General features: G+C 42.4%; 9 protein-coding genes and 3 long non-coding RNA genes across 19 annotated transcripts; 11 read left to right on the top strand and 1 right to left on the bottom strand.

Annotated features, from left to right (window-relative positions):
- Positions 1-20,822: 20,822 nt before the first annotated feature.
- ctsl.1 (cathepsin L.1) lies at positions 20,823-26,126 on the top strand. The gene is made up of 8 exons (XM_042108493.1): positions 20,823-20,975; positions 21,124-21,224; positions 21,936-22,078; positions 23,298-23,492; positions 24,164-24,355; positions 24,738-24,903; positions 25,167-25,272; positions 25,546-26,126. The coding sequence occupies exons 2-8, from the start codon at positions 21,125-21,127 to the stop codon at positions 25,643-25,645; spliced, it is 1,002 nt and encodes a 333-aa protein (XP_041964427.1). The 5' UTR covers positions 20,823-20,975; position 21,124; the 3' UTR covers positions 25,646-26,126.
- Positions 26,127-28,801: 2,675 nt separating this feature from the next.
- Positions 28,802-34,691, top strand: LOC121721493 (procathepsin L-like). Its single transcript, XM_042108466.1, has 9 exons — positions 28,802-28,910; positions 29,013-29,113; positions 29,295-29,437; positions 29,559-29,765; positions 29,919-30,110; positions 31,500-31,662; positions 31,879-31,984; positions 33,976-34,077; positions 34,355-34,691. Exons 2-8 carry the CDS (start codon positions 29,014-29,016, stop codon positions 34,073-34,075), a joined length of 1,011 nt encoding a protein of 336 aa, XP_041964400.1. The 5' UTR covers positions 28,802-28,910; position 29,013; the 3' UTR covers positions 34,076-34,077; positions 34,355-34,691.
- Positions 34,692-48,324: 13,633 nt separating this feature from the next.
- On the top strand, positions 48,325-49,113 carry LOC121719692. Its single transcript, XM_042105489.1, has one exon. The coding sequence runs from the start codon at positions 48,325-48,327 to the stop codon at positions 49,111-49,113; it is 789 nt and encodes a 262-aa protein (XP_041961423.1).
- Positions 49,114-51,584: 2,471 nt separating this feature from the next.
- LOC121721502 (procathepsin L-like) lies at positions 51,585-56,252 on the top strand. The gene is made up of 9 exons (XM_042108479.1): positions 51,585-51,672; positions 51,789-51,889; positions 52,031-52,173; positions 52,762-52,968; positions 53,129-53,320; positions 53,823-53,982; positions 54,460-54,565; positions 55,451-55,552; positions 56,029-56,252. Coding segments are annotated over exons 2-9 (1,011 nt in total). The 5' UTR covers positions 51,585-51,672; position 51,789; the 3' UTR covers positions 56,030-56,252.
- A 1,968-nt stretch (positions 56,253-58,220) lies between these two features.
- On the top strand, positions 58,221-65,829 carry LOC121721476 (procathepsin L-like). 2 transcript variants are annotated; one of them, XM_042108458.1, is made up of 8 exons: positions 58,221-58,323; positions 58,420-58,524; positions 61,148-61,290; positions 61,416-61,622; positions 63,177-63,368; positions 63,781-63,946; positions 64,831-64,936; positions 65,177-65,829. In XM_042108458.1, exons 2-8 carry the CDS (start codon positions 58,425-58,427, stop codon positions 65,274-65,276), a joined length of 1,014 nt encoding a protein of 337 aa, XP_041964392.1. In that variant the 5' UTR covers positions 58,221-58,323; positions 58,420-58,424; the 3' UTR covers positions 65,277-65,829. The 2 variants fall into 2 exon arrangements, with proteins under 2 accessions (XP_041964392.1, XP_041964397.1); XM_042108463.1 differs by having other exon boundaries at positions 58,224-58,323; positions 58,424-58,524.
- Positions 65,830-74,728: 8,899 nt separating this feature from the next.
- On the top strand, positions 74,729-76,484 carry LOC121721510 (digestive cysteine proteinase 2-like). The gene is made up of 4 exons (XM_042108505.1): positions 74,729-75,016; positions 75,254-75,356; positions 75,846-75,947; positions 76,278-76,484. Coding segments are annotated over exons 1-4 (462 nt in total). The 5' UTR covers positions 74,729-74,760; the 3' UTR covers positions 76,279-76,484.
- A 3,945-nt stretch (positions 76,485-80,429) lies between these two features.
- Positions 80,430-94,486, top strand: LOC121721464 (procathepsin L-like). Of its 3 annotated transcripts, none has more exons than XM_042108436.1 (9): positions 80,430-80,583; positions 80,796-80,911; positions 81,457-81,599; positions 83,166-83,369; positions 83,530-83,721; positions 85,015-85,177; positions 85,801-85,906; positions 86,444-86,545; positions 94,371-94,486. In XM_042108436.1, exons 2-8 carry the CDS (start codon positions 80,803-80,805, stop codon positions 86,541-86,543), a joined length of 1,017 nt encoding a protein of 338 aa, XP_041964370.1. In that variant the 5' UTR covers positions 80,430-80,583; positions 80,796-80,802; the 3' UTR covers positions 86,544-86,545; positions 94,371-94,486. The 3 variants fall into 3 exon arrangements, with proteins under 3 accessions (XP_041964370.1, XP_041964360.1, XP_041964380.1); XM_042108426.1 differs by lacking the exon at positions 94,371-94,486 and adding an exon at positions 87,459-87,759 and having other exon boundaries at positions 80,431-80,583; XM_042108446.1 differs by lacking the exon at positions 94,371-94,486 and adding an exon at positions 87,459-87,759 and having other exon boundaries at positions 80,434-80,583; positions 80,811-80,911.
- Positions 94,487-102,440: 7,954 nt separating this feature from the next.
- LOC121721516 (protein CTLA-2-beta-like) lies at positions 102,441-103,850 on the top strand. Its single transcript, XM_042108520.1, has 4 exons — positions 102,441-102,598; positions 102,708-102,814; positions 103,402-103,544; positions 103,684-103,850. The coding sequence occupies exons 1-4, from the start codon at positions 102,456-102,458 to the stop codon at positions 103,744-103,746; spliced, it is 456 nt and encodes a 151-aa protein (XP_041964454.1). The 5' UTR covers positions 102,441-102,455; the 3' UTR covers positions 103,747-103,850.
- A 2,683-nt stretch (positions 103,851-106,533) lies between these two features.
- Positions 106,534-107,666, top strand: LOC121721575. 2 transcript variants are annotated; one of them, XR_006034878.1, is made up of 4 exons: positions 106,534-106,719; positions 106,826-106,927; positions 107,013-107,075; positions 107,165-107,666. It is a non-coding gene; the product is annotated as an uncharacterized LOC121721575 (long non-coding RNA). The 2 variants fall into 2 exon arrangements; XR_006034877.1 differs by lacking the exon at positions 107,165-107,666 and having other exon boundaries at positions 106,537-106,719; positions 107,013-107,139.
- A 7,843-nt stretch (positions 107,667-115,509) lies between these two features.
- Positions 115,510-117,420, top strand: LOC121721564. The gene is made up of 4 exons (XR_006034876.1): positions 115,510-115,765; positions 115,847-116,161; positions 116,994-117,089; positions 117,347-117,420. It is a non-coding gene; the product is annotated as an uncharacterized LOC121721564 (long non-coding RNA).
- On the bottom strand, positions 117,076-117,989 carry LOC121721553. Its single transcript, XR_006034875.1, has 2 exons — positions 117,854-117,989; positions 117,076-117,630 (listed from the first exon to the last, which is right to left on the bottom strand). It is a non-coding gene; the product is annotated as an uncharacterized LOC121721553 (long non-coding RNA).
- Positions 117,990-125,638: 7,649 nt separating this feature from the next.
- On the top strand, positions 125,639-131,870 carry LOC121721523 (protein CTLA-2-alpha-like). 4 transcript variants are annotated; one of them, XM_042108542.1, is made up of 6 exons: positions 125,639-125,760; positions 125,846-125,918; positions 127,085-127,176; positions 127,471-127,613; positions 128,068-128,143; positions 131,657-131,870. In XM_042108542.1, the coding sequence occupies exons 1-6, from the start codon at positions 125,745-125,747 to the stop codon at positions 131,665-131,667; spliced, it is 411 nt and encodes a 136-aa protein (XP_041964476.1). In that variant the 5' UTR covers positions 125,639-125,744; the 3' UTR covers positions 131,668-131,870. The 4 variants fall into 4 exon arrangements, with proteins under 4 accessions (XP_041964476.1, XP_041964483.1, XP_041964466.1 ...); XM_042108549.1 differs by having other exon boundaries at positions 125,639-125,756; XM_042108532.1 differs by having other exon boundaries at positions 125,660-125,918.
- Positions 131,871-143,393: the final 11,523 nt, after the last annotated feature.

A 143,393-nucleotide genomic window follows, 5' to 3' on the forward strand; every position in this document is an offset into this window, starting at 1 on the left:
TACAGCACACAGCAATATTTCTAATAATTTCATAATTGTTCTGAATGGCTCTGACACAATACATTTAGCTTGGGAATTCCCTAACAAACTTTTGGCAAATTTGGGATTTGCTGGACATGGACGTGTCTTTCTTTTGAGTTGAGTAAACAACTGCATTTAAAACCTTCCTTTACAACGATTTGGTAAGAGTTTAATGTACCAATTTAAGTTTAATTTCAATGCTACAATAAAATGCCATGACTTTGCCCCAAGAATGATCAAATGCCCTGACTTTCCATGTCTGGAATAGACTTTCTGAATAAACCTGTTATTATATTCAACTCATTTATAGAGGAGTAAAGTAGCCTATATACGCAAGACTGAAGCATTGAGAGTGCAATATTACATTTACATTTATTTATTTGTCAGACACATTTATCCAAAGCGACTTAGAGTAATGGATTAACATTTAAGATACAGTGCAGAGGTGACTAGCTAGGAATTAGCACTGCATTCGTCAATACTACTAGGATGGGAGTGCATACATGTAGTACTAGTGCAAGACTGGTGGGAGAAGTGGTAGAAGAGGAGGTAGAGAGGGAGGAGGAGGGAGGTAGAGGAGAGAGGGATGAGGAGGAGGAGAGGGAAGAGGAGGGAGGTTGAGGAGAGAGGGATGAGGAGAAGAGGGAGGTACAGGAGAGAGGGATGAGGAGAGGAGGGAGGTAGAGGAGAGAGGGATCAGGAGAAGAGGGAGAGGAGAGGGAAGAGGAGAGAGGTAGAGGAGAGGGAAGAGGAGGGAGGTAGAGGAGAGAGGGATGAGGAGAGGAGGGAGGTAGAGGAGAGAGGGATGAGGAGAGGAGGGAGGTAGCGGAGGGAAGAGTGTGGTAAGTGTGTATCAGGTGTGTGAGGTTGTCAGAAGTGCTTGGAGAGTCTTCTATTCTTGGAAGAGTAGGCTATCATGCTAATTTTGCCAACAATGACACAGAACCATGGATTTGTTTAGTTTATAACATGTTTAGTTAATACCATGATTTGTTTATAGCTTTGACCTCATTATCAAGTGTTCTCTGGGGGCCCCGTGTCAGGGCTTTAGAATCGTCCTGACCCCATAGGTACCCCTGGTAACAGGCACTGAACATACGTAGGCTTTTAGGACAGATTATGATTGAATGTTAAAACGGTCATGTTCTTTATGGTGTGCCTCGTTTCCCCCACCCAGCAGGCGATACAGGCTACGTTCTCTGGTCCAATTTCACACGCTGCCCATCTCCAAAATATTTCCTCCTGCCCTCACCTCTCCAAGAGCGCAGTGGCCATGCCAGTCCTTCACCTGTTTTAATACTCGACACTCATAGCAGACTCCCCCGCCGTTTAACGGCTCCTCGGATGGGAAACCATGTGTGAGGCCATCAAGTCAGGAATGAGGCTCCCGGGATCCGATTCCTCAAAGCTGCTCCCATGTCTGTCTAATAAATCCGACAGTACAGAAATACACATTCTGTTGACAAGAGACAATTTTATATTGCATGTGTGTAACCAAAATAGGAAGACTATTTTCCCCTGTGCATGTTATGGCATAGCTTCCTTTTATTGCCGAAATGAAGCTAAAGCAAACACCAATGGAGCGGTTCATATGACAGTCGAGTTCTTTTTAAAACGAAGTGCAGAGTGAAACTGCACCAAACACTCACGGTACGTCACGGTAGACTGACCAACGCCAGGCCGCCTGTCCTCTCCGCTGGGATTGATCAGAGGACGCTTTGGTCACTTCCAATCTCCGATTTCCATTGGGTGTAACCAGCAGTAAAAATTAAACGTGATAAATTATGCTCTTGCAAAGTGTTTAGATAGTGTTTGCCTGTTGTTAATCCTTCACCTCCACAACAAAAGCATTTTCATTGTGTACAGGGGGGATAAGTCGTGATTTACAATGGCAGAGTAAAATTTATATAGTGATGCTAGGTGGAGCTCTACAGTCGCCAAAAATACCTGAACCTGTGTAGTGTACCTTTAGCACTGATGCCATTAGGGCAGCCATTGGTAGTGTTCAACAGCACCGCTAACCTCTTCTGTTGTTCATTATGTAATGTCCGCCCCATGTCAGATTCCTGGGTCTTTGGTGATTTAGAAATGGGCTTGAATGAGCCGATAGGCCGATGGCTGCTCACATATTTGTCTGGGTTCACCAGGCTACAATCATGGGCTATGATGAGACAGAACTGCAGAACTGAATGCACACTTTCAGCTTCATGTGTGGTTGGCCTATTGCAGTGCTGCCCTCACCTGGTCCGTGTGTGTATAGCATCTCATGACCAAAAGCACTTGGCCTGTGCTGAATAGCTGTGGGCTGGCCAATATTAAACATACCCTGGGCATTATATACCCATATATATATACAGGGCCTAAAAAGTCTTCAGCCACATGCTTAATACATTATTCATTCACAAAGAAAATTGGTGTCCTTAAAGGTTGGATTTTTTGTTTTTTAATTAAGGCATTAAGATCCATTTCCAAAAGATGCTTTTGGAAAAAAAGTCAAATGTAAAATTCCATGACTTTTCGCTGACAAAAAAACTGAATTTCCATGACTGACTATATAATGAATAGTACAACCGACCAATAATTTCAGAGCACCTGTGTAGCGTTCAAGAATCTTTTACTTTTTTAGAGCGGGAGATGAATAAACAGACATTGAATAAACACAGTTGGGCTACTCAAGCAAGCAGTAAAGCTAATAACCAGATATACACACATTCTGCTTGGAAATATATTTGTATTAATGTATTTTGGCAAGTACATTTTAAAGTACAAAATTCCCTGATATTCCATGACTATGGCCTAAAAATTAGATAGATAGATAGATACTTTATTGATCCTCAAGGGGAAATTCAAGATTAAATTAATCTTGATAATTATTCAATTAAAAAAATTCCCTCCATTTCTGGAATAGACTTTCTAAAATTCCATGATATTCCAGAAATTCCATGACCCGTGGGAACCCTGATAGATAGTTTAGTTTATTTATTTAGCACACATTTACATCAATGGTGCAAGGAGGGAACGAAGCCCAAAGGGCTTGTACAAGAGGTCCACCCCTTAACTGTAGCGTGTTTGAGTTAACGCTATGGTTGGCATGGTATTGTGTATAATTGTGTTATTGATGGGCTGGCTATCCTGGGCCAATGTTGGGGTGACACGCCGCGTGTTCCCTGCCTGTGGGGGTGTTCGGAGGAAGTTAAGGAAGAGGTTGTGTGGCGTGGTTGTGGCCGACAACAAACGTAATAAAAGATAACGTTGATTGCATTAAATATTCCGTGTCCATATTTGAATAGCAGTGAACGCTATGATACTTTATTCATCCCAAGGGAAATTGTAGGCATCCAGTAACTGATACAACCACAACACAACAAACACTCAGCACACACATATATCTCACATAAACACCACTCACAGAAATGTAAAAACATTTAAAGAGCTTGTGAAGTGACAAGGGTCTGGTGTGGACTGGACCATCTGCATTGACCATTCACTGCATTAATAAGGTGCTATGGTAGAGTGTGTGCAATGTACTAGTGTACTAGTTATTGCACTGTATTGAACAGTGCAATAACTTTGCTTATTATCAAATATTGACTATGACTATGAAAAGACAAGAATTCTTTGTAAAATTGCTTAACAAACAAGAAAAAGAATATACTTTAAGAACAATATATGACAGGGAAAAAGTTACAAGATAGATGTTATGACCACAGTCCAGATTGTGTAAGGGAGCTAATATAGCCTGTCAATCAGCCAAAGCGGACACATGTAACTCCTCTCCTAGTTACTCTCCATTGGCTCCCTATAGTAGTCAGAATAAAATTTAAATCTCTCTTTTTGGCCTATAGGACACTGACTGGATCTGGTCCCTGTTATTTTAATTCAATGATCAAGATATACATCCCCAACCGCCCACTGTGGTCTTCTGATGAGCGTCGGCCCATCATAAACGCTAGGTCATAAACGCTAGGTCATAAACGCTAGGTCAAATTCAAGACTCTTTTCCTCAATGGTTCCATATGATAGTTTTGGGTCTTTCAAGAGGGGTCTAAAGGCATATCTGTTCAACATGCACTTAGTTCATTAAGCACTTATGCGTTATGGTTTGCATAGTATTGTTTATTTTTATCAGGCTGTTGATTAATTGTTGTTTTTATTGATATTTTCCTTAATGTAGTCTTACTATGCTATTGTTATTATATTATTGATTGAATTGATATTGTTGTTTATTATTGCTATTATCCTTAATTTACTGTAGTCTGAACAACATTTTAAATTGTTCCCTGTTAAATTTAAGTATTATATTGTTTTGTATTTGTGTGTCGCTTTGGACAAAGGCGTCTGCCAAATGCCCAAATCCCATAACCATAACCGTAAAACAGTCAGGTTTTTGGACAGCAGGTAAAATGATATGATGGTAGAGGCTGAGAGAGACCGCAGGCTCATGCTGGAAAGTCCATTTCTCCTTTTCTGTGGCATTGAAAAGTTGGATGGAATGGACAGAAGGACCTCCTCAAGCTGTCTGTTGAGCATGGACAGAAGGACCTCCTCAAGCTGTCTGTTGAGCATGACAGTGACAGAAGTCACTTTGGATAAAAAGTGTCGGCTAAATATAGTCATTTGACCTTATTGTTTATTATTGATATTCTCCTTAATAAAGTCTTACCATGTCATTGTTTTTTTATATTGTTGGTTGAATGGACATTATTGTTTATTATTGCTTTTTCCCCTCATTTTCATTGCTTATTTAGGCTATTGATTGAATTGACATTGTTGTTTATTATTGCTATTCTCCTTATTATAGTTTGACCAACATTCTAATCTGTTCCCTGTTATATTTTAAATATTATGTTGTTTTGTATTTGTGTGTCACTTTGGACAAAGGCGTCTGAAAAATCCCATAACCATAACCATAACCATAAATGAATAAATGTACCGAAAACAGCCCAAGACACAGTCTTGGCTAACATGTTTTTCTATAGCTGTTAAAAACCACTTCTGCTCCATCTGTCTGTGGGTAACCACATATGACTTTAGGATAATGACTTGCTGATGACAATCTCTACTACTGGTTATATCTCATAGTCATTACTGATAGCATCTTGCATATTCCTACTCGTGGTAAACTACTCACTGCTCAGTCAAAGTGCATCTACAGTCACTGATTGAGTGAAGTCACGCTGACCTCATAAACCACACAGCTGTATTGCGCATGTGTCTCAGCATACAGTGTCCCAGCACTTTGCTTTCATGTGTTTCCAAGGCCAGTCTGAACCCCTCACATGTCCATTCCTCACTTGGATTTCTTCTGTTCCAGTAACCAATCACCAGCAATCAATCAATCAATCAATCAATCAACTAAACAATCAACTGATTATAGATTATAGCCTACAGTTAAGTCCAGTCGAGCTATTCATTACTTTTTGATTGGACGAGAGGCAATTCTATGAGTCACAATGCATGGCGATGTCCCAGAACATTGCCACTCAAGACTTTTTACTGCTATTTACTCCGCAAATGATACATTGTATCCAACACCAATATTCCATTCATTCATAAAATGGGTCAGCAAGAGAAATGAACAAACTAGCGAATTAAAGGTGCGGTTTGTAGGATTGTTACCGTTCTGTAGGCCAAAATCAAAACACTGGTAAACGTTCTCAAGACTACCAGACGCGAGCCTCTTCTGGGTTGCCAGATGTAATGAAGACTTAGCTAACGTTAGTTGACCTGCAGCTGCTTTAACGTTTCTCCAACCATGACCCAGCTACACATTACGGAAACAGTGAAAACAAAAAATACCTCTCTAACCAACGTAACATATTTAGCTGAAGTTAGCGATGCAGATGAAGTTTAGCATAGGCTAGCCTACCTGTTGTGGAGAAATATGGCCAGCTCGGCGTCAGACTTGATATGAAGACGTCACCATCTCAGGATGGAAGCTCCTCCGATGTCCACTTCATTTGTTTCTTGTTTTAATTTTGGAAATTTGCCTGCCTCTCGTAGGCGTTCATGACTACAACTGACAGCTGTTGACAGTTGGCCTTTGCTAATTTGGCAACCCAAATAGGAGGACGCGCTAGTCCATTATTAATACGCTATTCTAGAATTAATCGTTCAAAACATAAACGAAGATTCCGCCCCATGACTCATTTTTTTCATTGGTTTTACAGGTTAGAGTAATGTTGTCAAGCCATTAGGCCTACTTCAATTTATCGTGTTTCTGACAACATATGGTGATCATTTTTGGAATGGTTACAGTTTATTTTCCATTATTTCCTACATACTGGTCCTTTAAGAAATATGGCAGACAGCGACATTTTTAACATAACATTTTATTTGATTTATGAGTCCGATGATGAGGGAAGGGAAAAGGTGAAGAGGCAGGAGGCTCCATCTAGACCTCCGTAGACCTCCTAATCCCTCCTGCTCCATCTAGACCTCCTAATCCCTCCTGATGCAAAGGCCCTCTATCTCCAACCGAAGCGACTTGTCTCGCCAAGCGAAACAATCTGCTTCAACAATCTCCCTCTCGGTGTAAACCAACTTGGGCAAATGCTGTCAAAAATGTGCCCAGAGGGGGACAAGGTGAGATACACGATCCACAGCGAGAGCGACGGTGTTGCAGAAGCTATCAGATGCTGGACTCTCTGCCAGGGAAATAATGACAGTGTGGGCACAGGTATTTTGCACACATAATGTTATTTGCAATGTTCTTGTGTCAGCTAGGCAATTAGCGTAACTCTTTATATTTTAAAAACTTTTCTAGATCAAGAGCTCTCTTGCAAGCTATTGGCGATCCTCTCTGGACAGCAGAAAGCGGTGGAGTCACATTTTAGGGGACCACGGCCATCAGACTGCCAAAACACCCAGAACAACTTAACAACAATTCAGATATTCTAGATATTTAAGCAATAAGACACTCGTGGGCAGAGATGGGCACAAATACATCAAAATGTATTTCCAAATAAAATACCAAATACCCACCTTAAAAATGTATCAAAATAAGCTACAAAATACAGCAGCCAAAAAATGTATCAAAATAAAATACTGTATTTTTGTATTTTCAAAATACTACAAAATACTTCTTTCTAAAAACCTTTTTAGTCTATCCCTTCATTTGTACACTACCTGGAAAAACATCTGAAAGCAAGAGACTCCTTCAGTAGATATGCTGACCCCTCATGTTAGTTTATTAGCTGTTATTCTTTTTCACATTTTCCATACAGCTTTTCATCCTGCATGGTCACAGGCACAGAAAGGCACATACATGAACACAGACATAGGAATGACATACAGACATACACCTTACATACATCACAGGCAATTGACACTGACTTTTACATAAATTACTGGGGGTTTCATGGGAACAGTGGCGGTTCTAGGATTTTTCTGAGACAGGGGCCATAAAGGGGCCAAATCATACACTGAGGGGCCAAGAACTGGTCAACATCCATACACAGAAAATCCCTTGTTCAGTAAGGCAGAGGCACGTTGTCTACGTGATATGCAGGACTATACGCAGTATACCCAAAGTCCTTTTAGGCAAGTCCCTCCACTCGACGGCCATATTGCAACGCTTTTTGGGCACTCATCGGGCATCCTATTCGCCAGAAATGTGCGTGCTCAAGGCTTCACGACACCAATCTTGCTCCAGCGGCGAGTTCACAACACATGATTGGCATGATGTCTTCACAACACACCATATGATTGGCTCAATGTATTCACATCACACCACATGATTGGCTCAATGTATTCACATGTTGACGTTTTGCCGAGGAAGGGGTGGGATATGTGTAGACAACGGCCATATTGGCGTTACAAACTAGCCCCATGCATTTCTATGGAGGATTTTTTGAGTGCTGTGTCTCCTCATTAGAAAGTCTCTGGTATACCCACTTAAAAAGCATCACCATCTCAGTATACCGACTTAAAACAGACAAGGATAGGTATTAATATTTGGGGTTGATCACAGTATACCCACTACAGCTAACTAGACTACCCCACAGCAGTAAGGTGCATACCCTTCACCAGTCTTACCTTGTTCAAATACTTGAATGCTAAATGCTAAAAAACAAAAAAGCCAATACAATTCTTAACAATTTTCCCATTTATTTATAATGTGCATTGAAAACACAATATAAAACTAAAATATAATAGACACTTCAGTGGAAATACATTGATATTTTAAACAGAAATCATACATCATCATACACACATTTTTCGTTCAATAAAACTGTTTCCCCTTTTGTTGATAAGAGAAACCACTTTCACTGCCAGTTTGCGCACATTAAAACAAACACACACACACACACACACACACAGCATGTGAGCAACAACTACATCATATTTACACAATTTTTTCAACAACTTATTTGGAATGGTCTTTGAAGCCACCGTCTTGCTTCCAGTTAGAAAAGCCTGATTCTGATTTGAAGACTGACGATGGGTCATTTGAAAGCGAAAATTACGGAAGGGGTAGCAAAACACTAAAGATGGAATATTCCTACCATTTGAAGTCTTTGTATCAGAAGTCATTGAGTGGCCTCTTCCTATTTCCGTGTTGCATCTTGCGGAATACCAGTTTAGGAGAGGTTGCACAGAATCATCTGCTCTAGAATGGGAAATGTCTGTAGAGAAGAAAATGAAACAAGTTTGAGTAACTTAATTGTTATTAACTTTCATAACCCACTGTCAACCTGGCGTTTCTAAAATGAATGACAAAATATGCTCACTGTAGTGGCAATAGGAAATAGCATCATACCATTAGGAGCAGCTATGCTTGGTGACTGGTGGTTCTGAAGACTGTGGGTTGAAGTCAGCTCCTGCGCCATCCCAGTCTGTAGGTGTAGGTTTCACAAAATCCATGCTTGTATTGTCGTCTGGCAACTGTAAAACCAGGTATTATTTTTTAAAATCATATAAAGCTTGAGTGAATAGAGTAGAAAATTTAACCAATTTATCTCAATGAAACTCTCCTTGTCCTAACACTTTGAGACAGAATTCATGCGAAGCCCATGAATCAAATAAACTCAGAATAGTGGTTAATAACTTTGCAATGATAGCTCACATTAACTAAAAAAACGTAGCGTTAGCTATTAGGCATGTATTCTCATGTTCATGTTAGCAGCTGCCAAACGTTTTCCTCAAGCAAAAAAAAAATCGAACGTTACTTACATTTGGTAAGGCGCACGCACTAGCACATGTAATATTATTAATTTCGGTCCCCAAACAAACAGGATGTCCATTTCTCTGCATTTCATATACATGTAACACCATTTCAAACACTTCATACATTACCTTTCCATACATAAAATCTATCAGCATGCTAACAAACAATCAAACCTCAACTCAAGTAACCTAACGTTAAGATAATGTTAACAGTTCACTGACTAAGTCAGTTAACAGTTCACTGCAAGCTTGCTGCTGCTTCGTAATTTAACAAACTTAACATATTGTGACAGCAACAAATAAATGTCCCTTTCACATAATGATGATAATGACTGTGCCCAAGGCTACTCAAGGCCTGTGCTGCTGAACTGGGGGAACCACTGAAGCACATCTTCAATTTGAGCCTACGCCTTGGACAAGTTCCAACACTGTGGAAGACATCATGTCTCACCCCTGTCCCTAAGAAGCCACACCCTAGTGAGCTTAATGACTACAGACCTGTCGCTCTTACATCACATGTGATGAAGACAATGGAGCGATTGGTCTTAGGCATGCTCAGACCCCAGGTACGCCATGCACTAGACCCGTTACAGTTTGCTTACCAGGAGAAAGTGGGCGTGGACGATGCCATCACTTATCTTCTACACAGGACACATTCCCACCTGGACAAGGGGAAAAGTGCTGTGAGAATCATGTTCTTTGATTTCTCAAGTGCTTTTAACACCATCCAGCCCCTTAGATTGGGAGACAAGCTCTTGCAGATGGGTGTGGACGCTCACCTGGTAGCCTGGATTACAGATTACCTGACCGAGCGACCACAGTTCGTCAGACTGAAGAACTGTCTCTCTGACACTGTGATCTGCAGCACCGGAGTGCCACAGGGAACTGTGCTCTCTCCAGTCCTGTTCACCCTGTACACATCTGACTTCTGCTACAACACCGAGTCATGCCACATGCAGAAGTTTTCTGATGATACTGCAATTGTGGGGTGTATCAGGAACGGGCAGGAGGAGTACAGGAGCCTGGTGGAGGACTTTGTGCAATGGTGCAAACTCAATCATCTTCAACTTAACACTTCAAAGACCAAGGAGATGGTGGTGGATTTCCGCAGGTCTAAGCCCACTCTGCTACCAGTTCACATTGATGGGGTCAATGTGGAGGTGGTTAGCACCTACAAGTATCTGGGTCTCCACCTGGACAATAAACTGGACTGGTCAGCCAACACTGATGCACTCTACAAGAAAGGGCAGAGCAGGCTGTACTTCCTGAGGAGGCTGCGGTCCTTCAATGTGTGCAGTAAGCTCCTCAGGATGTTCTACCAGTCTGTTGTTGCCAGCGTCCTCTTCTATGCAGTAGTATGCTGGGGAGGAAGCACAAGGAAGAAGGATGTGGGGCGAATTGACAGGCTGGTAAGGAAAGCTGGCTCTGTAGTGGGAGCTGAACTGGAGTGTATCACTTCACTATCTGACAAAAGGACCCTGAACAAACTGATCAACATCTTGGACAATGAGTGTCACCCACTCCACAGCACTATTGTTAAACAGAAGAGCCTGATCAGCTGGAGACTTCGCTCACTGCCTTGCACAACTGACAGACTGAGAAAGTCATTTGTCCCCAGGGCCATTGAACTGTTCAATGCCTCACTTAAGGGAAGAGGAGAGATAGACTTCTCTGCATAGTCTGTCTGCCTCTTCATCCCCTCCATGTTTGGTACTGTCTGTCCACTAGCCACTTGTACCACTGTCTTTATGCCTCACTGTTTGCGTGCTATATTAGCACATTAGCACATATGCATAACCCCCCCCCTCCATGCCACAGCTGAACTGTGGCCACACTTATACATTTCTTAAATAGTTAAATATATAGATATATAGACTTTCCTTTACTTTATTTCTGCATTGTTGCACTGTTGACTTACTCATTTGCACTATCACCATGACCACTATCACCATTGCACTACCACCATGACACTCATTCACACAGAGCACCTTAGAGCACCTTACCATACCTTACTATGCACAGAGAATCACAGGCTCAGTCCCTGCCTCAGTCATTGCAAGCGCCTCTGATTTATTAATCACCACTATGTGGATACTGTTTTTAGAATTGATTTAGATTAAGTGTTAGTATAATTTGTAATTTTGTTATTTGTATTTTAGTATATTTTTATATATTGTATTAAGTGTTAGTATAATTTGTATTTTAGTATATTTAGCATATTCTTTATCTTCTACTGTCCTTACTGCTTAGTTGTGTTTTTATATTATATACTTTAATTACTCTTCTGCTGTTAAAGAATGTTTTTGTCTTGTATGTATGCTGCCGAGACCTTGAATTTCCCCTGGGGATCAATAAAGTATCTATCTATCTATCTATGATAACCAACATAGAGATTTGTGACTCACCAAGAAACTTCTGTGGAGGATTAAACGCTGCCATCGGTTCTTCACGTTAGAATTCTAGCTGATACTTTCGTTAGCCAAATGTATCGGTTCTTCGCGTTAGCTGATACTTCCGTGAGCCAAATGTATCGTTTCTTCACATTAGCAGAGACATTTCTGGTTAGCCAGTTTTACAGTTCACTGTGTGCTTTAGCTTTCAAGCTTCATAGGTGCATTACTGCCACCAGTTGTTTGGGAATGGAATTGCATCTCTGATCGTCGTTCTCAACAAGTTTGACACTTAGGCTATTGATGATTGACGGTACAGGCCCCTGTGGCCCCGCCCCTAGAACCGCCCCTGCATGGGAAAAACATTATAAACATACGTTATTGCACTGCATATATTTATCTGTGGGGCTTCGTGTTGTTGAGTGTTTGGATTCCTAAGGGGATTAGGCTTCAGCTGAAGCGGGCTTTATTGCACCTTATGCTAAACCTCCTGCCAGAGGGTAGGGGTGAGAAGTAGCGAGTGAGTGGTTGGGTACTGTCCAGGGATATTGAATGAGCAATACGTGCGATGGCCTTAGTGTTTAGTTCTTGTAGGTTTGGGGTATGCAGACCTATTATTTTGGTGGCAGTATTGGTTAGTTGGGTGAGTTTGTTACGTTTTTTTACAGTAAGGATGTTGAAGAAGCAGGTGGAACATTATAAAAGGATGGGTTGGACAATGCTGGTATACAGTAGTAGGAGTAGATGAGGGGCAACATGAAGTCCTTTTAGTTTGCGCACTGCCGACAGTCTTTGGTTTCCTTTTTTCTGTATGTCTGTTGTGTGATGTTCAAAGGTGAGGTTATTGTCAATTGTGAGCCCAAGGTATTTGAAATGGTCTACTGTCTCCACTGTTTCATTGGAAATGATGGTGGGGTGGTGGGTTTGTGTGGATCCAAAAGCCATTTCTTTTGTTTTGCTGATGTTGAGTTTGAGATAGTTATTTCCACACCACTGAGTGAAGTAGGAGACTGTGTTGAGATATTCTTGGGTTCAATGGCGTACTTGAGGAATATGGTGTTGGATGAGGGGCTGGTACAGTCGTTTGTGTAGAGGGTGTATAGGAAGGGGCTTAGAACACAACCCTGCGGGGGTCCTGTGTTGGAGGTCAGAGCAGGTGTGGTTGTTGTGCTTACCCGGACGGACTGTTGTCTGTTGGTGAGGAAGTTGTGGAGGAGATGGATCAGGCCGGAGGGGACGTTGAGGTGGGGCAGTTTCTGGATCAGTAGGTGTCTTTGAATGGTGTTGAATGCAGAGCTGAAATCTGCAAACAGGATCCTGGCAGTTGTGCCTGGGGAATCCAGGTGTTGTAGGAGGAGGTGCAGCAGGCATGCCACAGCATCCTCAGTGCCTCTCTTGGTCCTGTAGGCGAATTGAAAAGGATCCAGATGTGGGCGGACGTGTGGCAGGATGTTTTGTAGCAGCAGGTAGTCCAGGCACTTCATCAGGATGGGTGTGAGGGCGATGGGGCGGAAGTCATTGAGGTCTTTGGGACGTGGTGTTTTGGGTACTGGGATTATTGTAGCGGTTTTCCAGAGGGTGGGGATTCTGCATTGATGGTAGACTTCACAGAAGAGTGGGTGGATTATTGCAGAGGGTTCAGTGGCACAGGTCTTAATCACCCTTGCTGGGATCCCATCGGGCCCTGGGGCCTTGCCGGGCTTGCATCTCCTCAGTTGCCGCCTGACATCCTCCTCTGAGAAGGGGGTTGGGTCGTTTGGGTCCAGCAGAGGGAGTGCATCCAGCTGACTGCAGCACTCCTCAGAGTAGTCGACTGAGTCGAACCGGTTAAAAAACATGTTTAATTGATGTCCTTTCTCTGATGAGATTGGTGTGCTGGGTCTGGGTCCATTTCCTGTCAATGTTTTGGCCATCTGAAAGGCTTGTCTGGTGTTCATGGAGCTGAATTTTTGTTCCAGTTTATTTTTGTATTGTAATTTGGCTTTGAAAACTTCATTTTTTACTGCCCTATTTGCTGTTTTGATTTCTGTCCAGTCCTTGAGCTTGAAGGCTCTGTGTTTTTCCTTCAGGCTTTTTCTTAGCTGAGGCAGGGTTGCCAACTCTCACGCATCTGGCGTGACACTCACGCTTTCAGCACCAATCTCACGCTCTCACGCACACGCAAGAAATGTCACGCCAAATCCATTCTTTTTTTTTTGCAATCCGTTCATTTTTTGTTGATGACTACACTAGACCACAGCATTGTTTTTAAATGACAGGATACGAGTTTAAGGCATACATATGTCTAGACCAACAGCAGGTAAACAGCGCAGTTTTCTTTGATTGTTGATTTGCTGAATAGGCTATTTTAATCTGGTCTGGGACACCTTCACGGAACACGCTGCTATTTAGACATGAGGCAGACCGACATAAAGTGTGGCCGCCCATTCTCCAGGAACTACTCGCGAAGTAGCCTCACAGACATCACATGAAATAACTTTTTCTCATCTTTTATAAGGTGCTATAGCCGCTGTTTGCTGCGAGAAAATTAACTTTCAAGAAATAATCATATTAGGCTACTAGGCCTATAGCTCTGCGCTCATTTCAATTCATATAGGTGGAATATCTCACAAATTTTTCGTTCCACACATGACAAACCGTAAACCAGAATAAACAGCAGACCTTACCGAACACAAAGGTGTAATGCAATCCCCTGTACAATAAGCCGCTCCAGAGTAATCCGGTTTTGAAATGGTAGCATTTCTATATGGTCTCCAATTTTGGGCTTTAAGTGTCTTAAAACTGAGCTGTGCTTAAATACATACATACTGTATGTGTAAATAATAAAATCAGAGGATATACAGCTCATGGCTAAGAGTTTGTCGATGTAGCCATAATGATTTGTTTTCACAAAATGCTAAGCATGCATGTATTTAAGTGTCTTAAAAAAGTGTGCTTATATTGGTCAATGCATAATTTCATAACAGGCCAAATAGAAAATAAATGTTAAATGTTAAATATAGCCTAGACATAATATTAAAATCAGATGATGTAGGATAGTATAGAGTTAGATAAAGTTGGATGGCTCCAGAACTCACACCAGTGGATTGGGTCTTAAAGGAGCCACACCACTTTTATGACAATATAGCTGTTCTGTTGACCTTTAGATTTGTTGCTACTGGGCATGAAGGGCAGGCCAATTATGAGTTCTGTCCAACATTGATGGTAGGTTTAGAAAAAAAGTCAGCACATTTTAATCATATTGCAATAATACCAATAACCGTGATCATTTTGGTCATGATTTTTCATCAAATGTTCATACTGTATCTCTAGTGGCTGGTAGACTTTGGAATCCACCAGCCACAATGGTAGGTGGAAAAAAATATTTTAGGCTATTTCCATCCCTGATATGTACACTCATACACACATTTATAAGTCTCAATCTGTCCATTTCTTTCCACATAACTCGCCAGAAGTCATCATTTCAGGGGTTATTTTTAATTTTTTTCTACTGAGCTACTACCTTTTTCAGGTGGGCAAGGGGGCCCTTTTCATGTCTGTGCCCAGGGGCCCAGTGGCTCATATTCCTTCCATGCCACGGGGTTAAAAAACTGGTCTTGTTTTAAAGTGCAATCAATAATTTAATTGTACATTTTGAAGAAACTTTTCCATTCTATTAGGTTTTTTTAAGAAACATAAATCAGGGATTATACTGTACATAGCAAAAAAGTCAGGGGACAGACATTTTTAAAATTAGGTTTAGGGAAAAATTTAACACATACGCACTATGACTTCACAAAATCTCACTCCAGCCAAACACCCAAAGTTGGCAACCCTGGCTGAGGTGTGATCCATGGTTTAGAATTGGGGTATTTTTTTTTTTTCTTAACTGGAATGGTGTTCTGAATGCAGAATTTTATGTAATCTGAGATGATGGAGACCCTGTCGTCTAATTCCCCATCAAAAATGTCCCAGTCGGTGCATGCCAGGGAGCCTTGGAGTTGCGCGATGGTGTCCTCCGTCCATTGAGGGGTGCTGTAGGTCTCTGGCTTGAGTCTTTTGAGTTCCTGTTTGTATGCAGTAAGCATGTTGTTAGACATCCCAATATAAACCTCTGCCCTGAGAAATGTTCGGTAACTCAAGGAACCCTTCCTTAAATATACTTATTTACTCTATTGGTGTAATAGGTTGCCCACTATGGATCAATGTAAATAACTCAAAGACAAACAATCCAAATGGATGATTTATTTAGAAATTTAAACTAGGTAGCATTTTAACCTTTTAAGTTATTTAACACCATCACTACCACACAATGTAGCCTAGAAATCTAGACGGACCCTAGCGGCAGCAAATTAATTTGCTCAGCCTGTACGTCTATTATCAAACCATAGGGATTTCTATTGGCTGACGCCGTGGACGTCATCCAATCACAGCGCTCTATTTTGTTAGAGAGTCTTAAGGCCTGATAACGACAGTCCTGCGACGGTGAACAAGGAAGGTGGCTATGGCGAATGAAGAGCGGTTGTTTGAATCGGCGTTGCCGTCTTTGGAGGAGTTGGACTTGTGCTTTTCTTTGAAAGTTGAGCAACACAATGCACTTAAGTCATTCCTTTCGAAGAAGGATGTAGCCTATTTGCCGTTTTGCCGACCGGATACGGATATGGTCGTAGCGCTGGCCTATTGCATGACTAGGCAGTTTGAAAGACAATTCTCTGCCCGTCCCTTGGATTAAGCGAGGTGAATGGTTCGATTCCAGACTATACATTTCAATGATATAGGATGGCCCGCCAGGCTAACACTTATGGTGAGTTTCATCACAGTTGAATAATTTTGTATACATCTGAAACTGGTGTGTGCACAACCTTTATCAATGTAAATAAAAAAAAAAAGTAAAAATAAAAAATCAGGTTGTCACATTAATACCACCCAATCAGTTAAGCCAATTAGAAGCCAATCATCAATAATTTCTTATTTAAAATGTGCGAGAGGTTGGAAATGTCCTGGCTTGAGGTAAAATATTATCTTGTCAAGTCACCATAGCACTGAAATATTTCACAGGTCAGAGAACATAGACAAATTTAACGTCTAGAAAAAAACTGTAAAACAGAAAAAAAGAAAGGAAAATAGCAAACTCAAGTGATCTAAGCTTGTGAACTCAAGTCCTTGTGCTGTCCTTGTGTGAGCAAAGGAGTGTGTGTAACCTTAGCTAGTGGTGTCACCTCAGTTGATGCCTTTAAGCACAACTAACTTCTCAAACAGTGTTGCATTCAGACAACGCCTATGGGGCCTGTTAATCAGTCCAGCAAAGGAAAATAAACGCTCTACTGGAGCAGAAGACGGAATGATGGTATTGAACCTTAACCTTACAAAAAGGGTTTTGATGAGGGGATACTGGTCCAACGATGGCAAGTCCTTCCTTTGGTCCTCTAAAAAATGAAGTGACTTTTGAAAATGATCCCCGGTCGTGGGGATGTGCAAGGATATCGCCACTGCAGTAATTGCCTTTGGTACTCGGTCTTCGGCAACGATATCCTTCCACATCCCCACTCCCACTCGTGTCATATTGCCTCAATATCTAGAATATCTCAATACAGTATCTAGAATATTGAATGAGATACAGTTTGATTAAAAACAAAATAGAAAATGTGTTAATCTCAATAGAAGTATTTCTTCTTAGTTATTAAGCGTTTCCTATGCATTATGGTTTATATTATAGCATTTGTTTATTTTCATTAGACTATCGATTGAATTGACATTGTTGTTTATTATTGCTGTTCTCCTTAATGTAGTCTAACCAACTTTTTAAATTGTTTACTGTTAAATTTCACTATTGTATTGGTGTTATTTGTATGTCCCTTTGGACAAAAGCGTCTGCCAAATCCCATAACCATAAAAAACAAGTATTGGCACACCAGCACATGCCAACATAAGAAAAGGCAGACAAAAGCAGAGTTGCAGAGTCAGTGTAAAGGTGAAGTGCAGTATGCGGCTTCAGGTTACGACCTCTAAGCTGAGTCACCTGACCACTGGTGTTAACTATGAACTTACATACCCTCCCACACGCACACTCACACACACACAAACACTCTCTCACACACGCACACACACACACATGCACGTCTGGTGTGGTGGACATGTCAGCTGACAGTGTTTGTGTTGTGTCAGTGGTTTTCCTGCACTGTAAGTTCAAACTACCATTGTCACCATTTTAGGAGGTTTATTTATTATAACTGGGTTTATTGTTAACAGTGACTTTGGAAGAGATCATTGTCACCTGCATTGAAAAGCAGGTTTCACCTGTAGAGATCAATAACAATTCATAGTCATTTATGATCGACCATCTTCAGGCTTGAGGGATTAAGAAGATTGTGCTCTCATCTGCCTGAAACATCCACAACATATTTATGGTTATGGTTATGGGATTTGGCAGACACTTTTGTCCAAAGCAACATACAAATACAAAACAATATAATATTTAAATTTAACAGGGAACAGATTAAAATGTGGGTCAGACAATAATAAGGAGAATAGCAATAATAAACAACAATGTCAATTCAATCAATAGCCTAATGAAATAAACAATGAAAATGAGGTAAAAAAGCAATAATAAACTATAATGTTCATTTAATCAATAATATAAACAATAGCATGGTAAGACTACATTAAGGAGAATATCAATAATAAACAATAATGCCAAATTAATCAACAGCCTAATGGAAATAAAACAATATTATACAAACCATAAAGAATTAAGTGCATGTTGAACAGATATGCCTTTAGAATGTACAATATACAGTATATCCAGAACATGAACACCATCATGAGGGCCACTTTATTGCTCATGCTCTTGTGTCTTTGTGGTGACACTGCAGAATTTTTCTTTTTCTTTGGTATCTGACACCTACACAGTTTATGGTAACATCACAAGGCAGCTTTACCTTAGATAAGAGGAGAGGAAAGTGTAGGCAAACAAGCATAAAACTCAGCTCATCATAAAGTAATCCTTCGTGCTTTTACAAGAAATAAGATGAGAGATGAAGTGCAGAGTGTCCCAGACAGAAAGACAGAGAGTATTTTCCAGCCTCACATGGGACGTAAACAAGAAGTGTGGGCAGAGGTGCAATATATAACGTTACTTTATTTCCATCCAGCAACTGAGAGAACATCTCGAGCAAACCACTTTCATTCCTACCCACAACAATACCTCTCTCAAGCAGAATTACATTTGCTTGAAATAATTCTGGAAATACTTGCAAGGCACTTGCATTGGTCTGAAAGAGACACAATATGCTTTGATATTATGAACTTTAGCTTCCATGAATAAAACACCAATTCAAAGAGATTTAATTTAGTAAACGTCTGATAATAATGCAATATTTGGTGTGCTGTTGGGTTGAAGACAGAAACATGACAGGGAAATCCCTTTTATATTTCTATTAAATACTCTACTTGTTCCGACATGTATTTGAAGGCGTCTTTTGTTTCTGACAGATGGAAATGAGCACTATAATTTCCGGCTGTCTTTATAGAACTGTTTATGTGCATTACATGGTGTGACACAAACACGGATCTGTGTACGAGCACATGTACTGTAAATAAAGAAAGCAAAAGATGACATCATATACTGTAACTACAAGTTAATGCATAATGACTAAGATAATAAATTAATCTATCTATTTGGTCTATTTAGTCATCTGAAAAGTGGTCATCAAAACAGAGCAAAAATCTGTAGGGCCAAGAACAGATTTGAATACAATCTTGGCAGCGTGTGGGGCTGTGTGGATCAGTTAACCTAGTCAGAGTGGAGCCCCTGATTCTAATCTGTGTGGATCAGTTAACCTGGTCAGAGTCGGGCCGCTGATTCTAATATGTGTGGATCAGTTAACCTGGTCAGAGTGGAGCCCCTGATTCTAATCTGTGTGGATCAGTTAACCTGGTCAGAGTCGGGCCCCTGATTCTAATCTGTGCGGATCAGTTAACCTGGTCAGAGTCGGGCCCCTGATTCTAATCTGTGAGCTGGGCAGGCTCCTGCGTGAAAATGTCCACCAGTGTGACACAGAGAGTGTGAGGTGTGGAGGGGTCAGGGGTCTGTGACCTCATCTCCCCACTGAAAGCCTGTGGGTACACCTCTGACTGAGCGCAGTACTCAAGCAATCAGTAAAAGCAATCGTGCAGTCACAAGGGAACCAGAGCCACAGAGCTGGGTGGAACAGACAGGGACAGCGAGTCCATTTAGCCTCTGTGTTCATCAGGGAGGACAGTTATCTAAATGACAAAATACATACATTTGACCAAGGACTTTATTTGAACACTGAGTATTAGAGGTGTGTCATATTTATAACATTAACTATCTGGTGATATTGATATTGTTTGTGTCTCACTCTTCCTTGCTATATCACCAAGACAACCATCAAGCCACCGGGGGATGTCCCAATGTTCCCAATGTGCAGTCCACCACTGAGGGAGCGTTTCGCCCACACCACCACCATTCAAACCGGAACCACTACTGAGTACAGTTCTTCCCTGTGTTGTTTCAAGCATACAAACATTTTCTTTACAACAATTGTGACAAAGGTTTCCTATAGCCTAGCCTGTTTACTATAGCCTGTTTACTATAGTCTGTTTCCTATAGCCTGTGTACTAATAGCCTGTTTACTATAGCCTGTGTACTATAGCCTGTTTGTTTACTATAGCATGTTTCCTATAGCCTGTTTACTATAGCCTCGGAAAAGACCTTCCCTTGCCTTGCCTGGTGAACAGCAGTGATTGACAGGCTTCAGTGGCCTATTCAAATATGGAATGTAACCAGCTTTTCTGTTTGTGTTTGGTATCTGTGGTTAAACTGAAATTTCTCTAATATAACTGACCAGAAGATCCTAACGGGACATGACCCAGACTCCCTGCCAGTAAGGAGTCCCAAAAACACCAGAACAGTGGAAGCCCAAGAGACAGAAAAAGAAACCAAAACACAAAGCAAAAAAATAGTGGAACCACAGACATCAATATGACTCACACATTTGCGGGAAGTTAAACAATCTTATTTACAGTTCACACTAGTTCATTGACATTGTTCATTCGATCAGTCTCAGAGAAATACTTAAACTGGACAACCCATCTGTTTTGAATGGAATGCCCATGCAACAGCTGTGTAATGATGTCACAACGGTGCTTACTGCACGATTCCGAAAAAATTGAGTCATTGAAATCAAATTATTAATGCTGCTGTAGTTCCCCTGATGCATACGGTAATGCTTCCTTTTTTGAACTGGTAAGCACTATATTTCACTCGTGTTTATGGCTACAGTGTGAGAGTCATCTGACTGTAGGAAGCTGAAGGTGTTCTATATAAGCCAAAGGAAAGCATGACACCCAGCCATCTCCCACTGAAGGTTTCAAGACGTCAAGACACACAAACAGGTGAGGGGAACCCCCACAGACACACACACACACACACACACACACACACACACACACACACACACACATCCTGGACTATTGTGCACTACTTCACAAGAGTATAAGACAGTGATTCTCAAAACCTGTGTTGTTCTTGTGTATGCTGCAGTATGAAGCTGTTGATCATCGCAGCTGCCTCTCTGGCAGTGGTGAGCTGTGCCAGCCTCTCTCTGGAGGACCTGGAGTTCCACGCATGGAAACTCAAGTTTGGTGAGACAGTAGTCTATAATTTGTTCTGTTTTACCTTAGCTATGCTGAAGAAAACCTGTTGGTTACAGAAAAACAGAATTATGTTTTTAGCCTGAAAGGGAAAAAGTGAAATCTTGGCATTACAGAGTACCAACAGATGCTTATCAAAGTGGTTCTGTCCTTTGAGATTGAAAAGTCGTAGTATAAAAACATGCATTAGGATCATGAGCTACCGCCTCAGAGCATTATAGGCACTTCACAAGAAATCGCCAACGATAGTGTACTGTGATGATGAATGCGTTTTGTTTTCTGGGAGGAGTTCATGCGTGTTTCCTTCCTGAAGATGAGCACATGCTCTATAAGTCCATGATAACTTACAAGAAATGACTTTAGAACATTCTGATTCAACACTCTCTGACTATGCAGTTCATAACTGATGATTCTGTGCAATTCTAGATCTGCAAGGTATCATTCTAGAATGTCTTGCAATGAACAAAAGCTCATTTCTGAAGAGCGCTAAGGACTGCCTCTCTACCCGTCTCTCTCTCTCTCTCTCTCTCTCTCTCTAACCGTCTCTCTCTCTGCCCGTCTCTCTCTCTCTCGAACCCTCTCTCTCTTTCTCTCTAACCGTCTCTCTCTCTCTCTACCCGTCTCTCTCTCTCTCTCTCTAACCGTCTCTCTCTCTCTCTCTCTAACCGTCTCTCTCTCTCTCTCTCTCTCTCTCTGATGCAGGCCGCTCCTATGGCTCACCTGCTGAGGAAGCCCAGCGCAGATCCACCTGGATGGAGAACCGTAAACTGGTGCTGGTCCACAATATCCTGGCTGACCAGGGCATCAAGAGCTACCGCATGGGCATGAACCACTTCGCTGACATGGTAGGATTTCAGCACTATCATATGAAACAGTGAAAGGCCATGCACATCCCCAAGGCCATTTGGATGGGTGTAGGTCCTGTAGGATTTAAAGCATATTAACAATTACATACAAGAGATTAGAGGTGATCTCCACACCAGGGGGCTCCCGTTTAAGTTTCTGGTTTTTTTTTTTTTAATTATGCAGTGATGTTTCGAGCCTCATGACTCTTCTTCAGACTTTTTCATAGCATACCACCCAGTATGAAATATTGCATCACACAGCCGACATTTTGCAATAAAATCTCAATGCAATTAAGCAAATTCAAAATAAATCAAGGACATTTCCCTGATTTTTACTGGTTAACTTTGTATGATAAAATCATGTGTAATATAGTTGCCTTAGTTATTTTGAGCAGTTATTCATGTTTCAAGTTTCTTACCATCATTTTTAAAGGATGTAGTATGTGGTGTATGCACAATCAGTATTTCAATTAACAGCATTTATTCAGTGTAAATTAAACCTGATGATTAGAAAAAATAACAATAGTTTGGCCATTTAAAAAGCGTTTAAAAATATTCCAGATGACTGACAGAGTTATAACACAAACATATCATCTTCATCAACATCTCATCTTTTTCTCATCAATACTCAAACTCTCCACTGGCCGCTCAGTCAAACTGAGTAAGCTGGGACGAAGGGGCCTTGGTCAGACAGGTAACCAAGGACCCAATGGTGACTATGAATGAGATCCAGAGTTCCTTGAGAAGATGAGAGAAGTGTAAAGAAAGACACATGTCAGTTCAATATTGTTTTTACACAACAATTCTACTACGAAATAACTGGATTCAAAGACATCACTTTATGTTTTTCTTGTCACGCTGCAGGGAAGTTGTGTGAGAGGCTATATGTGCACAATAATGTATATACTTTGTTTATATGTGCACAATAATGTATATACATTGTTTATATGTGCACAATAATGTATATACTTTGTTTTTTCACATTACATGTTCATTTGATTAATCACCCTATTACATGTACTATTTTTTTCTCACTCAAACAGTCAATTGTGATGTTATGAAACACTGTTCTCTCGCTTTGAATGAATAAAAGACATTGGATCAATGTATAAATGCCACTACCACTGAACAGTCTGAGTAGCCTAACTTGCTGTGATTTTGGTGCTGTTACTATTACTGAGTACATTTGACCGACACAAACCCTGACTAACCTCCACAGAGCAACCAGGAGTACCGAGACCTTGTGATCGGCAAGTGCCTGAAGCGCACCAACAGCACCAAGTCCGGCAGCACCTTCCTGGGTCTCAGCCTGAGAGAAAGAGACATGCCCAAGGAGGTGGACTGGAGGGACAAGGGCTTTGTGACCGATGTCAAGGACCAGAAGGATTGTGGCTCATGCTGGGCCTTCAGCGCGGTCAGTGTGCTTGTGTGTGTGTGTGTGTGTGTACAGTATGTATATGTCTGAAGCTGTGTGGTCATAGGCTTAGAACCTACCGTACAGGGAGGTTTGCTCATAATGACGACATGGTTTTTCAGCGTCTGACGGCTATAGGTCTATCTGACACTGTTTGATTACACACATTATGAGTTTCTAAATTAAATGAATAACTGATAGCTATCATACTACCATACTAACACCCTGATAGCTATCATACTACCATACTAACACCCTGATAGCTATCATACTACCATGCTAACACCCTGATAGCTATCAAACTACCATGCTAACACCCTGATAGCTATCAAACTACCATGCTAACACCCTGATAGCTATCATACTACCATGCTAACACCCTGATAGCTATCATACTACCATGCTAACACCCTGATAGCTATCATACTACCATGCTAATACCCTGGTAGCTATCATACTACCATGCTAACACCCTGATAGCTATCATACTACCATACTATTACCCTGATAGTTATCAGACTACCAACTACCATACTAACACCCTGATAGCTATCATACTGCCATGCTAATACCCTGATAGCTATCATACTGCCATGCTAATAGCTGATAGCTGATAGCTATCTACCATACTAATACCATACTAATGCCCTGTTTTCTCTTGCCCATGGCAGACTGGCTCTCTGGAGGGCCAGACTTTTAAGAAGACAGGAAAGCTGGTGTCTTTGAGCGAGCAGCAGCTGGTCGACTGCTCCGGGGACTATGGCAACATGGGCTGTGGCGGCGGTCTCATGGACCAGGCCTTCCAGTACATCCAAGCCAATGGTGGCATCGACACCGAGGACTCCTACCCCTATGAGGCTGAGGTAAGCACACATCAATACCACCAGCACAGATATGATAGAGGGATACAACAACACTGACACCTAGTGGACAAGTAATGTTTGTAAATGTCATGTTAGTGGAAAAAAGTTATTGTTTGAAATATACTATTACAAACAAATAACAAACATATTAGAATAATGAATACAATACAACAATATTAATATTACAACAAATAACAACATATTAGAATAATGAATAAAAATATATTTAAAAATGTGATAAACACATTAAATAAGAGACGCTAAATAAGTATGTACTGCACTCAAAATGTAAATCCATAACCACAAAGCCAGTGGACTTATTACATGTCTAACACCAAATCACCTGACACTGGGCACTCTGGACCTGCTCACATGACCACAGGATGGGAAGTGCCGCTTCAAGCCAGACAGCGTGGGCGCCACATGTTCGGGCTACGTGGACATCACCAGTGGTGACGAGAACGCTCTGCAGGAGGCCGTGGCAACCATGGGTCCCGTGTCAGTGGCCATTGATGCCGGACATTCCTCCTTCCAGATGTATGAGTCAGGTTAGCGCATGGCATGCATGGCCCTCTCAACTCACCTTTAAGGCACAAATGAAACGATAACAGTGGGTCTGTTTGTCACTTAAAGAGGGAAAGAGAGAAAGAAAGAAAGACAGACAGACAGTAGGCCTACATATTTGTTTTAATTACTTTTTTTAATTAATCTTTGTGACAGAGGAAGAGCTGTCTTTACGTAAGAGCTGATTAGTGCTGTGTGTGTGGTCTTAACCTCCGTAATCAGCTGATGTATTGCTTGATGGCTGTAGGAGTCTATGACGAGGCCGAGTGCAGCAGTGAGGATCTGGACCATGGAGTGCTGGCTGTAGGCTACGGATCGGAGAATGGGAAGGACTACTGGATCGTCAAGAACAGGTAGAGCAAATCACTAACAACTGTGTGTGTGTATGTGTCTGTAAATCTCTCTCTCTCTGTCCCTCTCTCTCTCTGTGTTTGTGCATGTGTGTCCTCTGGTCCTATGCATGATGGGTAATATTTGTATTTTGGGTTCAGAAGACTTCAAAAGAGACCCATAATACATGCACAGGATGTGCTTCTTACAGAGTACAAGTCATCCTATGTATATGTGTAACTTTGTAAATATTGTTTACCTATTTATTTGTTTGTTTGCCTGTTTGTCTTGTCCAGCTGGGGTCTGTCCTGGGGTGATAAGGGCTACATCAAGATGACCAGGAACAAGCACAACCAGTGCGGCATCGCCACCGCCTCCAGCTACCCCCTGGTTTGAGGCTGGGGGTCAGAGGTCAGGCCCTGCGGACGCCTGGACCTGCAGAGCTCCGGGGTCCAATCGTTACACTGGCCTCTTCATCACACTCCAGAGACACAGGAGCACAGAGCAGAACTAAGCCGTTTTAACAAATTAATTCATGTACGCACCATGTAGCCTAGAGCCCAGACATCCCTAATACATTCATTCATGTACGCACCATGTAGCCTAGAGCCCAGACATCCCTTGTTTCCGTAATTTATTCTTAATGGGTGAAAATATGCATTGCATAGTAATAGAAGAGAAGTCTGATAATGACACTTTATTAATGATGACATAACACATTAACAAACAAAAAATGTCTTTACCTTAGGATTTTGTGATCTTGTTAGAAGATTATGAGACTGTATAGCGACTGTTTTTCTGTTTTGTGGCTGTGTGGATGAGAGAAAACGTAACCAACTGTAAAAATACATACAAAATAAAATGAACCTAAACACTATATTTTGATTTGTTTGTGCTTCTTGCCCACAAAATGCTGCATCTGCATCCACATTACGCATAGTGTCCTTCTGAAACAGACAAAGAAGCAAACGACAAAATAAATGAACACCCTGTTTGACTTTTTATCCATTTCAGTGCTTATGCTAAATAAGAACATTCAGTGTATGTGCTTCAGATAAGGATGTCTTTGTTCAGGCTGTAAAACTGTAAGTCATTTCTGGGGCTGAAAATAATATGAAGATATAGGATTTGAACAGATATATTTTACAGGCCTTGATTTTGGAACCCATTCTTGATATAGACAAGGACTGAACAAAATCTGGGATGGTGCTGCAACAACCTTATCTGATTTGACATGGAATGACCAATGACTAATATGACTGATGTGGTCATATAGTTGCTACAAGATAATAAATATGTTATTGGGAAATGAAATGCTCCACTGATGAAGCACAACCGTTTATATGACCTATGACCTTTTATGCCATTCTATGATACTTTGTCCGGACAACAGAATAATCCAGATTTACAGTGCAGTGAGAATATGATGAGCTGTAGACATTGTCCTTATTCAGCCTTATTGATCACTCTTTCTATAATAGTCTGGATGCTAATACCCAGAGGAGGGAATATGAACTTAGAGCCTAAGATTGTACATTAGAGGTTTTTTGTAAAAGTTAATAAAAATACGTACTGGCTCACCTGGCTCATTCTCACATGACGTTACGTAATCATATGACTCATCCCCCAACTCACACGCACATGCAGCTGTGACACCACAAATTTTCAACAAAATGTTCTACCACGCGTTTCGTCATCCTGTAGTCATCTATACTCTCTACCAGACTCTCATTTAGGCTTGTATTATTTGTACTAACATCCCAGTAAAACTTTAATATGTTACCTAAATAAAGGTGTCATACTTACAACCTGTTATACCATGATAGTTTTTGTAAATGTCCACTGTATCCACATCTTTGTAATTTTGTTCTGAGGGTTATATGGCTATAAGAATTATATGGGTACGGGACATGGCCATGAAGACTAGGAAAGAAGGAGTGAGTTCTGTAGCTCGGCATATTCAGCCAAGTCTAGTTGTCTGTATGCTGATGATTGCATGTTAACTCTATTTGTTTATATGCTGATGATTGCACATTAACTCTATTTGTTCATATGCTGATGATTGCATGTTAACTCTAGTTGTTCTCATGCTGATGATTGCATGTTAACTCAAACTCTTCTCATGCTGATGATTGCATGTTAACTCTATTTGTTCATATGCTGATGATTGCATGTTAACTCTAGTTGTTCTTATGCTGATGATTACATGTTAACTCTAGTTGTCTCTATGCTGATGATTGCATGTTAACTCTATTTGTTTATATGCTGATGATTGCACGTTAACTCTATTTGTTCATATGCTGATGATTGCATGTTAACTCTAGTTGTTCTCATGCTGATGATTGCATGTTAACTCAAACTCTTCTCATGCTGATGATTGCATGTTAACTCTAGTTGATCATATGCTGATGATTGCATGTTAACTCTAGTTGTTGTTATGCTGATGATTGCATGTTAACTCTAGCTGTTCTTATGCTGATGATTACATGTTAACTCTAGTTGTTCTCATGCTGATGATTGCATGTTAACTCAAACTCTTCTCATGCTGATGATTGCATGTTAACTCTAGTTGATCATATGCTGATGATTGCATGTTAACTCTAGTTGTTGTTATGCTGATGATTGCATGTTAACTCTAGCTGTTCTTATGCTGATGATTACATGTTAACTCTAGTTGTTCTCATGCTGATGATTGCATGTTAACTCAAACTCTTCTCATGCTGATGATTGCATGTTAACTCTAGTTGTTCATATGCTGATTGCATGTTAACTCTAGTTGTTCTTATGCTGATGATTACATGTTAACTCAAACTCTTCTTATGCTAATGATTGCATGCTAACTCTAACTCTTCTTATGCTGATGATTGCATGCTAACTTTAGCTTTTTTCACCCTGATAATTGCATGTTGCCATGTAACCACAAAGCACATGCCTCACCGACGCCCACGGAGCTCACATGTGTATGAACCAATGTCCTCTTCCTTACTACTCACCCTGGCCACGTGCCAGGACTAATCTCACTGAGAAGAATCTATCAAAGTTATGCACCCCTCATCTATCCAGGGGCATGTAAATCCATGATACTCTATGAGAAGATAATCTTTGCTCTTAATCTCATTATCCAAAGCTACTTACATCATAATAACAACAAACAATAACAGTAAACAGTACATTAACATTGTAAGAACATCAGTTATAGTAAAACAATCAATTCAAAATAAGGAAATGTACATGTTGTGAGAGATACCGATACACTTTGCCGTACTAGTTAATTAAGCATTAAGTCCATAGTATGTGAAGGACATAAACTAAGGCTGAATATTCTTTGATATCTATGAAATTAATACATTAATATTAACGAATATGTCATTGTGATATTTATAGAAATATGTTTTCATAGAATACTACAGAACATTAATGTATATATTTATAGAAGTACTTCCTCTGACAAAACTCCGGCCATCTGATCCTGAACAGGAACTAATTGAGCGGCAGAAGAGGAACCCGAGGTCACGTGCGCCAGGCTGGTTTGGGTGGGCAGAGAGGTATAAAGGGCATCAGCATCCTTCACCTCAGGCCAGAGGAGTCAGACCTTAAACGCTTATCTGTCAAACCGCTCCACATCATTCAGAATAGAAGTTTACAAGGAACTCTTGACCAGGTAAAATATCCACTCTCTCATTGTCTCCCTCTCATTTCTTACTCCCGAGAATACAAACTGTCTGTAATCCAGAGTTTTTTTTTTTGTTCTTTTATCTTCCAGTATGAAGCTGTTGATCATCGCAGCTGCCTCTCTGGCAGTGGTGAGCTGTGCCAGCCTCTCTCTGGAGGACCTGGAGTTCCACGCATGGAAACTCAAGTTTGGTGAGGAGGGTCACAAAAATATCAATATACTCTTCTAATCAGTACTTATTAAAGTCTTCATAATACATTTCACATGCTTCATTTCGTTACACGCTTTCACAGTATGTAAAGTAGTTCACCAAGTTTAGGTGAAGCTTGACAAAAACAATGATGTTTTTTGTTCGTCCTATATGCCCAACAGATAAATCATATAGCTCACCTCAGGAGGAGACCCATCGTAAAAATATCTGGCTCTCCAAGCGACGTTTGGTCCTGACCCACAACATCCTGGCTGATCAGGGCACCAAGAACTACCGCATGGGCATGAATCAGTTCTCTGACATGGTATCCTGGTCTAGTTGTTTCCAAATAACTCATTAGACAATCAACAGTATTATGGTCTCATTCATTATTCAAAGATTTGCATGTTTAGGCTTCAGAAATGAAATATACTTTATTTTTACAGGACAGTGAGGAATTCCATCAGAATGTCCTCCTCAGAAACATGATCCCCTCCAATGAGACCAGAACCCTGCCCCACAGAGGCACATTCACCTCCACACCTAAAGGGGGCGCTGTTAAGCTGGCTGCCTCTGTGAACTGGAAGGATAAAGGCTGTGTGACTCCTGTCAAAAACCAGGGGCAGTGTGGATCCTGCTGGGCCTTCAGCACGGTTAGTGTTTTCTCTTGTCGCTTGTTGTCTCTTTGTGTGTCTGTGTGTGTGTGTGTGTACTGTATGTGTGCGTGTGTCTGTGTGTCTGTGTGTGTGTGTGTGCGTGTGCGTGTGTGTCCATAATCTAACTCGTCATGTTGTCATGCAATTCAGACAGGTGCGCTGGAGTCCCACTACTGCATTAAATATGGCTACCTGCCCTCTCTGAGTGAGCAGCAGCTGGTGGACTGCACTGGGTCCTATGGAGACCAGGGCTGCAGTGGAGGCTGGATGAACCCAGCATTTCAATACATCAGCAATAATGGAGGCCTCGACACAGAGGACTATTACCCCTACGAGGCAAAGGTACTGTAAAGTCTTACCTTTCAAATCCACATCCTCAGAAGACATCATGTGGTCAATGTTAGGGGAGACATTCTAGGAGAGGAGACACTGTGAGAAAAATAGCTTGAGTAGAGATTCGGATTAGTACATTATGGTCTTTTTAGGCCTGAGCGACGATTCGTTAGGGAGTTACAGATCTGTCCATTTTGTCAGGATGGAGTGAGATCTTGTCGGCCAAAACTTGCTGCCTTTGAGATGTCCACCAACAGTGACTAACACAGTAGGGACATGTGGTTTTATTTTGGCCTGATCAGAATCAGAATTAGAATCAGCTCTTATTCGCCAACAAGGAATTTGTCACTCTAGTCTCTGACATATAGTAAGCAGACAGTGACGATATGTATGCAATACACACACATACACATATACATATTACAGATATACACATATACAGTTAACAGAATACAATAAACAAGCAATATAGTCGTTTTTCAAAGCTATGACCATCATTAGACCATAGAGGGCGTCCTGCTACAAGTGATTTGTTTGTCATAGTGTTAACTCAGCGGTCACATCTTGCTGATGTGCTCAGTGTGAGGGCTACACCGCCATATAAATGTACTGTGTTGTTGTTGTTGTAGCAATGTAATATAAACATATAAATGTACTGTGTTGTTGTTGTTGTTGTTGTAGCAATGTAATATAAACATATAAATGTACGATGTTGTTGTTGTAGCAATGTATCAGAAAGTTAAATATTACCATCTCATGACAATATATCAATCAATCAATCAAACATAATGAGATTTTATGGACTATACCACAAGTATTGATTGTCATTGCAAAACAATGCTTGTGGGACATGCACAGCCAACCAGTTACATGGAATTATCCAAAGTACAGAAACGAAGTAGAGTAGGAATCAAAAATAGAAATAAAATAAAATCATACGGTTAGTTAGATTTGTAGAGGAAGGAGCTCATCACATTAAGTTTTTGGTTTGAATTCCATGAAGCATATGGATGAATGCTATCACAACAATGCACTTTCATATGTAGGTGATCATAACGGCAAACTTAAAACAGAAGCACATTCTGTTTTACACCAGGGCAGCCGTGGCCTACTGGTTAGCGCTTCGGACTTGTAACCGGAGGGTTGCCGGTTCGAACCCCGACCAGTAGGCACGGCTGAAGTTCACTTGAGCAAGGCACCTAACCCCTCACTGCTCCCCGAGCGCCGCTGTTGTTGCAGGCAGCTCACTGCGCCGGGATTAGTGCTTCACTTCACTGTGTGCTGAGATTAGTTTCACTAATTCATGGATTGGGATAAATGCAGAGACCAAAAAGATCAAAAGAGTATATATACTTATACTATATACATTCTAATATCCCCCATTTCAATGTCCATCAGAATGGCTTCTGCCGCTTCAATCCCTCTGGCAGCATACCCACCTGCAGTGGGTATGCTGACGTAATGCCCAAAGGTGATGAATCTGCACTAGAGTGGCATGTGGCCAACGTGGGACCTGTGTCCGTGGCTGTGGACGCAGAACACTTCCAGAACTACGGATCTGGTAGGTTGTCTGTAAGCATGTACTGTTCACTGCACAACACAGATCTCTCTACACAGATGTTGTTTGATTGATTGATTAATTCATTAATTAATTGATAACATATAAGGAGCCACAGAATATAATGGTTATCTGTGGAGTTGGATGGGTAGATGGACAAAATTATTCAGTTTTATTTTATTATTAAATAATTATTTGGTTATTAATTGTTTTGCACAGGTGTCTTCTACGACTCCTACTGCAGCAGCAGTAATGTGAACCATGCTGTGCTGGTGGTGGGTTATGGAACTGAGGGAGGTCAAGACTACTGGCTGGTTAAGAACAGGTAGGCTGAAATTACATCACATTGTAACTCAAAGGCCCCTATTTTGCACCCTGGCGCATGACATAAAACTCGTTTTCCACCTGGCGCAAAGTTTATTTTCTTATTTTGCACGTCTATTTTTTAAACAATGCGCCCAGGGATGTGGTAATTAACAACTTAGGGAGTGGCCTAGCGCATTGTCTAAAAATCGCTATTGTACACCACCTAAAACGCACTACGCCACTGACCAAGAGACACCTGGTCAGAAGTCTATGGCGAGTTGTTTATATGTTATTTTAAGAGTGCATCGTCAACAGTCATATTGGTGGATGCACAATGCACCATCCTTCAATCCTCCATGAAAGCACACCAGCGCACATCCATGCAAAATTACACGATTAGGCTACAATGGGAAACATAATTAGAATAAAGATATTACGAAATACATCTCACAATGCATTTGCAAATTGGTAATGATGGTTAAAAGTGATTAGGCGAGAGCACAGCTGAAGACGCACTATCATGGCTTATTCTACTGCTTGATTCAGTTTCCCATTGTGAAGGTTCTTTAGAACGTGCAATTAAAAATCAGTTATGTGCACGGCTATGAAGTAGTTCCATTTTTTTGACCTTCTAGGGCCTACATATTTTGTATCAATTCGCCCGAGTTCGTTCAGTGAAAATTACCGTTAGAAAAGGAAAGGAAAAACAGCAAAGAAACACCGCTGCGCTGATTATGTCTGATTACGGCCTACCAGAAATTACTTTCAATGAACACCTGCTGCCACGCATCAGCTGTAGGACTTGAGAAACGCTTCACCAACTCGCTTCTTTGCGCGCTACCGCCGTTCAGCTGCTGTCCGAGGCTGAACTGGAGAGCCGGGAGATCAAACTTTACCATCAATGGGAAGTTCAATTTACAAAAATAAAAATGCCTTATTTTGATCCCATCAATGTTTTGACTGTTTTATATGTATCCTAGGTGGTAGACCCGCTGGTTAGTGTTCCAGCGTAGCAACCATTCATGCGGGACTATAGTAACAATTTGAAATAAATACTTATTTAACAGCTTTAACTATCCAAATGAGATAACAAAAAAATGTAAAATTAACTTAATATTTAACATGTTGTTAACAGTAGAATAAGCGGGATAATGGCCGAGGTTCATTCCGGTGCCCGTTGTGGCCGCATTACAACCTTGAACGTGCGCTTATTTTCGGATAATGTAATGGAGTGTCGTCCATTATCCCTTACATATAAGCAACTCCTCTGCAGAATAAACGTTGTTTTATTCAGTCATTCGAAAAATATTAGGGTAATTGTTGCTTTTTCCAGCCTATGTTTTCGATGGTAACCCATTGTCAGTCAATAGTGAAAGTAATTTACTGCGTATAACTGCCTTGCCGTTGACTGACACCATGGTGAAGTTAGTTTCACTTTGCCAATGAGTTCAAATAATAGATGAGTGCAAATGCGTAAAGGCTATGCTAGGTTTTAGTAAAGCATGGTTTAGTGGAATGACTGTTCCATACGGTCTCGCAAGCAGACTCTTTCAAATGCTCCTTCCGTTGACTGTCAAAATACGGATGCATTCTTTGACGTCGCGCTTTGCGCCGTTAAAGGGAATGACAGATGTCATTCTCATTGGTTTAAATGATTTTACGCCCCAAACACACCCATGACTGATTAGGAAACCTAGGTATACCTTGTTGCACCATGTGCTCGACGTTTGATAACGAAAAAACTCCCAATGTGGACTGGACATCCTACTAAATTTTAATAAGCTTTTGACTATTGACGATGCATTTTAGACGGTCATAATAGGGCCCAAATAATCCAGTAGAATGCTTAGTAGCACTGTTTTAAATCACTATAATATCCCTACTGAGATCAATAAATGACTCTCTCTCTCTCTTCCTTCATGTTTAAATCTCTATTTATCTATATCTATCTTATAGTATATGAAATAATCTTCAGTAGTCATGACAACTATCATTGATGTTTTTGTGTAGCTGGGGAACGTATTGGGGAGAGCAAGGCTACATCAAGATGTCCAGGAATCGGGGCAACCAGTGTGGCATCGCGTCTTACGCCTCTTACCCCACAGTGTGACGGTGAGTAGGGGACAGTTATGACAGTAATGCCTCTGATACATACGTTTTCCAGGGTATTTCTGGAGGTTATTAGTCTCCTCTCAATATACAGTTCATTGTTCATGATAGGAATCACACCGTAATGCTATATGAGATGTAACATTTCTCATAACTAGTCTTAGCTTACTCCATGTTGGGGAAACCAAAAACCAGCCGATAGTGGAATTTGGGGTTGACATTCACTTATAATGAGAGTCCTCTGTGACAAACCTAATATTTAATTTCCTTTTTTTCCAAGAGTTCAAGATGGTCTCAATAAGATGACACCTCAATGATGACTACAGTTTTTTTTCTACCATGCTTCAAATTTAACATATTTTGCCTCAACAACACGTGATTCAGCCTTGGACAAGAGAAATCTAAACAGAGTGTGGTCACTACAACAACCATATTTATCTCATTCCTTTAATAATGTTTTCTGAAAAAGATGTCTTCAGGGAAATGTGTGAGGTTTTCTCATGAATTAATTCTCATGCCATTTGAACATTATTGGAGTTGAATATGTGATCTGTAAACTATTTGCAGTCTAATTTCAATAGCTGACATTTTTGTAAATTAAAGCTGATTATATTTCACTTCTGTGATCTGATGTTGAGTACGTGCTAAATGTGAAACTAGATAAGATCTGCTGCAGCACAGACGTGCTGAAGACCATGACATCCAAGCACAGTTCATTTTAGGGCCTCCTTACATCAAACAACTTTGACAAGATTTGGGAAATATTCTTGAAAGATTGGAGTCTTGAACTAATGCCTCCCATTCAATCTTTACTCAAAAGACAACCCCTGCTTGTAAAACCTTCTTACTGTAAGCCTCCTTTGTCAATACAACAGCTTGTAATATTCTCCTATGACACCCCATGAAGTTGGAGAATACAAAGCAAGACCAATCGTCTTTACAAAAATTGCTAGGTCCACACTAATGCATTCTCCTCCTTGACTCACCCCACTAACATTAGCACGAATTACCTTGGCAACAAGATTCCTAAATGTGCTTCAAAGCTATTTCAACTATTGGGTCCCTTCTTGGTAATAGGCTTTTGTTTGTTGTACATTTTCCTGGAGTGACATGTTCACATCACATGTTGGTCTAGGGTCTAGTTTCCCGATAACGACGGAGACACGCTCTTAACCCTCTAGGCGCCACTGTCGAGTTTACTCGACAAGATGCGGTACTGAATAAAACGGCCGATTTAGTCAAATAGGGTGTCATATTTCGTTCGACATCCACTCCACTAGGTGGCAAACATGTCATACGTCATCCCCGAGTCCGAAAAAGGTCATGGTTTAAACAAAACTTTTGAGCTACAGCGCACTGAATCAGTGTGTGCAATACCGGAGCTAGTGTGCGTGTGAGCCACTTAGTCAGAGCGATATTGTCAACGTTAGCGAGTATTTGCATTAGATTATCGTCTAATGGCATCAAAAAAGTTTACCTGAAATGAAGTGTTGGGTCTTCTATTCGCGGACCCTGATTCTGAAGGGGAATATCTGCCTTCAGGAAATGACGGTGATTCGTTTAGTGAGGCTTCAGATGCGTCCCTGCCTTCAATGATGCAGCTGGACAAAGTGAGAGTTTACTCCATAGTTTAGCTTACACCAAGCACAAACGTTGAATCGTTTGCCCAATGTCACTGGTGGGAATAATGTTTCACGGGTTCGGAGCGTTCATCAGGAAGTTAGCAGGGTGTTAGTGGTGTGGCGAACAAGGCTGGAGGTAGCCTAATAGCGCTAGCTTCTGTCTTTTGCCTCTCCACAATCGCGACGACAGTAACGTGGTGGAGCCTTTGTCTAATGCGACTGGGTATGTTAGACGAGGTCGAAGTGCTCATAGGAGAGTTAGGGGGGAACGTAGTGGCAGTGTGGGGAGTCGCAATGAGAATGACAGTAGGCCTAGTCCGAGCTGCGCAAATTCTCTCCACTCGGCGCGCGCGAGGCAGATCTGGCCATGCTGCTCGCATGGTGGAGGTGGTGACACGCTCTCTCCCTCTCCCTCTCCCCCACACACACACACACACATTAGGTCATGCATAGTCTATCACAAGATGATGGGAATGCCGGCCCTGTATGGATAGGGAGTCATTATCTCTACAGCAAAAGGCCTGCTACATAAAAAAAAAAATGTCAGCCATTTATTAGTAATGATTTACACTGTTGATTTGCTATCTATTTACCTGATCATTTAGGACATACACTATGTGTTCCTTTTTGTGTGTTCATGTCCTTGTGATGTGTGTGTCTTTGTCAGCTAAGAAAAAAAACAACAAAAAGAAAAAAAATACTAACATCGTCTCTTGTCTTGTCTCGTCATCTCAGTCCTGATCTGTGCCTTGCCGTGGCAAATGAGCTTTTGAACTAAACAGGTCTTGTCTACTTGTGTTTGTGTGTCATCTGAATAATCTATATGTGCCCCATACATGGAATCAGAGTGCCTACTGTATGTAGTAAATGGAAAATCTCTACAGCAAAAGGCCAGTCTACCGCTACATGCATTTGGTTTGTTTCGGCCATTTATTAGTAATGATTTACACAGTTTGTTCACTACTTACTATTTACCTGAGCATTCAGTATTGTGCAATATAGCATACAGAAGGTGAGGGACATTTTGGGGGGAAAGAAGTGGTGCATTTTATCATTCAAACATGCGACTTTTCATGAAAATTCTATAATCCAAGATGGCCGCCACCATATGACGTCATAATATGCAAATTAGATATAAACATTTAATCTCTACATAAACTTTGGGTCATCCTTAATATTTCTCTAATTTACAGAAAGTCTCTATCTCTTATCACTTTTAAGATATAGCCTTTTGAAATGAAGATGTCAAAATTGATTGTTTCGGAAAAAAACCTCTGGTGCCTAAAGGGTTAAGAGGGTTTTCTACGATTCATCTTACGATCGTTCGTTTGTTTTTTCGACTGTTTCCCGAACATGCTCGTAGCGTGAACGCGCGTGCACTGCTCTTAAGATGCTCTTAAGGGGAGCTGTCCACGTTAATAGTTCTGAAATATCCTCTGATTTGATGGTGATGTCAGGTGACTGCACGTCACAGCTATAGGCCTACCGTTTAAACTTCGGATCTACACATTAATTCACATCAATACGAAAATAGAAACACTTTGACATCTGCATGTAAGCATCCCAAGTAGGTTATATACCACACACAGACATAAATAATTGTAATTATTTAAGATTAGATTGTTGCACCATGCAATACTTTTTCGCTGTGTCACTTAAGAACACGTTTGAAGATAAGAAAGAAGTCGAGTAAGAAAGTAAGGAAATGTGTAGGCTTAGATTTGATGCAGTAGGCCTACAGACTAAACCTTGTTCCTTTTTCTGCTTGTACCCTTATAGGCCTAATAAAATATAGCCCTCACTTAGCAAAGATAATGGCAAACTATTCTGGCAACGTCTCGTTTCATAACTTGATTGCATTTTTGTCCGCTTTTCATCACATTATTATGACCATTAAATTTAGGCTATGCTATTTTGCACGCTAAAATAGAATTCATCACAGGTAAACACAATAAAGAATGGTAACGTAAATTGGATTATGTATTCTAAATTGTAATTCCTCTGTATGTCCTGTTGGTGACCTCAGTGAGAAGTACTGTTAAGACGCTTTTAGCCGGTAACGAGAACTCTGGAGCACTCGTAGATCTATGAGTGTTTTCACGACACTCTTAAGCTACGATGGTTTGGAACAGCATTCTAATGGCGGTCCTGGACCTACATGGCAAGTCCCTCCAGGACCATGTACAAACAAAAGTGACTGGTTTAGCCTATTACTGTACCAAGCTACATTAGTTGTCCAAAAGTGTGCTCCTTAGCCAGTGAACTAACATTACACCGGCTTGGCACTTCACGTAGTTGCATGCTGCGCCTACCTATTAGCAAGCTAATTTGGTAACATAAATGTATGTTCCCTAGCCTAGCCTCTAAAATTTGCAAGAATAACAGTGGCACCAAGATTGCTAAATGAGCTTCAAAGCTACTTCAACTACTGTATCCCTTCGAAATAAGTTATTTATAAGATGCATAGCCACTGAATTACCTATTAGGAAGCTAATGTATTACAGTAAATGTATGGTCCCTAGCCTGGCAACATTAGACAAACATAGAACCAAGTCAGCTAAAATGAAAATAAAGAAAAATCTAAGGAGCATATGTTCAGATTCCACTCAGAATTATTTTATTTTACAACTATTTTATGATTTCGTTACCCTTCATATTCATTAAAATAAAGACTGTGTTACACTCATTGGATTCTGTTTATAATTCTGTGCTACGTTTTATAGCTAAGTCTGGGTACTCTCCTCTCCACTGCAATCTATACAATCAATCTGGTTGGCTTTCATTGTCAATACGTACAGTAAACAGCTTCATTGGTACATTTTCATTTATAAAGCAGTTACTGGTTACCATTTAGCAATTTTCTCACAAGCGACTAACAATAGATATAACCTCAGGTCTAATAATGTCATTCTTTTCAATATACTATTGAGTTCATTGACTATTCAACTGTTAAGTCTGAATTTGGTAAGACAGCACTTCAAAAATAGTAGAAACTTAACAAATTCATTCCACTCTCTGATTTTAAATTCTGTATTGAAAAGGTTGTAAATCATAGGTTCTCAAAGTGCGGCCCGGGGGCCAATGGCGGCCCGCGGAAACATTTCTGGCGGCCCGCGATAAGTAAGGGATAATGTATAGAACGCCGGTCATTACTGGGAAAATAAGTCCCGACAGGGCGAACCGGACCCCGACGCGCAGCCGCTTATTATACGGCTACTTGCCAAAACGAAATAATAAACTCCCCACGATATGACTTTAGCCTACATAACCTAGCCTATTTGTTACCGTTCATCATGGCATTTGCTGAGAAACTAATAGTTCGCAACAACACACGCTGCTGAACTTGAATCAAACATTCTTTAGAACACAGCTGATCAACCGTCTGCTTTCACGTTTGAATGAAGTTCCAGTCCTTGCGTAGTGATATGAAAGACGTATCAGAAGCACAAAACCCGTTGCCATTGACAGCGGTAATTATATATTTGCAGCGGTAATTACCTGTCTATGGTAATTACATTAATTTATTTACCGCTAGAACTTTGGGAAATCCCATTCAAGTCAATGGAGCGTTCTACTAGCATTGTGAAGAGCCGTATAGTAACATCTGATAACATCTGTAAAACTGTTAAAACTGTACAACTGTACTGTGTGCTTTGAAAAGAATGCATCTCCGTTTAGTGGTGTTTCGTGGCCGTCAGGTTTTCCAGTGGTGCTTTGGTAGCTGGAATTGGCCCAGAATAAGGCCTATACTGATAAGAAGCAAGGCACACTGAGACTGTTCTAAATAAGTTTGTACTTGAAATGGACTGCAACCAGAACTGTTATATCCCAAATTTGTCTGTTGAGGGTAGAGAACCCCAGGGATTGCGTGTACATCGTTTTGCCAGGTTTAGCCTCAGTTATGAATGAAAATGTGTTTTATGCAATAAATATAAACTGTAGAGATGCAACCTGGTCTTTAAAATAAATTTATTTCCAGTTTTTTTTTCTCCCCCCACCCCTTTGGCGGCCCTCAGTTCAATGTTGGGTTCCTGAATTGGCCCTCACCAATCAAAACTTTGAGAACCCCTGTTGTAAATGATCACGGTGAATGCTGTGTAACATCTTATCTGTGCTGTGTATTTGTATTGTGCTTTATGTTGTATGCCCCCCCCCCCCCCACACACACTGTGCTGTCTTTCTTAGCCAGGGCTCACTGGTTAATCAAGAAAGAAAAATAAATAGAAAGAAAACACCCTCAAATGAGCAGTCAAGAGCAGAGTAGTCACGTTACTTCAGATCTTTGCTCCCATCTCGCAATGTTAATGAAAGTGAAAACAAATTTCATCCGTCATGCAGTCAAAAGGAAGAGATGTCCACGTCTGTGTGCCATACCATATTTGGATTATTTTGTTTGCTTTTCTTTACTTTTCTTTTTCTCTATTTTCTCTATACAATTTGTTATGTCATTCTATCTTCTGAGCGACTTGAGATCCGTCATGTTCTTTTATTTTTCTGAGTGACCTGCAATCTGTCATGTCATTCTGTTTCCTGAGTGACCTGTGATCTGTCATGTCATTCTATGCTATAGACCTCTGAAGTTCTCCTACAAAAAAGAACCAAAACGGCCATCTTTGCCCATATAAGGAGATCCGGTTGTTAATTGAAGCTAACTACCTATGGCAAGTTGCATTGCAAGTTAGCTCTGGGGTAGCAAAAATCTAAGTGTGCCGCCTTTACGTACCGGAGATCACAGTATCCACTCGAAGGCAGAGGACAAAAGTGTGTTCAGGAAAACATCTGCATTTCAGACTTTTTCATCCCCGCGAGAGTTTAACAGGTGCAATAATTCAAAATCCCCATGTTATTTTCCCATATAATAGGAAAAATCGCTAGATACAGAATGTCAAAGATGGCAGCTTTTTTGTAGGCGAACTTCAGAGGTCTATGGCATGCTTGTCCTATAGTCTCCAGAACACTGGGAGAGTTACGGTCTGTGTATACCAAATTTTGTGTGTGTTTTTTTTTAAATCTGTCAAATACAAAACACTATGAAACCTCATTAATGGTCACAGTAGCCTATAACAAATTAAACCTGTTCCAAAGACGGACAGGAAGTTTCTTTGGCGTGCATGAGATGGTATTCATTTTTAAACGTGACACAATTTAGATCGAAGGTCTTTATACTTGAGTGATGAGATAATGGAAATGCTCTCACTCCAAACCAGTAGGAGTGGACCCATCCTGTCCTTATGCCTGTCCATATTCACTAAAACCCATCCTGTCCTTATGCCTGTCCATATTCACTAAAACCCATCCTGTCCTTATGCCTGTCCATATTCACTAAAACCCATCCTGTCCTTATGCCTGTCCATATTCACTAAAACCCATCCTGTCCTTGTGCCTGTCCATATTCACTAAAACCCATCCTGTCCTTATGCCTGTCCATATTCACTAAAACCCATCCTGTCCTTATGCCTGTCCATATTCACTAAAACCCATCCTGTCCTTATGCCTGTCCATATTCACTAAAACCCATCCTGTCCTTATGCCTGTTTCTGTGGCTGTCCATATTCACTAAAACCCATCCTGTCCTTGTTATGCCTGTTTCTGTGGCTGTCCATATTCACTAAAACCCATCCTGTCCTTATGCCTGTTTCTGTGGCTGTCCATATTCACTAAAACCCATCCTGTCCTTGTGCCTGTCCATATTCACTAAAACCCATCCTGTCCTTATGCCTGTCCATATTCACTAAAACCCATCCTGTCCTTATGCCTGTCCATATTCACTAAAACCCATCCTGTCCTTATGCCTGTCCATATTCACTAAAACCCATCCTGTCCTTATGCCTGTTTCTGTGGCTGTCCATATTCACTAAAACCCATCCTGTCCTTATGCCTGTCCATATTCACTAAAACCCATCCTGTCCTTATGCCTGTCCATATTCACTAAAACCCATCCTGTCCTTGTGCCTGTCCATATTCACTAAAACCCATCCTGTCCTTGTGCCTGTCCATATTCACTAAAACCCATCCTGTCCTTGTGCCTGTCCATATTCACTAAAACCCATCCTGTCCTTATGCCTGTCCATATTCACTAAAACCCATCCTGTCCTTATTATGCCTGTCCATATTCACTAAAACCCATCCTGTCCTTATGCCTGTCCATATTCACTAAAACCCATCCTGTCCTTATTATGCCTGTCCATATTCACTAAAACCCATCCTGTCCTTATGCCTGTCCATATTCACTAAAACCCATCCTGTCCTTATGCCTGTCCATATTCACTAAAACCCATCCTGTCCTTATGCCTGTCCATATTCACTAAAACCCATCCTGTCCTTATTATGCCTGTCCATATTCACTAAAACCCATCCTGTCCTTATGCCTGTCCATATTCACTAAAACCCATCCTGTCCTTGTGCCTGTCCATATTCACTAAAACCCATCCTGTCCTTATGCCTGTCCATATTCACTAAAACCCATCCTGTCCTTATGCCTGTCCATATTCACTAAAACCCATCCTGTCCTTGTTATGCCTGTTTCTGTGGCTGTCCATATTCACTAAAACCCATCCTGTCCTTGTTATGCCTGTTTCTGTGGCTGTCCATATTCACTAAAACCCATCCTGTCCTTGTTATGCCTGTTTCTGTGGCTGTCCATATTCACTAAAACCCATCCTGTCCTTATGCCTGTCCATATTCACTAAAACCCATCCTGTCCTTGTGCCTGTCCATATTCACTAAAACCCATCCTGTCCTTATGCCTGTCCATATTCACTAAAACCCATCCTGTCCTTGTTATGCCTGTTTCTGTGGCTGTCCATATTCACTAAAACCCATCCTGTCCTTATTATGCCTGTCCATATTCACTAAAACCCATCCTGTCCTTATGCCTGTCCATATTCACTAAAACCCATCCTGTCCTTGTGCCTGTCCATATTCACTAAAACCCATCCTGTCCTTATGCCTGTCCATATTCACTAAAACCCATCCTGTCCTTGTGCCTGTCCATATTCACTAAAACCCATCCTGTCCTTGTGCCTGTCCATATTCACTAAAACCCATCCTGTCCTTGTGCCTGTCCATATTCACTAAAACCCATCCTGTCCTTATGCCTGTCCATATTCACTAAAACCCATCCTGTCCTTGTGCCTGTCCATATTCACTAAAACCCATCCTGTCCTTATGCCTGTCCATATTCACTAAAACCCATCCTGTCCTTGTTATGCCTGTTTCTGTGGCTGTCCATATTCACTAAAACCCATCCTGTCCTTGTTATGCCTGTTTCTGTGGCTGTCCATATTCACTAAAACCCATCCTGTCCTTGTTATGCCTGTTTCTGTGGCTGTCCATATTCACTAAAACCCATCCTGTCCTTATGCCTGTCCATATTCACTAAAACCCATCCTGTCCTTGTGCCTGTCCATATTCACTAAAACCCATCCTGTCCTTATGCCTGTCCATATTCACTAAAACCCATCCTGTCCTTGTTATGCCTGTTTCTGTGGCTGTCCATATTCACTAAAACCCATCCTGTCCTTATTATGCCTGTCCATATTCACTAAAACCCATCCTGTCCTTATGCCTGTCCATATTCACTAAAACCCATCCTGTCCTTGTTATGCCTGTTTCTGTGGCTGTCCATATTCACTAAAACCCATCCTGTCCTTGTTATGCCTGTTTCTGTGGCTGTCCATATTCACTAAAACCCATCCTGTCCTTGTTATGCCTGTCCATATTCACTAAAACCCATCCTGTCCTTATGCCTGTCCATATTCACTAAAACCCATCCTGTCCTTGTTATGCCTGTTTCTGTGGCTGTCCATATTCACTAAAACCCATCCTGTCCTTATTATGCCTGTCCATATTCACTAAAACCCATCCTGTCCTTATGCCTGTCCATATTCACTAAAACCCATCCTGTCCTTGTTATGCCTGTTTCTGTGGCTGTCCATATTCACTAAAACCCATCCTGTCCTTGTTATGCCTGTTTCTGTGGCTGTCCATATTCACTAAAACCCATCCTGTCCTTGTGCCTGTTTCTGTGGCTGTCCATATTCACTAAAACCCATCCTGTCCTTGTTATGCCTGTTTCTGTGGCTGTCCATATTCACTAAAACCCATCCTGTCCTTGTTATGCCTGTTTCTGTGGCTGTCCATATTCACTAAAACCCATCCTGTCCTTGTTATGCCTGTTTCTGTGGCTGTCCATATTCACTAAAACCCATCCTGTCCTTATGCCTGTTTCTGTGACTGTCCATATTCACTAAAACCCATCCTGTCCTTGTTATGCCTGTTTCTGTGGCTGTCCATATTCACTAAAACCCATCCTGTCCTTATGCCTGTTTCTGTGGCTGTCCATATTCACTAAAACCCATCCTGTCCTTATGCCTGTTTCTGTGGCTGTCCATATTCACTAAAACCCATCCTGTCCTTGTTATGCCTGTTTCTGTGGCTGTCCATATTCACTAAAACCCATCCTGTCCTTGTTATGCCTGTTTCTGTGGCTGTCCATATTCACTAAAACCCATCCTGTCCTTGTGCCTGTTTCTGTGGCTGTCCATATTCACTAAAACCCATCCTGTCCTTGTTATGCCTGTTTCTGTGGCTGTCCATATTCACTAAAACCCATCCTGTCCTTGTTATGCCTGTTTCTGTGGCTGTCCATATTCACTAAAACCCATCCTGTCCTTGTTATGCCTGTTTCTGTGGCTGTCCATATTCACTAAAACCCATCCTGTCCTTATGCCTGTTTCTGTGACTGTCCATATTCACTAAAACCCATCCTGTCCTTGTTATGCCTGTTTCTGTGGCTGTCCATATTCACTAAAACCCATCCTGTCCTTATGCCTGTTTCTGTGGCTGTCCATATTCACTAAAACCCATCCTGTCCTTGTTATGCCTGTTTCTGTGGCTGTCCATATTCACTAAAACCCATCCTGTCCTTATGCCTGTTTCTGTGGCTGTCCATATTCACTAAAACCCATCCTGTCCTTGTTATGCCTGTTTCTGTGGCTGTCCATATTCACTAAAACCCATCCTGTCCTTGTTATGCCTGTTTCTGTGGCTGTCCATATTCACTAAAACCCATCCTGTCCTTGTTATGCCTGTTTCTGTGGCTGTCCATATTCACTAAAACCCATCCTGTCCTTATGCCTGTTTCTGTGGCTGTCCATATTCACTAAAACCCATCCTGTCCTTGTTATGCCTGTTTCTGTGGCTGTCCATATTCACTAAAACCCATCCTGTCCTTGTTATGCCTGTTTCTGTGACCATGTGTCCATATTCACTAAAACCACTTTTTCTGTAATAATCTGGATGTTAACAGCCAGAGGAACGAACATGAACACTTTTTGTCACTGACACTTAGACTCTATGGGTTCCCTATCGCAGGAACTGCGACCTATTACTCATGGGACTTGATCGATCGCCAGATGATCCAATCGAAGCTCAGTACTACAATCACGCCGAATGGCAGATGGGAGCGTCAGTCTAGAGCCCGCCCTCTGGCGCTACTATAATACTACTGACGCCCCACCCCTCTGTCTTTTTAATCGCTTCGCATTGAATGGCCAACAGCTCGTACTTGCAGTACTTAGCATTTCAAAGTTCAGAAGTTAGCTTCTACCGTGTGGCTTCTAACTCGCGACAAGCCGGTGTGAGTTCACTAGCTTTGAGTGCCAACGGTTTCGTTTCGACTTCAACATGTCTCGACTCTACCAATGCGGTCATCCCAGGGCGAAGGGGGACAACCAGCACCGCCGCTGCCTTGACTGCTTGGGTAGAGCTCACGCTGAGGCGGCAATCAAGGACGAGGAAGACCCCTGTCGGGCCTGCGCCTCCTTGCCCCTAGCGAGAATCAAGAAACGTCTTGATCACTGGACTCGTTTAACCGTGGATGACGCGGAACCGAACCGGGCATCCACGAAGGCAACAGAGGGAGAGGACGAGGAAGAATCTATGGAGCTGCTAACTCAGCTAGCCCCCGAGGATACCTCCTCCCCAGAGCACATGGCACCCAGAGCCGGCTTCATGCCCCCCCTGGTCCTACCCCGAGACTTCCCTCCGGAGTCTGAAAACTATTTCGTGTTCGGTACGGAGTCCGACGAAGATTTTGATGATTTGAATGCGCCAACGGAAGCATCCAGCGAGGATCCACCTTTGACGCAGGAGAACGTGGCTAGCAGGCCGCTAGCCTCAGAGCTACGCGAGCTAGCCCAACGTGCTGCGGCTAAGCTAGGCATACCGGCGGCCGAGCCGCCTGTGCGGGTGGCTTCTCTATTGGATGGTGAGTTTTTCGGTGCGCCGCCTGTTTCAGGACCCGCCCCGACTCCGCTCTTCCCAGATGTTCACAGGGAACGGACGAAATTCTGGGATAACCCTTATTCGGCCCGCTCCCCGGTCCGTGGCTTCGATGCCTTTCTGGATGTGGACAAGGCTAACGAGCAAGGCTACCTCAGTTTCCCGCCAGTCGAGGATGCAGTAGCTAGCTACCTAAGCCCCGCGGCTCCAACTATGAGGATAGGAAAGAAGCCTGTGCTGCCCTCCCGTGCGGGTAAGCAGCAAACTGTGATCACCGAGAAGGCCTATCTAGCGGCTGGTCAAGCGGCTTGCGCTATCAACACCCAGGCCTTACTCCAGCGATACCAGTCCAAACTCCTCACGGAGTTGGCCGAGTCGCGTGGGGATCCGGAGGTGGTGACTGAGCTGAGGAAAGCTGCGGACCTTTCTCTCCGGCTTACAAGGTGTGCTGCACAGGCAATAGGACGTAACATGGGTGCTCTGATTGTGTCACAACGGTACCTGTGGCTTTCTCTTTCACGCCTCTCCGACGCGGAAAAGAGCCCCTTGCTCGATGCACCCGTCAACGCACGTGGGATTTTCGGTGAAGCGGTCACGCTGATGATTGCAAAGTTTGAAGCGGACATGAAGAACCAAGAGGCTCCTCAAAAGCCTGTATGCCACGATCAACAGGGCCACCCCCCGCTCGGCGTTCGGCTACCCGGAGGGTCCCAGGCCACCACCAAAGAGGGAAGCTGGGAAGGCATCGCTGGCACCGCCACCGAAGTCCCAGTACCTCAGGGGCTGGAACCGGCAGCCGTTCCGCACGCCCCAGGCTCCGCCACCCCAGCAGCAGAACCTGCAGAGGAGGCGAGACAACCGCCAACAACCGTGCTCCAGGCAGAGCTCCACGGAGCGTCCAACACAGCCCTAGGACGCGAGTGAAGAGGAGGGGGACGTGGGAGTGCAGCCATCCGCTCCCACCAAAGAGACCTTTTCTTTCCCTGGACACAGCCAAAGAAAAGTGCACAAAAACACATCTAGTTTGCCCACACATGTGCCCAAACTTAAGTACACAAGCACATTCAGTTCGCCCATCTATATGCCCGAATATGTACCCACATACACTTTTGACCTGCCCAATCTCATGCCCAGTCAAATAAAGCTTGGCCCCCCCTCCCCTCCACAGACAAGAATAGTAGCCCCCCCTTGCACCGCCGCTCTCACGAGCCCCCTGCACAGGGAAACCAAAATTCTGACCCTCCCTCATTCGGCAATAAAGGGAGCGGACATGAAACTAATTTTCCCGCTTTGGCACAGAACGCAGAGGCTTGGCGTGCGTGCGCTGTAAGCCCCTGGGTCCTGAGAACGGTAACGAAGGGGTACGTGCTGAATTTTGCACGCCCTCCCCCGCATTTCAGGAGCGTGTTAGAGTCATCTGTCCCAGTCACTCAAGCGCACGTCCTACAGGACGAGATAACCTCACTTCTCCAAAGCGGAGCTATACAAAGTGTTCCAAAACACGAGATGGCAAAAGGGTTTTACAGCAAATATTTTTTGGTCCCCAAAAAAGACAAAAGCTGGCGCCCAATACTAGACCTAAGGTCACTGAACAAATGTTTAATGACGCGGAAATTTCGAATGCTCACTCCACATCGTTTAGTCGGGTGCATTCGCAAGAACGATTGGTTTGTAATCCTAGATCTGAAGTCTGCCTACTTTCACGTCAGACACAGGAAATTTCTACGCTTTGCGTTCAAAGGCCAAGCTTACGAGTACAGGGTCCTGCCCTTCGGGTTAGCCCTCTCCCCCTATGTGTTCACACGATGCCTCGAAGCCGCGCTAGCGCCGTTACGCCACCAGGGGGTGCGAATTTACCAGTATCTCGACGACGGGTTACTGTGTGCCAGCTCAGAAGCAGAAGCCTCTCTTCATGTTGCCATGACTGTGGCCCATTTGGAGGGGCTGGGTTTTATTGTGAATCACGCAAAGAGTGTACTCACACCAGCCCAGTCTGCTGTATTTCTAGGGATGGAACTGAATTCCAGGGAAATGCGCATTCGCTTGTCCCAGGAACGGATGGGGAATTTGCAGACAGCAGTCAAGATGTTCACACGGGGCAAACATGTGACATCTCTACAGTGCCAAATTGATGGCTGTGGCAGTGGTAGCACTGCCCATGGGCCTGCTCCGCATGAGACATTTCCAAATGTGGTACGGTTCCTAAAAACTACACCCATGCAGGGACAGACACCGCCGGGTGTTAGTCACCCCACGGTGCATGACAGCTCTGTCAATATGGAGAAAGAAAGAATTTCTCTTAAGGGGCGCCCCACTGGGCACGGTGGCACTCCGCAAGATAGTGATGACGGACGCATCCACCTCAGGTTGGGGGGCGATATGCGAGGGTGTGGCAGTGAACGGGCTCTGGCCTCTGACCCAGTCCAGGCAGCACATAAACGTTTTGGAGCTCCTCACAGTGTGGTTGGCCCTCCAACGGTTTCTGCCGATGTTGAGGGGCCAGCACGTGCTTATCAGGACAGACAACACGTCTGCCCTCGCTTACATCAACCGACAGGGAGGGATACGGTCCCGCCCTCTATTTCAGGTGGTGACCCGTCTTCTTTTATGGACGGAGAGGAATGGTATCCTCTCCCTCAGAGCAGTACATATTCCGGGGCGCATCAATGTGGGTGCAGATCTTCTGTCCAGGGGCAGTCCACGTGCAGTGGACTGGCGACTACACCCTCAGGTAGTGGAGGAGATTTGGACGTGTTTTGGCAAGGCCGATGTCGACCTGTTCGCGTCACGACAGAACACACAATGTCCCCTATGGTTTTCTCTGGGAGGGGACAGCCCCCCATTGGGGGTGGATGCACTTGCACACCCCTGGCCCGTCGGCCGGCTGTATGCCTTCCCACCAGTGGCCCTCCTTCCACATGTCCTGGCCAGAGTGAGAGAGGAACACCAGTCACTCACGCTAGTCGCCCCGAGGTGGCCCAAACAACCTTGGTTTGCAGACCTTTGCAGGCTGACGGTGGGCACACCATGGGAGATTCCACTGCGTCGGGATCTCCTGACACAGGGCCACGGCACGATTTGGCACCCGCGGCCGGCGCTATGGAAACTAGCAGCCTGGCAGCTGAAAGGGTAAAACTGGCCGAGACAGGCCTGTCTGGTGCAGTGGTAAAAACTATTCAAAGTGCTAGAGCGTTTTCCACACGCACACTTTACACTTTAAAGTGGCGTATTTTTGACCAGTGGTGCTCTGCCAGGGGTCATGACCCCTTCCAGTGCTCGGTCATAGTGATCCTGAATTTACTCCAGGAATTATTGGACCAAGGTAAAGCCGCCTCTACTATAAAGGTGTATGTGGCGGCTATTTCTGCGTGTCACTTTGGCATTGGAGGTGCCAGCCCTGGCACCCACCCCTTGGTGCCATGCACTTGGTGCCATGCACATGCACTTTCGGTGCATCCATCTTGCTTACGCTTCTCAGGAGGGGGTGAAAAGGTGGTGCTGTGCCCTAACCCATCTTTTATCCCCAAGGTGATTACAGCTCCTCTCCAGAGTCAGATGATTGAGCTGGAGAGTTTTTCTCCACCGCCCTTCGCTTGGGAGGAAGAAGAGGCATAAACTACTGCGCCTCTACATGGATAGAGCTAAAGAGTTCAGGTGCTGGGACCAACTGTTTGTGTGTCATGGGTCATGGGTCATGGGTCATGGGTCATGGGTCAGCCTCACGGGGCAAGGCCCTCTCCAAGAGCAGACTGGCACACTGGATAGTGGAGGCCATTGAAATGGCCTACAGGAGCCTTAAACTGGAACCACCCGTGGGGTTACGTGCTCACTCCACACGGGGGGTGTCATCTTCATGGGCTCTCTACAAAGGCGTGTCGGTGAACGATATCTGCAGGGCAGCATGGTGGACTTCCATCCACACATTTGCCCGGTTTTACATGCTGGATGTAACCAAATCGTCTGTTTCACGGGCCGTACTCGGTGCCAGCTTCACCGGTACTTGAAATGTATGCACAAGCACTTGTTCTCTTCCCCTTTATGGCCATACACTGTATCTCCATACTCTGGATGTCCTAGCCCATTATTGGCCCAGCACTCGTATATGACCGCAGGTGCCCTCATATACTGTGATGTCACACGTACGAATGGTACCTCCTGCCTCGACACAGATGGTGCGTGATTGGACACGGTCCCATGAGTAATAGGTCGCAGTTCCTGCGATAGGGAACGTCTGGGTTACAGCTGTAACCTCGGTTCCCTGAGTAGGGACCAGACCTATTACTGGTCTGCACTCTGTGTCTCTGCTGAAGGGCTCAGCGATAAGAAGACAGAGGGGTGGGGCGTCAGTAGTATTATAGTAGCGCCAGAGGGCGGGCTCTAGACTGACGCTTCCATCTGCCATTCGGCGTGATTGTAGTACTGAGCTTCGATTGGATCATCTGGCGATCGATCAAGTCCCATGAGTAATAGGTCTGGTCCCTACTCAGGGAACAGAGGTTACAGCTGTAACCCAGACGTTTTGTGAAACATGCTAATGGCATGTCAGCTTATGCAATCTAAGTGATTTCTTACCCAACTCACATGCTTAGCCACCACAAATGTAAGTTTCGTATTGTTGTCATCATCTATACCCTTGACCAGAATCTACGTATAGCCTTGTGCTGTAACAACCCATTTAAACGGCAATATGTTATGTAAATAAAGGTATATACAAAGAAATACTGTATCAAGGCATTAAAGGTTGTAATTACAACCTTTAATGCCTTGATACAGTATTTCTGACAGACATCTACAATGTATTTCTGTGTTTGTTAAGAAAGCCGGTTATAATATTGCAATCATATATGAACAGGAATATGACACTTTCAGAATGTGTGAATTTGAGTTGAAGGTTAAAGAACAAACCACTAATAAAAACATTTAAGACTTGTGACCTGAAACTTCAGAGAACAAGGCTCTAATCAGTATAACTGAAAATGTAATAATTCAAGGAATTCAAGATACAAATACAGATTTGACACATTGTGTGATTTGTGCACATATACTTAACCCTGGTGATTTCTTGTAAACCATGTGATTCCTGACACAAATCACATGCATCACCGACTGCTGCTGAACTTATGTGTACCTTTGACAGATGTCCTCTTCCTTATCTATCCTGACCTCTTATTATGAGCACAGTCAGCACAACACGAATGTGTAACAGTCCATTAACACGGTTGATAACAACCAAATCCCAATAACCTACTGGGTTGTTCTGTCACTGCTAAACTCACGCACCGCATCTGCAAGCTCATCATTGTTAGAGGGCAGGTAGAGATTTGATTTTGCGTAGACAGAGCATTCACTTTCCGAGCAACATTATGGAAACATGTTGAATTGTAAGTCTACTTCTAGGTCTAGTGAATATCCCAGTTTTTATTTAAACATTTTTCTTTTAGAAGTTATTCTTATATTCAGACAAATCATTTCGCGACCCCTTCCATATTCTTGGCAACCATCCATTTCTCAGCATAATTAAGAACCAGAGAAGGAAGTTGAGGTCACATGGATACTGCTGATTTAGGAGTGCAGTGAGGTTAAAAGAGCCCCTGCATCCTCTACATAAAAGTAGAAAAGTCCGTCTTTGGACACTTGCTAATCAACCTGCCTGTTGTCACCATCGAAAGATTAGGAATTCTTGGATAAACGGGTAATAACATTCAAGCTCTCTCTTTCTGCCTCTGTCTCTAATGCACACACATACAGTATGTTCAAGATTTGAACTGTTCTGTAATTTGTCATGTGTTGTTCTTGTGTGTGCTGCAGCATGAAGCTGTTGATCATCACAGCTGCCTCTCTGGCAGTGGTGAGCTGTGCCAGCCTCTCTCTGGAGGACCTGGAGTTCCACGCATGGAAACTCAAGTTTGGTGAGGGGGCAAAGATAGATTTTCTTTTATGTTTTTGTAATCAATATTTCAACACATGCAATTGACAAAAAATAACTGCTATAAAGAAGCATCTTTTATGTAAAAAATCCCTCTCTCTCTCCTGTTCTGTTTGGTCCACAGGTAAATCCTACAGGACCCCTGAGGAGGAGACCCGGCGCAAAGACATCTGGCTCTCCACCCGCCGCAGGGTTCTGACTCACAACATCCTGGCTGACCAGGGCATCAAGACCTACCGCATGGGCATGAACCACTTCTCCGACATGGTAGGATATGGTCTAGTTCTCACAGAATAACTCAAGACAAAATTCACTACACTCTTAAAACGAATGTGTTGAAAACAACACAACTTGCGTTGTTTTTAACACATCTCTGTGTCCAGATAGGGACAACACAGTTTGTATGGTTTCCTTTTTTATTTGTTATGGTATGGATGGTTATGGTATTAGCAGCCACTTTTGTCCAAAGTGACATACACATAAAAACAAAGTTAAATTTAACAGTAAAAAAGTTGGTAAAACTACATTAAGGAGAATAGCAATAATAAACAACAGCATCAATTCAATTAATAGCCTAATGAAATTAAATAACTACTTATTCTACATAGGTAGAAGAGGAGCCCAGAATTATAATAGGATAACAGAAATTGCTTTTTTAAAAGAATAAAAATAAACTAAATATTTGTTACACAATATGTTGAAAATAACACAACTTGCGTTGTTTTTTCACACATTGCTGTGTCCAGATAGGGACAAAACATTCGTTTTAAGAGTGTATGGTTGTCTCAATCATTGCGATTGATTTCAAGACTTTACTGGTTTAGTTTTCAAGAGAGAATTCCTCTTATTTTACAGGACAGTGAGGAATTCAAGGAGAATGTCCTCCTCAGGAACATGATCCCTTCCAATAAGACCAGAACCCTGCCCCACCGAGCCGCAAAGCCTTCAACACCTAAAGGGGGCGCTGTTAAGCTGTCTGCCTCTATGGACTGGAGGGACAGTGGATGTGTCACGTATGTCAAAGACCAGGGGCAGTGTGGATCCTGTTGGGCCTTCAGCGCGGTTAGTGTGAATGTGTGTGTATGTGTGTGTGTGTGTCTGTGTTTGTGTGTGTGTGTGTGTGTGTGTATGTATGTGTGTCTTTGTTTGTGTGTGTGTATGTGTGTGTTTGCATGCATTTGTAAGGATATAATCTAACTTGTCATGTTATCATGCAATCCAGACAGGTGCGCTGGAGTCCCACTACTGCATAAACTATGGAGACCTGTACGATCTGAGTGAGCAGCAGCTGGTGGATTGCTCCTGGTCCTATGGGAACAAGGGCTGCAATGGAGGCTGGATGGACTCCGCATTTCAATATGTCACTGATACCGGAGGGGTCGACACCGAGGGCTATTACCCGTACGAGGGAGAGGTACGATATTCACATCAACTTCTTCCCTAGACTCCAGGTGGAATGAGATATACACTGATTCAAAGGTCCAAACTGAACAGACTCTGGGAGGGAAACAAATGTAAATACATTTTCTTGTTTTTTTCAAAGAAGCGTTTTGCTATCCAGTAATTACCAGCACAACGCTTGTTTAGCATATATACAGAGCTATAGGTCTATGTGTAAAACCTCCAGAACAAGGCATCAGAGTATTGTTCTATATCTCATGCTGTGATGAGTATTGCAATGCCTTTATAGCTTCATATAAGACAGATATGAACACTGTACAAATCTGAAATTACAATTAGGACTAATTCCTTTAGTTCAAGTTGTAGAGGAAGCTGTTGATAACATCACAGTTATTTACAATCATGTAAATAAACTCAAGAAATGCAGTGTTATTCTAATGTAGACAATCTTGATGTTGGGCAAATGTAAGACGGAGGTATGTTCTAGCACGTTTCCTTATTTCATTATCTATCAGGACGGAAACTGCCGCTTTGATCCAGCTGGTGTTGCTGTGACCTGCAGGGGGTATACTGATGTAACACCCCAGGGTGATGAATCTGCACTACAGAGCTATGTGGCCCAGGGACCTGTGTCTGTGGCCGTGGATGCCTCAGACTTCCAGTACTATGACTCCGGTGGGTTGCCTCATAAACCTACTGTTTACTGCTAGAACTATGACTCCGGTGGGTTGCCTCATATACCTACTGTTTACTGCTAGAACTATGACTCCGGTGGGTTGTCTTATATACCTGTTGTTCACTGCTAGAACTATGACTCCGATGGGTTGCCTCATATACCTACTGTTTCTGCTGGTTAGCAGTATCTATCTATCTATCTATCTATCTATCTATCTATCTATCTATCTATCTATACATACCACCATGAGGCTCAGTGTAGAACGGTGGGTTTTGGAGTTGGATGAATAGAGAGACATAATGATTTTGTTAATTTAGTGATTAATTGTTTTGATTGATTAATTAATTAATTAATTGATAAGATGTAAGGAGCCACAGAATATAATGGTGATCTGTGGAGTTGGATGGGTAGATGGACAAAGTTTCAGTTTTATTTTATTATTAAATAATTATTTGGTTATTAATTGTTTTGCACAGGTGTCTTCTACGACTCCTACTGCAGCAGCAGTAATGTGAACCACGCTGTGCTGGTGGTGGGTTATGGAACTGAGGGAGGTCAAGACTACTGGCTGGTGAAGAACAGGTAGGCTGAAACCACTCATCATTGGAACTCAAATAAAATCAGGGTCACACTTTACTTGGATGGTCCTGCCACAGATTATGTATCTACACCTGGTAATACTCTGATAACTACAATTTATGATTAAGGTTAAGGTTGGGATTTGGATTTGGTCAAGTTGCTGTTCAGTAATTGTTCAACAACAATTTTACATACTGATGGCAAATCAGGAAACAGGCTTTATTCTATCAGGGAAACATATCAAGGGAGAGACACACGTTGCACCCAAAGGATTCACCTGTATCTCTAACTAGAGAAAGAGGTATCCTAGCTTTAGTGTGTTACAAACAAAGGGGGTTTGGGGGGGGGGGGGGGATCTTTAGCCCTGTATGAATTATGGAACTGAACAGGAGTGGCCTCAGGGGCAGGTATTCCTAGAGGGTCGTTAATTAGATGTACCTGGCCAAATGTTACGCTAATAAAGTAGTGTCTGAGTACTTGGAGCAGTTACTACACTACTCAAGGACAATGGTACGGTGTGAAAGCCACAGATTCCTACACACCCAGTATAGATAAAGAGGCACTCGGAACCAGCAGAAGAGTTTAGGAAGTCAGGCTAAATCTAAATCTACAGAATGCATATACCAGAGATACAAATGGGTATAAAATCATAAATGAACATAAGAAAAACACACAGTATGTACATTTACAGGAAGGATTCTGATTCACAACTCTTTCAATCAATACTGAACTTGAATTTTTAACAGATGGTCTGCTAAGCACCTGTGGACGGACTATTCAAGTAAAGTGTTACAAAAATCAGTGCTATCTTATAGTGTTGAATTGCACAAACTACTGGACACAGAAGTGGTTGCAACCACAGTCACCATCTCTCATATGTGTCTCTAGCTGGGGCACGTCCTGGGGAGAGCAAGGCTACATCAAGATGTCCAGGAATCAGGGCAACCAGTGTGGCATTGCGTCTTACGCTTCGTTTCCTGTAATCGGATGGTGAGTCTTGGCATTGTGTCTTACGCCTCTTTTATAACTGGTTAGTGAGTTGGTGCAATAATGACTTACATGACGCAGGTTAGTGAGTTGGTGCAATAATGACTTACATGATGCAGGTTAGTGAGTTGGTGCAATATTGACTTACATGACGCAGGATTTCAGACACTGCAGGTTATCTCAGGCATTTTTCAGTCTCCTCTCAAATTGCAGTACATTCATCTGTTTATGACAGATGCCCCGGCGCCTTTTAAAATGTGGAATAATGAAAACATTAGACACAGTAATGAGAGATCAGATTGGTCTCCTTAGTCCTTCCTTTTTAACGACAGTAATCACAGTAGTCCGCACTATTTAGGTGAGATTTGATGAGGCTGAAACACACCTTACCTCTAGAGAGAATCGTTTGTGAAAAAGTTAATATTTCACTAAGAGCTAATATTTCACTATTTTCATTATTTTTCTGTTTTGTCCCACAGAGGCCACTCGGGACATCTGAAGATAGCTTTAAGTTCGCAGCATGCACCGTTTCATCATGCACAATTTATTTTGAACAGGATATTAGATTATTAAAGTGTATTAAAGTGTATCAGTGTCATTAATGCTCAGTGCATTAGATTATTAAAGTGTATCAGTGTCATTAGTGGTTAATGCAAAAGGACACGTTGAAGTGCATTAACTGAATAAAAACACTAGCATAGACCAACAGTGTTTGATTCTTTCTCTGCACTGTAATACACAAACTGACAACAAAAACAATAACAATAGCTCAATATTTCTGTATTGCAGTTATTTAGGGTCAAACACTAGTCTACCTATATTTCAATTGAAAACAAAATTCCAGCATTCAAAATTCAAGGCAAAAATATATATTTTTTCTAAATGGCTGTTCCATGTATATATTTGTTTGCCAAGTAATATTCAGCCCAATAATTTTCAGTGTCACAAATTCAGCCTGCCAAAATTCAAGTCTTGACATTGATGTCATCACCACTTGGCTCGTAGTGAGCACAACATGAAGGGGAGACCACACCAAAGCATATTTTAACCAAAAGTATATTTATTAACTGAGATATTTATAAAGTCAGTACGTGTAAGGAAAAGCAAACTGTCGTGTAGGTCAGCATGCGGATCTGTAGTGCAAAAGGTAAAGGAGCAGTGCTGCACCCAGCCCTGCCGAGAGTGTGCTCACGAGTGCCCTGCCGAGAGTGTGCTCACGAGTGCAGTGCCGAGAGTGTGCTCACGAGTGCCCTGCCGAGAGTGTGCTCACGAGTGCCCTGCCGAGAGTGTGCTCACGAGTGCAGTGCCAGAGAGAGTGTGCTCACGAGTGCAGTGCTGAGAGTGTGCTCACGAGTGCAGTGCCAGAGAGAGTTAGCCAGCTGGAGAACACTGATTTTATCCACCATCCAATTAGGCCATCAATTAGCCACTTCAGTAGACCCTCCAGAGCTCCTCCTGCAGGCCAAGAGAGGGACAGACAAGAACGAGCCACAAACAATTTCATGACCAGCAAGGGAGGAAGAGGCAGACCCAGCACGGTAGAGCTGAGGCGTCACATTGACCACCAGGAACCCAGAAACAAGATAGTGCAGTCAGAATGGTCAGTTGAGTGTAGAATACTGGACACTGTGTGCCCTGTCGTCTTGTCTATGCCGTCGTCTTGTCTATGAAGTGGAAATGACTTGCTCATCTCACTGTTTTTCGATGGCGATCAGATGATGCTGTGTTGTTGCACTGTAGTTGACTAACCTGGCTAGGAACACACGCCTACATGCCGTTAGTCACGGGCTGTGGAATAATTCAGTCACTAACCAATTTGTCTGCTGCAGCTCAACCTTGTTGCTGGAAGTTAGCCTACAGGGACTATTTTCAGGTGCTGCGTGATATCATTGTGCTGCTGCGCCCATGGTGTTCCTTGATTATTACGCTGGAATGAGAGAAGGCCTACAGTTCCATGTCAAATCAGCCTAGAAAATGGCCACGTTTCATTTTCCATTGGTCTTATTACACTTTCTAACTTGAGAGGAGAGAAGTTTTAAATAGGAAAATTACCAGAAATCTTAGTCACTTTTAAACGTGATGCTAGCAGGCGAGAAGCTAATGGTCTAATCAGATACAATGATCTATGCTAGGCTGGAGTTATGGTATCGCCAGACTCAGAGAACGGCTGGATGAACTGGAGAAATGTAAAAATCAATTGTTTAACTCAAGGGGAGGTGGAAAATGAGTGTAATTCCCCAAATGGTGGAGTATCCCTTTAACTAATATATGCCTTAGCCACATCAGGCGGTGTGATTTGCACATGTTCCCCACCACATGAATGCCCAAAACTGCAACCACAATACGTCATGTGTTTGTAACATTGTCCTTGTTTCCTCTTCCTGATGTGATAGATACAGTTTACCACAATCCATAACAATGGCTTATTACGATGTACTTCAACACAATACACATTCATGTTTTGAACATAACAATTAATGATTCATAATGATGATATCTCCAACCCCTAAACCTTCTCCCAAAACACAACATGTCTGCGCATGTACACCGAACCACAAGAGGGGATAAAAGTTATCACAGCCCTTACAGGTACAGTCGGATCTTCCAAACAGAAGTGAAAGCTGTGGTCATGTGGACACGGCTCTTTTAATGCTAAAGAGAAGTTTAAAGATCCTCTTTGAGCTCTTGGTCTCCAGTCAGAGGATGAAGTGAGTTGTCTCTTTGATCAATTCATCTGTCTCATCATCGTTTACCGAAGACTTCATTCTTCAGAGGTAAAAGGCTTCAAATTTCACACACACACACACACACACACACACACACACACACAAACGCATATATGAGAATTAACCAGTGATTCTTTTCTGTGGGCAGCATGAAGCTGTTACTAATAGCAGCTGCCTCTCTGGCAGTAGTGAGCTGTGCCAGCCTCTCTCTGGAGGACCTGGAGTTCCACGCATGGAAACTCAAGTTTGGTGAGGGGACTCAAATGAATCAGTTTTCTATTTTTTATATCATGACATCAGTGGAGGTGACAAATTACTTAAGTGTAATCAGTTTAATCACCTCATTAGGTAATAACTACTGCTTGCTATTACCCAGATAGCAAGAGGCTGGCGGACCACTGTCGGTCTACTGGGGGCATAGCTGGCGGTCCGCTGGAATTTTGCTCATTGGTTCTCTGGTGGTCCGCTGGTGGGTTGCAGACAAATGGCCCAATATATTGCCACTATTGGTCTAAAATCTTTTTCATTTGTTCAGTTATACTCCATACATCATTTTAATAAACATTTAATATAGGCCTATTTTCTTAATATTCATGACAAGTTAAAATTAAAGAGATAGTGGTCCACAAGTGGCACGCCACCGGCAGCATACCACCAGCGGTCCGCTGTCTGCCAATCTGATTTTACTATTTGGGTACTGATGGGCAAAATGTAGTGCGCTAAGCTACAAGCTAAATTTGTGCAAGACGTCCAGTCCCCTTAGGTTAAAGTAGGTTCTGGACTCAAAAAGACTTACAAGATGAACATGCACATGCATATATACCCGTTAGAGGGAGTACCTGTTACATGATGCAGGTGATTAGCTAAAGCGCAAAGTGTCTCCACCAAAGTGCAAAAGTACTTATGAAAATTAGAAGTCCGTAAAAGCAAATGGATGCAGCCGGTTAGCGCTTTGGATTTGTAGCCGGAGGGTTGCCAGTTCGAACCCCGACCATTAGGAACGGCTGAAGTCCCCTTAAGCAAGTCACCTAACCCCTCACTGCTCCCCAAGCGCCGCTGTAGCAGGCAGCTCACTGCGTCGGGATTAGTGTGTGCTTCACCTCACTGTGCGTTCACTGTGTGCTGAGTGTGTTTCACTAAATCACGGATTGGGATACATGCAGAGACCAAATTTCCCTCACGGGATCAAAAGATTATATATACTTATACTTTAAAGGAGAATTCCGGTGTGATATTGACCTAAAGTGTATCGAAACATGATACCGAGTGTGAACGTATGTCTCATAGCCCATCTCGGCTTGTCCCCTGCACTCCAAAATCTGGCGCTAGTTAGCCGATGCTACCAACATCTTTTTCAATAGTGGTGCTTCGGCATCGGGCTAGCCATGCAAATAAATCACTGTTTTACACCCATTTACGAGGCTCAATGTATCTCCACACTTCATTGGTAGACTTCCGAGGGCCCTGACATTTAAAACGAGACATTGAGAACTTTGAAAAAGCACTGGTAGTTTACTTACAAGACGATTTATACAGACAGTATCTTCACGAAGTTTAGCGTTTGCAGCCATCTTGAATTTAGTCACGATAAGTCGAGCAAGGAGTAAGAATGAACAGCTATGATAAGGGATCAGATTCCAAAAATAATTCAGTGGAAATGCATGGATTCCAGTTGCTGCTACTGGAAGAAACTGGAATCCATGCATTTCCACTGAATTATTTTTGGCTAGCCCGATGCCGAAGCACCACTACTGAAAAAGTTGTTGGTAGCATCGGCTAACTAGCGCCAGATTTTGGAGTGCAGGGGACAAGTCGAGATGGGCTATGAGACATACGTTCACACTCGGTATCATGTTTCAATACACTTTAGGTCAATATCACACCGGAATTCTCCTTTAAGCTTCATTTAGCTTAGCTCACTACATTTTCTAAGTAGCTTGTCCATCACCTACCCCTAACCCAAATGACGTCAGTGTAATCAGTTGAGTCACCTCATTGGTTGATAACCGTCATTGCTTGCAGCCCACTGCCTGCTCACTGCAATAACTTTATACAGAGAATACCGGTAATCTTCTATTAGTCTGAATCTTCTAAAATCTTCTAATAGTTTGATTGACACTCTACTGTATATACCACACATTTTATGGTAGTTTGCACAACTAGAGATATATTTTTAAAAAATCCATTTTATGTTTATAGCATTTCATTTGACATGTTTAGTAATTTGAATGTTTAGATGTCTTTTTACACCAGTGGTCTCAAAAGTCCCGGCCTGCAAGACCCCTTGGTTGATTTCTATTGTAATGAGCCTGCATATCAACTTTGCGTTTTGTTAGCTGTGTTTGGCAGCCAACTAAACCATCAAAAGAGTTTATCACAAGTGAATCAACAGAGCTGTTCCTCACAACTACATGTTAGCCAATCTTTCTTCCTGAAGAAAAAGGAAAATGTTGACCAGAAGCAATGGCAGTTTCAAGAAAAGTGGACAATGTGACGCATCATTCAATGATGAGGCAACAACCTTTCTGTTTTGTACAGAGCCTGAGGGGTGTCATTGCAAGATTATTTTGTATATCGAGAGAATGTGCACACATTTTACTAAATTGTGGGCTAAATTGTTTAATATATAATCTCATTTTACTAGATTGTGTGCACAATTAAGTAAAATTGTGCACTCGTTTTACTAAATAGTGTGCTCATATTACATAAATAACAATGAGAACACAATTTAGTAAAATGAGCACACGTTCTCTGAATATAAAGTACACAAAACATATCCTGCATTGACCTCTCTAATTGTCTATCTGTCAATCAATCTCCACACAGACTACAGAGAATAAAGCATGTTTCACTCTTCGTGTTTACCTGATAGGTAAGGTGTACAGGACCCCTGAGGAGGAGGCCCGGCGCAAAGACATCTGGCTCTCCACCCGCCGCAGGGTTCTGACCCACAACATCCTGGCTGACCAGGGCATCAAGACCTACCGCATGGGCATGAACCACTTCTCCGACATGGTAGGATTCGCTTATCAATTGTAGAATAAGTTAAATGCTAATCATGTCTACTATGGAGCTTTCCAATACACCTGGTCTTGGTCAGTCCACGCTTCGTCACTGTATACTGTCCTCTTCTTTAACAGGACAACGATGAATACCATAACACTCTCCTCCTCAGAAGCACACTCCTTTCCAATGCGACCAAAACCATGGCTCAGCTTGGTAGAACACCCTCCAAACAGAAAGGGGGCGCTATGCTTCCTAAGTCTGTAGACTGGAGGACAAAGAGTTGTGTGACTCCTGTCAAAGACCAGACTCAGCAGTGTGGATCCTGTTGGGCCTTCAGTACCGTAAGTTACTGGACATACAAACAGTAGTCAAGTCAAGTCAAGTCAAGTTTATTTATATAGACCCTTTCAACAATAAAAACAAAAACAATGCTTGAAAGTTCTTTTGGTTCCCAATCTTCCTCTACATTAAAGGTGCGATTTGTAGGATTGTTACCGAACATTCTGCAGGCCAAAATCAAAACATTCTCAAGACTACCAGGCGCGAGCCTCTTCTGGGTTGCCAGATGTAATGAAGACTTAGCTAACGTTAGTTGACCTACAGCTGCTTTAACGTTTCTCCAACCATGACCCAGCTACACATTACGGAAACAGTGAAAACAAAAAATACCTCTCTAACCAACGTAACATATTTAGCTGAAGTTAGCGATGCAGATGAAGTTTAGCCTAGGCTACCTGTTGTGGAGAAATATGGCCAGCTCTGCGTCAGACTTGATATTCTTCGTTTGACAAAGACGTCACCATCTCAGGAAGCTCCTCCTCCTCCACTTAATTTGTTTCTTGTTTTAATTTTTGGAAATTTGCCTGCCTCTCGTAAGCGTTCATGACTACAACTGACAGCTGTTGACAGTTGGCCTTTGCTAATTTGGCAACCCAAATAGGAGGACGCGCTAGCCCATTATTATTACGCTATTCTAGAATTAATCGTTCAAAACATAAACGAAAATTCCAAGAGATTCCGCCCCGTACAGTAACTCATTTTTTTTCATGGGTTTTACGGGGTTTTACGGGTTAGAGTAATGTTGTCAAATAAGACATTACTTCAATTCATCGTGTTTCCTTACTCTCTGACAAAATATGGTGATCATTTTTGGAATGGTTACAGTTTATTTTCCATTAATAATAGACAAGGTAGAATAATAGCAGGTGATTTTTATCCAAAGTGCTTTACAGTACAGGTTTACTTTTCCATCAGAATATGTAACTGTATCCACCTTACAAAAATGGGAGGCATTAATTTGCAGGGTCAAAGATATCATACCTCTTGTGTGATGAGTTGCGTCATTGTATAAAATACATGTTGCTGTTGAGTGCTCTTTCTTTTCTCTTTCTCTGTAAATATCTATTTTTGTCATTTTGCATTTTTAATCTCTTCTTTTTAACACAATGTATGCCTTTATATGTCATGTATCATTTTATTATTTCATGTAACCGTATTGCCCCCCCCCCCCCCCCCCCCCCCCGTCCCCATTTATATAACTCAATAAACAGTTGATCACAAAAAAAAAGAATATGTAACTGTAAGTTGCCGTGGTGGAACAACAGTGACGTCGTCGTCACCTGACATTCAATACCACGACCCGGGTCCGTCCTGGTTTTGAACCCACTTCTGAGAGTCTGTGTTATTTTGGATAAAAGTGCTAAATTCTGCTAAATTACCAGATGCTTTGCATGACTTTAAATATGTTTTCCTGGGTATCTACCCCATGGTGATGGTGTTGCTAGCATATGGCTGTTTCACATGAGCCACTGAACAGAGTTTGAGGAAATGCGCTTGAGGTATGTGAAGAATGGAGTGGTTTTGCAGCGATGTGTCTTTTGTTTGTTCTTATCCAGACAGGTGCGCTGGAGTCCCACACCTGCATATATAAGGGACGCCTCCCCTCTCTTAGCGAGCAGCAGCTAGTGGACTGCTCTAGGTCCTATGGGAACGAAGGCTGCAATGGAGGCTACATAGACAGGGCCTATGAGTACGTCATCAAGACTGGAGGAGTGGACACTGAGGACTCGTATCCTTACGAGGCAGAGGTACTATAACAGATAATGCACTCTTCATTTGGATGTTCAGTATCATTTATGGTTGTGATATTTTGGCCAGCTGCAGATCTAACTCTTAAATCCAACCCTAAAGTAAGGTAAAGTAAAGCACAAAATAGTGCATTCTCACAGACCTCTCAACCTGTTCACTTCCCCAAAACAGCTCATTTACTGTATTTCACATGAAGTACACTTTGTCTGTAGGAGTAGGCCTAGGGGAACAACATATTTTTACTGGGTATACAGAAATATAATGTGTATTATTATTATTATTATTATTTCTATATTACAAAAGAATGCAATAAAGTATTATGAAGCAATGCTACATGTATTTTGTCACAGCTAGTTTTAGACTGTGTAGACTGGGCCATCTGCTAACAAGGCAAATATGAATGCCTCTCAGGATGACACCTGTCGCTTTAAGCGCTCGGCTATCAGTGTGTCCTGTAAAGGCTACACTGAGGTGAAACCTCCAGGAGAGGAGTCCGCTCTGCAGGAAGCTGTGGCCAACGAGGGACCCGTGTCTGTGGCCATTGATGCTGAGAACGACTTCCGAAACTACCAGTCTGGTGGGTCCTGTTGTATATTTACATTGTAGACTTAAAGGTACAGTTTATATATTTACATCATAGACTTAAAGGTACGGTTTGTATGTTTACAATGTTTGTATGGGTGGCAGGTCCTTCAGTGCCTTGGCCCCCAAACTCTGGAACTCCCTCCCCCAACCCCTTCGTGCCGTTCCTTCTCTTCCTTTCTTCAAAGCACATCTCAAGACCTTTCTGTTTAATGATCACTTCTCCTCCACACCCAACACATAGTTCCATACAGATAACTTGTCTTTGTTGTATTGTTTTGTTTGTTTGTTATTGTGTTTCCCTGCCTTTGTCTGTTGTATTGTTTGTTTGTTTGTTATTGTGTTTCCCTACCTTCCTACTATGTAAAGCGACCTTGGGTTTGAGAAAGGCGCTATATAAAATAAACGTATTATTATTATTTACATCGTAGCCTTAAAGGTAAAGTTTGTATATTTACATTGTAGACTTAAAGGTACAGTTTGTATATTTACACCGTAGACTTATAGGTACAGTTTGTATATTTACATTGTAGACTTAAAGGCACAGTTTGCAATTCTACTGTGAGGTTGTTGATGCTTGAGCACATTAGCCAAATTCAATTCAAATCAAATCAAATCACACTCCTGTCCTAGCCTGACGAGCCAGACCCAGATCAAGATGTAGGGTCTGGGAACTCACCATTGGCAGCGCTCAATCCGAGGGGCGGAATAAACGGTTGTCTTTCAAATTCCCTCTGCACGCAATAGGATAGCGCTAAAACTCATGAGTCCCATGCGTTTTCACACCAGCGGAGCTAGTTGGCTAGTTCAAACTTTTGCCAACCGAGTGGGAGGACTTGCCTAAAAGGACTGCCTTGCCTAATGAGCTGATTTGCACAGGTGTCTATGATGAGCCTTCCTGCAGCAGAACTAGGCTGAACCATGCCATGCTGGTGGTTGGCTACGGAACTGAAGATGGCCAAGACTACTGGCTGGTGAAGAACAGGTAGGCTGCAACCACACTGATCAACACAACCCAGTCCCACAGAACTGTGTAGAGACGTCTTGGACCCTAATCTGACCGATGTGCAAAGCCATTAGTGTGCCGTGCATATATATTTTATTTAGTTATATACATAAAAATGGAAGCATGATGGACAATAGACTTAAATCAATTCAAATTAGGCCATCTAATCACTGTTTTATATTAATAACCTTGTTGACATATTCAATTGTGTTTGTTTAGCTGGAGCACTTCCTGGGGAGAAGATGGCTACATCAAGATGTCTAGAAATCTGGACAACCAATGTGGCATTGCCTCTTATTGTTTCTTCCCTCAAGTCTGATGATGAGTTGGTTTATAACATTGAGGACATTTCTGGAATTTATTAACTTGTTCATTAATCACAAGACCAGACATCTGATTAACAGGAGATGCCTCTACCTCCACCACATATACTCTAAGGCTATTTTTTCAAGCGTATCTTTGGATAGATCTGAGAATGTATAGGGCATGCAGGAAGTTGAGGTCATGTTCAAAGAAGTTCATCACCTCATGTGACAAACTCAGGGTTTCAGTTGCACTTACAGTTTTCCTACAGAGAAATATGAAGACACTATAGCTCACAACGCCTAGTCCACTGGTCATGTAATACTAATACAGAAAAACAAAACAATTATTGCTGCAATTGTTTGTGCTTTTATCTATCAAATTTGATTTAGCTTCAAGCAAACATGAAAAGAGGAGTTTCAAAATATTCTGCATATGGGGAACTGGCTTGATTATTTGAAGATTTATTTTTCCTGTGTGTGTGTGTGGGGGGTACTGTGGGTGTCCACATTAATCAATAATTGTTGTAGATTTGACACTGTTACTGAAATAAAATGTCCACAAATACACACTTTTTGAAGTCATAAATAAAATATGCAATATACACAAATGTGATCATTGGTAGCCTAGAGAACACACTCAATAATCCAATGAGGTGTATATGTCAGCTTTTGCTTTGCATCATACACATTTATCCTCCTCCAAATTTCCTGCTTTGATGAGGCAGCCCTTGTGTGACAGCCTATGTCTACGTTTGTCTAGACTGTTTTTAAAAAGGCTACGATAGAGCAATGAGTGAGTGAGATGTGAAATGAATGAATGAGTTAAAATGGGTATCTGAAGAAAGTCTTCATCTGAAGAGCTGCCCATTACTTTTGTTCATTTCGTCATGAATGGACATATACGTATGAATCCCATACGGCTTCTGAAAACCTCACATGACACGCCAACACCACAAACTCAACTGTCATGTGCTTATTCTTTGTGTGGCTTCCTCTTTCGCCAAAAAGCATTATTTCAACAGAATCCTCATGTCACGCCATGTTTACGTTACATACTGCTTGTGTGTTATATTAACAGACTTTATCTTGGTTACCAGCAAAAGAGTTACAGTATATTAACAGACCTTATCTCGGTTACCAGCAAAAGAGTTATATTAACAGACCATATCTCGGCTCCTCATACAATCACACGTTTGCGTGAGAAACCGGGAGAAGGTGTACACATGGAACAGTATCATGGTTTCTTTCAGGGCACTTCACCTAGCATAACCAGGTTACTCAAAACTGGGGTATAGGGAGTATTTATGAAGTGCAAACAAACAACGTGCCCTCATCAGAATCAAACCTAGAGCACTGGGGGTTGAGCAGTGATAGAGCACTGGGGTAGAACACTGGGGTAGAACTCTGGGGTAGATCACTGGGGTAGATCACTGGGACAGAACACTGGGGTAGAACACTGGGGTAGAGCACTGGGGTAGATCACTGGGACAGAACACTGGGGTAGAACACTGGGGTAGATCACTGGGACAGAACACTGGGGTAGAGCACTGGGGCAGAACACTGGGTTAGAGCACTAGGGTAGAACACTGGGGTAGAGCACTGGGGCAGAACACTGGGTTAGAGCACTAGGGTAGAACACTGGGGTAGAACACTGGGGCAGAACACTGGGGCAGAACACTGGGTTAGAGCACTGGGACAGAACACTGGGGTAGAACACTGGGGTAGGGCACTGGGGTGGAGTACAAGTGCTACTCTTTTCATTGCAGTGTTGGGGGTATTCAGCATGGACTGGGCACAGGGTTGGGGGTATTCAGCATGGACTGGGCAGTGGGCACAGGGTTGGGGGTATTCAGCATGGACTGGGCACAGTGTTGGATATTCAGCATGGACTGGGCACAGGGTTAGGGGTATTCAACATGGAGTAGACTGGGTACAGTGTTAGGGGGATCCAGGATGGAGTAGACCAGGTACAGTGTCAGGTTCAGGGGAAGTAGGAGAGGCAGAGGCTGGCCTGGTCTGGGGAGACGGCAGGATGGCAGATGCCCTTATTGGGTGAGACACGGGGGTCTGAAGCTACCTGATCTCAGTCAACCTTGATGTGAGTTGTGAACATTATAACAGCCCCTTTAAGGGAATACTTACAGTATTGACATGAGGGCTAAAGTCAAACATTGCTTTTAGAAGGCAAACAATGCAGAACTAGCAGTTCCTGCACAGGATGCGAGTCAGCAAATCATCACTTGCATAAGCTAGGTTACACAATCGAAAGTAAGACTTCATTTTTTTAAGGATTCATTTCTTCATCAGCTTGAAAGACAGGAGCCCAAGTGGAAGTGGTGGAGCAGACGTGGCTTGGGTGGCACATGAAGGGTTAACAGGCCTCGGAGACATGTGCTTATGTGTTTACAAACAACATGAAATATACAGTAGGACCTCTAGGGGGCGCTGGAGCGCCACTAATGGGTTCCAGCGTGGCTAACCTCAGGGCCATTTGGCGTATAGGCAGGCGTATTTGTTTCGCAATGTGCGTGTAAAATCATTGCGAGGTATGTACAAACAGGATGCAATGATGTAAAAGCGCAAACTGCCTGCCGCGGGAGCTGAAAGTGGCAGATTGCGATTGTCATGTCATGCATATGCATTCATGGGAGGATCCAGGGGAGAGTGGGAGTTTAGCGTAAAAAGATGGGAGGGGAAGAGTAAAGAGCGCCTAATTATGTATTCCGCGGTATGTACAAAGACTGCTCCTGAAAGTGCACGTCTATTCTGCGCCTAAATACTTCCGCCTTGTAAAAGCAGGTGTTAATCCAAATTGTAGTTCAATGAGTCAATAAGAGAACCTTTCAAAGACAACAGAATCGCTATTTAGAACACCAGTTTTTGTGGTGAAAGTATTTGTACTACCAAAAGCAACCTCAACTTTCCCGTCATTCACTTAAAACGTTCCTACTTGCTAGATTTGACCAATCTTCCATAGCCTACGTGCACAAGTTTGAGTAGAACTACTGATCTTCATTATCTCCCTGCTTGTTTAGGCTACATCTTATCATGTATAGTATTATTTCATGATCGCTAAACGTTTGATTCTTTTTAATGTTGTCATCAGTTAACTTCATTCAACTGCGCTTGTATGTAGGCGCTGCCATTCAGTTGTGGATGTTGTGTTTATTGGTCGGAGAAAGGCAGAGAAAGGGGCAGTGTACACTAAGGATTGAACGATTGATAAATACGACAGAAACTTGGGTCTGACAGCGTTCGCAATCTGCGGTGTGTCCATGCCGCTGATAACGCTACGTTCGCAAATGTACGTACATCTGGCCCTCAGTCTTTTCCCTGACACATACAAGAACTGCTTTCTCATTTGTGTGTCTAAGATCCCAATCACATCGTTAGATAACTCCTTGCAGCAACCTTGTAGTTTGTGAAAGAGTGAAAATAATCCTTACTTCAGTGACCTATCATTACTTTGGCAGATGGGCAAGACAAGCACTTATGCCTAGCCCAGTCCTACGGTTGCTGAGTGACATTCGAATGAGTTGACGGTCATATTTACGGAGCCCCTAAGGGGTCATGAGTAAAAAAAATCTAAAGTTTAGTTTCATGTGCTCACGTGAAACTTTCATGTGCTCACCTGAAACTTTCATGTGCTCACGTAAAAATTTCATGTGCGCACATGAAAGTTTCACATGAGTATATGAAGGTTTTGTGTGCGCACGCAAAACCTTTTCACATGAAAGTTTCAGGTGAGCACATAAAAAATTTCATGTGAGCACATGAAACTAAACTTTAGATTTTTTTTTGCTCATGTCCCCTTAGGGGCTCCGTACATATTCAAATTTGCAGTGGTCTCTTATGAATATGACCATCAACTCATTCGAATGTCTGCTGCTGGGGCCATGTAATCACAGTCTTAATACACACTACAGTATTCTTAATGTAATCACAGTCTATGAAGTGCGATCTGTGTGATAGAGTAGAGTAGAACAGAATGGAAATGGACTGTATATTCCAGGCTTTCTCTGAAATATTTGGGATCACTTGATTGGTATGAAATATTCAGTTGCTCTACACATAGCAACACAGGGCCACTAACCATAAACAGACATTCCAGGAGCACTAGATCCTCTCGTACAGACTCCAAACCATGTGAGTCAAAATATCAAACGGTCACCAGTTCTACTACTATTACTGCCTCCTCCACCACCACTAATACGTCTCAGAGGCAAGTAGTTCATTAAAAAAGGGAAAAGAGTCTGGTAAAAAAAGGGCCTGACCACCACAGACCACTAAAATAGTAGGCTAGTCGAACAATTTTGCAAATGAGAGGACTTTCGGTTTAGTTAAGGTAAAAGTAGATTTGTGTGAACTGACTGAGCTATTTCTCAGCTGATTTCTGTTGACTCCACTTCTTCTAAAATGCAGATGAGTTTGTGTTTCCCACCACATAATTGCATGCATCAGTTAACAATGGCCTCAGAGATCACATGTGTTTCCTCTTCCTGACCGCCTCTTCCTATACTAAATCATTAAATCAAATAATCAGAATCAGCTTTATTGGCCATGTTTGCGTAAACAAACAAGGAATTTGACTCCGGTTAATCTTTGCACTCAAAGTACAACACACACTTAACATATAAGAATACAAATAAAAACCATAAAAAGAGTAAAAGAATAAAAACAGAACAGTAAGAATAAAAACAGAACAGTAAGAATAGAAACAGAACTAGAAACAGAACAGTAAGAATAAAAAAAGAACAGTAAGAATAGGAGGACAGTAGAATGAAGGACAGTAGAATATGACTATGTAGAAGAATAAATACAGTATGTACATTTGCAAATAAAAGAATAAAACAGAACAGTAAGAATTAGGGCTGTCAATCGATTTCAGGCCACAGATATAACCTAGGGGACACAATGAAAATAAATTAACACTCCCCTCAATGGCAACAATTATTTCTTTGCATTGATGTGCGACTATAGAGTTGATGAACTCCGGTGATATGCAAATTCCTTGCTGCAGACATTGCAGAGGACTTTATTTTCAACACTTTATTTTTATCAACACCATCAGGCCGTTTTTTAAAAGTAAATGTTCCAATCAATGATCTAGGCAGCACATTTTCTTCTCTCTCCTTCATTTTACAGTCGAATGGTTACAGACTAGAACGGCTCGGGGGTCAAAGGTCATATGGAATCGATTAATCTGCACTCATTTTCTTAATCAGTTATTTTTTCTCAAATTAATTAATCGAAATGAATCAGTTATTTTGACAGCCCTAGTAAGAATAGAATGACAGTAGAATAAAGGGCAGTAGAATATGTCTATGTATAAGAATAAATACAGTATGTACATTTGCTAATGAATAAATAGACACTATGGGTGGTATAGGGTAATGCATTGTCACTGTCAAGGTTGCCAAGTCGTGGACACCTCAACAGACACAGGCAAGATGCAATATACAGTTGAAAGGAGGGTGGGAATATTGCAATATCAGTATAGACTGAGGTTTAAGATTAAATATAAATATAGTGCAAGGCTGTTCAGTGCAATGGTTATATATTAATAACAATACAGTAACTGTAAGGTTGAAGTACACATGAGGTAGATGAGCAGAACAGTGTTGATTGACTTTGTTCAGTGTAAGGGTGGGGGCTGTTTCTGAGTGTTCAACAGAGTGACTGCATGGGGGGAGAAGCTGTCTTTGTGTCGGCTGGTTTTGGCAATCAGTGCCCTGTATCGTCTTCCAGAGGGAAGGAGTTTGTGACTAGGATGTGAGGGATCTGTAGAGATTTTAGCTGCCCTTTTCCTGACCCTGGACCGGTACAGGTCCTGGATGGAGGGAAGGTCAGCTCCAATGATCCTCTCTGCAGCCCTAATTTTCCGTTGCAGTCTGGCCCTGTCCTATTTGGTGGCAGACCCAAACCAGACAGTGATGGAGGTGCGGATGATAGCTGAATGATGGCTGAGTAGAAAGTGGTCAGCAGCTCCTTAGGCAGATTAAACTTTCTTAGCTGTCTCAGGAAGTATAACCTCTGCTGGGCCTTTTTTCTGGATAGTGTCAATGTGGAGTGACCATTGCAGGTCCTGTGAAATGGTTGATCCCAGGAACCTAAAGGAATCCACCTTAGACCCTGTGTCGTTCTGAATGGCGAGGGGGGTGGGGGGCAATCTTCTTGGGGTTAAGCTCTAGGTGGTTCTGACTGCACCACTGGACCACCAAAACATGTTTGAATCCAACCCACTGTAATGTCCTGCCACAACCCCCCCCCCCCCAACCCCTTCTCTCCTCTCACTTACTGCCTCTTGTCACTGTCCTATCTGAATGCAAAATACCCTCCCCCCCCCACCATCATTAAGATGTTATATTTAATATGTTACATCAATTTGTGTAGATGAGCAATATCCAGCTTCAGGTTCATATGTCCCTTGAATCTTGTATTCAAGATGCAAGATTCGCTTTATTTATCACATGAGTAAAATCCCCGGCCCAGTACCTGCAGTACAGGCCGAGGGGCAATAAATTATATCCACGTGTTTTTGTAAACGCAAATGAAGAAAACATATTTACATCCATTTTAAAACACTTACAAATGCAACAGTAAAAAAGCTGCATGAAACCTTACGGAGGTGATCCAAGTCTCCAGGTTTACTGTAACACAATAATGTGTAGTGGAGGGCGCTCTGGTGCACTGCACCGGCAGCATCGTCGGTAGTTACGCAACTGCCTATGGGGGCCCCCTGTCTGTGCTGGGCCCTTAGAATAGTCCTAACCTTGTGTTGTTTTGATTGAGTAAAGATTAATCAAATAACAATGACCTGTGTATCACCTTTTCACCAAAAACCCTTTTGTAACCAAACTCTTCATATTAAAAGTTTAGAGGGAATATGAACGGAGGCTGAATTCTTTCACACAAAAACATCTATTTAATGAAAGAGATGCGGACCCTTATCTCTGAGGTGAGGTCATCTGAACGGAATTGAGAAACATTGCAGGAACTTGTGGTCAATTGGAGGAGGCTGATTCAGGACAACGTAGAGGTTAAAATAGTGTGTGAGAGAGTACATCATTCAGCTCAGGGTAGAGGAGTGTGAGAGAGTATATTCAGCTCAGGGTAGAGGGGTGTGTGAGAGTACATCATTCAGCTCAGGGTAGAGGAGTGTGTGCTTTAAGTCATCGGTCAAACTGCCTCTCATCGCAATCCATAGCAGGTTCCAAGGCACTTAGGTGAGTGTTTCGATAGATAGTCAGAGATAGATAGATACTCAAGGTCTCAGCAGCATACATACAACACAAACACATTTTTATACTAACACTTAATCTACTAACACTTAATCTAAATCAATTCTAAAAACAGTATCCACATAGTGGTGATTAATAAGTCAGTGGCGCTTGCAATGACTGAGGCAGAGACTGAGCCTGTGATTCTCTGTGCATAGTAAGGCATGGTAAGGTGCTCTAAGGTGCTCTGTGTGAATGAGTGTCATGGTGGTAGTGCAATGGTGATAGTGGTCATGGTGATCAATGGCCCTGGGGACAAATGACTTTCTCAGTCTGTCAGTTGTGCAAGGCAGTGAAGGCAGTGAGGTTGTGCAAGGCAGTGAGGTTGTGCAAGGCAGTGAGGCAGTGAGGTTGTGCAAGGCAGTGAGGCAGTGAGGTTGTGCAAGGCAGTGAGGTTGTGCAAGGCAGTGAGGTTGTGCAAGGCAGTGAGGTTGTGCAAGGCTGTTTCAGGTGCTCTATGTCTCTCTCTTTCTGTGTCTCTTTCTCTTGCTCACACATTCATATATACACTCTGCCTGAGAATGTAAACTGTGCTATTGTTGTTATATGTTGCAGCATGAAGCTGTTGCTAATAGCAGCTGCCTCTCTGGCAGTGGTGAGCTGTGCCAGCCTCTCTCTGGAGGACCTGGAGTTCCACGCCTGGAAACTCAAGTTTGGTGAGGAAGTGAAGAGGTTATCGTCTATTGTGTTAGATAATATTTGCATTTATACAATGCATATTAATACACATACAATACCACAATACAAGCATTATTATTAGATAGCATGCATTAATGTATAAATGTATATTTGTTTAGTTTAGAACTGCCCAGAACAATTTAACTAATAACAAATGCAGAGTTGCCATCTTTCTGGCTGTTTGGTCCACAGGTAAATCCTACAGGACCCCTGAGGAGGAGGCCCGGCGCAAAGACATCTGGCTCTCCACCCGCCGCAGGGTTCTGACCCACAACATCCTGGCTGACCAGGGCATCAAGACCTACCGCATGAGCATGAACCACTTCTCCGACATGGTAGGGCAGATGATCTACTGTACTGTATGTCTAAAAAGATTGACTTATTGAAAGGATCGCTTCCAAGCTTCTTATGCAAGCTCATATTCTATATCACTGTTGTCTATCTGCATAAACAGCCACTGGTGCAACTACGGAAAGTGCTTCCTTGTAAATCGCAATACCAAACTATCTCAGGTTTTTATCACAACAGCAACTTGTTTAGCGTAGAGAACCCTATACAGGTGACAGAGTACTGAAACGATGCATGATTTCTTCTGGCTCTTGGACAGGATAATGCAGAGTACCGTCAGAAAGCCCTAATGAACCTGGCTCGCTCCAACACGACCAAAACGGCCCACTCTGCACAGAGGCCTGGTACTGTGCCATTTGGACTTAAGAAAGGCCCCAAGTGGTCAACGTCAGTGGACTGGAGGGAGGAGGGATGTGTGACTCCAGTGAAAGACCAGCAAAGTTGTGCATCCAGCTGGGCCTTCAGTGCGGTAGGTTAACAGGAGAGAATAATTGTGTGTGTGTGTGTGTGTGTGTGTGTGTGTGTGTGTGTTTAAATGTTGAGTTTGGTGACATCTAGCTAGGATGCAATTCATGAAAATTGGGCACTTCTGGATAAGTTTTTGATTTTTGGCAGAGTGTTAGGTATAGGCCTAAGGTTTTCAAAAATCCATGGATACAAGTTGGGTTGGCCCCCCTAGTGGCAGTTATCCATAAAATCCAAAATGGCCCCACTAGGGGGGCCACCCCAACTTGTATCCATGGATTTTTGAAAACCTTAGGCCCATACCTAACACCTTGCCAAAAATCAAAAACTTATCCAGAAGTGCCCAATCTTCATGATTGTTCACATATTCCTTCCCAGCAAATCTATCAGAACGATAACAAATGATAAATTCAAGCAATGTTTTGTCTATCCTTATTTAGACTGGTGCTCTGGAATCCCAAGTCTGCATTGCTCACGGAAAGCTTGTGTCTTTGAGTGAACAGCAACTGATCGACTGTGGCATTTCTGATGATTGTTCAGGCGGTACAGTCAAGGGGGCATATGACTCCTTGACCTTGTTGGATGACGGACAACTAGACACAGAGGACTCTTATCCCTATGAGGCAAAGGTACTATGAACTGTCCTTGATGTTTCTTGAATACTGGAGCATAAAACCCTGCAGTACCTTCAGCCACAATCACTACGTCTAGACATCTAAACTCAAACATGCTTATTATGTCACTCACAGCCAGGAGGTGGAATCTGTGGGTCCAAATGAAAGATGCATTAATGAATCGTCTTTTAAACGTCCCTCAGGGATCGACCTGCCGTTTCGATGAATCTGACGTCGGTGCCGTCTGTACGGGATATGACACGGGAGACCCTGGAGATGAAGAAGGGCTCGAGGTAGCGGTGGCACTGTTAGGACCCATCTCTGTGACGGTCGATGCCGGACATGACTCCTTCCAGTCCTATCAGTCTGGTGGGTTTGCATAACCAAGACAGTGACACAAGAGGTCACAGGACAGTGACTTACATACTTTATACTCACTGCATCCTTTTCAAAATAGGTGTTGCGTTGTGTGCTGAAATACTGGAGTAAACATTAGAACAACTGACTAATTGACTGACACATAGATTGATGGCTACCTAGATAGTTAGCTAGCTAAATTGATTGATTGATTGATTGATTTATTGATTGATCGGTTGATTGATCCAGGTGTCTACGATGAGCCCTCCTGCCAGAGCACTGGAAGTCATGCCATGCTGGTGGTGGGTTATGGAACTGAAGATGGCCAAGACTACTGGCTGGTGAAGAACAGGTATGTTCAACTCATCAAGTATTATTTTCAATTTCAAAAGGAAAAGTTTAATCTAACTCTCAAGGTCTGTCATTCTTAAAGAGACACAGAGTACATAGTTTTTCTGTCTAAAACTAAGAAGCTACCTAGATAGCAACCACAAATAGACTACATAGCAACCAACAACAGGCGTCCTCTTAACAAAAACAGCAAATATGGTAAACTAATATATTTTGCCAAAATATATTTGACTGGAATAAGGTGTAAAAACAAATGGGCTAAGCTGCGCAAATGTGTTTAACTCAACTACACTACAAATGGGCTAAACTACAAATGTGTTTAACTCAATTTTGCATGGCTGTGTCTCACTTGACGTAACTCAATATTAATGTGGGGATGTTTTAGCACAGTAGAGTACCAAATCAATAATAATAAATGATATTTTCAATGAAACCTTGGCTAGATACCTCCTATTTGGAGGTACTTTACTGTGTTGTATTTCTTTGGTAGCTGGGGTGTGAACTGGGGAGATGAAGGCTACATCAAGATGTCCAGGAACAAGAACAACCAGTGTGGCATTGCATCTGCCAGTATTTTACCAAACGTGAAATGGTGAGTAGGTGTGAGTAACACATCACATCACATTTGCATTCATCCATTTACCTGATGCTTTAATTAAAAGTGGGGCAGCCATGGCCTACTGGTTAGCGCATCGTGTACACGCAAGGCGTAACCAATAACAAAACCTCACCGGTTTCACAAAAACCGGCATCGTGTAGACGGCCCCTTGTACTTAAAGAGATTTACAAGTGAAGAATAATATTCAAACTACAGAGCAATGGGAGACCTGAGAATAAACTATAACATTTGTCCAAAGTGAGTGTGAAATCACACACAGTGCTGGGATAACAACCTTCATTTGCTCTTCTGTCTTTCTCCCAGATACCGTCAAGATCGGACAGGAATCCAGACGGAGTTATAAAGAATGAATATACTTTATTGAGCAATCATTACCGTGCCACATGGACCATGCAATTCTGGTACAATTATGTACCAGACATCTAATTTGAACATTCTCATAAATATGCCTTTGAATTATTTGAATTTGAATTCTTGCTGAAGACATTAAAGAGGTGTTTGTAAAAGCAATGCAAAATGGTGAAATATTATTCTTGCAGTGTAACCAGGTATAAAGAGCTGTAGCATGGTGAAGTGTCTATGTTATTATGGGCTCCTCATAGCCTACTGCAGGAACTTCTATTGGATTGACTGGGCCACCCCAAAGTCAGAGGCCCAATATTTCTGAATAATCACCGATGCAAAAAATGACAACACATTTTTACCGGTTTTATGCCTCTAACACACATCTCATCATACCATTCTGCTCGGGGAGCAGTGAGGGGTTAGGTGCCTTGCTCAAGGGCACTTCAGCTGTGGATGTGGGCATGAGAGAGCAATGCTCTTCCCCGCCAACATTTTTCTTACTGGTCGGGGCTTGAACTGGTAATCCTTCGGTTCCCAAGCCCGAAGCCCTAACCAGTAGGCCACGGCTGCCCCACAATATTCTATAAAACCAATGAGACTGTGGGACAAACTTTTAATGATTGAATCGTCAGTTTGATCAGGCTAGGAATAATACTTTTTAAGATATGAATGTCCTAACATGGCCTCCAAGATAAGGCCTTTTAGAGAGTGTAAACAATCAAGGGCAAAAAGACTATGAAAACAATAGAATTGAACAAAAATATTTTACAGGTTTTAGATATGGAACCTAAAAATTGTGTAGACAAACTTTGAGGAAAATCAGAGTCGGTGCTGCAACCATTTTCCTGGATTTTGTCTGATTTGACACAGAACGGCCCAATTAATGTACTACCGGTATTTGTTCTGTTCGGTATTTGTTCTGTCGGTACGATACTGACCAGGCTGACACACCATTCCTCACTAATAGAACAGAGGAGCTCAGCAGGGAATGGAATAGAACTCTATGTTCTAGTCTAAGGGTGACATTTTTGGGATCCCTACTCTGGAATTGGTACACAATGGAGATCTGCACACACAGCAACATCATGACACTTTGATTCATGACAAGGTCTCATGACATAACTAACAAACAAACATCACAGGAAAGATCGTCTCTGTAACATCCGTACTAACCCCAACCCAGAGGGGCGAGAAAAACAACACTGGATTGCTTTTGTATTTACAAATGTACATACTGTAATTACACTTATATATAGCCTTATTCTACTGCTCTTCATACTATCCATCCTGCACATACACTTATTCTTAATACTCTTAGTATTCTTAATACTCAAAGTGTTTTTAGTTGGCGGTTTCGCCAACTCAGTTGCAGTAAGGACAGATATAAGAAAATGTTCTTACCCACAGCAATAGCACTGTACAACAACTCTCCTTTGAGTAGAGAGAGACGACTTATCTTTTAATCTTTTATATCTAACATGGAGGCAATTGTCTTGATTATGTCTTACTAGGCAGTTACACTTTGGTACTTGGATGTGTATGGTACCTTGACAGCTATGAAAGTAATTTTTTGTTTATGTATGTGGACTATGTGTGCTTGCTGTATGTTCTTAAGGCTGCTGAAACAACTGAATTTCCCTTTGGTAGGAATTTCACAGCGGCCACGACGGCCATGGCCGTCGTAGCCCCTTGCATTGGCCGTGAGGCCCCTTTGAAAATCAGAGGTTTACAGGCCACGGTGGCCTTGGTGCCCCCTTCTTTCAATATTCTGCTTTGCGTCCTACTAATAGCGATTTTTATTTAGCCTGTGGCCTGTCAAAATAATCTTAGCATTCACAGCGCAAATTAATTTAGTCTTTTACGCAGTGGAGAAAGTGACAGCGCAAGAAAGAAAGTGCGTCCAAATTCACCCTTTTTCAGTTGAACTACTCGCGAAGTAGCCTATTCATCACACAGACATCACAAGTATCACATGAAAGAGCTTTTTCTCACCTTTTAAACGATGTTAGCCGATAATTGCTGTGTTGAACGGTTCGCGAGAAAAGTAAATAATATAATTCAATTTAATCATACATTCTACTGAAGGTTTTGCGTCCCATGATCTCCCTACCCATTCATCTCGGTGGAATACTTTACGAACCCTTCTTTTAACACATGACAAACCATATATCAGAATAAACAGGAGACCTTACCGAACATAAAGGTGTAAAGCAGTCCCCTGTACAGAGTAATCCAGTTTTGAATTTGCAGTAAAGTTCGACATACATGGATGTCTCCAAATTTTGGCTTTTACACTGTTCCACATGATTTCATAACGGGCCAAATACAAAATAAATGTTACAAATATCGCCTAGATATTGGTAAATCAGAGGACAGCTGACTAAGAGTTTGTGAAAGTAGCCTTAATGATCACAAAATGCTAAGCATGCATCTAGGCTATTTGAGTTTCTTAAAGCTGAGCTGTGCTTAAATTGTTCAATACATGATTTCATAACAGGCCAAATATAAAATAAATGTTATATATAGCCTATATATCTGTAAATATTAGATGATCAGATGATTTACAGTTCTATGTAATATGTCATGTTTCATGTTTTTGTAATGTTTCATACAGTGATGCAGGTCTACTGCAGCGAATAGGCTAAATACAACTTTGATCATTTTTATAGCCTACTACTGTAAAGTTAACTTTGGCCTTGGGGCCCTGACATGTGGCCTTTGTGCCCCCCACCAAATATGCCCAACTGAAGGCCAAGTGGCCTTGCCCCCAGAATGGTGAAATTCCAAGCCTGCTTTGGGATAATTAAAGTATATCTATCTATCTATTATAATGTTATTGTTTCTACACTACAATGGTACTGTTACCACACTGCACACACTGTAGCTGTACCTGTACATACTGTACATATCTGTCTATATGGTTCATACTGAATGTCCATATTTATTCTGTTTTCTTCATAATATATTCTGTTACAGTAATACACTGCATATATCTATATTATTCTTACTACTATTATATTGTTACTGCTACTACATTGCACATATCTGTATGTTGTTCATACATTGTTCATATCACATAGCCATATTTATTTTGCTTTTATGTAACTGCTAATACACTGCACATAGTTACAGTATATCTAATTTATATTACTCTAAACCTTCTTCTGTAAACCTACTGCATACTACTGTCTACACTGCACTATATTTCTTGTCCTGACTATGCATCACCTGTCTAAACGTTATATCACATTGCACTTTTCTGCTTTTTTGCACTTCTGGTTAGACACAAACTGCATTCCGTTGGCTTTGTACTTATACTCTGCACAATGACAATAAAGTTGAATCTAATCTAATATAAATGTTTATACTGGAGCAACTTGTAATATCAAGTATTAATGTTTACATTGCTTCATCTGACATTCATTCAGAAGACAACCTCCGAGGAAATGGACATAATGTGATCCTATAGAAATTTAGCTTCAAATTAGATATGTCTATCATATTGTTATGGACTAGCTGTGGACTAAAAGTTCAAATCTGAATCATGTATGAAAACACACAAACAGGGGTTGTGTTGCTTAACTATGACCTGCTGTCACCACATGTTCACTGAGGGAAGGCACCTTATGACAGGAAAGGGAACATTCACTCAGACTAAAATCTGAACAGAAAGTGGAAAAGATGTGAATGTCCTTCAGTCTACTCTGGACAAGGTTTGTACTGCTTAACTAGACCTGTCACCACACGTATTCTGAGGGAAGTCACTTTCTGACCGTAATAAGATAGCTTTCAATCTGACTCAATCAAGAAGTGGAGCAGATGTGAATTTCCTTAACTTCAGCCAGACACACACACACACACACACACACAGAGAGAGAGAGAGAGAGACACTCAGATGTGCATACGCAAACATTTTTGAAATCATATTTTGTTACTAGTAAGTGGTTTTAGGCTAAGACACATTCTTGTAAAACACACACACACACACACACACACACACACACACACACTTATTCAGGTTTAACTTGAAACACTTTCACTTTCACTGTTTTTCTTGTATGGCAGTGTTCCAGGTCTCTTTGTCACAGTCAGGTCTTCCAGCCAGAACTGAAAGTTGTGGTCACGTGGACGCTGCTCAGAGCAAAAGGGAAGTTCACAGATCCTCTTGAGTCATTTGTCACCGGGCAGGGGAGGCAGTGATTTCGCACTTTAGTCAGTCAAACTGTACCTAATCATCGTCTAAGAAGGATTCACTTTCAAACAGGTAAATGGATTCACTTCATTTTCTCTTAGACACACACACACATACACACACACACACGTACACACACACGCACACACACACACACACACACACATGTACACGTACACACACACACACACACACACATTCTCCACTCCACTCACATCCAGCCTTGTATGAGGTGTTGAACTGCAGGCTGGTTTAACAATCTGTTAACAATCTCCCTCATGTAGTTTGTGTATGTCCAGCATGAAGCTGTTGATCATCGCAGCTGCCTCTCTGGCAGTGGTGAGCTGTGCCAGCCTCTCTCTGGAGGACCTGGAGTTCCACGCATGGAAACTCAAGTTTGGTGAGGGAAATGTTAGTGGGTTTATGATCATTACTACATGGTACATTCTACCTTCAAATTTTCTTGTGTTTTGTTGATCTTAGTGTGCATTTCTGCCATTTATTTTTATTCTATACTTTCTGTACAATCAACTGTGTGGGATGTTCTGTCTGTCAGTGCCTTTGTCCACCTCTGTCTAGTGTAGCAAGTCCATGTGTAAGACTGTCTGTCTCCTCGGTCTGCTATAGAATGACTGGTGCTTTTGTTGATGTTGATGTCTGCTATAGAATGACTTTGGTGTTTTTGTTGATGTCTGCTATAGAATTACTTTGGTGCTTTTGTTGATGTTGATGTCTGCTATAGAATTACTTGTTGTTATTATGTTGATGTTTATAGTTCTTAACAGACGATTTTATCTGAAGTCAAGTTTAATATGTGTCGTTGTGGCCAAAGAGGAATGTTTAGCTTTCTCAGTAAGTAATCCCAGCACAGAGAAAAATTCAGCTTTCTCTACTACAGTAAATAATCCCTGCTCAGAGACACAGAAAAGTATCTTTGCCCTGTAGGTAAGGTGTACAGGACCCCTGAGGAGGAGGCCCAGCGCAAAGACATCTGGCTCTCCACCCGCCGCAGGGTTCTGACCCACAACATCCTGGCTGACCAGGGCATCAAGACCTACCGCATGGGCATGAACCACTTCTCCGACATGGTAGGATGGCTTACTAGTAAAGGAGCACTTTATAGACCCTTTCAAGAGAGTTCCATTATCAGCATCATAGTTGGCCCCACAAGGCTTCCGTTTTAACATTCCATATGTTATCTTAATGCACAGGAAGTAGATTGGGAACCAAATAGAACGTTCAAGCCATAGACAGTAAAAGAAATGGACGAACAGACTCCGTCGTTTTCAATGGGAGGGCACTGAGTCAAATAGAACTATTTTTCAGTTGGTCCCCCCAGTACTGCGCAGACTCACACTTAACTTCGTGACGTTAGCCATCGAACTGAATCTTGTACTCATATGATAGATACACAGAAATTCTTCTCACACTTCCTTCGCCTTCAAAGTTAAACATTTATTTCTGTATTATTATTAATATCATCCTCACCAAGTCGTGTTAATGTTGAAGCTACCATACATGATCATCTTCAAAAACAGTCAACAAAACAAAAAAGTTATAGCCTTGAAGCTAATCTTCTTTCCACTTTTCCGACCTACGGTCAATCCATCGAAAACCTCTGTAATGATTAGTGCCGTTTAAAAAAAAAAATAGGTTTACTTTTTTATTATTATTAGGTTGCCTCTGTGTAATGCTTTACCTTAACATACGGTCGTGTATAGGTTTTGCTTATGAGTTACCGTCATAGACAGTAAGGTGGACTGAGCTTCTTATCCAAACAATACGGTTATCTCCCTACGGCGCGAAAGAGAGATTACGTCAAAGCTAGCTTCCCTCCAACCGAACAAGCTAACCATTCTTCTTACGGTTAACCAACGTTATGGACGAGGTAGTGGAGTCTGTTTTGCCTTTGTAGTGTTTATGTGGATTACACAGAAGCTACAATATCGGCACAGGATATATGTTATATGAAGTTATGGTATTTCAAAAAAATCCTAGAATGAATGGACTTCTATGGGAGTTAGCAGAGAGGTGGTCCCTCCAGCCTACGTCGATTCTTTTACTTCCGGGAATTCGCCTGCCCCCTTGGTTCAAGCATTGTTTTTGTTTTTATTGTTGAAAGCAAAGATTCTAGAACAGAGCTCTGTTCTAGAATCTTTGGTTGAAAGGGTCTATAAAAGAATTGCAGTTTGTTTCTATTGGCCGATCCCAAGCCCCTCCTCCAATTGTTGCTATAGTTGCTAGGTGGGTCAAACATTACTGGAGCTGGCTAGAACTGCATGTTATCTGCTGTGCTAGCATATTGGCCAAGAGATGAGGCTTCTCCATGTTGTGTATTTATCTGTGACCTCTCTGTCACCTCCAATTTAAGTTTATTATGACCATCCACCTCGATGAATGGTTTCTGGCCGAAACTTATGCCTTTGTTTCCCAATAGCTGGTCAATCAGAGCCATGTAATATCACTTGGACTGGTGATAAGCAGAGATTAGCTATTAGCAGTGATTAGCCATTAGCAGCGATTAGCTATTAGCAGCTATTAGCTATTAGCAGTGATTATATATCTAAGCCTGACGGCTGAAGTTGTCCGAGCTTGTGCGGCTGGTGTTAAACTGTTATTGGCTTATTTGCGGTACATTCCTCTGTCTCTCCCAGACCAGGGAGGAGCATCATAACACTGTCCTCCTAAGAAGCACGATCCTTTCCAATGAGACCAAAGCCACACGCCAGCGAGGGGCTTCCCCTTCAAGACAGACAGGGGGCACTAAGCTTCCCAGTTCATTTGACTGGAGAAAAATGGGCTGCGTGACTGGCGTCAAAAATCAGGGCCCATGTGGGTCCTGCTGGGCCTTCAGTACAGTAAGTTACAGGCATGTGTGCATGTGCATGTGTAAGCGTGTGTGTGTGTGTGTGTGTGTGTCTGTCTGTCTCAGAGGTTATGTTTTTCTACCTGATTACTAGAACAATGGATAACTTGAGGTCTGTATGGCCATAATGTCTCGTGTCTTTTCCTCGTCAGACAGGTGCGCTGGAGTCCCACACCTGTATCAAACATGGCCGCCTCCCCTCTCTGAGTGAGCAGCAGCTGGTGGATTGCTCTGGGTCCTATGGGACCAAGGGCTGCCATGGGGGATGGATGTACGATGCCTTTAACTACATACAGGCTAATGGCGGAATAGACACCGAGGATGCTTATCCCTATGAGGGACAGGTAGGCTACCGATCGCTCATTTGTTTCAGAATGTTCACTTTTCACTATCAGAATGTTCATTCTCCAAATGTAATTTCATATTTGCGGTTCATTTGTGGTGCTGATTATAGAATGGATACAGTACTACCCAGTAAACAAAATGGCGACGTCCCCTAAAGATCCCCTGGCGAACGTCACCTCCTCGACATTGTGTAGGGTTCCCTTTACGTCCCGCGGACCTCTGTTCGGGAGGTCTAAAAGACATCCACGAGACTTTGAGAGGACGTCCTGTAATGGTCACCGCGACGTTATGCGCGCAACGTTTATATTTCGCGATGGTAAAAAAAAATTTGGTATGGTATCACATCCTCTAAGTCTCAGCGTTGCTAGGAGAGAGGTAGACGGAACATGAACACGCATTAACGACTTGTTCTACAACTACACAATCAACTTCAGTCACCTCATATTTTTCACGCATGTATGAAATCACGTCCTCCGAATGCATTATACTAATGATGAGTAGACATGGATATTTATACCGGGCTAGGATGTGCTGCTTTCACATCTACGGTGTCATTTTCTTAGGTTTATTTCTTAATAAACTAATATGACGTTTTAATGGGCATATCCCGTAGCATATTGTTCAAAACATCATCAGAGTAGGCCTAGGCTAGCCTAAGATAAATTGTTCAAACCATATTGTTTCAAAATATTAAAAACTAATAATAGCCAAAAATACTAAATGAATCGCAATGCATGCTGGGAAGCAAAACTCAACATGAAATAAAGTACATGAAACATAACTAGAATGCATTGACGTTATATCCACTCGTTTTCTTGGACCTGTGATCAAACAGGGACAGCCTTTAAATGTAAGCCTATCTTCCTGGAACATTGCAGATAAAGAAAAAATTATCGTTTTCTCTCGGCTATGAATGCTCTTTGTAGCCAACTTCAAGATTAAATAAATAGATTCCAGATGTTTCTATTCTATATCATTGTTTTATTAATAAACAGTAAGGCGAGGCAGAGAGCTTCTGCTCCTTGTCAGAAATCTCATGGGATATGTGCACTCTTTGCTGTTTCCACAAGGAGCTGCTGTAACATCGGGGACAGCTATGCGTGACACTTTGAAACGCGAGCATGCGTCAAATAAATTACAATGACATTTAAACAAGTCATGAAGAAGCAGTATCCTAGCTTGCAGACCACACATTGAGAAACACTGGTCTACTAGATACTGCATACATGTTAACAGACTTTAAAACAGAAGCCTGCTGTGGGCCAAATCATTCACATGTCATGGTTTCTCAGGACTTGCCTTGCCGTTTCAAGCCTTCGGGCGTTGGTGCTACATGCACAGGATACGTCACTGTGACCCCGGGAGACGAGCTTTCCCTGCAGGACACTGTGGCCTCGGTTGGGCCTGTGGCTGTGGCTATCGATGTTTACAACGATTTCTGGGCTTATGAGTCTGGTGAGTTACCACATACACGTATGTCACGCTATGAATATTAATCGGGAACTGTTGCCTCACTCTCCACCTCAAGCTGGTGTGTGGGTGAGCGTTCTCCCTCTCCACCTCAAGCTGGTGTGTGGTGAGCGTTCTCCCTCTCCACCTCAAGCTGGTGTGTGGGTGAGCGTTCTCACTCTCCACCTCAAGCTGGTGTGTGGTGGGTGTTCTGGGGCATAATGGCTGCTGTGCATCAGCCAGCTGGGTGCTACACATGGGTGGTGGTTAGTGAGGTTCACCAGCTGGGTGCTGGGTGCTACACATTGGTGGTGGTTAGTGAGGTTCACCAGGTGGGTGCTACACATGGGTGGTGGTTAGTGAGGTTCACCAGGTGGGTGCTACACATGGGTGGTGGTGGTTAGTGAGGTTCACCAGGTGGGTGCTACACATGGGTGGTGGTTAGTGAGCTTCACTGTATAGTGCTTTGGGTGCCTTGATAAAGCAAGCTGTTGTTGATGATAAGTAGCCCTATCACAGCCATAGATATATTGATTGATTAACAACAAACAAACAATGAATTAACTGACTGATTGATGGAGGTTTCTAGAGAAGAGTGACTGACTTACAGTATGTTGTGATGTCCAAAGGTGTCTATAATGAGCCCTCCTGCAAAGAGACCAACTTACTCCATGCCATGCTGGTGGTTGGCTACGGAACTCAAGATGGCCAAGACTACTGGCTGGTGAAGAACAGGTAGGCTGCAACAGTGCTGATCAATGTGACACTGACACTGAATGTGTCCCTATGTTATTACTATATTAATGTACTGCCTACTGCTAACCTAGGGTTCCTACTAACAAAGGACATTGACATTTTGGTTACACTTTACTTGACAGTATCGGCATAAGAGTGACATGACACTGAAGGTGTCATAAACAAGTCATAAATGTTTATGACATAACGCTTCTGTTATTAGGTGACATTTGTTTTTTGTCATAACAAGTTAGGGTTAGGATTAGGGTTAGGGTTCATGTGTCATGACATTGTTATGTGTTCATGACAGTTAGGGTTAGGGTTGGGATTAGGGTTAGGGTTCATGTGTCATGACATTGTCATGTGTTCATGACAGTGTCATGTCACTCTTATGTCGACACTGTAGTGTTACCGATATGTTTGTAGTACAATTCAGAGACTTGTGTTTGTTTGTAAAGTGATAGGCTATTCACAGTGCTACTGTATGCTTGTTTGTAAAGTGATAAACTATTCACAGTTCTATGTTTGTTTGTTAAGCTGGGACTCTTCGTGGGGAGAAGAAGGCTACATCAAAATGTCCAGGAATAAGGCCAACCAGTGTGATATTGCCTCGTATGCCTTCTACCCCCAAGTGTGATGGTGAGTTGATTTGTTGTATTTTGTGTTTGGTTTGGTCCGTCAATTCAGTGTATTAAAAATGATCAACACAAGGAACCCACATAATATAAAGAAGGATTTTGGGATGATGTTACTATGACCTGTCCACTTCACTGAGGTCATTTCCAGATATAATCTGTATAAAGGTCCTTTGGAATTCAGTTCCATGTATTTGTTTAAAAGAGTATATTGAAGAAAACAAACTATATAACAATGGTTACTGTTTAAACAGTCATAAAATACTGAACTGAAACGGTCAGTGTCATATTATGTCACATGAGCATGTGGCAGTACAAGAGGCACTTGCTGACTGTCAGGATCCTGCCTGGATGGAGTGACTTTGTGCCACCCTGGTGGCCATTTTGTGTAGTGTCCTGTGTTTGGTTTTGCCTGTTCCCCATGTGCTCTGGTTACCTGTCTGCTGTCATGCGTCTTTGTCTCCACCCATTCCCTTATATGGTCTGCACTTCCTGTCTCATCAGTTTCTGCTCACACCTGTTCCCTGTTATTGTGTTGTTAGTCTGGTCCAGTCCTCTGTCTTTCTGTTAATTGGTCTGTGTATTTCTACCCTCCTGTTTCTCTGTTCTTTGTTGGGTCGTACTGTCAGGAGAGGCGGATAGGACCCAAGTGCAAGACTCAATGCGGCGGAATCTTCCGACAAAGACGTTTTATTAGCTACAAACATTACAAACATCTGACACGACAAGACAGAGAGACGATCCGACAAAGATCAAAACCAAACACAGGACACTACACAAAATGGCCACCAGGGTGGCACAAAGTCACTCCATCCAGGCAGGATCCTGACACTGACTACAAACCAGACTGAAGAACAGGGGCACCACTGCATGTGACAAACTCAAGCTTTCTGCTGCACTTTCTGCTTCTCCCACAGAGCTGCCACAGGGATGTGAGGACACTATAGAGTTTGCATCGACCCTCTGCTAATTTCATGCTACTACAGGAAATCAATTATTAACATAATTTTCAATAATGATCTAGAACTAATGATCTGGACAGAAAAGAGTGAAATAATTTGGATTTTGCAATTCCGGAAATGAGGCATCAGGGAAATGAGGCTTCTTTAACACAGGAACACTGGTGTGGGTTTCCCCATGAATTAATAGCTGCTGTTCTGTCTGTAAAGTCTGTAAAGCTTTGCATGGGTTATTGAAATAAAATGTTTGCTTACTTAATCTTTTCCATTGTTATGTGATAAATAACCTTTGCTTTATCACTTGAAAAACATATGAGTTTCATGACTGATATTGAGCTCTAATTTTTAAGTCAAGTCAAGCCATTTATTTGTCAGATACATTTATACATACATTTTATTACTAACTTGGCATCTAAGAACAACTGGCATCTAAGTCATCTGATGGTTAGTACAACGTCTTTCCAATAGGACTGTAGATGAAAACTAGCCGGCTGGATAACACAATGTACAGTATGTTGTTTTTATAAATAAATGAAATTAATTTCATACAAAGTGAAATGCTTAGTCCTCTGACTTAAATGACCAAAGTGAACACCTGCAGATGGAACATCCTCCCCTGGTCTTCGCTATAGCGACCAAAGTGAACACATGCAGATGGGGGCCCTGAGGGAGCAGCATGCACGTCATCTTTGTGATGACCACTTTGACACTTTGCCCTCTAGGGGGTGCTAAAGGCACAAAGGCACATTCCATGGCCATTTATCCACTAGAGGTCTTCCATTTTCCCCTAACACATGGCAAGTGTCCCCTCATTGGCTAGAGCTTCTGTCCGTTTAGCTGTTTAGCTCCTGTCCGTTTACCCAGTTAGAGGCTAAAACCCTTACCTGCCCTGGGATGCATTTCCAATGAGAATGTGGGCATGTCACATTTAAAAAAAAGGGATTATCAGCTGTTGTAAACAGTTGGAGATGATATTTCTAGTTGTGTTGACCACAATACAACTGGCATTAAATCCAAAAGCTTTTGGTTCAGAGTAAAGTAGTAAATCCAGGATTACTGACAGACAGAAGAGTGCAAATCAGGGGCTCAATTGTGTTAAAGCATCCCAATGCAGTTTTGTTTACCTCAAATATGCACTCAGCTTAGTTCCAGGCCCGTCGCTAGAAAGCAAGCAAACCAAGCAATTGCTTGGGGCCCCGAGCTGGCCAGGGGCCCCAAGACAACGACTGGTTAAGAAAAAAACAGCAAACTGTGAGCGCCCCTTTGATAGTCAATGCAGTAAAGTGCAACGACACTGTTACCGGCAATACCGGGATCCCCCCTCTCAGTAGTCGCTGACAGCAGCCAGCCAGCCAGGTTCGTGATCTCTGCTGCCGGCAAAATATAAAACCTCGCAGTCATAATGAAGCGGAGTTATGCGTCCGGAAGCCAGAAAAGAAAGAAGAGAAAGGAAGAGGATGACAAGAAAAAACAAGATAGTGGTAAGTGATAAATTACACTGGATAAAATAGCTCTACTTGTCTTGTACAAATGGTGTAATGTCGCAGCAGGAAGGCTAGCCTAGCAAAAAATGTTTATGTTAACTAACTGCCTGACGGCCCATGCTGCTTGTAACAAACTAGAACAGTTAGCGCAACTTTTTTTTCGAATGGACGGAATATGGTTACATACTGTAATATGTTTATTAACGGGATAAGGAAGACGCAGATCTGTTCCAGAATCACTGTTTATCGTATTTAATGACATAACATTGTTATAGCTTTGTAATAGGTATTGATGAAAGTGGCATAGCTTCTCTGCTATACTAACTATTCGACCATGATAATCTATTTACCAAATGGGGGTTAGGAAAACCACACGATAAATTCCGTGCATCAAAGCAGACTGGAACATTCATGTCTAGTAGTATTCATGCACGCCAGCTGTTTACTGTCTTTAAAGCACCAGGTGCGTCTGTCTAATTCTCAAACAGCAGAATGCTTAAATGCTATGTTAAGCTACAAGTAGGCCTAGGTCAATGTATAGCATTAGCTTGGGATGTTTTTACAGTAAGCATTGGTAGTTGTGAAAGCAAATGTTCAAATGTTAAAAATGTTCAAAACTAATGCACAGTATATATGCAACAGCAGTATTTGCACTGTCAACATTTTTTATTTATATAAAGTGTGGGTGAACTTAAACAAAGTGCTTTCAGATATAACCTCCGGAGTATATGCGGAGGTTTGTCAAATGGAGGTCCTACCCTTCGGATGATTCCGATATGATGCTAACCTGCGGACCTTATACTGACCTTATATGGACCTATGTGTGAACGACATACACGCACATTACAGAATCTCCGTGTGGTTGTCGAGTGAGGGGTGGGGGCTTGTAGAGTTCACAAGATGCGAGATATGACGCAGAATATATGCGGCCGCTGCCTGTCACAGCTGCTGTTTGTTTACAAAGTGTATGCATTATGTAGGCTAAAGAAGAAAAATCTATTGTGCGTAGGCTAATACTTGGCTAGTAAAGTAGTCACGTAAGTGCGCACTTGAAATTGACCTACAGTAGGCCTATTTGTATGTGTGCTTCGAATAAACACATTTATCTGTTTTCAACGTTATGTAGCAGAATTACTTGGCTATGGAACCCCAAATCTGGTTTGCGTTGGAGAGAGAGAGAGCATGCACAAACTTTATGGTACCAGCCAATTCAGTAGGCTAACTCAAGACTTCAAGGCCATCATATACAACGTTTTTAAACAACAAACAAAATACTAACATAACAGTGAAGTGGTTCGTTTTTTCATGGTTTATTTTTTTCCAAAAGCATCCTCTCCCCATGTGTCTATTGCATTTACATAAGGAGCTTGGAACAAAGTTGGGTTTTCTTCGTTTTCATTTTCTCTAGGCATATTTATGCTCAACAAATATCAGCGAGCTCAACAGTGAGGTCATGAGAAGGCTATCAATGAACAGAAAACCGTGTTGGCTAACAATTTATTAAATACTCCTGTTATTGTCGTCAACGATGTTGCTGTAGGCTACTGCCTTTTCAGCGCCTTCTGCTTATGATGATTCACTCTTTTGAATTCGTTTGGCCTTGCCATGCAGTTGTAGGCTACAACGTGTCTCTTGCCGTTCCCTTCATGTGTTCTATCAAAATGTTACTGCCCTCATGGACAGTAGCTCCGGGATGTCTGCATCTTTCCAGGTCGGAGATTTTCTGGACAGCACTATGCCACTCCATCATAACACTGGCATTTAAGTCAAATCTAACCACATGGACGCATGAAAGAAACGTCACTGACACGCCCTCTCACTAGGTGTGAATTTTAACTGCATGTTCTACGCTTCGTTCAGACACAGCACATTTACATGTCTGGAGGAAATACTAGGGGGGGGAGTAGTAGAACAACGTTATACGATATACGGCCCCACCGTTTAACATCCTCAGAACCTCCGATCTTACACGTATGTCTGAAAGCGCTTACTGTATGGCTATGCTGTGGTTCCTGTAGGCTTTGCGTGTGGTGTGTGGGGGGGGGGGGGGGCACCTGCTTAGCCCTGCTTAGTTCCTGAAAGATACTGTAGGCCTACATATTCATTTATACATTTTTCCCAAATCCGTTAAAACAGCATCTCTACTGCCTCATCTCCGATGTGGGGAGCTAACTGCCCTCGCCCCTGTATACAACTCTGCCTGCTTGACAACTAGGTTTAATAATGTTATCAAATGGCTGACAATGTTATGCTAATGTAAGATAGCTACCAGATTTGTTAGCCTGTACCACTGAATGTGGAGATGTGCCCGCAGGATAAAGATTTGCACAAAACACTATTATCCCCCTTGCGCACGCATCATTTATCGTTCACATCTCACAATTTTGAAGGGTATAGTGTATTTTGCTGGTTGAAAAGTAGAGCATACCTGAAGTCTACTATGTGACCAAATGTGTGGCTATGTGTGAGGTAAAAGTAGAATATGTTTAAGATTTTCAGTGTGCAGAGTAAAACTAGTGTAGGCCTTCATGCCAGTGTAACCCTGTTGAAAATGTATACATTAATATAAGATTTAAATACATAATTTCATAGTTAATAAATAGTATGTAAGGTTGGAAAGTTAAGATTCATTGACCAGCAATGATGTTATGAGTTTGCTCATTAAGAGAAATGCATATTGGGTAATGTTCATGTTTACTGAAAATAGCATTTAAAATGTTAAATATTTGTTGTTTAATAATATGTTAAAATGCTTTAAAAATGCCTGTAAGAATAGAAAGAAAGAGTTACACAAATGTTTTGTGAATTTATTTTATTTCTGAAAGTTTTGTGAATAAGCCAATCACATTCAAGTTCAAAGGACAAGGAAGTGAGTGGTGCGGGAGAGAAACGTGAAGACAACGTGAAAGAGAGTTGGGAGAAAGCACGAGAGAGTACGAGTCGAGAAGCATGTTTGTGGATAGAGAACTGTTTATGTAATGCACCAGTTTAGTAAGTGTTCAACCAGAACTCTTATACAAAGCGTAAATGGTGATAGTTTATGTCCGGTTGAGTGGACGACTCAGCACACACAGACAGAAAGAAGTTTAAGCTAGCTGCTGACTTAGTGGCTAGTGCTTTGCATGGACTTTGCTAACAAGCTAGCAACCAGTGACCTTGACTAGTAAAGCCTGTGTGAAACTGCAAGAAGAACGACAAAGACCCGACGGAGCCGGATAGCGTTGCCGAGTGGTGGACTTTGCGAGGTCGTCAGCTGCATGAATCTTCTCTTCAACTGTCTCATCTTCATTGTGAATCTTCTCGTCATATCTCCTGCTGCTGATCCTGCGCGCGTGAGGCTACATTCCTTTGAGTAAAGGTACCATTTTTCTTTTGTTTTTGCCTTCGTGGTGAAGCAGCCATTTTGTTTAGGGCTACAACGCACCCGAGCTGCATTCAGGCCTGCATCACTTGAACATTTGAAGGGTATTTACAATTAGACTAGGTTATTGCCGGCTATTTTATTTTCTTGGGCCCTTAGGTTTCCAATGTGAAAGTGTATGCATTTATGATTTGAAAAGTGATTTTGAAAAGCTACATTTAAATACTTACCTACTTTTTCTAAGTAAATCTTTTATACTTTTTATAAAACAGTTGTGGTGAATGACTATTTTGATATTTTAAGTTAATTAAGAAAAAGAGTAATTTTGGTTAAAAAGTGAAAGTGTTTAAAGGATAAAGGTAAGTCCAAGACATTTAATTGTATGTTAAAGTGTACATATTAAGGCTTAAATAGTGATTTAAAGGGAAAGAGTAATTCGTATAATAAGTTAGTAATTACACACACACAAGTTAAACACTGATTGCACACTGATGACGTTTATTAGTGAAACCCCACTTATTTGATTGATAGTATAGTTAAAGAATTCAGGATAGCCACCTCTCACTATAGCCAAACACGCTAGAGAGGCGCTACACCAGGTAAAATTGGTATGTGTGCGCGTGCACATTTTATGTGGATGTGCAAGACAAAAGTGGTGTATGTATGTGTGAAGTATAGGTCTAGGCACCTCACACATGTTAAAATAAAAGTATGTCCTTGAGGCGATGAGCAAGTATCCCATCCAGGCTTGGAATTTCCCCATTTTAGGGGCAAGGCCACTTGGCCTTCAGTTGGGCATATTTGGTGGGGGGCACAAAGTCCACATGTCAGGGCACCAAGGCCAAAGTTAACTATACAGTACAAATTTTCAAAGTTGTATTTAGCCTATTCAAAGCAGTAGACCTGCATGCATGAAACATTACAAAAAACATGACATATTACATAGAACTGTAAATCCTCTGATCCTCTAATATTTACAGATATCTAGGCTATATTTAACATTTATTTTATATTTGGCCTGTTATGAAATCATGTATTGAACAATTTAAGCACAGTTCAGCTGTGCCTAGATGCATGCTTAGCATTTTGTGATCATTAAGGCTACTTTCACAAACTCTTAGTCAGCGGTCCTCTGATTTTAATATTTACCGATATCTAGGCGATATTTGTAACATTTCTTTTGTATTTGGCCCGTTATGAAATCATGTAGTAGAACTACTTTTGTGTTCGGTAAGGTCTGCTGTTTATTCTGATATATGGTTTGTCATGTGTTATGATTAAATTGAATTATATTATTTGCTTTTCTCGCTAACCGTTCACCACAGCAATTAGCGGCTAACATCGTATAAATGCTGAGAAAAAGCTCTTTCATGTGATGTGATACTTGTGATGTCTGTGTGATGAGTAGGCTACTTCACGAGTAGTTCAACTGAGAAGAACGGGTGAATTTGGACGCACTTTCTTTCTTGCCGTGCGCTGTCACTTTCTCCACTGCGTAAAAAGACTAAATTAATTTGCCCTGTGAATGCTAAAATTATTTTGACAGGCCATAGGCTAAATAAAAACCGCTATTAGTCGGAAGCAAACCAGCATATTGAAAGAAGGGGGCACCAAGGCCACCGTAGCCTGTAAACCTCTGCTTTTCAAAGGGGCCTCACGGCCAACGCAAAGGGCAACAACAGCTATGGCCATCGTGGCCGCCGTGAACTTCCTACCCTGACCCCACCCCTTAAGGCTCTGAGTAAGTACCCCACCCCTTAAGGCTCTGAGTAAGTACCCCATCCCTTAAGGCTCTGAGTAAGCACCCCACCCCTTAAGGCTCTGAGTAAGTACCCCACCCCTTAAGGCTCTGAGTAAGTACCCCATCCCTTAAGGCTCTGAGTAAGCACCCCATCCCTTGAGGCTATGAGCAAGTATCCCATCCCTTGAGGCTATGAGCAAGTATCCCATTTAAGGTAATACTTTCAGTACTACTGAACCTTTTTAAATCAGATTTTGCTGTTTTTGTTTTCTGTTTGATGACAGACATCTTCAGAGAAGACCAGGGGGTGTTTGATTCTACCACCTAGCCTGCGCTTGAAGCTGACCAGCGAATCTGGGAATCAACAGTGAATTCATAAATAAACTCTGTTTAAAGGTTATAAGTTATCCATGGTCATTTTAGTGGGCTATAATTTCTGTAAAATAGGCTACATTAATATGGGGTGGATCTTTCCTGCTAACGGATAGAACAACAATCAGTGGAACATGTGGTTGTCAAATCAGGAAAACTCCCGAGGTACATTTGACAGGTGCATTTGGTGCCTACAACAGGTGCATTTGACACATTGAGATTCTTTAATTTTAAAAAGCTTACCGGTACCTCAACTTAGATGAGCAACAGCCTACATCCTCTCTCTGTCTTAAACCTGCATAATGAAGTCATATCTGAGCACCAGTCTGTGTTAGGGAAGTGTGAATTGAACTTTATTGAGGGACCTGGGACCTGTTTGGGAACTGTCTGGTCTTATTCCAGATGTAGTGCAGCCTCTTGCAGCTGGTTTTCAGAAGGTTTCTGTCCAGGCTGTCATTGCTCAATCAGCAAATGTTTCACATGCATACTAGATATCGTTGGATGGGGTGCACTTTTATAAAAAGAATGAACAGCAACCTCCAAGTCCCTAAAACGTCTATTCATGGCCCTGCGTATGCTTACTCATACTCACTTACACTTGTTGGGCAACAATGTTGAGAAACAGTTGCCTTTTCCATCTCTTCGGACAGTCAGTCAGCAAGACCAGCTGTTTGTGAACTTATTGGTGCTTTTGCCGAGTGCAATTGATATTTAAACAGCATGCATATGTAGACTAGTGGAGAAATGGAGGACAAATAACAGTGTCCATTGTCTAAGGCTGATGGCCGAAGGAGGCCGCAGCTCGATAACACAGCGGCCTCTCACTATCACACAACATGGAGAATTACTGCTACCTCTCTCCCCTGCTTGCAAGACCTTTACACTGTGCAGCCCATTAGAATAGTTGGACTAATGGAATGTTGTAATTCCATGGAAATGCATGGATTCCAGTTGCTTCCAGTAGCAGCAACTGGAATCCATGCATTTCCACTGAATTATTTTTGGAATCTGATCCCTTATCATACCTGTTCATTTGTACTCGTCGCTCGACATATCGTGACTAAATTCCTGAAGCAGGTACTGTCTGTATAAATCGTCTTGTTAATAAAGTACCAGTGCTTTTTCAAAGTTCTCAATGTATTGTTTTAAATCTCAGGGCCCTCGGAAGTCTACCAATGAAGTGTGGAGCTACTTTGAGCCTCGTAAATGTTGTAAAACAGTGATTTATTTGCATGGCTAGGCTGATGCCCGAGGCACCCCCTTTGAAAACCTGTTGGTAGCATCGGCTAACTAGTGCCAGATTTCGGACTGCAGGGGACAAGCCGAGATGAGCTATAAGACAAAAGTTCACACTCAGTATCATGTTTCAACACACTTTAGGTCAATATCACACCGAACAATGTCCGCCTCTGCTGAAATGTTGTATGGACTTTTCTGTATTGTCTGCACATGCAAGATTTCATGCACTGGCTCAAACCTCCCAAGGTTCAACAGAAAACACGGTTATGGAATTTGGCAGACACTTTTGTCCAAAGCGACTTACTGAATGAGTATACATGTCAGACACCAAACAGGACGAGGACCACAATTGCGTCACGTTCAAAAGTTTATTTAAGGGTTTCAGGGGTTCCGGGGGGGGTACAGGAGTTCCAAGAGTCTGCGTGTGTGTGTTCCCCCAGTAGCCGAACAGCGAAGGCAGGAGCTGGATGATCCGGGAAGTCCTGGGGGAAACACACACACAACAGCAATTGAAACGAAGCAGCAGTACAGTCAAGGACTAGGCGGTATTCGTAGAAGAGGGACGGAAGGCAGGTCAAGATTACCGGGGCTGGAGAACACAGAAGTAGTCGAGCGGGTCCGGGATCACAGGCAAAGAGTCAGAGGCGTTTTCAATAAACAGGCAGGTAACTGGTGCTGGTTGCAGACGATCTGACAAGTGTGGACTGAAAAGCAAGGCTTTATATAGAGGGCATGATGAGTGGTGAATGCAGTGCAGCTGGTAGGTAACGAGGGTGAGGCAGAGCAGAGCAGGAACAGGTGGAGGTCATCAGACTTCAATCAGCACGTGTTACCAGGCAGAGAGAGAGCTCATGACAGAACCCCCCCCCTAAGGGACGGCCCCAGAAGTCCCCAAGAGTGACACCACGTCGGGAGGGCGGAGGGGAGCCGGTGGAGGGCTAGAATTCCTCCGAGCGGTCCGAGTGAACATCCTCATCCTCGGAGGGAGCTGGAGGGTCGTGGACAGAAGACGGGACAGGTACCGAGACAGGGTCAGGGTCAGGCACATGACAGGAAGCCGGGCGGGCAGGACGGTTAGGGACCCCTCTGGGGCGGCCCCTACGGATTGCAGGTTGATCAGGATGCAGACGGTGGAAGTCGGCGATGAGTGTCCGGTCCACAATCCGACTGGCTGGCACCCAGGTTCTCTCCTCAGGTCCATAGCCCTCCCAGTCGACGAGATACTGGAGGCCCCTACCTCGCCGTCTGGACCGAAGCAGGCGTCGAACGGTGTACACCAGCCCACCGTCAACGAGGCGAGGAGGAGGAGGAGGAAGCGGCACGGGGACCAGCGGGCTTTCATGCGTCGGCTTGACTTTCGAAACATGGAAAGTAGGGTGCACCCTCATGGAGGTTGGCAACTGGAGCCGGACTGCGGTTGGGCTGATGACCCTCTGGATAGGGAACGGGCCGAGGAATCGAGGTGCCAGTTTACGCGATTCCACCCGCAGTGGGAGATCCTTGGCTGACAGCCACACCTTCTGGCCAACACGGTAGGCGGGTGCCGGCGATCTTCGGCGGTTAGCCCCAGTGGCATAGCTGACAGCTGACTTGAGTAGCGTGGCACGAGCTTGTGACCAGGTACGACGGCAACGGCGGGCATAGGCGAGGGCAGACGGGCAGGACACATCTCCTTCCTGGCTGGGGAACAGGGGGGGCTGGTAGCCATACACACACTGGAAAGGTGACATACCAGTGGCAGAGCAGGTGAGGGAGTTGTGAGCATACTCTATCCACATCAGTTGTTGTGCCCAAGCCTGGGGTTTGCGAGAAACCATGCACCGCAGCGCCTTCTCCAGCTCCTGGTTTGCCCGCTCGGATTGACCATTGGACTGGGGGTGGAACCCAGAGGTGAGACTCACTGTGGCCCCTAGAAGACGGCAGAACTCCTTCCAGAATGTAGAGGTAAATTGCGGGCCTCGGTCAGAGACAACATCCCTGGGCAGCCCGTGTAGACGGAAGACATGATCAAGAACAGCCTGGGCAGTCTCTCTGGCAGATGGCAGTTTAGGGAGGGGAATGAAGTGTGCCATCTTGCTAAACCGGTCAACCACAGTGAGAATGACAGTCATCCCACCTGATGGTGGGAGGCCAGTTACAAAGTCCAAGGAGACGTGGGACCAGGGTCGTGTGGGCACAGGCAAGGGCTGGAGTAAACCAGCGGGGGGCCGAGTGGAGGACTTGTTCTGATTGCAGGTGGGGCAGGCACGGACGAATTCTCGGACATCCCTTCTCAAAGACGACCACCAAAAGCGCTGGGCAAGGAGATGGCAGGTGCGGGCGGAGCCCGGGTGGCAGGCAAGGCGGGAGTTGTGTCCCCACTGTATGACCCGGGACCTCAAATTATCTGGGACGAAGAGACGACCGTCTGGGCATGCACTGGGACTGGGATGGTCACGGAGGGCCTCTTGAATTTCCTCCTCGATATCCCAGGTCAGGGCAGCTACGACGCAGGGATCGGGCAGAATTGATGCAGGTTCCTGGGAAGGGGCGTCATCCTTATGAAACTGACGGGAGAGAGCGTCCGGCTTGGTGTTCCGAGAACCTGGGCGGTATGACAGGGTGAAGTTGAATCTGGTGAAAAACAAGGCCCAGCGGGACTGTCTGGGGTTAAGACGTTTGGCATTGCGGATGTATTCGAGGTTTTTGTGATCGGTCCAGACCAGGAACGGAACTGTGGACCCCTCCAGCCAGTGACGCCACTCCTCCAGGGCAAGCTTGACAGCCAACAGCTCACGGTTTCCAACATCATAATTGCGCTCTGCAGGTGAAAGCCGGCGAGAGAAAAATGCACAGGGGTGCAACTTGTTGTCCTCCTCTGCCCGTTGAGAGAGTATGGCCCCGACTCCCACGTCTGAGGCATCCACCTCGACAACGAACTGCCGGTCTGAATCCGGCATCTGGAGGATGGGGGCAGTGGTGAACCGGGCCTTGAGGGTATGAAAGGCTGTGTTGGCCTCTGGGGTCCAGGAAAAGGGGTGTTTGATGCTGGTCAGAGCTGTGAGGGGAGCGGCGACGGAGCTGTAGTTCCGGATGAATTTCCGGTAGAAATTGGCAAAACCGAGGAATTGCTGCAGCTTCTTCCTATTCCCCGGAACTGGCCAGGAGGTAACTGCCGAGACCTTTGCGGGGTCCATCTGGATATTGCCTTCAGCGACGATGTATCCCAGGAATGACACAGTCTGAGCATGGAACTCGCATTTCTCCGCCTTGACATAGAGAGAGTTCTCCAGGAGCCGTCGAAGAACCAGCTGGACATGACGGGTGTGTTCGGACAGAGTTCTGGAGAAAATTAAGATGTCGTCCAGGTACACGAAGACGAATTTATTCAGCATGTCCCGCAGCACATCATTCACCAGCGCCTGGAATACCGCTGGGGCGTTGGTGAGGCCAAATGGCATTACCAGGTACTCATAATGGCTGGTGTGGGTGTTGAATGCTGTCTTCCACTCGTCACCCTCCCTTACTCGCACTAGGTGGTAAGCATTTCTAAGGTCCAGTTTGGTGAAAATAGTGGATCCCTGGAGCAATTCAAAAGCAGAGGTGAGTAAAGGCAGAGGGTACCGGTTCTTCACTGTGACATCATTCAGACCTCGATAATCAATGCAGGGGCGAAGAGAACCATCTTTCTTTCCCACAAAGAAGAACCCGGCACCAGCAGGAGAGGAAGACGGGCGGATGAGTCCAGCTGCCAGGGAGTCCCTGATGTAATCCTCCATAGTTTTTCTTTCAGGAGGGGATAGTGAGTAGAGGTGACCTTTGGGTGGAGCAGTCCCAGGGAGGAGATCAATGGCACAGTCGTACGGACGGTGTGGGGGCAGAGATGTGGCTTTGGTCTTGTTGAACACCTCTCGGAGGCCATGGTAACATTCAGGGACATTAGAAATGTCGTGGGCAATGCTGGGGGGTACTGAGCCGGGGGGCAGCGAGGCAGCACGCAAACAGGTCAGGTGGCAGGCATTTCCCCACTCTTTCACAGTTCCGGAGGCCCAATCGAGGTGAGGATTGTGGAGACGGAGCCAAGGGTAGCCCAGGATTAGGGGTTGGCCTGGAGAGCTGAGCAGGTGGAAGCGGATGGTCTCTCGGTGGTTTCCTGACACCATCATTGAGATGGGGGCTGTGATGCTGGTAACTGTGCCAATTGCGTGACCGTCCAGGGCCCGGGCTGGAACAGGAGTGGACAAGCGATGGCTTTCCAAGCCCAGCTGACGAGCAAGTCCTGTGTCAATAATGTTTGCTTCTGCGCCAGAGTCCACCAGGGCTGCCAGGGTGTGGGTGGAATCAGACAGGTGAAGACAGACTTGGATGAGGGGTTTACGGCTGATGGAGGGCTGAATGTTCATTGAGCTCATCCGGATTCCTCCTACATCTGGTGAGCTCCGGCTTTTGCTGGACAGGTGGCGACTCGATGACCATCACCACCACAGTACAGGCACAAGTTGGAGGTGATGCGTCGCTGGCGCTCTGCAGGGGTTAGGGAGGTGCGGCCGATCTCCATCGGTTCAGACTGGTCCGGCTGGCTAGATGGTGTGGCAGGTGCGGACAGAAGGGCAGCTGGGACACTCCGTGTGCTGGTGGATGGACTCTGGCGCCCTCTCTCATGACGGCGGGCCTGGATCCTGCGGTCGATGCGGACAGCCAGAGCAATGGCTTCATCAAGAGTGGGGGGTTGATCATGGGAAACCAGCTCGTCCTTTATGTAGTCCGCCAGGCTGTGGAGGAAAGCATCCACCAATGCTTCCATGTTCCAGGAGCTCCGACTTGCCACGGTTCGAAAGTCGATGGAGTAATCCGCAACAGTCCTTCTGCCTTGGCGAATACTCATCAGGATCCGAGATGCCTCGGCTATTGTGGATTCCAAATCGAATACCTTGAGCATCTCCTCTGCGAATAGGTTGAAGGTTGCACATGCTGGGGTCTGGCGCTCGAACTCCGCCATTCCCCAGAGTCGAGCTCGGCCCGTCAGGTGAGTGATCACGTAACCGACCCTCGCCCCTTCAGTGGCAAAAGTCCTGGGTTGCAGGGTAAACTGGACACGGCAGCTCGTCAGGAACGCCCGTACCTGGGTTGGGTCGCCGCTGAACCGCTCTGGATTGCCGATCCTGGGTTCTGGGGCTCCGGCAGCCACGGTAGCAGTGGACTGGGCAGGAGACTCGGGTGCTGGGCCGGTGAGCAGGCTGGCTGGGGCTGGGCCGGTGGGAGCAGGCAGAGGAGAAAGGTTGGTGAGAAGTTGAATGATCATTGCAAGTTGTTGCTGTTGCTGCTGGAACTGCTGACGCTGGCTCAAGCCGGCTTGAAGTAGGGAGGCAATGTCAGCAGTGTTGCGGTTTACCTCTCTCTCTGTCTCTTCCAGGCGTTGCATGGCGGTGGGTGGTTCTGGTTCGTCGGTTTCCATGCTGGTTCGACCGTGCGCTGGGTCCATGTTTGGTCAGATCGTACTGTCAGACACCAAACAGGACGAGGACCACAATTGCGTCACGTTCAAAAGTTTATTTAAGGGTTGGGGGTTTCAGGGGTTCCGGGGGGGGTACAGGAGTTCCAAGAGTCTGCGTGTGTGTGTTCCCCCAGTAGCCGAACAGCGAAGGCAGGAGCTGGATGATCCGGGAAGTCCTGGGGGAAACACACACACAACAGCAATTGAAACGAAGCAGCAGTACAGTCAAGGACTAGGCGGTATTCGTAGAAGAGGGACGGAAGGCAGGTCAAGATTACCGGGGCTGGAGAACACAGAAGTAGTCGAGCGGGTCCGGGATCACAGGCAAAGAGTCAGAGGCGTTTTCAATAAACAGGCAGGTAACTGGTGCTGGTTGCAGACGATCTGACAAGTGTGGACTGAAAAGCAAGGCTTTATATAGAGGGCATGATGAGTGGTGAATGCAGTGCAGCTGGTAGGTAACGAGGGTGAGGCAGAGCAGAGCAGGAACAGGTGGAGGTCATCAGACTTCAATCAGCACGTGTTACCAGGCAGAGAGAGAGCTCATGACAATACATTACTTAAAATGAGCAGTAAACGATAAAAAGATGGTAACAGATAAGTCTTTAGACCCCTCTAAGATCCTAAACTGTTGCAGGAATTCAGAATGCTAGAGGCAACTCATTCCACCAACCAGGAACCACTGAGGGAGAAAGTCTTGAATTTGACCTTCACAACAGATCAGAGGCAGTGGGCAGCTGGGGATGATCATGGAATTGAAATAGCCAGAGACCCTTTCAACAATAAAAACAAAAACAATGCTTGAACGTTCTATTTGGGCCCCAATCTACTTCCTCTGCATTAAGATAACATATGGAATGTTAAAAAGGAAGTCTTGTGGGGCCAACTATGATGCTGATAATGGAACTCTCTTGAAAGGGTCCATAGGAAGCCCAAGCAGGGTAACTAAGAAATGAGTGAAATGTGTCCTCTTTGGCTGATTAAAGGCCAGGCGAGCTGCAGCATTTCTGAATCAACTGCAATGATCAGGCAAACCAGCTAACAAAGAATTGCAATAGTCCAGTTGGGAAATGACCATGCATGGCCTGTACAAGAAGTTGCATGGCATCCTGTGTCAGATAAGATATGATCTTCCTGATGTTGCAAACAACAACCCGACATGATTTTGCACTTGATCTCTATTCTGTGTTAACCTTGGGCACAGGGCTTGTGCTGCTATGAAGGTGCCTTGGTTGGTGGTGTGGGGGCAGGGTTGCACCCCCTGGCCCCGCCCCCGTGTTACGAAATGAACAAATCGTCTTCTCACCGTAGGCAGAGCGTACATAAGCCCCACACACGCGGAGAAGAGAAGAGAAGACAGAAGAACATTAAGGACATTTTGACACAGAGTAGAACAAACACACTTGGTTTGAAGGCACAAGGAAGCAGGTACACACACACACTCACACACACACACACTCACACAAGGGCATATAGCTGGTTTGAGTAAAACCCAGGAAAGTACACTGATGTTATTTTTGTCATTGTTCTGTGTCAGCATGAAGTGGTTGATCATCGCAGCTGCGTCTCTGGCAGTGGTAAGCTGTGCCAGCCTGCCAGAGGATGATGTGGAGCAGGAGTTCCAAGCATGGAAACTCCAGTTTGGTGAGGACGCAAGGGAGTCATCTTGTAGCCTGCTGATTTAAATGTTGACATTATGTGAACATTTTAGAGCAAGTTCACTTCTCTAAATCTTTTAAATATTTACCCTACACTGCATACATGTTATTTCATTACATACATTAACATATTATCAAGAAGTCATCATCATAATTTAAGCATGCTAATTTTACACTGAATGTCATTAACGTGTGAATGTATATTCATGGTGTGTGCTTCAAGTGACTTGTGCATTTGCACAGTATCCATGTTTGTTTAAGAAATTGCATGATGCATATATAGAATTTAAATATATGTTTACAAATTACTTGATGCATATATACCTGGATCTAAATATATGTTTACAAATTGCATGATGCATATATAGAATTTAAATATATGTTTACAAATTACTTGATGCATATATACCTGGATCTAAATATATGTTTACAAATTGCATGATGCATATATAGAATTTAAATATATGTTTACAAATTACTTGATGCATATATACCTGGATCTAAATATATGTTTACAAATTGCATGATGCATATAGGCAAATGTTGATGTTAATGTTTCTTCTCTGGCCACAGGTAAGGTCTACGAAACCCCTGAGGAGGAGGCGAAGCGTAAGGACACCTGGCTCGCTCACCGCAGTGCGATCCTGGCCCACAACGCCAGGGCTGATCAGGGAACCGAGACCTTCCACGTGGGCATGAACAAGTTCTCTGACTTGGTATGGACACATGCCACATGCCATTAATTGTAGAATAACTTTTTTTTTTACTTTAACTTTTAACTTAAAACAAATAACTTTGTATACATTTTTATATGATATATATTTTTTTCTAATCAGTGCTACTCTTCTTTTGCAGACAGATGACGAGATCATGAAGAATGCAAACCACATGCTGCGTCCGGGCGTCTCTAGGATTTAAAGAGTCAATGCGTGCGCATAGCGTGCGCCAACATTTTTTCATCACATCTTTAAAGTGCTTCTTTAATTCATCATTTATTACAGTAAATAGTATAGCAGAGCATCTATCAGTGCCTGTTTTCTGTCTCACCCTCTTTTCGTTACCTGCCTCCTGCTTCCCTCTCCTGAGTCTTCAGGATCTCCTCTTTAAAATATATATCGTATATTTAAAGACAACATCTATAATATTCATCCAAATTATGTTTATTGAATTTATAAGGCTGCAGCCAGCTAGTTAGAGGGGAATTCCTGTGTAAAATGGGATGCTTAGCATGAACTCTTTCCAGGACTAGGAACTGGGCAGCAGGTGGTGTCCACTATACAAATAATAAACCCACAACTATTAATAATAAATGTCTCACTATGCTTTCACTTTCACAAAACTACAACACATCTCACTCACATGTATTTATCATCATCTATTACTTAACGTATAAAACGTTCTTATTAATCCCCTATTGTAATTTCACCCCTTATCAATCCTTGACCTTTCTTTAAAAAAAACAAAAAAAAAACATCATTATTATTCCCTCCCGGACACATTCCATGACACAGGAAGGGGGAGACTCAAACACGCGCGCGCACACACACACACAAACACCCTCGCGCACACACCGGCGAGTGACACAGAGGAACACTAGTGACAAGTCTCGGCGCGCAACACAAGAAACAGTCCTTTTTAATAAACTATCTTTACACTTACAAAGTTATCAATGCCTCTATTTATATGTAAGGGCCCTTATTGTAGCGTCGGGCTACTTTGAGACTTGATAAATGGATTTCTATTTAAGCCGACAGCAGCACTACTGACAGCTTTTTGGAAACATCGGCCAGAACGTTCGAACTTGTTACCGTGATAAGCATAAGCAAAACACATTTTACACCAGATTTCCCCATTAAGTTAGCTATAATTAATGAAATAATAAAGTAGTTTTGGCTGGTTGTTATTTCATGGACACACTTAGACTCGACCTGTATGCCTGATAGCAAAGTCCTTTTAGGCAAGTCCCTCCACTCGGCGGCCATATTGCAACGCTTTTTGGGAACTCATCGGGCATCCTATTCAGCAGAAATGCGTGTGCGCAATACCCTGGAAATGGGGTTCTCGCGAGAGCACAATGGAATTCTCTCTCTCGAGACACTCTGGCAATGAGCAATGATGCACGTTACTTTTACCCTGATATCCTGGGGAGCCAGCTAGGGCTGGGACAACGCGTCGACGCAAAATATGAGCGTCGATTCGTCAAGCATAACATGTGCTGCTAAATATTTTTAATTTTACACCTTCAGTGTTTTCCATACGTTGACTAATTTGTGGCTGGGCACCACACATTGATGTTCTATGTTGTAGTCCTACTATTTGAATTAAAGATAAGATAATTTCATTGAGCTGCACTTTTTACTCACACAGCCTTTCCTCACCCCGCCCGCTCTCTCTCGTAACGAGCCCGCTGCTCCTCCTCTGCATGTGCATTTAACAAATTATTCACCATTGTTGTTGCCACATAAAAGCACTGCATAGAACACAGTGGGCTAAATTGCTATTAGCCTAAATCCGCTTAGCATCGTGACCATGCTGCGCAAATTTGTTCAAAACTGCAGCATTAAAGTTAAGGTAAACTCTGCTAAGGTCTTATCACAACATAGTACATTGAGGAGACTAAACTAAGTTAAGTTACAGTATGCAATCAAGCAGTATTTCAAAGCTAACGTTAGAATACTGTTTGGATGTCAAGTTTAGCATGCTTACTTGCAGCTGCTTGTATTCGTTACTCAGGCTCATTTTATTGACTCTGAATGTTTGCAAAATCCCGATATAAATGGAAAAGTGTTTTCCAAGACTCAAAAGTGCTTGTCCAAAGGAGAAGTACGAACCGTTATTTGAACTAACTACGTTATGAATTGCATCCACACATCAGCAGCCTTTTAACTGTGTTAATGTTAATTGCAAGGATTCCCACACGAACGTCTTAAAATGACAGGCACTCAATTAGACATACACTACTGAACTTTATTGAATGCTACCTCTGACTAAGAATGCATTACTTTGCACTTGTATAGTCTTTTATTGTGGAATCTTAAGAGCAATAAACATATATTGCAATGTTAAAGAATTCATGTTTTTTCATTCATATATGTAAATAAACATGTATAAGTTGCTATTAGTGAATTACTTGGGAGATAATCTTGCCTAGAAATCTAGACGCGCCCCTAGGCTAGTCTAGCAACTCTCCGTTGGCTTGTGAGCCCCAGAAATCGAAACTTAATCAGGCATTGAAATCGTGTATAGAGTCGTTTGGTGGGCTTAACATAATGATTGATGGGAGAGTTACAACGATTTGGCTTGAATTCCCTGCTACTTGAAAACACATATCCTATGGCGTCCTATTGCGTGCAGAGGGAATTTGAAATACAACTGATTATCCCGCCCCTTGGACTGAGCACTGCGAACGGTGAGTGCCCAGACCCTACATTTTAATGTGGGTCTGGCTCGCCAGGCTAGAGATGATCGATAATCGAATCGAAATCGAATCGGACTGAAAAAATGAATCGTTAGATTAATCGATGCATCGAAAAAATAATCGCTAGATTAATCGTTTAAAAAATAATCGTTTATCCCAGCCCTAGAACCAGCTAATCTGATGAAGACAGCGCTGCAACGTTGGAGGACAGTACACATTGGTCGTAGTGTTATCCGATTGCGTCAAAGTCTGAAATCATTCAGAGTAAACATGTGTGGGGATGTGGGGATTTCTGGTTTATGTGCCCACCTGCACTGGCAACCAGTGTGGCTTGTGTGACTGCAAGCGTGGTCACATGGGGCAGGTCACATGACTAACTAGGAAGTTATAAAGTTTGGTTTGTTGAGAGCTCACATTCTCTTGCTGCTTCCACCACTTGCTCTTTGTGACTGTTAAGGTCCCCTGTCATGCAGGTAATGAATATGATGTTCCATGCAGTGTGTGTGTGTGTGTGTGTGTGTGTGTGTGTGTGTGTGTGTTTGTAGCACTCACTTCTCATGACTTGTTTTAACTTATCAGGGTGAATGCTAGAACCATGTGTTTCACTCTTCATGGAGGACACTGAGGTGACTGCCTGATTTTAAGATTTATGAGTGCTGGGCTACAGACACTGATGCTCTGGTAATGTGTTTTATATTTATGATCTTAGTTGTTTGTTTACATTGGTAGTTATAAATCAATTAACTATGTTTCTTTAAATCTGTAGCACTGGAATGTTCCTTTCTTCCTGTGTCACTGTGCTGTGGGGAGTAGTGAACGCTCTTGCAAAGTAGGCTTATATTTACATATGTCCATTGTGTAATTGTGCTGTGGAATGTACATGGTAACTAATATGTACTGTACCATTTCTTTTAAAAGGGACCAGGCCAGCCACTGTGTTACTGTTAGTTTTTGGGTTTGTTTGTTTGCTTTCATTTTGTTTGTCTTTTTCTTTGTTTGCATTGTCTCTATAACTGCTTGTGCTGGGAGCTGGCTGTTCCTCTTTTGTCCTATCATAGGCTGTCTTTGTACAAGGCCGGATCCGCAACTCAGTACTGCTCCTTTCGGGTTGGGTGCCACATGGAGGGAGATATTTTCTCGGTGTGTACTGGTAAACAACACAGTGTGGTATTTTGTAGTGGTATCCTGTAGTGGTATTTACTTCTTGTGTTTGCAGTGCTTGCCGTGTTGCATTCTTTTGTGGTGCTGGGTTTGCTGTCTCTCTCTCCCTCCCTCACCAGGGCCCCTCTCCAAGACGGGAGCTGTGTGTGCTGACCCGACCTTATTAGCCTGAGGAGTCTCAGCCAGTTATCCCATGCAGTCTTTCTTACATTCTGGATTGTATTTATACTATTTGTAATAAATTTGAGTATTTCGCATATGCCTTTTTTGTTAACTGTTCCTTTGTGGGGAAGGCCGAGAACCAGCCACGTTAGAGAGCTTATAGGTTTCTCCCGCCTGGGTTTAGGGGGTGGCGTAGTCAGAGTAGGTATTCTGCATGTCGGGTACCACACATGGTCTAGTGTTATCCAATTGCGTGCAGTGAGATTTTTAAATGCATGCTTGTTGCCGCCCCTCGAGTTGGGCCATTACATTGTTCGTGGCCAGACCCTTAATCATTCTAGATTACCAGGGTCTGGATTTTCACGACACCAATCTTGCTCCAGCAGCGAGTTCACAGCACATGATTGGCACGATGTCTTCACAACACACCATATGATTGGCTCAATGTATTCACATGTCGACATTTTACCGAGGAAGGGGTGGGATATGCAGGGTGTGATTTGTGTAAAAACCAGAGGGGGGGATGATTTTGAATAAGTTTGTAAACCCCCCCCCAAAAAAAAATGAACGAACGATTCATAGCCTAGTAATGTCATGGCTAATAATACCCTATATTATTTTTGCCACCTTTGTAACATTTTAGTTTTAGTTTACCGTGGTGTATGACTTTAAACAGCGAGTGTGCTTGGTATGATCAGCTCCTCTAATGCAGGGTAGGACTACGTTTTGACAAGCATACAAATTCACCTTGTTCTTGCCCAATCTGAAATGACTTCTCTACTTTTGCTGCCTCCATCCTTTCTGTATTTGTTGTGTAAAAAAACGTTGTATATGATGGCACTGAAGTCTTAAGTTAGTGAATTGGCTAACAGTGTTAGTTGGTAACCAAATAGCCTACACATTGCGCTAAACGCTGCGTAGGCTACGGGCATTCTCTCTCCTGCTGATTTGCGTTCAGTAAAGTGCGTAATTGCAAAAGTTGAAAAAATAAATGTGTTTATTGTAGCCTACAGAAAATAAATAGCCTATCATACTGTCAGTTAATTGCCTACAGTGCAGTGAAGAGTTTGGAGAGTAAAGTTATAGGGCAACTTGAAGTTTTAGGAAAATAATTTACGAACCAGAACATAAAGACCATGAAGTTTCTATTTCTTGCAGCTGTTAAAACACCCGCTAGATAGTTTAAATACCCACCAACATTCGTTTTTGCAGTACAGATTATTTCTAAAAGTTATTTGTCTACTACTGGCTGATTTATCAAACGAGTGCTTTCTCGTTCGTCCTCCGCAAACTACAGGTGTTTCGGTAGAGAGCCATTGAATAAGCGATGCCAAGCAATTTCTGTAACACTTTTTGTGACATTCAGCAAATATCTCCTCATTTAATGTAAGTTCCTTTGGACAATAGGCCTACGTTCTACTCTACGTGCAGTTGTCCTCCATCTCAGTTGCATCAGTTTTCTAATTTTGAAGGTTCTAAAACATTATTATGCTTCACTGAATCCTTCTCGTTTTCTTTCATTTGTCCAGCTAACTTTTCCATTGAACCTAGCCATTTATGATGGATTACACACTCGACATTCTGAAATGTCCTGCACGATCAAGGCCAAATTAAGTTATCACGCAGCCACTGTGTCAGCAGAATTAGTGCTGACGGTGACGGTGCGTTTCTGATGTCAGATTATTATGTAGGCTAGCCTACTAGACTGTTCTCACGTTGCAGCGCTTTACTTATATGAAGTAGCATTAATCAATATGAGGGGCAGAGGGGGATAAATGTTGTCCCCCCCGACGATAAAAATAATTTAGCAGGGGTAGGGATAGGAAAACCAGAGGGGGGGAAATCCTCACCATCCCCCCCTACAAATCGCACCCTGGGGATATGTGTAGACAACTCGTTACAAAGTAACCCCATGCATTTCAATGGAGGATTTTTTGAGTGCTGTGTCTCCTCGTTAGAAAGTCTCTTCTAGTAGATCTTGACTGACTTGGCAGGCTCCGTCAGCATCAGCTGCTCTGCCACTCATCGCGCTCTGCTTCTCCCTCACACTCCTCAGGTACCTTGGTATACATCTGGTCAAATTTCACTCTGTGATCGGTCATCTCTTTTGTCACTTTCTCTCTTATTTCTTACGCCGAGTGCCAAGTTGCCCGACCCAACCCGACCCTTAAGAAAATGTAACGTTAACGTGACCCCTCACCCCTAGCCCCTCCCTCCAGCGCTCTCGAAAACAATATCCAAATTAAAGACAACTTCTAATTGTATTAGTATTAGTATTTATTTCAACTCGTCTGGTTTATTATGTTAAGTGCAGGTATGTTACGATTTCCTTAACCGAAAAAAAAAAAAGAAAATACAATATTTTTGTAGGGGGGGGGGGGGGGGGGGGCTTAGCCCCCCCCAAAATAGGCCTAACGACGTCCCTCACTGGTCCTTCCGAAAGACTTGAAACAACAGCAGCCAATGATGGGCTGGCCTTTTCCAGCGAACCTGAACCTGTGGCAGGCACATCCGCGTAGACTGATGGGACCAACAGGGACACCTCCATGGTAGGACAGGCTCTCTCCACAAAAATGGATTATCTGGTAAATAGGGTGGATCCCACTTAAGCTGTCTGTAAATGAATGTTTTTCAGTATTACTCTGTGTTCTTGGGCCAGACTATGTGTAAAGAAAGGACACACAATAATGTGTAACTTTGTAGTTTTAAAATAAAAAAAGTGCTGCCTTGCACGGTAACACTTTATAATAACTACACACAATTCATCATTTATTAAGCCTTTGTTACTTATTAGTTAATGGTTTGTTCATCATTTGTCATTTCTAATTTATCATCAGTAAAGCATTTGTTCACACAGTTACAGTATAAATAGTTTGTTCATAGTAAATAAGCCTATATTTTAAATGTTAAATTATACATTATTGTTAATACTTAATAAATTATGCAATAATATGTTTTTGATTAACCTATTCGCGCTGGATGCTGCATGACGCAACATTGACCCTCCCGCTGGATGCTGCGTAGCGCAGCATGCTTTTTATTTCATGTTTCTAGGTGCTACAGAGGCTTAGATATTAAATTTTGGTAGACGTTGACAATTTTTAGTATGTTTTCAGAAAACCCTCAGGAAATAAGGTTATTTAGTCTAGAATGCCATAGGATTCTATAGGCGTTTTTAGCAGGCATTTTAGGAGTAAATGGGTTAAGTAATATTTCCATTATTTAACAGTTGTTACATACACATGCACTAATGATTAGTTAGGGTGAGGATACATATTTTATAAACCACTTCCTAATACTATAATTAATCATTAACTCAGGAGTTACAAGTGGTTAGTTAATGATATTTTATGACGTTTTATGCCTTGCAACACATTTACAAGTGAGTTATAAAGTTTACATTTGCATTTATTCACTACACTACCTCTGCCCAGTGGTATTACAACAGTCAATTCAAAAATATAATATAGATATGCCTGTTTACTATGAACAAACCATTTTTAACTGTGTGTAAACATGATTTACAGATGAGAATTAATGTAGGAATAATGCTTTACAAATGAAGAATACAGCATTTAATAATAGTTTACAGATGTTTAATAACAGTGTGTAGAGAAGAAAACAGAAACTCTTGCATAGTTGTAGGGGTTTCTATCTGGGCCAAGGTAGTGTAGTGGATAAGGAGCTGGACTAGCATGCTTGAAAAATTGGGGTTCGATTCCCGGCTTTCACTGTTATGTCAATGGCCTTCAATTTAATTGACATGTGTACGTAGCTTGTCTGCTAAATGAATGAATGTGAATGTAATCTTTACAACTCATTTGAAAATGTGTTGCAAGGCATAGAAAGTCCTCATTTTAGATAAGCTCACAAAATATCATTAACTAACCACTTGGTTAATCATGAATTATAGTATTAGGAAGTGGTTTATAAAATATGTATCCTCACCCTAACTAATCATTAGTGCATGTGTATATTGCATAATTTATTAAGTATTAACAATTTAACAAACCATTTATAACTGTGTGTACAAATACTTTATTTATGAGAATTAACATAGGAACAATGCTTTACAAATGATGAACAAAGCATTTTGTAATAGTTTGCAACTGGTTTATAATAAGAAAATGATTTCATTATAAGTGGTTGTTTCATTACTTATTAAGTATAAATCATGTACTTACAAACAATGTTTTTTGGATAGGCTTATTTACTATGAACAAACTATTTATAATAGTGTGAACAAATGCTTTACTGATGATAAATTATGTATGAACAAGAAATTACTAATGATGAACGAACAAGAAATTACTAATGATGAACAAACCATTAACTAATAAGTAACAAAGGCTTCATAAATGATGAATTGTGTGTAGTTATTATAAAGTGTTACCAATATTTGCTTTTGAGGCATAAACTAAGCATTTTGAGCAAGATACACACTTTTGCAGGTTTTCCACTACGCGGTGCAGTTTGCGTTTCTTGGTGCTTTAAGCCCCCAATTTTGTCATCAAGGCAGCGCTGCCTGGAAGGCGCTAGGGTTAGACATATCAAGGTTAGGGTTAGGATTAGGTGCCTTTAAGTCGACGGTGGCAGCACTGCCTGGAAGAGGACGTTGGGGGCTTAAAACACCATCGAGCGCAGTTTGCACTAATTGTTTTGAAAAATTTACTAACTGTTGTGCAATTATGATTCGAGAAAAACACTAAAGAGACTGAGAAAAACTGTATGGCAACTGTGTGTGATGCAAAGTAGTATGTTGGTGCGCACATCCAAGGCAGGTGCTGGACAAAAAGTGCTAGGCTATCAAAGAGTGGATTGTCCGCACACATGCTCCCATCAGGAATTTGTATTGATTTTCACCCGTGTGTAACGTTTCGAGCTAAACGCTCTTCATCAGACTTGAATATCCGACAGACAGTCGCCATATTTAAACAAGTACAAAAGGTCACATGACCCATCAGAGTGATATATTTAAATAGATTTACAAAACACTTATATACATATATACACAACGTCATAATATCTACAAAAAACATGCACTTATAGAAAAACATTTATATACTATACTTTGTAAAAACAATTTTTTTAAAAAGTACAGCTTCTGATAGGGTGGATTTCATTTTCATTTTCATTTTTCATTTTCATTTTTTCATTTTCACATTTTCAAAACACAGTTTTTTGGATGAATTGGGGTCAATGGGAGGCTAGCGGTGACCAATGAATATTTTGCCAGATTGCTGACACCAGTGTGACTAACTGGGTTATGGGAATTGGCGCGGCTTCTCCTTGTTGCAGTTGCATGTGGGGTAGGGTTCATATCACTTGTCTTTTTGTCCCTTCCTCTTTTCCTAACCCCTCCTTCTAATTAATGTTGTGAAGGAAATGAGGAAAGAACCATAGCATGTTTTAACATGTATCAATATGTAATGTATGTGCAACAACAGCCCATTTTCATTCAGTTATAAATTGTTCCTCCGCTCTAGAGTTCCCTTGAGAAGATGAGAGAAGCATAAAAAAGGACAAACATCAGTGCAGCTCAGTGCTTGGTTTCTTCCATTGGGAATTGTGGCCAAATTCTTTACGCTTCTCTCATCTTCTCAAAGGAACTCTAGATCTCATTCATAGTGACCATTGAGTCCTTGGTTACAAGGCCCTTTATCCCGGATTACTCAGTTAGGCTGAGTGGCCAGATCTAGGAAGACTGTTAGTTGTTCCAAACTTTTCCATTTGGGAATAATGGAGGCTACCGTGCGCTTGGGCTCTTCCAATGCTGCAGAAATGTCCTTGTACCCTTCCCCAGATCTTTGTCTTCACACAACCTGTCTCGTCGCAGGTCTACAGACAATTCTCTCGACCTCATGGCTTGGTTTTCACACTGACATACACCATCAACTGTGAGACCTTATATAAAGGGATGTGTGCCTCTCCTAATAATGTCCAGTGAATTAATTTACCTGCACGCACTCACTCTCTTGGACATGCTGCGCGAGGCCGGTAGTTGCTAGGTGATGCTGATGGTTAAGGTAAACTTTCGTTTCACAGGTCTGCATTACAATCAATCAAATAAGCGCATGCCTGCCTCTGACAGCTGGATACAATCAATCAAATAAGCGCATCCCTGCCTCCGACAGCTGGATACAATCAAGATAACTTATTTTTAAAACAAATAAGTGACTCAAAAAATATAGTACTCAGCGGTCTGCATTATTTTCTCTGCCTCCTCTTTCAAATGCAACATTCAAATGAGGGGTACAGCTCCATAGACTTCCATTCATTCTGCACTTACTCGTGAGCGCCCTCACGTGGAACCAGAAGGAACTGCAACCAGTTCAGAAACCGTAAGTTTCCCGAGAGTGGCAGTTCTCCGGGTTCTCTCCTTAGTAGACATTCTCTAACGCTTTCTAAAGTTTGTGAGCGAGCGGACAGGTGAAGTAGAAAGAGCACGAGAGAGATCTCCAGTGGAACAGTTTATGTGAGCACGTAGAGTGAAACTGAATAAAAAGGCGCTGTTGCACATCATGGAAATACATTTGTGGAGCACAGAATAGATTCCTGTTTTCTCAACTGTGCTCGAGTTTCATTTTCCCTCAAAATATAATTTGTGTGCTTGATCAAAACATTTTTATGTGCTCAAATTGCTCTACTCCTCGCTCATAAAAGGGGCACAAAATGTATAGGCAGCTTGGACCAATGATCTCACAATTCCGACTGAAAACGCTTCCGCAAGCTACTCTTCTGTTTCCTCGCGTATCGGGCCTTCCTCCTCTCTCCACGGTCAGAGCCCATTTACGGAGAGCCGGATCACTCCCTATTAACTCGATTGTACCTGCAATCTGTTGCAGTTCCGCTAGGGGCGATCACGAATAAGTGCAAAAACAATGGGGGTCTATGGAGCTAGACGGCTAAATTTGTCTCTTTCACCTGGTTGTCGTTGAAAAATCGAAGATTTGATTGTGGTTTCTGCAAGCTAAATATGGATTATAGGTCAAAAGTTGAATGAACGAGTACTTACGTCCTTTCGATTTCTTACAGGTTGGGTCATTGTTGCCCACAACACACTAGCTTTCTGCTAATGAATGATGTCATTGACGCATTTGAAAGGCTTTTTAGAACAAATAAGTGACTCAAAAAATATAATATTCAGCGGTGTGTATTTTCTCTGTCCCCTCTTTCGCATGCAACATTCAAATTTCTGGGCAAAAAATTATATCCCGAGAAAAGTGGATTTGAGGGGTACAGCTCCATAGACCTCCATTAATTCTGCACTTATTCGTGAGCGCCCTCATGTGGAACCAGAAAAGGAACTGCAACCAGTTCAGAAACCGGAAGTTTCCCGAGAGTGGCGGTTCTCCCCGTATTCACCTTATTCCGCGCGCAAACATGGGGGCGCTAGCTTTGCCAACATTGTCTCCGAACTTCCGGTTGAGCAGTACATCCATTGCGATAGATTGGGATAGCAGAGCTCTATCGAGATGACTGGCATCATATATTATGGGTCATCCTAAAGTTAGGAACGTTTATTTAGGATTTTGGTGACTTAAGACATTTCTGTTATACAGCTTTCCTATCTGAAGTTAGGGAAAAACTGACTTTGGAGCGGCTGTTCTAAGTTAGCCTCTCTATCCTCTTCTGCCGTGTTATCCCAATGAATCTAACTAGACGTAGCTAGCCGACCGGAAGTTTAAAGACAACGTGGAATTTAAAAAAATGGGCGGGGCTGAATAAGATGAATAGGGAGGGAATGTGAAAACCAGCGTTTGGAGCTGTTCCTATCGAAGAGCAGCTCCAATGTTAAGTCCCATAGACCTATTTTAAAAAAAAATATTGTGAAGCCAAATCAGCGATGTTATCCACCAAAAATATGTTTTAGTGTCTATACAGTAATAATCTTCTAACTGTGAAAATGTCAGACCCTATTTTGCCTTATTTTAAAGGGGTCATAGAATGCAAAACCGAGTTTACTTTGTCATAGATGAATAGTGATAGTTCAGTGGGTGAAATGGACATACAGAGAACTTCAAAACCCCACCGACACCTCCTTCCTATGCAAATCTCACAATTCGAAACTCCCGCCATAAAACGAGCGAATCCAAACGAAGCTGCGAGTTTACGCAAACTCGCAGGTGGTACCTTATTTGGCTCTGGCCTGTACATTTGTCACGCCTCAAAATTTACATACAGACCAGCCCACTGGTGCTCTGAGCCCAGGAACGTGAATGGAGAGCGAAGATGAGACGAACACTAGTTTAGCTGCCTGCTCGTTTACTTCCACAGGAATTATAAAGCAGACAGTTCTTCAAGGATATCGAAAATGAGCCACGGTCGTAAATGCAGTGTTCCAGGTTGAAACTTAGGCTACAAAGAAAGCTGAGACTTTCCATAGTCTTCCCAAGGATTCAAAAGTTCGAGGGGCATGGATAATTGCTACCAGAAGAAGATCCCTGCAAAGTTCGACACTTCGTTATTAATTTGCAAAACATTTCACCGAAGGCAGTTTTCAAAACCTTGTACAGTTAAGCAGGATTTGCTAAGCTGCTGTTACTGAAACGAGGGGCTGTTCCGACCGTAAGGTCATCACAACCGCATGCTGTAAGTATTATTTTGACGCTAAGCAGTTATTAGCCAAGCTAACGTGTCTAGCTAGCGCTACCACTTCTCAATAAGACGTGGTCTGGGAACCAAACGTTCATTTTCTCGTATTTGAAAAAAATGCCCAGATCCGTTTATTGGGTGCCACGGATGTCTATCAAATGCGTCTGTGCATAGCTCATCATCGTCTTGCTTTCCCCCCTGTTCTGTGATTGGTTCCCTATCTCAGGCGAAAATTTGCTCCATGGTCTCCAGGCTGCCTTAGCATCGTGAATCAAATCGCGCGCAAGGCAGCATGGGAACACCCAGGCTAGCTAACGTGTATCTAGCAAGTAGAATGTGTGATTTAGTTCATTGGCAAGGCTATTTAATTTTCCTGTGTGTCATTCAGATAAAACCTGCGTTGTCATGTTAACCTACATTTTACTATGCATGTTTGTCGAGATCTTTGACAGGTTATGTTCTCAGCAAGATACAGTAGCTAACTGAAGCTGAGTAACACGATAGTTTGGTTGCTAAGCTGTATTATAACCCATACCCATATAACACATACGTTTTTGACGTCAGAAGTGTAAACAACTTCACGTTATCAATTCAAATGATATCTAGTCGATATGTTGAAAACCGTGTTGTCTAGATACAAATGGATTTATTTGCACGTTCTTATTTTAGAACATTACAAGAACGGCAGCATGCCAAACAGATGCTCTAAGTATGGCATCTTGCGGAGCTTAGAATATTAGCAAATGCTTTTGCTGTGAGTTAACAGCTTGGTGTGTGCATGCAAAAGTGACTTTCACTTGTGTTACAACATTTCTGTTGTTTGGTTTAGGTTTTATCTAGCAGCCATGCACTTCAATGAGAATGCTGAGTCCCCACAACAGAAGACAGCCAAGGAGAAACTATGTACAGACTTGCCAAACAATTTGTAAGTTTAATAAAATATATGTTTTTATTACAAACAACAAATCAAAATGTGCAACAGTATAGGCACTAAAAATAACTTATCGATTCACACACAACAGGCTGTCTTAGACCTGATGCTACTGGTGTCAAAATCATCATCAGTACTGTAAACAAAGCACAATGTTCAGGGCCATACAATTTGTTTATTGTACAGTATACAGCCTACAATGCACTGTATTACAGTATCCAATATAAGTCCTTTTTCTTGTCCTCTTCGAGATCATCAAAGACCCTCTTCCTTATTGGGATGCCGTCCAGCGGATTCCTGTGCCCCAGGACTTGTGTGCTCAGCTAAACAGACCTTCCATGGAGGATGCTGTTGCTGAACATGTCACGCGGTTCAGTCGAAAAGGGATCTGAATCCAACGTACTGCCCTGAAGTATCCGGAAGTTCCCTCCATATGCGTAGCACCACACACAAGGGGATCATGACACGGACGCTTCTTCTAAGGAAACCCCAGCTCCTGCTCACAAAAGACCTGTAGGCCAAGTCACTTCATTGCCTGCAACGAGAACAGGGTGGAAAAGCAAATTTTTTTTACTATTTATATTTTACATCGGAGTATCACTGGACGATTGTTGAAAAAAAAAATAAAGTTTATCATTTTGTGGTGTTGATCAAACTGTGTTTTTGCAATATGCTGAACCAATAACGAATGTGTATTGGTTAAAAAATATTTTATTTATATACTGTAACTGCTAACACTTGTATCAGATTGTCCTCACCTTTCCATTCCTCTGATTCTCAAACGGCCATGGTCAGCTCTGTAAATATTCATTGCATTTTGCAAAGAATATAGAGGCACAACGGATTGAGGCCATGATGGTCATTCAGGTCAGCTCCTCAGGAACCTGGGTCATTCTTTTAATAGCCTACTATGTAAATTGCCCCTTGGGGATAAATAAGTGTTTTTGAATTGACACAAATTGGCCTAGTAATATTTTCGTTGACCTCGTTTCACTTCAGCCATAGGCTACAAACTGCACAGAGCTCCTGCCCAGCTAACTGGACGTCCCGTTGTAAGATCATACATTACTACATGGAAAGAACGTAAAAATCTTGATAATCAGATGACTTAATCAGCAGGATAGTAGTTACACGAGTACATTAGACCTACTGACACAAACGTAATATTTTCATTGACGCGAGCAGTAGGCTACTCGTTTCACTTCAGCAATAATGTTATAGCCTACGAACTGCACAGAGCTCCTGCCCAGCTAACTGGACGTCCTGTTGTACAGATGACCTATTCCATAGACTGTATATATAGAACTGGACAGTGTGCCGTCTGTTAACAACACCTGATTTCGACACATAATCTAACCTAAATAAGTGTTGCTGTTATTATCATTAGGCTATATCTTATCACAGTCTGACTAAATACATATTGATAGTCATACATTGTGTAGTTGCTGGTAAGAGACATCGTTACTTGTGTTTTAGTGAACACATTATTGGACCATAGCTTAACGTGAGGAGGGATTCAAAGTTACAAATGGCCAATTCGCTTAGTATGCTCAGAACAGCGGTATCTGAAAATGCGTTAAGGTATTTTCAGATACCGCTGTTACCTGCGATTGCACTGCTGGAGAAGCATTTTGCATTAGTATGATTTGATCAGGTCTTGCCAGTGATGTGTAAATCCTCCCGTAGACGTACATCATTTCAAAATAATACGTCTAAATTGAAAACTGTGACAACTCATTGATGGGCTCTCTCAATATGTCTAATCGTATGCCTCTACCACAGGCTTGCTAGTCTTTCACCAGAGAGGGTGCTCCATTATAAATCAAAAATGTAATACTGCAGCCTTCATGTCAGCTGTAAAAATATGATAACATGGACCTACTACATCAGGACAGGATACTCTGTAAACATTTTACACATAATCAGGAAGCTACTTTGCTGTTCAGTGTGTGATGTGTTTAAAGTGGTAGCCTACTACATTTAAAGAAGCATTTTTATTCTTTGTTTCAAGTGCATAAGAAAATACCACATTATGATGATGGTTATGGTTACCCTTAACAAATACAAAACAATATAATACTTAAAACAGGGATCAATCAATAGCCTAATGAAATAAACAATGAGGGGGGAAAGCAATAATAAATAATAATGCCTATTCAATCAATAATATAATAACAATAACATGGTAAGACTACATTAAGGAGAATATCAATAATAAACAATGTCAAATTAATCAACAGCCTATAATGAAAATAAAACAGTACTACTGCATACAAACCATAATGTATAAGAAATGCTTAAAAGACCAAAAACTATCACAAGAACGAAGAGCACTGGGCAACTCATTCCACCAACATGGAACCACTGAGGAAAAGAGTCTTGAATATGACCTAGCGTTTAAGACTGGTCGACACAACAGAAGCTCATCAGAAGACCACAGTGGGCGGTTGGGGATGTATATCTTGATCATTGAATTAAAATAACAAGGAGCAGATCCAGTCAGTGTCCTATAGGCCAAAGTGAGAGATTTAAATTTAATTCTGTCTACTGTAGGGAGCCAATGGAGAGTAACTAGGAGAGGAGTTACGATGTGTCCTCTTTGGCTGATTGAAGACCAGTCATGTTGCAGCATTCTGAATGATAGATCACACAAAAGAAATAAAAAAAACATTCAATATTGATTTAGTATCAACCAATAATTATTCTGATATTAATATTCTTGTAACATCTACATCTTTGTGTAGGCTACAGTTAAATACTAAGCAATGGCCTCTGACTTAAATACCAAGGCAGTTAAATGACCGTGGTATGGTATAGTCTACGTGATACACAGGACTACACAGTAAACCCATTTAAAATAGGCAAGGATATGTATTTAATAACATTTGGGTTTGCTCACAGTATACCCACCACTACAACTAACTAACTCGACTACACCACTAGTTAAATGGCGCATTGCAATTTACAATTTGTGTGAGTTCAGAGGCATACAGAAAGTTGAAGTTTGGGTGACATCAATAAAGAAAATAGAAACAAAGGGATGTGTACAGCCTCAAGTATAAATGATGTCACATTAACAGAAGGTTCAGAGCAGAGGCAGACCTTTCTTGGTGCCATGCAAGTTATTGAAAGTCATGTGTTTTCAGAACGTAGTGGTGCTGTGCCATGTCCCATGTATAAGGGGCTTCAGGTTGATCCAGTGACGGTGGGTGATGTCAGGGAGATGGATGCCAGGGTACTTGGAGAAAGGGGGAGGACATGCCACCTCAGACCACCCCAGCCAAACATCTTCACGTACTGTAGGCATTCCCTTGCTTGCAGACTAATGGAGACCACCTTGCCGCCACCTCCAGTACATTCAGCCATCACCCATATCTTACCTGCAAAAAGGAAAGTTACAATAAAGTTAGTCAGACAATTTTACGACATTACAAAGCATCTAATCAGGCACTCAACACCACTAGTAATACCAATTAATTAAATATATGTGTGCAATAAACTTCACAGCCTACCTATAATGTTAACTACACATTTAAATATGCGGTGTGAATGTTATTAACTTGCGTCAGCTTGAAAAATAACGTTATCAGTATGACTGATTATGGACGTTAGATGACAAACTAAGGTCTTTCTCAAATGTTCACCGATATCCCTGGGAAGTGACTGGTTCTTGGCGTAGCAGCTAGTGTTTAATGCAGGCGTTTCATTTATCGATCATTAACTTATGCGGTCTACAACTACTGACCTAACGATCTATTTTTTACAGTCTATGCTACCGACCTACCATCACAGAAGTAGCTCTAACAGAGGTGTCTGTCGTTAACGTTATGATGAGGTCCATGCTTCACATTACGTTAACGTTAACTTGCGTTGCTTTATCACATCATACCGTTGCTTTATCACATCATATACTGTACTGACTGTCTAGTGTTATTAATCCCCATGTACAGTCAATGGTTACTCCATGTTGAGATGGCATACATGATATTTGAAAACAGCAACAACTAATAAAACCAAGTATATCATGCATCGACTGTTAAGGGAGCTGTGTGCTAATCTTCACTTCAACGACTAACTTAGCCTCCCGTTAACGGTAACGTTAATGTAGCTGCTAACGTTAGCATGTAATTCGCTGTCCGTATTTCTGTTGTTAGCTCATTAGTATTCACCATACTAAATTGTCACAGTCTATAATCAACATAATAAGCTCTCTTAGACGTTTTTAAGAACACCAATAGACAAAAAAACTTTTCAGTTGATACGCAACACTTACCAGACAAGAACAAACCGATTGTTGTTTGTACTGTTTAGCTAACTCAGTCACAGCCGTAAAATTCATCCAGCCAGCTAGCCTTCGGCGCCGAGTCGACCTGCGTTGTGGAAAGGAGAAGGGGGCGGGTTTCACTTGACAAGGGGCGTGTTTAACTCGCTGAGTGGCAACTGAGTGGGCAATGTTTAGCTTAGTCTACGACACTAACGTGTGAGTATTACAGCTAGCTAACTGGGCTACGTGTGGCAAACTCAAGTAAATGACAAAATTTACCACTCTGAAGTAGTCATTTCCAATCTATGGGCGACTGGTTGCTCCTCTATTTCAGATTCTTCCTCTGATTCAGGCTCAAATATGCTGTTCAACACCTATGTCTCCATAGTATTTCCACCTTGGCTGTTTCAGTGAGTGCTGTCGGCCATGTTTGCGTCTTTGCTCCGGAGCTTCGCTCATTGTAAACCAACCAATCAGCACGCAGGTCATCTAAATATTCATGAGCATACCATAAAAGGAAGAAAACCTCTCGTTTCATTCTAGGGCTTTTAACCAGGCTTGCATTAGGGCGCATAGAACAGCACATATGCCATTTTCAGCCCAACCAATGTTACACACCCTATTCAGAGACCTTAAGGACCAGCACAAAATACCCTATATCATCATTCTATCACCCCTTTAAAAAAATCGAAATTGCTCCTTTTGTTTCATAAACGAACTACAAAAGAAGTCACGTGACTTTACCCTTCGACGGTACTCATGGTAGCATGGTTTGTTTATTAGCCTGGTTAGCATTGACACTTAACACTTACTGTCAGCTCTTCATGTGAGTAGAAGCACAACACCAGTTATCCAGACATAAAGGTTATCACCACGCGGTTTACATCACGTTCCGTTATTACAAAAATGTGTTAAGCCAGTTAAGCAAATTGCCGTATTGATCAGTTAGAGATTATGCGCCCAAACCTGTGACGTCACATGCAACTGTAGTTCATTATCACCATGTTACGACAAAAACTCAAAACAATTCAACTGATCCTAAAAATAAGGTATAGAGCTGGTAAGTCCCGCCCTTTCCGCTATCCCCGCTGGACCTCTAGATTGAAAAATCGTTAATGCAAGTGAATGTGAGAAAATAATTATTTTCTGGTCCCGTTTGACCCAACCTGTAAGAAATCAAAAGGACATAAGTACTCGTTCATTCAACTTTTGACCTATAACCCATGTTGAAGTTATACAAACTACAATCAAATCTGAGATTTGTCAACGACAATCAGGTGAAAGAGACAAATTTAGCCGTCTAGCTCCATTGACTCCCATTCATTCTGCACTCATGGCGATCGCCCCCAGTGGAACTCTGGTTGAACTGCATCCAAAATTCGGTACAATTGGACTTAATACGGAGTGGCAAGGCTCTCCGTAGACGGGCTCTGAGAGAAGCCCCTGGCTGCAGCTTGCAGATCGGGGCTGGGCTCTATGTGGGGCGGAGCGCAACGTTGAGCTCAACCCACCTTCAGCACGTCTTCTCACGCTGACAATGTCCATAGGGCCTACCTTGTTTCCTACTGTCCAAGTTATATTTCTCAACATAATCTCTAAGAAGAATGCTTAAATTTATAAAAGCATTTTCTCAACTGCAAGAGAAAAAAAACACGGAGGTTGACGCTTGTTAGGTTAGTAGGGCCTGGGTAGGGTAGCCTATAATGCGTAGGGAGAACTGGTAGCCTGCAATTGTAACAGCGGTACAAATGTATCAATGTTTTATTCTCAAGATATGGTGTAGCTACGGAAAGATCATAGCATGTAATTCTTACAGCCATCCAAACATGAACGGTCTGCTTAATACGACCAGAGATAAAAAGGTGCAAAATTCAAGCATCGCAATTTTTTTTTTAAAACCGCAACTGTTTGTTTAAGTTTGCTTCTGAAATTTGAGCGTGTGGACTTCAATCACATGTCATTCATATCTTCAGTCCCTCTGTTTCAAGTTAACATGAGTGCCATTTATATAGTCATAGCAAATGCAATTAAATGAAAATAAAAACATGACCTGTGCAGGTCAGTTGTAACCCGTCTCTGATTTTTTCGCGCAACACTTCTGATTGCGAGTTATACATTTTAATTTTTGTGCCGCGATCACACCCAATTAAAGTTAACAGAGCAACTTGAAATATCACTGTTGGACCAAATGCTTCAGACATGTAAGAAATAAGCAGTTTATCAACTATATTTACTGGTTTTATCAAGTGGACAAAAATAAGCATAAAGCTATCATAACACTGTGACATATGGTCTGCAATGGCTAATGCAATAAATTAGCCTTAACAGTCATACATTTGGACTTTTTTGTTGATTTTATATGAAAACAGAAGCTCTTTGTTTAAGCCAGCAGGATTCAAGATGTAAGAGCTGTTACATTCATGACGCTATACTGTTACAACTGTACCGCACTTTTGTATGGCTGCGTCAAGGTTGTAACAGGCCTATGCCGCTGGAATGGAAGGAATGCAGACTGGAATGATCTTTATAGCGTAGCCTACTTAGATTACCCAAGAAACGCCGATGTTGTACAGATTCTAGAAGGCTAGGGGGGAAGGGACATGATTAACGTGGGCAGTAGTCCTATGGAGTGAGGATTGTCTCAAAATGATTTAAATATATATAAAAGGATATATATACATATACATACATTTATAAATATCCAAATACAAAATACAAATATAAAAATGTGACATACAAATAAATAAACAAATTTATATAAATAAACGTGTCTTTGTAAATATATTTTCGAGATTTGAAAATAAATATGCTTGACTTTGTATGTGGAATCTGCATTTGTGAATCTCCTTTTTGCTTTTATGTCGATGACGTAATTTTGAGACATTCCTACTGCACACCAAGATCCACAAATAAATACCACTAGATTTGAATGCGAAGACACCCTCCACTGAACAACCAGCAGATGGCAGTGTTGTACAACATGTCTGTTATCAACTGATAGCAACTGAATCTTTCCGACGCTGTTTTCCCTAGTTCAGTTCAGTCAAGTGGTCTATGACTAGCAGGATTAACGACATGGAAGACACTGGATTAAATGGATAGGTAAGTAGTAACAACTAGCCAGAACGATTTATTATCGGTTTCGATGTCTAGTGCCGTTTTTAATTTCATAGACTGTAAATAAGTCCATTTAGTCAGTGTACAGCTGCTAACGTTAACAGCTAGCTAAACAGCTGGTGCCTGTTCAGCTTTGTTGGTGCCTGCACAAAACACATTAAGTTAAGATTTCCCTTAAAATCTGATTTATGGCCCCTTTAAAATAAAATGTAGTTTTCCCTAAAGTTATTGTGTCTTGCAACTCAAGTGACAGGCTGTGTTCGTGTTCGCTGTTTTACAGATGTTGCAGATCTTACATTACAGATGTTAACATAGCTTCTAGGTTAACATAACGTGAGAGCCAGCTCAGCTGAGATCGCTATCTGACAGACTGCCATTAATGTCAATATTGCTAAATGGACTTATTTATACAGTCTATGAAATTAAAAATTGCACTACACATCGAAACCGATAATAAATCGTTCTGGCTAGTTGTTATTACTTACCCCTCCATTTAATCTAGTGTCTTCCATGTCGTTAATCCTGCTAGTCATAGACCACTTGACTGAACTGAACTAGGAAAAACAGCGTCGGAAAGATTCAGTTGCTATCAGTTGATAACAGACATGTTGTACAACACTGCCATCTGCTGGTTGTTCAGTGGAGGGTGTCTTCGCATTCAAATCTAGTGGTATTTATTTGTGGATCTTGGTGTGCAGTAGGAATGTCTCAAAATTACGTCATCGACATAAAAGCAAAAAGGAGATTCACAAATGCAGATTCCACATACAAAGTCAAGCATATTTATTTTCAAATCTCGAAAATATATTTACAAAGATACGTTTATTTATATAAATATGTTTATTTATTTGTATGTCACATTTTTATATTTGTATTTTGAATTTGGATATTTATAAATGTATGTATATGTATATATATATCCTTTTATATATATTTAAATCATTTTGAGACAATCCTCACTCCATAGTAGTCCAAGGAGGATACGCTTTTATAGAGTGAAGCATTGTTCCTTGAGAAAAATTGAACTCCGAGTCCGGGTAAATAGACGGACACAGAGAGGACGGGGAATGACGAGCTGATATTGGGCTGAGCTCAACGTTGCGCTCCGCCCCACATTGAGCCCAGCCCCGATCTGCAAGCTGCAGCCAGGGGTCATATACTTGGGCTCTGACCGACTGTATGTATGAGACATCCTCGATGACGTCGAGCTTTGAAAGATTTCCGGGGCACGAGCTGGAGGGCCGAGGAGAGGCTATCTTTTACTGTCTATGAGGAGAGGGGTTGGTATGCAAATAGAGCTTTGATAAGAACCCATAGACTGTATAAAATAGGTGGATGTCCAACTTTCCTTCCTTCTATTGTGCCCCAGGCTTCCTGATCGCAGCGAGACAACTGGAATATTCAACACGTGAACTCCTGTACAACGCCCTCTTATTTATCAGGTGGGAAAGGGTAAACATGTTCCTTGGTCATGAAATAACAAAACGAAAGGTATGAAGGAAATATGTTTTTGCTTGAGGTTTGTAGGCGTTTAGTGTTTTAATTTAGGTTCTCTTGTAAAAGCTAGTTTAGGTTACATGAAGACAACTAACGTGGATTTGAGTCATTCTAACGTTATTGCAGTGACATGCAGATGTGTGACTGTTTGTGCTACATGTACATGTGTTTGAATATCGGAAGTGCAACGTTAATGTAGCCTATCAGAGTCATAATTTATAGTCTAGATGGTTTATAAGGCAAAGCAGTAGGAATGGCTTGTTAACTGATTCGAGATAAATGTTAATGTGGGAGAAATAGACACAATTTACTTGTTTTATTGGTGGAAAGGGTCATCATATCATCATATGTAAATATGAATGTTTAAAATGATAGACAACAACTTCATGATTTAAAAGAAAATATCTTTGCGGACACCCAGGTGTCCCCTTCCCAGATCCGACTTTGAGAACTACTGGGCTAAGCAACCCCGCCTTATAGTAGGCCTACAACACAAGACATGCAGTCACATCGTAGGCTACAGTGATGATCTCAAATTTCAATGTTGAAATCATTACTGTAGCCTATGTGACTGTGTCATGTGTGCTAGACTGTTAGTCATTGGTCTCAACCATATGACCAGGGGCAGAGTGGGTGGACAACCTGTGGGCTGTCTTCCCTGTTCCTGACAAACTAACAAACCCCTTTCACTTTAGTTTTTCCTGCAAGTTCCTACCTGCCATGAGACCTTGTGTCAAGTAGGCTATAACAAATGGGACGTGTGTGGGGGGCTTGAAGTCTTAGTTTTCATATTCTTTCTTGTTAATTCGTCATCTTTTGGGAGGCGATGGAAACTGTGCCATCGTTGGCAGGAACGCTCCGATTTAGACTTCTGTTCAAAAAACTGATGTTTAAGCCACTAAATTAGTTTTGTCCAGTCGTATGTGCAACAACAAACAGCACATGTTGTCCCTAAGCTCCGTAACAACATCTCTCATAGAGGTTTGCGACTTTACACAGTAAACAATAATCCGCAAAAAAAACCCTTTCTCTTCGCTAATTAGCACACAGATTGCCTTAGGTAGCTTATTTTACCGCCTCACCAGAAGTTTTCCCATTTTTCTCTTCACAGTATCACCCCGTGGAACTTGAAAGAAATAAAGATGGCCACTACCAGTCCCTCTGAAATAGACCAGGAGTTCCACGAATGGAAACTCAAACACAGTCAGTCCTCTTCTTATTCTTTTTTTCCCTTGTTATTCTACACTGTATATATCATTATGTTTTTAGCCTACACAATATTAATTCATTATTATCATTTAAGTTTGGTTTAGAGGGGATGTTTACATAATGATTATTGTAAGCTTCCAAGTGATTTGTACATTTATATACTATCCAAGACAAGCCATTCCTCTGATACGAATGTATGTCTATAAATTGCATAATGCAGTGGGGAAAGTCAAAATACATATTGCACTGGTGAAGGTAAAAGTTTAACGTTTCTTCTTTGTCCCAAAGACAAGGTGTACAGCACCCCAGAGGAGGAAGCACGACGGAAAGTCCTCTGGCTCGCCTCCAGAGAGGAGGTCCTGGCCCACAACAAACTGGCTGACCAGGGCGTCCACACCTGGTGGATGGGCATGAACCAGTTCTCTGACATGGTAGGACAGGCACAAGGGGAGTTCATATTACACCCACAAATGACAGCGCTGTGCTATGAAACCCATAATTCTCAATGGCTTGCATGCAAAGTAGTCCTAGCCTAGCATGCTAAGTAGTCCTAGCCTGCCCAAAGTTTGTAGGACTGTGGAAGACAGACTTGTTATTGGTATGATTGAACCGTTAAAAGTTTGTACTGCATGCCCATTAGTTTTATAGGCCCTAGATATGGAAAAAAAGTGCAATACTTTTGATATTTTTTGTATCCATAGGGCACCAATCATTATTTTGTCTGCAAATACAATAATGTTGAGCCAGTATTTGAGGTCTCTGTAACAAACTCACGTGAAGGCATAGAAGATATTAAGGATAAAACAATACATGATCAAAATCAATGTGGGAATAGCCTGACACTTGATATTCCCACTTGTCATACTACTCAACTCTCCTCCGCAGGACTCTGCCAATGGGGAGGTACCATGTGGCTGCATGGCACCCAGAAATCAGGACAAGAAATGTGGCAAGTCTCATGGTGGGTAGTTGAGATTGAAATCACAAGTATGTTCATGCTACAGATATTCAGTATGTTGTCAGGGGAACAAGTAAACCAGAAAGTGTTCAAGTTGTTTCCCTGAAAAAAATGCTCAATGCAATTACAGTAATCAGTTACCAACATAGTTGACAGTTGATTTAATAGTAGACTACTAATTGATTGGGCCTGATTTTAAATGCACATGCTCATGTATATGATATAAGATAGTACTTGAAAAATGAGAGAGGGCGGGGTCTGTCAATAGTGTTTATCGAACGCAGACTGAACTGCGTGGCTAAGGAAAGTGCTATACATTTGATATGCATAAGACAGCTTCTCATAGATTTATAGACTCCGTACATAGCAAAATAAAGCACATAATTAGTATTATACAAGGCCACTAAAGCTCAAAATAAAGCACATAATTAGTATTATACAAGGCCGCTAAAGCTCAAAATAAAGCACATAATTAGTATTAAGGAAAGTGTTATACATTTGATATGCATAAGACAGCTTCTCACAGATTTATAGATTTCGTACATAGCAAAATAAAGCACATATTGTTACTAAACTCTGACGAAGACGTGGCAGAATGTCATCTGTATTGCTCTGTACTCCTCTCTCAAAGCACATACTGTAGTTAGTATTACACAAGGCCGCTAAAGCTCAAATGGTTGCGTAGGAATAGTGCATGTGCAGTGTTGCACGTGTGGGAAATCAGGTGGTTAGTTGTGATCACAAGCACAACATGGGCAGAGCCAGGCTAACGCTAATTAGTGAAGAGTTTGATTAAAGCTGACCAATGGCATTGTTAGGCAGAGCCAGGATAATGCCAATTAGTGAAGAGTTTGGTTAAAGCTGACCAATGGCAATTAAATTAAGCAGTTAAACTGAATGCATCGAGACAAGATTTGAGGAGCCTTTAAAATGCCAATATTGCAGTGGGTCTGGAACAAGGAAATAAATATACCATTTGTACAGTTGCACAGTATGTATGTAAAGTTTAAGAGGCACTCTTCCCATGAAGACAATGTGAAATTGGCCCTTGTAAGTAGCTTTGGTTTAAAGGAGTCTGCTAAATTAATAAATGTCAATGTAAACATGGAACCGGTCCTTTCCCTTGTCTGGTGCTTAGGTGTGGGTCAGATAAGATGCACTTCAGGGGATCATTCAGGGGGAGTCAGCCTCTCAGCACTGAAGTTTGTGAAGACGATGCATTGTAAAATAAGGTCAATGATAGCTGACAAAGGCAAAGACAGATAGCCCTAATTTCAATGATGGGCAAAAAGCCATAAATCTATTTAACACTATGGGCAAGACCTTCTGCAAACACTCAGTGTGGCATAGGAACACTGAGTCAGCTCAGTGTTCCTATGCCACACCTCATATATAGTTCCTGCACAAGAACTTTGTACGGAGCCCTAGAGGGGTCATCGCAAAATGTTTTGCATGTTGAGAGAATGTGCGCTCGTTTTACTACATTGTGCGCTCGTTTTACTAAATTGTGCTCTTGTTTAACTAAATTGTGCCCTCGTTTAACTATATTGTGCACTCGTTTTACTAAATCGTACGCTCGTTTTACTAAATTGTGCGCTCGGTTTACTAAATCGTGTGCACAATTTACTATATTGTGCTCTCGTTTTACTATAGTGTGAGCTCATTTTACTAAATTGAGCTCTCATTTTAAGCATAGTAAAACGAGGGCACAATTTATTAAACGAGTGCACTATTTACTAAAACGAGCGCACGATTTACTAAAACGAGGGCACGATTTATTAAAACGAGAGCACAATTTGTGAACATGGTTATAGAACATTGTGTGCACGATCTACTTAAACGTGGCCACAATTTGTAAAACGTGCACTCAATATTGTCTTGACACATGTAAACATGAGCACGTTATAGTATATTCGAGATCTCGATCTACTAAAACGCACCCACGAATAATTAAAACGTGGGCTCGAAGAAATTAAATCGTGTGCACAAAAACATAGTGTGGCGTCAAGGGGTATCCCCGGGAATGACGTCGGGAGGTGTGTCGCTTGTAGTGACGTAGAGGGAATCTCATTGATTGCAGTGCACCTGGTTATAGCCCCGTTAGGTAGGCTGTAGGTGGGAGAGCAGATGATTGTGTGTGTTTGTACAGGCCCCTTGCCAACATCGTCCAGCTGAATGTTTGGCGAAGTTTTGAGTGTTTGTTCAGGTCCAAGTGTATGCAGAGCTGTGGTGTTTATCGCGAATGGTGTGAGCTGGGCTACATAGCCTGAGAAGCTGAGCATCGTGAACGACACTGTTTATGTATCCCGTTTCATAGTCCGTATCAAAGCTTACCTCGTTGTGTGCATCATTGGTGTGCGCATGGGTTTTATGGTGAGGCCCATCGGGCGCTAGAGGGAACCTTATTGTATTGGGTGGGTATTAGGCGATACTACTAATACGCAGTAGCCTATTTGTACCAACAGTAGGTCTACGTGTTGTAATTGTTTGGGAGCTTGTCGCTGTGATGTGCTTCGATTGACTTCTAGACCTCACAGTTAAGTCAACAATCCAGGAGATAGTGGAAACCGGTCATTAGGCTACAACAGAGCCCGCGAGTAGCCTTTGTAGCCTAGTAGAATCTCCCCATTATGGGTCTCCATAGCTGGCGGTTGACACCACAGTGCCCCTGCTACAAAGAGTAGAAGTCCGCTATAAAACATGACCACCTAAAGTCTTTAATTAGCTGCTTACGGTTATCATCACATTATATATATGAACTGTTTTCTGATCTCCCCGCATACACAGCACACTATCCCATCTCCCCTGTCATCCCCCCAACACACACACCAAGACCCCTGGCAGTTGGGTTAGCCCCTTGAGCCGTGGATCTGCCCAAGGTTTCTTCCTTGGTAAGGGAGTTTTTCCTTGCCCCTGTTGCTCTTGGGTGCTCCTTGTTGGTGCCCCCCACCCAATCCCAATCCTCCCCCACCTTTTTTATGCAGCCCTTGCCACTTAATCTACTAAACCCCTCTTCTACTGCACTTTTTACCCCCCCCATTAATGCACAAATAGGCTGACACCAGACATAATTTCACTGCATTTCTTACTTCCAGTAACTATATGCATGTGACAATAAACTTCCTTGTATCCTTGTATCCTTGTAACTGTTACAGACAGCTGTAGGCCTAGTCCATGTCAAGGTAACATGAAGTTGCCACCACAGCACAGCGAGCAGTGAGAAAATGTCGGGAATTACTAAATGTGAGCACGAAATACATATTTCGAGAGCTCAATTTAGGCCTACAACGGGGTCACGTTGTATTAATTCGAGGGCTCAATTAAAGGAAAACGTGCTCACGTTTTATTAATTCGAGGGCTTATTTAAAGGAAAACGTGCTCACAAATTATCACGACCAGAAAAAATATCACTTAAAGTGAGCTCTCCCGGGCTCCGTAACTTTGCTTGTTGATAGACTTTACACTTTACATAAAGTTTATTGCTGCAATGAACACTTTTGTTTTTTTCTCTTACAGGAGATTGTTGAAAGCTGACAGTGATCAACTGGACCAGAGAGTGATTGCTCAGGTTGCTTGACTCAACTAACCGTAAACAACTACAGTATCCAATCTGCTTTTGATGCTGTACCAATCAACTTGTTGCCATTCTCGCTTGCAATTCCAAAATATTATCCCCTTATTTGTAAGATTGAATTTCCCCTTGGGGGTCAATAAAGTATCTATCTATCTATCTATCTATCTATCTATATCTATGTCTCCACCACCACAGCTAGCATTAGACGCTTATAAGACATGTGTCTCCACCACCACAGCTAGCATTAGACGCTTATAAGACATGTGTCTCCACCACCACAGCTAGCATTAGACGCTTATAAGACATGTGTCTCCACCACCACAGCTAGCATTAGAAGCTTATAAGACATGCTACTTGTAAGTCGTGTTAATGAGTCAACAATATGCTGCATGCTTCAGTATTTAATTTCAATATACACGCTAACATCAGCACGGTTTAAACTTTGTGCTTTACCCTATGCAATCATTGTTGGGGGTCTTTTCCACGAGATGTGCAGCAAACACATCTTTCTTGTAAATAAAGGTTTTATATGCAGTTGTCTACTAGCCTAGAAATCTAGACGCACCCTAGCGGCGGCAAATTAATTTGCTCAGCCTGTACGTCTAGTATCAAACCATAGGTATTTCTATTGGCTAACACCGTGGATGTTATTCAATCACAGCGCTCTATTTTGTTAGAGAGTCTTAAGGCGGGCTTAACAGGATAACGACAGTCCTGCGACGGTGAACAACAAGGAAGGTGGCTATGGTGAACGAAGAGCGGTTGTTTGATTCGGCATTGGCGTCAACTTTGGAGAAGTTGGACTTGTGCTTTTCTTTGAAAGTTGAGCAACACAATGCACTTAAGTCATTCCTTTCGAAGAAGGATGTATTTGCCTTTTTGCCGACCGGATACGGATATGGTCGTAGCGCTGGCCTATTGCATGCCTAGGCAGTTTGAAAGACAATTCTCTGCCCGCCCCTTTGAATTAAGCGAGGTGAATGGTTCGATGCCAGACTATACATTTCAATGATATAGGATGGCCCGCCAGGCTAGTTGTCTACTCAATCCCAAAGAAAATACACATCCATATCTTTAACCCTGTTGCCATCAGCACAGCCATTGGTTGTGTTGAATGCACTGTTCTGTCATATAATGCTGGCGCCGTGGATCCTGAGTTTGTGTTGATTTGGAAACGGGCACAGGGGGGATCATTTCCAGATGGACTTGCAGAGCACATTCACATTTGTTTACACATTGCCCATCATAGCCAATTGAAATTATCGGTAAATAAAGAAGTGATCTTTGGTTTCATGCCATGACCTGTAATAAAATTGACTTGCCATGGACATTCTGGCCTGCTGTAATAGAATGGACTTGCTTGTATGGACATTCTGTGATAACATAGACATTCTGTTTTGCTGGACTGCTTGTCCTCCTCATCACGGTTTGCATCTATATGTTTGTATTGTTGTTGTTGTTTTTTTTAATTAGCACTATGTGGGATCAGGGTTATTTGTTTTTGGCAGAAAGTGATTGTGTCTAATTGCATCTTAATGCACTATTAAATACTGTTCAGTGATTTGCACAGCCAAAAGTTGAACTCCTGTTTGATCTCTATAATGATGTTTCAGAATGAGTGTTAAAAAAAGCTGTCCTAGACATGCTCCAGACTTTCTATTTTCTCTAACAGTTAATTTCTCCTTGCATAAACATTAGCCATGTGATGTGTGAAACCGTGGTAATCAGTAAAAGGTCCTTTTCACAAGACAGACTGAGGAAGTAATTCGTCCCCAGGGCCATTGAACTGTTCAATGCTTCACTTAAGGGAAGAGGAGAAATAGACTTCTCCGCATAGTCCGTCTGCCTCTTCACCACCTCCATGTCTTGAACTGTCTGTCCACTAGCCACTTTACCATTGTCTTCTGCCTCACTGTTTGCGTGCTATATTAGCACATATGCACAACCCCTCCCTCCATGCCACAGCCGAACTGTGACCACACTTATACCGTCCTTAATATAGTTATATATATATATAGATATATAGACTTTATTCTTGCACTGTTGCACTGTTTGACAGCTTGACTTACTCATTTGCACCATCACCATGACACTCATTCACACAGAGCACCTTACCTTACCTTATGCACAGAGAATCACAGGCTCAGTCCCTGCCTCAGTCATTGCAAGCGCATCTTGATTGATTAATCACTCACTATGTGGATACTGTTTTTTTAGAATTGATTTAGATTAAGTGTTATTTAGTATAATTTGTATTTTAGTATATTTAGTATTTAGTATATATTTATCTTCTACTGTCCTTATTGCTTAGTTATGTTTTTTTATATTATATACTTTTAATAACGTTCTGCTGTTAGTGAATGTGTGTGTGTGTTGTCTGTATGCTACTGTGACCTTGAATTTCCCCTGGGGATCAATAAAGTATCTATAAGTCCAATATCTGTTATCTTGTATATATCTTGTACCAAAATGTAGTTTAATATCAAAGTGAAATCGCTGCTGGCATAAGTCAGCGGTGTTAGTTTGAGCATATTTTTGATATTGATGTGTTGAATGGAAGTCAGTGGGAGCAGTGGATTTCAAAATAGCAGTGACCAAAGAATATTTATCAGGACAACGTGACAGGGGACAGAGATTTGTTGTACAAATGTTTGTGTTCTGGTCTACTGACTAATTGAGAAATCTAACATCGACAGGTCTAATTGAAAAAAACAAAATATGGCAATACGGTACGTCATCTTAATCATACAATTTTACTGTACATTCATTCATACATTCATTCATTCCAAATAGTTTTCAGCTATACTGTACTTCCTGGGTGTTGAACCCAAGGTCTTTGCATTGTGAATGAACAGGAACACATTACTGTATATGCTGTATGATTAGATTAGATTAGATTAGATTCAACTTTATTGTCATTGTGCAGAGTACAAGCAGCCTACAAAATCAAAATGCAGTTTGCATCTAACCAGAAGTGCAAAAAAGCAGACAATTGCAATGTGATACAAAGTATAGACAGGATATATAGTGCAGTGTAGACCATTGGTTCCTAAAGACGGAGATTTTATTTGGGTTGCCAGCACAATTTATGTTGTGTAATAGGCCTAACATTTACCATTTAGTCAGGAAGTTTGGGGCAGCTGTGGCCTACTGGTTAGGGCTTCGGGCTTGTAGCCGAAGGGTTGCCGGTTCGATCCTCGACCAGTAGGAAAAATGTGGATGGGGGAAGTGGTTAAGCACTGCTCTCCCATGCCCACATCCACGGCTGAAGTGCCCTTGAGCAAGGCACCTAACCCCTCACTGCTCCCCGAGTATAGGCAGCTTATTTCTGGGTGGAAGGGCACGGTGTGAGGTTTAAAATCATTTGAGTTCCTCTGAACCGCTTTGAACCAATCATTAACAACCGGCGTTTCGTCATACAGAGAAGTTTCTTTGCATCACGCCCTTAGCAAGCAAGATTGCATCTTATCATTAACAGTGACACATAGTTCTCTAGTTATTTATTCACAGGATATTGAGTCTTTTTACCATCTCAACGGTTATTAAAAAATATGTAGGCTACATGTTACTGACTCGTCCCAAAACTAGACTACCAACACAATTTGCTTCCAATACCCCAGTGAAGGACACATATAACGTTAACTGTGGAACTTCCATATAGGCTAACCAAAGGTCCTCGATTGCTCTGCTTTAACCCTCTCTGGTATAAAGCATGTCATCTTAGTGGTGGGGAAAACGTTCGTATTTCAGATGACAGAATTAAGGTATGAAGTTTAGCTGACGTTATGTTAACATGTAGAGTTAAGCTTGCCAACCCCACAGGCAGGCAGGCAGCTCGACTGTGACTACGTTTGTGACATTCCTGTTAGCTAAAAACAGAAATGGAATGGTCGCTTAAATCAAACCTACACACAGACAACTCACATCAGCCTTATTTTGTGCCTTTTATTCACATTTGCTCAAACATTTCATAAGCCTTTTCGCTCCCTACGTTGATGTATTCCAAGCGGTCTGCTTCGGGGGCGGGGACGTAGTAACTGAAACACCATTCCCGTGTAACTTAATCGCTCTCAGGGACGCCCTCTGTTCGCTGGTTGGTTCGGCGGCCGGAAGCCGAAGTAAACAAGTGCGAATCAAGCTATTCCAGACAGAGTCCTGTAGGGAAAAGAAATCGAGCTGAAGTACGTAGACAGGCAGAGCCAGGCTACCTGCCATGGACCTCGCAGTTGCAAAATGCAAAATGCAAGGGACATGAATCAGCCTATTTGCACGAACATTAAAGGTGTTCTAAGCGATGCCACACGTTTTTTAGGCTAAAACATTTTTTGTCACTTACAGCAAACATCACCTCATCATTCGCTAGCTGCCTTTGTCCTGAATACACTGTAAAAAAATTCAACCTCTGTGGACAGCCCAGGCTCCAAAAACGGCAACAAAACGGCAAACAAACTGTTCCAGCAAATCAGACGAGATGCTCGTTTAGGAGAGTTTCAATTGCACGGGAGGGAGGGGGAGGAAGTAGCGAGCTATCTCTGTTTTGTTTGAATGTCAACAGAAGTGACGTTACGCACCTGTTTGCTTTTTTTGACTGGCAGTGCCCAAGATCAGATGACAATACGTGAGTTGGATAATGTAGGCTAAAATATAAAGGTAGGCCTAAAAACAGGACAATGTTTAAGCCATTGGACATTATTGAAAGAAAACGATCGCAAAGTTATGCAGAATGAATGAATAATGACCGGCGAACTAGGCTACTTTTTCAGCAAAAACATAGCCTACGAAACGTTATGCCTACATGACATATCACTCTTATAATTTAGTCCTCTGTTTTGTAGGCTAAATCAGCATATTACCCAGGGTCATATTGGAAACGTACAGTAGCCTACTGTACATAACGTACAGGATTTTTCTGTAGGCCTAGATGTAGCACTCGGCTCAGAAAATATTGTTTAATTATCTAAACTAGTTTTATAGAGTGTCTGGACCAGTTCTATCAGAAGATTTCTATGTTCGGGGCAGCCGTGGCCCACTGGTTAGCACTCTGGACTTGTAACTGGAGGGTTGCTGGTTCGAGCCCCGACCAGTGGGCCACGGCTGAAGTGCCCTTGAGCAAGGCACCTAACCCCTCACTACTCCCCGAGCGCCGCCGTGCAAATAGTACAAATATTACATCAATAACAAATATAACTAACAAAATAAATAAATCACAAAATGTGCAAAACCATTCAATAGTAATATACAAATATCATCAATTTATAAATCTTACCGTAGTAAAACAGGTCTATCCTAAGTTGGGTGCACCCTCTAAGCTACTGTAAGTTTGTTACATAAAAAATAAATAGTACAATAGGATAATCACTATAATATAATGTATCAGTTGCAAGTTATCAGTATCCACTGTATCAATCAATCTGTTCTGTTCTTTGTTTTCCAAATTATCATGAAGATTAATGCATTACATATCATTATACATTCAATAAATTACAGGTTGTACTACATCCGCTACTTCCAGCGGGTAGGTCCCAGGCAAGCTGTTGGGAGCAGGGAGGGAGTCGGAGGGGGCCCTTACCATAGAGCTTGAGGGGTGATTCACAGACTCAGCACTCAAGGCGGAGGGGACTGCATCTTCAGGAGGCTGAACCGGGGTGTACTCCAGATAATCCTTGAGCTGATGAGGGACAGGGAGAGAGCCAAACGTATCCTCAGAAAGCAGGGCTGGAGAAGACTCTAGACAGACCTCGGGCCGGTGAGGCACTGGTTCAGTATCGAGTCTGTGACCTACAGATGCGCCGGGGGTTTGAATACCATCTGTCCCAGATGTTGGATTGTCGTAGTGGGATGTAAATTGAGTAGAACTGTGACATGGATGTTCCTCAATTAAGGGGGCTGAAGGGAAGGCTAAAAACTCATCTTCAGAATCACTTGACTCAGTGGCTTCTGTCTCACAGTCAGTAACACTCTGACGTGTCTTGACTCCTCGCCGTGTGGGCTTGGGGTCTGGGGGCAGCTCCTCTACTTCCTCTGGCACAGGGAGGAAGCCACAAGGGAGCAGGAGATCTCGATGGGTCGTGTGGGGCCATCTCTGGATTCTGGCTTTACTGTGTAGACTGGGAGGTCTCCAGCACGTTTCACCACAATGTGGATGTCAGTCTCCCATTTATCTGCAAGTTTGTGCTTGCCACGTAGTCTTACATTCCTCACTAAAACTCTGTCTCCAATCTCAAGGTCAGAAGTGGTTACTTTTCGATCGAATTGGGCCTTGTTTCGGTCTGCAACTTTCTGAGCATTTTGTGCAGCCAATTTATAGCTCTCTTCCAATCGGGATCTGAGATTCTGTACATATTGTGAGTGAGATTTGTGCTCATCTCCACTGAAGGGTAAGCCAAAAGCTAGATCAACGGGAAGTCTTGGTTTACGTCCAAACATCAACTCATAAGGAGTGAATCCTGTTACATCATTCCGTGTGTAATTGTATGCATGTACTAGTGGCTTTACAAATCCTTTCCAGTGTGATTTTTGCTTGTTCTCTAGAGTTCCTAACATGCCTAGTAATGTTCTATTGAATCGTTCTACAGGATTACCCCTTGGGTGGTATGGGGTAGTTCTGATTTTCTGTATTCCTGAGACTTGACACAGTTCCTTGATCAGGCGAGATTCAAATTCAGGTCCTTGGTCACTGTGCAACTTCTCAGGGATTCCATAGCACACAAGGAAGTTGTCCCATAGACACTTTGCAACGGTTCTGGCTCTCTGATTGGGAGTAGGGATGGCAACTGCAAAGTTTGTGAAGTGATCTGTTATCACAAGGATGACTTTGGTGTTACTGCTATCTGGCTCAAGAGTAAGAAAATCCATGCAAACGAGTTCTAATGGCCTTGATGTTCTTATGTTTACTAGAGGGGCTGATCTTTCGGGAAGACTTTTTCTTCGCACACATCTATCACAGGTCTTGATTTTGTGCTCTATGTCAACAGACATTCTTGGCCAGTAGAATCTGTTTCTAACGAGATCTAGTGTCCTATCAATTCCCATGTGTCCCCCATGTCATTGTGCAAACTATGCAAAACAGTTTCTCTGAGTTCTTCAAGGAGGACAAGTTGATATGTAGTCTGATCTGCATCTTGTCTTTTGCGGTACAGAACTCCATTGTGTAAATCCAGTCTATTCCACTCCCTTAGCAGAAGAGGAAGGTCAGGGAGCTCTTTGCGCACTGTGGGGGGTGGCTTCTCTCGAAGTTCCAGTTGAGCTATCACCTCTCTGATGGTAGAGTCTACTCTTTGTTTTTCTTTGAGCTCAAACTGGGAAAAAGAGGGGATTGTTGGTAATCCATGGTTGCTCTCCTTGGCATAGCTCTCTGGAAGTACATCCGCAGAGACGGCAAGAGACTCCACAAGAGTGATACCACAGTCGCTGTAAAGCTGGTCATTGGAAACTTTGACAAGACGGCTCTCACAAACGGCTTTAACAACATCCACATCATGGTCAACATCTATGGCCTCTGAATCAGTTAAATGAAACTGAGTGAAATGACGAATTCGCTCCTGCTCTTTTTTGGACTGGGCATCATTGAGGAGTTCTCCATGTGGTCGTCTAGAGAGACCATCTGCATCTATATTCAGCTTGCCTGCCCTATACTGGAGTTTAAAGGTGAAGTTCGACAAGGCTGCAAGCCATCTATAGCTGGTGGCATCCAATCTTGCAGTGGTGAGTATGTAGGTTAATGGATTACTGTCAGTGAAAACAGTGAACTGGGTTCCATACAGATAATCGTGGAACTTCTCTGTCACAGCCCATTTGAGGGCAAGGAATTCTAGTTTGTGGGCTGGGTAGCGGGCTTCACTTTTTGACAGCCCTCTGCTGGCGAAAGCTATGGCTTTCATTTTACCTTCCTGTTCCTGGTACAATGCAGCTCCGAGGCCGGTGGTACTGGCATCAGTGTGTAAGATGTATGGTAATTTGGGATCTGCGAAGCCAAGAACTGGGGCTGAGGTGAGTTTCAAGATGACTGTATCAAATGCCTCTTGACATGCACGTGTCCAGCGGGAGCCAAATGGTTCCTTTGGATTAAAGTAACCGGTCTTGTTTGGTGGATTCCCAACTGCCTCTGTTTTCGGTGGATGCCCAACTGCCGTTTTCGGTGGATGCCCAACTGCCTCTGTTTTCGGTGGATGCCCAGCTGCCTCTGTTTTCGGTGGATGCCCAACTGCTGAATCACTTTGAAGTTTCCCTCTGGCCCTTGAACCTTTGTGGACTGGTGGATATCCACAGGTCAGTTCATTAAGTGGCCTAACTATTGCTGAGTAATCTTTTATAAATCTGCGATAGTAGCCAGAAAAGCCTAGGAAAGATCGCAGCTCTTTGAGATTTTTTCAGAACCGGCCAGGTTTTTAATGCTTTCACCTTCTCGGAATCAGTTTCTACACCGTTTCGTGAAACTATATGTCCAAGGTACTTGACTGACGTCTGAAAGAACTTGCACTTCTCGGGCGAGAGCTTTAGGCCGTACTCCTTCAGGCGTGTCAAGACTTTCTTTAATCTTGTCTCATGATCATCCAATGTCTTTGAAAAGATAATGATGTCATCGAGAAACACAATGACTTCCTTTAAATTCACGTCACCCATACATTTTTCCATTAGACGTTGGAAGGTGCTTGGAGCATTGGTGACACCCTGTGGCATGCGATTGAACTCCCAGAATCCCAAGGGGCAGACAAAAGCAGTCTTGGGTTTATCAGACTCTTCAACTTCAATTTGATAGTACCCAGATTTTAAGTCGAGAGTGGAAAACCACTTGGATCCATTGAGGGTGGAAAACGTTGCTTCTAAGTTTGGGAGTGCATAGGCATCTTTCACAGTTTGGAGATTGAGCTTTCTGTAATCAATGCAAAGGCGGACCTCTCCGTTCTTCTTCCTCACCGCTGCTATAGGTGAAGAGTATGGGGATTTAGATTCACGGATTACTCCAGCTTGAAGAAGGTCTTGCAGGTGCTTACGGACAGCTTCAAGATCTTGAGGGTGTATGGGACGGGCTCGGTGTTTAAAGGGCGTTTCATCTGAGAGCTTGATTGTATGCTTTATTTTGTCTGTGCAACCGAAATCTAAATCGTAATGGGCAAATACTTCAGGCATTCCTTTTAGCATCCTAATGATACGCTCTTTCCACTCAGGGGGTATGGGAGAGTTGTCAAAGTCAAAGTTAAGCTCAGTTTCTTGAGTATTGTTCACATTTTCTCTATTAGCTACGCCAGTGGTCCCCAAACTACGGCCCGCGGGCTGGATACGGCCCGCCACCTCATTTTGGGTGGCCCCCCAAAACATGTCCGTGGTATATAGCAACCGGCCCGCACGGGAGTACGACATCGTCAAACTATAACCTCCGCAATTTCCCCCATTCATTCTCTATGGCGAGTCTTACAGTTTTTCTCAGCTGCATCAGTGCTCAAAGTATTCTAAAAGTTTATCAATGAATTGTTAATAACTAACTAACTTATATTCAAGTAATTTTTCTGGGACTTTCTGGGATAATTATTTTTATTTGTTCAAATGTTCATACAATGTTCACAAGTTCAGGTGAGTGAAAGTTAGAATGGTGGTCATTTCAGACCACTTCAGCACTTCATAAAATTCAGAGTTCACACATTTTTAATGAAATATACTTTTGGGACTACCTGCTAATACTTTTGGGAATGCAAAAGTCTTTTTATTAGTATTATTTAATTTGAGTTACATTTTACACTGATATGGCATGATGGCAATATAAACACAGCTAACAATGGTATTAAATTGCAATAGCCTATAGATTAAATGTACTGTAATGGAATATTCAACTAAGGTAGACTGCTGTTGTTTACAGCACTAAGCTATTTATGGTTACTGATAAACTCCGAGTCTCTGGCCCTCTCTTACAGCCAGGCATAGTAAGCTGGCCCTCGGAAGAAAAAGTTTTGGGGACCACTGAGCTACGCTGTGCTGAGACAAGATACTGTGGAAGGTGGCAAGTTCAGCAATTACACAAGAAGATGGGATTGTGACATCATGTTCAGATTCATTTGTGATGACAACAGGGACTTTATATGGCGCTTTGGAAGGGACAGAAATCAGGCAGCTCTTGACACACAGGCCACCCGGCAATGAAGACTGGGAAGGGTGCTCCACTATGGCCCATCTGCTTGTAGGAACGCTCTGAGCATTGGCAGATCCTTCTAGAACTACTGTTTGGCCTGCAGAAATCTTCCCAAGAGTTGTGACTAACCCTACAGCAGCTCCAGTGTGTTAAGTAAGGCTCTGTATCCATAAGGACTAGGTTGGTGGTTTGGGATCTTGACATCTGAATACTTTTCGTAAAGCACATCAAGGGTATTAGTGCCTATTAATACTGATGACTGACCATCAGGGTGTGCATCTGGGACAACGAGAGCAAGGGTGGGGATCTCAAAATCAACTCCAAGGAACTCTTTGGGGAATGTGACTGGTATTTTTACATAGCCTAAATAAGGGACGGATTGCCCTCCTGCACCTTCAACCTCTAAGAGGTCATGAAGTGGCTTGATACTTTGACTTGTTAGGTGTTGTTGGTAAAATGAGTCTGGAATGGTGGTTACTTGAGATCCAGTGTCTAGTAAGCAATTACAAATTACACCAGCTATGTTAACAGAAGCTGTACATTTCGATCCTACTAATCCTCTAGGTAGCTTAAATGTGGGTTTTCTAGTATAGGACTGCTTAAGATTGGCACGCTGCTTGTGCTTGGTTTTAGCGGGACATGATCTGCCAGCTACAGTCCCCATTCGCCCCGCAATGGAAACTGTCTCTAGTTCAACTGTTTGTCGGCCAGGTCTGGGTTTTCCTTTCCCCATATTTCCTGTTTTTCTTTTAACAGTTTTCTCTTATCTGCTACCAGAGCTGGGTTGGGTCGGTTGTCACAATTTGGCTTGATGTGGCCGTCTTCTCCACATTGAAAGCAGTACCAATGACCTACCACCAGAACTTCTGTTGGTGTTATTTCTATTGTTCTGCTTTGTGCCCATTGCGGCTAGTTGGCATTGTATCTGTGCTACTTGCTTCACAAGTTCCTGTGTGCAGCATATGCACCCTGTTCTTCGTCACCGCAACATGCAAATTGCACATGTGATGACACTTTCTGTCTAGAACTGGTGCCTAGATGTTGTCTCATACGCACATCTTTAGCTGCATGACGATCTTCCTCTGTGCGCAACAGTAAAAGCAACTCTGCAAATGATAGGGGGACATGTTTTCTTTTGTTTTAACTGAAGTTCGGACAAAATGGCATTATCCCAGCAACCTCTACAGAACTGTGTGAGAAGATGTCTGTCAGCTTCCTCACTTAACAGCCTGATTCAGAGCTACCTGCAGACGTGCAGGTAAGAGGACGGTTTTTCACCAGCATCCTGAAATGTGCCCATGAACTTGGCATACAGTTCATCGGCATCTTGAACGGTTCCATAAGCAGAATCTAACAATTGAAGATAGGCAGCAGGTAAACTGTTTGGGCTCAGATGTTTGACAATGTCAGTGGCTGGAGGCAGGAGGCTTTCAAGTATTCTCCGTGATCGTTGTAGGTCTGACATGGCAGGGTCACTCATCATAAGTTCAACACTGGAACGCCAGGTATCATAATCAGGTTCATGAGGGGGTCTGGGGGCTTTTCCAGAAAAGGCA

Source organism: Alosa sapidissima, chromosome 1 (genome assembly GCF_018492685.1).
Source record: "Alosa sapidissima isolate fAloSap1 chromosome 1, fAloSap1.pri, whole genome shotgun sequence".
In the NCBI taxonomy this organism is placed as follows: domain Eukaryota; kingdom Metazoa; phylum Chordata; class Actinopteri; order Clupeiformes; family Clupeidae; genus Alosa; species Alosa sapidissima.

Coding starts and splice junctions, on each gene's coding strand:
- ctsl.1 (XM_042108493.1), top strand. CDS start 21,125: ATGAAGCTGTTGATCATCGCAGCTGCCTCTCTGGCAGTGGTGAGCTGT. Junction 22,079..23,297: donor TGAACCACTTCGCTGACATG/GTAGGATTTCAG, acceptor TAACCTCCACAG/AGCAACCAGGAGTACCGAGA. Junction 24,904..25,166: donor CTTCCAGATGTATGAGTCAG/GTTAGCGCATGG, acceptor TGATGGCTGTAG/GAGTCTATGACGAGGCCGAG.
- LOC121721493 (XM_042108466.1), top strand. CDS start 29,014: ATGAAGCTGTTGATCATCGCAGCTGCCTCTCTGGCAGTGGTGAGCTGT. Junction 29,114..29,294: donor CGCATGGAAACTCAAGTTTG/GTGAGGAGGGTC, acceptor TATGCCCAACAG/ATAAATCATATAGCTCACCT. Junction 29,438..29,558: donor TGAATCAGTTCTCTGACATG/GTATCCTGGTCT, acceptor TTATTTTTACAG/GACAGTGAGGAATTCCATCA.
- LOC121719692 (XM_042105489.1), top strand. CDS start 48,325: ATGACGGACGCATCCACCTCAGGTTGGGGGGCGATATGCGAGGGTGTG.
- LOC121721502 (XM_042108479.1), top strand. CDS start 51,790: ATGAAGCTGTTGATCATCACAGCTGCCTCTCTGGCAGTGGTGAGCTGT. Junction 53,321..53,822: donor ATTACCCGTACGAGGGAGAG/GTACGATATTCA, acceptor ATTATCTATCAG/GACGGAAACTGCCGCTTTGA. Junction 54,566..55,450: donor TACTGGCTGGTGAAGAACAG/GTAGGCTGAAAC, acceptor ATGTGTCTCTAG/CTGGGGCACGTCCTGGGGAG.
- LOC121721476 (XM_042108458.1), top strand. CDS start 58,425: ATGAAGCTGTTACTAATAGCAGCTGCCTCTCTGGCAGTAGTGAGCTGT. Junction 58,525..61,147: donor CGCATGGAAACTCAAGTTTG/GTGAGGGGACTC, acceptor TTTACCTGATAG/GTAAGGTGTACAGGACCCCT. Junction 64,937..65,176: donor TACTGGCTGGTGAAGAACAG/GTAGGCTGCAAC, acceptor GTGTTTGTTTAG/CTGGAGCACTTCCTGGGGAG.
- LOC121721510 (XM_042108505.1), top strand. CDS start 74,761: ATGCTTATTATGTCACTCACAGCCAGGAGGTGGAATCTGTGGGTCCAA. Junction 75,017..75,253: donor CTTCCAGTCCTATCAGTCTG/GTGGGTTTGCAT, acceptor TGATTGATCCAG/GTGTCTACGATGAGCCCTCC. Junction 75,357..75,845: donor TACTGGCTGGTGAAGAACAG/GTATGTTCAACT, acceptor TTTCTTTGGTAG/CTGGGGTGTGAACTGGGGAG.
- LOC121721464 (XM_042108436.1), top strand. CDS start 80,803: ATGTCCAGCATGAAGCTGTTGATCATCGCAGCTGCCTCTCTGGCAGTG. Junction 80,912..81,456: donor CGCATGGAAACTCAAGTTTG/GTGAGGGAAATG, acceptor TTTGCCCTGTAG/GTAAGGTGTACAGGACCCCT. Junction 85,907..86,443: donor TACTGGCTGGTGAAGAACAG/GTAGGCTGCAAC, acceptor TTGTTTGTTAAG/CTGGGACTCTTCGTGGGGAG.
- LOC121721516 (XM_042108520.1), top strand. CDS start 102,456: ATGAACAAATCGTCTTCTCACCGTAGGCAGAGCGTACATAAGCCCCAC. Junction 102,599..102,707: donor TTGAAGGCACAAGGAAGCAG/GTACACACACAC, acceptor GTTCTGTGTCAG/CATGAAGTGGTTGATCATCG. Junction 102,815..103,401: donor AGCATGGAAACTCCAGTTTG/GTGAGGACGCAA, acceptor CTCTGGCCACAG/GTAAGGTCTACGAAACCCCT.
- LOC121721523 (XM_042108532.1), top strand. CDS start 125,812: ATGTCCAACTTTCCTTCCTTCTATTGTGCCCCAGGCTTCCTGATCGCA. Junction 125,919..127,084: donor AACGCCCTCTTATTTATCAG/GTGGGAAAGGGT, acceptor TTCTCTTCACAG/TATCACCCCGTGGAACTTGA. Junction 127,177..127,470: donor CGAATGGAAACTCAAACACA/GTCAGTCCTCTT, acceptor TTTGTCCCAAAG/ACAAGGTGTACAGCACCCCA.